This window comes from Molossus molossus, unplaced genomic scaffold (genome assembly GCF_014108415.1).
Source record: "Molossus molossus isolate mMolMol1 unplaced genomic scaffold, mMolMol1.p scaffold_m16_p_4, whole genome shotgun sequence".
NCBI classification, from domain to species: Eukaryota; Metazoa; Chordata; class Mammalia; order Chiroptera; family Molossidae; genus Molossus; species Molossus molossus.
In genome coordinates, this window is record NW_023425377.1 from 14,580,370 (window position 1) to 14,724,548 (window position 144,179).

The 144,179-nt window shown below is 46.9% G+C and overlaps 1 protein-coding gene, 1 long non-coding RNA gene and 1 other non-coding gene across 5 annotated transcripts; 1 reads left to right on the plus strand and 2 right to left on the minus strand.

The window, feature by feature from the left end:
• The first annotated feature begins 4,933 nt into the window (after positions 1-4,933).
• Positions 4,934-95,314, plus strand: ATP10B (ATPase phospholipid transporting 10B (putative)). The gene is made up of 22 exons (XM_036241096.1): positions 4,934-5,214; positions 6,205-6,399; positions 22,740-22,944; positions 36,185-36,270; positions 37,849-37,955; positions 41,551-41,682; positions 45,652-45,779; positions 47,776-48,028; positions 49,289-49,527; positions 59,592-59,783; positions 61,261-61,861; positions 64,195-64,304; positions 66,125-66,251; positions 68,896-69,080; positions 72,501-72,822; positions 75,332-75,408; positions 76,984-77,109; positions 80,835-81,035; positions 82,068-82,148; positions 83,180-83,284; positions 89,875-90,062; positions 94,873-95,314. Exons 1-22 carry the CDS (start codon positions 4,940-4,942, stop codon positions 95,312-95,314), a joined length of 4,377 nt encoding a protein of 1,458 aa, XP_036096989.1. The 5' UTR covers positions 4,934-4,939.
• Positions 75,767-117,334, minus strand: LOC118615848. 3 transcript variants are annotated; one of them, XR_004956495.1, is made up of 6 exons: positions 117,000-117,334; positions 109,262-109,378; positions 97,969-98,078; positions 80,726-81,055; positions 80,426-80,504; positions 79,569-79,655 (listed from the first exon to the last, which is right to left on the minus strand). It is a non-coding gene; the product is annotated as an uncharacterized LOC118615848 (long non-coding RNA). The 3 variants fall into 3 exon arrangements; XR_004956494.1 differs by lacking the exons at positions 79,569-79,655; positions 80,426-80,504 and adding an exon at positions 75,767-76,038 and having other exon boundaries at positions 117,000-117,331; XR_004956493.1 differs by lacking the exons at positions 79,569-79,655; positions 80,426-80,504; positions 80,726-81,055 and adding an exon at positions 75,767-76,038 and having other exon boundaries at positions 117,000-117,326.
• LOC118616704 lies at positions 94,351-94,479 on the minus strand. The gene has a single exon (XR_004956679.1). It is a non-coding gene; the product is annotated as a small nucleolar RNA SNORA11 (small nucleolar RNA).
• Positions 117,335-144,179: the final 26,845 nt, after the last annotated feature.

Consider the following 144,179-nt stretch of genomic DNA (forward strand, 5'->3'; position numbering starts at 1 on the left):
ACATATACACACAACACAGACAGACACACACACTTCAACACACACATATACACACAACACAGACAGACACACACATACACACACACTCGAACACACACATATACACACAACACAGACACACACACACTGTACTCCAATACACACATACACACACACACAATACTCCAACACACACATATACACACAACACAGACAGACACACACATACACACACACTCCAACACACACATATACACACAACACAGACATACACACACTCCAACACACACATATAAACACAACACAGACAGACACACACACTCTAACACACACGTACACACACACTGTACTCCAACACAACACAGACACACACAGTACTCCAGCACACACATATACACACAACACAGACACACATACTCCAACACACACATATACACACAACACAGACACACGCACACTCTCTACTCCAATACACACATATACATACAACACAGATAGACACACACACACACATACACACACTCTATTCCAACACACACATATACACACAATACAAACACACAAACTCTAACACACACATATACACACAACACACACACACACTCTACTCCAATGCACACATATACACACAATACAAACACACAAACTCTAACACACACATATACACACAACACACACACACATTCTACTCTAAGGCACACATATACACACAGCACAGCCAGATACATACATGCACACACACACACAGTAGTCCATCCAGTCACCTCCCACTCATCTCCTGATCTCAGCTCAGGCCCCACCTCTTCAGGGACAGGGTCACATCTCTGTAATGCAATCACACTGCACCCTCTTCTCCTTTGTGCCACTTATCTAGTTGGTAAATAGAAATTTATTTCTATGGGCGTGTGTTTAAAATCTCTCGGCCTCACTAGAGTGTGAGCTCCAGGAAGAGAGGGATGGATGTGTAGGTTTAACTCACCAGGTGTAAAACAAGAGTTCATTCAATAAGTCTTTGTTGGTTCAGTGAATGTCTGGTTGATTGACCCCCTAACAGTGAAAATGGAATTTGCAAAAGATGGGGTTTACTGAGATTCATTAAAATGAAAAAGAAGGAACTGGGGTTAATTGGGAAACAGGTTAGGGAAAGTTTGGGAATGAGAACAGGATTTCTCAACAAACTAAGGAACTGGGGTTAATTGGGAAACAGATTAGGGAAAGTTTGGGAATGAGAACAGGATTTCTCAACACACTATAAATAACCCAGAATGTTAGACTAACAATGATTCACCCTATAGGGATGTTCTGCACAGGAAAAATGATGTGGATGCTGGAGAAGATCACTCGTGCCAGAGTCGTCCGAGTGCGAGTTAACAACACTAGAGTTTATTGTTAGTCAAAAAATTAGCATGGGGAGAAAGACTTTACAAGTGGGAGGGCCTGAGAGGGTTGCTCCAGGTATGCCCCTCCCTTCCTGAAAGCAGCAATAAACCCCACCTCAAATAAAAGGATCGCACAATGCCCCTTTGTTCTCTGCTCCTGCTTTCGGAAAGAAGTAATTTCCATGGAGGAAAGTATGGAGGAAAGTAGGAGCCGGAACAAGACGCGGCCGCCCTGTCGCCAGCCTGGGCCCCTACGGCCCTTTCTCCTGAGCTTGGGCCCGAGCAGCCTGGTCACGTCCCCTCCCTGCATGAGGTCCTCAGGATTCCTCTTCCCCTCAGCTCAGGACACAGCCTTCCCAGGCCATCCGGCCCTGGCCTGTCTGCACAGCCTCAGCCTTTGCCACTCTGCTCCCCGCGTCCATGTACTGGATGGGACACTCCTGTGAGCTTTCTCCTCTTAGAAACAGTTCTTGCTACCAAAACCCCCCTCCCTGGCTAACTCGTATGTGTTTCTTTAGGAGACTATGTAAATAAATATTCCTTTTTCCAGGAAGTCTTCCTGACTGTGCCACCTTGTAGTGTGTATGTGTATGTGTGTGTATGTACACACACACACATATATATATACACATCTGTACACACATGCAAATACATACATTATTTTCTGAGCCATTGAGATGTCTTATTTCTTTACTACACCTTCTTTAGAATGGATTCCTTAGAAACAAACATTTTCTTATATAACCACCATGCAATTATTAAAATCAGGATATTTGATATTATTAAAATGCCCAGTTGGTGTGGCTCAATGGATTGAGCATTGCTCCATGGACTGAGAGGTCCCAGTTTGATTCCCAGTCAGGCCACATGCCCAGGTTACGGGTTTGATCCCTGGTGGGGGGCGTGCAGTAGGCAGCCAATCGATGTGTCTCTCTTACATTGATGTTTCTCTCTCTCCTTCCCTTCTTCTCCCTCTAAAAAATCAATTAAAATGTTTTTTTTAATTTTTTAAATAAATAAAATACTATTTCCTAATCTGCATTTATATTCAAATCTTGCCCATTGTCCAATAATGTCCTATACCTATTTTTATCTCCCCCAAGTTCAGTATCCAATCCAATGTTACACATTACATTTGTCATCTCTTTTTCGACTTTTTACATCAGACACAGTCCTCTGACCTTTAACATTTGAAAAACATAAGCTGGTTATTTTGTAGAATAGCCCCCAATGTGAGGTTTTTTGATGTTTTCTTGTGACTACCACAGAAGTGATAATATGTCCTTCTCAGTACATCGTATCAGGAGGCCGCAGATGTCAAGTTCTCCCAGTATTGGCGATGTTGCTTTGATCTTTTGGGTAAGGTGGTACCTGCCAGTTTCCTGCACTACAAAGTGATTCTTTTTTACAATTGTAGTTAATAATTTGAAGGGGACTATACTTTGAAACTATGGAAATGTCCAGTAACTCATCAAACTCTCATCCAGCATTTCATATCTGCTCTATTTTTTTTTTTTTTTTTATCCTCACCCGAGGATATTTTTCCATTTTTTGTACAGATAGAGTTGGAGGGAGAGAGAGAGAGAGAAACATCGACGTGAAGGGACACATCTAGTGGCTGCCACCCGCACGACCAACCAGGTCCGGGGACAAACTGCAACCGAGGTACGTGCCCTTAGCGGGAACCGAACCCGGGTCTCTCCGGACCGCAGGCCGATGCTCTAACCGCTGAGCCAAACTGGCCAGGGCCATATCTGCTCTATTTTTTTTTTAAATGTGGATGGTTTATTAGAAAGCAGTGTGGGTTTTTTGTTGTTGTTTTTGTTTTTTTTAGAGGTACGTACCCCTAGCGGGAACTGAACCCGGGACTCTCTGGTCCTCAGGCCGACTCTCAACCATTGAGCCAAACTGGCCAGGGCATATCTGCTCTATTTTTAAGAAAGTTTATTTTACATTGTTTTTATATTGTTAATAATGAAAAAGAGTATGATGATGATAAATAGGCACTTTGAGCCACCCCACCTAAAATACCTGCATCTCCCATATCAACCCTATCTCTTTATTTATGAAGGTCTTACCACCTAAAACTGTGAGACGTCTCATAGGCATGGCACTAGCCAAGGCAAGATTTCTCATCTGCATTTTCAACTCTATTCATGAATTATCTTTTCATTTCATTTTCTTTTACAATAAAAAAGAATCCATAAAAGAGACATATTTTTATAATGAGAAAGAAGATATACAATATTATTTCTGGCTTGTCAAATGTCATAGTACGGCTTCTGGTCACATTATGATGGGCATCAGTAATTGCATTCTTTTTCCATGCTTGCTGCAAGAACTCACTTAAGACTCTGAAGAGCTCCTTGAAGCCTTAGGGTCTGTGGATTGAAAATCGTTTGGATTGATTAAAGTCATGAGGAGAATTATGATAAGGGTCAGATCACATGGGTACCAGGAAAGGAAAATATTACCATTTAAACTAGAAATGGGATTTTTTTTCTCCTTAAGTGAATCATATTTACAATGACATGTGGGGTAGCTCCTTGTAAGATTAATAATGCCTGACATTCGCTCGTCCATTTATTCAAAAGAAAATCGTCCTGTGAGCCTACTAGGCGAGAGGCACCATTATATACAACTTCGAACTTGACTGAGGAAAGCTTTGAATAATATCCTTCTGGGTCTTTAAGCAAGATTTGGCCAGAAGGAACCTGGAGGACTCGCTTGTAGAATTCATTTAAAGAGCTCAGGAATGGAAATACCCTGGATCAAGCAGCAGTTGTCCGCCGTCTAGGGAGGTCGTCTGCTGGACAAGTGCTCCGTTTCCGAAAGCACCAAATGGAGTGGAGAGGAAGGAGGGGCCCCCAGCCCCAGCCAGCCAGATCGGAAAAGCCCGTTGGTGTTCCTGGAATGCCAGACAGCACATCCCTGTCACCTCAGACCCAAATGTCCAGGAAAGGAACCTCTCTCTTCTCTCCCACCTCCCACTGTCCTTTGAGATTCTGGCCACAAATGGGGTTCTCCAAAATATCGTTGGCATCCGAAAATTTTAGAGCAGGAGAAAACCTGAAGAATAGACAGGTTCCTTTCCCTTTAAGACACGTCTCAGCATACTGTCACATACTGTTCAATGTGTCCGTCACAAAAAGCTGGTGAGAAGAGTGAGGTTAGATCGTTTTCCTCATGTTACGTACAGTGTGGAAACCGAACACCAGCCAGGCGAGGGGACGGTTCAGTGTTAGCGATGAGCCAGAGCTAGAATTCGGACCTCTGGGGTCATAGCCCACCAGGCCAAACTTCTGCTAATAGCCCAGCTAGGTCATCAAAAGCCCTTCCCCCTTGTTTTCATGGTGCTTATCACAGCCTGGGTTGGGCATTATTTACATGAGCATTTGCTCCATGTCTCTCACCCTAGAACAAATATGGATGATGAGGACTGAACCTATTTTTCTCACGCTGTATCCCAGAACCTTCCTTGGACAGATGGGTGGACAGAGGGAGGAGCTGATATACGACACGTTTTTTCTGACCACAGCGACCTCATGTGTCTGTTTTCAGGCCGCACCTTGCTGCTGGAAATGGCCCTGTCGGTGGACTCCTCTTGGCACCGCTGGCAGTGGCGTGTCAGAGCTGGCCTTCCCCAGTCTCCGTCAGAAGCCACACCACTGCTGTCCCCAGAGAAGGAGAGGCGGGGCTACAACCTGACGCAGCAGCGGGTCGTGTTCCCCAACAACAACGTATTCCACCGAGACTGGGCCAAGGTCTCCAGGAGATACTCCGACAACAGGATCTGCACAACCAAGTACACCCTCCTGAGCTTCCTGCCCCGGAATCTCGCCGAGCAGTTCCACAGGTACACGGCCACGCGGCCACGCACTGCCCACTTGACCCAGATACCTGCCGCTCAGAGAACCTCAGAGATGTGCACGGTGGGCCACCTTTCCTTTAATACCCACGTGCGTGTACATGGGGAAGCCTCATCGTCATTCACCCATCCATTCAGTACAGATTTATACAGATTCTACTCAGATATTCCACAGATTCTACTCTGTGTTAGGCCGTGTGCTGAGTTCTAGAAATACACGAGGAACAAAAAGAGACTGTCCTGAGTATATTGTCCGGTAAAAGAGACATTAATTTTACAAAGTATATAAATAGATGTAAAATTATAACTCAGCTATTTCCAAGGAGAGCTATATGGTGGTGTTAGGGTAAGAGGGGACTCTGGCCTAGTTAAGAAATGCAGGGAAGACTTCCAGGAGGAACTGAGAATGGAAGTAGGACCTGAAAGAAGAGAATGCATTAACTGAGTGAAAAGGGGCAGACAGGAGTCAGCGAAGGGACCCAGGAGAATGTTCCTGCAGACAGATCTTCATGTGCAAAGGCACTGTGGCAAAGGGAAAACTTAAAAATGCAAGCCAGATAATATATGCAAAATCATCTTTTAATTATAAAGTAAAATATGCACTTTGATATCATCCTAAATTGTGTACATTATTATTATAAGCTACTATTTATTGAGCAACTACCATGCTCCAGAACCCTCTCTTGTATGTGTAAATGTTACACCCCCCTCCCCATGAGGTATCTATAAGAAGGCAGTACCAGCCCTGTTTTGCACAAGATGAAACAGGCTCAGGAAGGTTGCACAGCTCATAAACAATAGGAACCAAGTTTGAATCTACATAGATTTGGCTCCAAAGCCCTTACCATTATGTTCGAGGTGACACTGAAAAAAAATGTCATTTTAGTTGGTTAAGGGCCAACAGTAGGGAAGAGATAGTGTGCAGAGTGTAATTTTCTTCTCCGTGATACTCACTCACACCTTGCTTGCCCCTTGCAGGGGGGCTAACCTCTATTTCCTGTTCCTGGTGATTCTGAACTGGATGCCCGCCATCGAAGTTTTCCACAGGGAAATCACCATGTTCCCATTGGCCATTGTGCTGTTCATCATCATGGTCAAGGACGGCGTGGAGGACTTCAAGAGATACCGCTTTGATAGAGAGATAAACTGCTCTCACATCCAGATATATGAAAGGTAAGAGGAATCATTCTTCCATTGTCTCTCTTGCAAATAGGTGACACAAACTCATCAGCATTTTCAGAAGATTGGTCTCTCCTCTCATGTTGTGTTCTCCTAAGTTCACTTAATTCAGTGATTCTCAACCAGGGCAAGTTTGCCCTGCAGGGGACATTTAACATTGTCTGGAGACATTTTTTTGTGGTCATTTTTGGAAGGAGGGTGCTACTGGCATGAATCTAGTGGGTAAAGGCCAAGGATAATGCCAAACATCTTACAATATATGGGACAGCCCCCTACAATAAACAATTGTGATCCAACCCAAAATGTCAATAGTGCTGCGACTTAGAAACCTTAATTTAACTTGTGTAAATACTCATACAGTTAAACACAAGGATGTTATATTATTAAGAGTAGGACTAAGGGCTCAAGAATTAAGCTCTAGCATTGACTAGATCATCTCAGGAGACCAAGTTTAGGAGATCTTTGAAGGGTGACCAGCCATGTCTCCCAAACAAGAACCTGAATACTGTTTTTAAAGCATCTGAGCCTCTTGGTTAAAAATTCTTGCTTTTAGAACTTAACCAGGTAGGTTTTAGGACCCAGAGTTGGCACACCTGTTCTGGGCTGCCTAGGATGGAAAAGAAAGATACATGTGGGTGACGTCCACATTCCAACAGGTGGAGTCTCAACAAGTAGGAGGAAGTGTACACCTGTTCTTTGCAAGCTCCTTCCTTGTCCGATTTCTGAAGGGAGATAAAATATATCGGGGACATGACTTGCTTGACTTGCTTGTTGTGAGCAATGGAACTGATCAGGGGGAAACTTCTTTTACTTGGAACTCATGTGCCATGCTATGAGAATCAAAGAGACGGGATTGAGCAGAGATGAGGAAGGAAGGGAAGAGAAGGTGGAAAAGGAAAGAAGACAAGAAACGAGTGGTGGTCTCCAGCCTGCCCTTCGAAGGATGTTCCCACAAAGAGAACCCCAACAGACATTATTGTGGGAATCAAATTAAGACCAGCAAGTACACTGTGCTGTCCTTCGTACCCAAGAACATCTTTGAGCAGCTACACCGGTTCGCCAATATTTATTTTGTGGGCATTGCGGTTCTGAATTTTGTCCCCGTGGTCAATGCTTTCCAGCCTGAGGTGAACCTGATACCCATCTGTATCATCCTGGGGGTCACTGCCGTCAAGGATGCTTGGGAAGACTTCTGGAGGTACAAATCCGATAAAGTGATCAACAACAGAGAATGCCTCGTCTACAGCAGGTAAAGCCATACACTTCAGGGGCACCTGGTGGGCCCAGCTCGGTTCCGTCCGCAGCTGTTTAGAGAAGGGATGGAGCAGGGAGAGAACATTATTTTATCTCAGTGAAGCTGTTCAGTTCTTCACAGTGAAGACTGTGGTCTAAAACCAAAAACACAGAAAACAAAAAAATAATAATAGAGGCTTGGCTCGGTTGTTCAGTTGTTGATTAAAATTAGGAGGCGTTTATTATGGGGTGTTGTCTTTGCTGTTTCAAATGTGTTCGGTGTTTAAGAGGTTTAGATACATTCTCATTTACTCTTAGTCCTGTGTGGCCGCGAGCTCACTGGAGCGTGTTCGGAGCCCTCCGAGGAAGAGACACCGCTGTTCGCGGGGAGAGCAAAAGTGTTGTATTAAGAGAAGCAGCATCAAGACACATCGCCTGGGTTGAACACTGTCTCTAGTTACCTGACCTTAGGCAACTGACCTAACCTCTCTGAGCCTCATTTCTTCATTCATAAAATCAGAACACTTCCTGGGGTGGTCACGATGATTGCACAAGATTATCCTTGGACTGGGCTTAGCACTACACCCGACAAATAAGATACACATAAGCTGTGACTGCTTTGTTTTTGGAATATAGAACTTGTATTAGCTGCATCATCAACCTGTCCTTAAGCTTCCTCTCTGATGCCGTCCCAACCCAAGCAAGACCTGCACACCACCTGTCTTGCACACTTTCTGTTATTTGGTGCGGGTTGTTGTTTTACAAAGGTGCCGTTGAGAAATTGACCAGACTCGGTTGTTAGGAAAAGGACGTGATCGCAGTCAGTAAGGGAAGAAAACAGTTATCTTGTGTCTCAACTTTGTGACAACGGACGTAGCCTGGAAGAAGCAGGGCAGCCAAGCCTGGGCTTGCAGAGAGACTGCCTGACCGAGTGCATTCTGGGCCAGCAGGTAGACACCTCAGCTGATTGACTCACTGGCAGGTAAGGGCTCGACTTCTTGGCAAGTCAGGAAAATGTTTGTCTCGCTCAAGGAGCACTGTCCGTCTGACGTCATCCCTCTGACTTTATCGGCCTTAATTCCGCGGAAGTGCTGCCGTTGCCCTGGCCATTCTTGCTTCAAGGTGTGCACTGCAACCTACGTGTAGGGGCTGCTTCCTTCTCAGGAGGGGTCTCCTTCCATGGAGGGGCTCCTCTTCCTTGTGGGGTGGTCGGTGACCGACTTGGAGCTGGCAGACGAGAGGGCTTCTGATCCAAACTCCACTTGGAAAGTTGTCGCCAGGGAAACTTCTAAGGAGACATCGGGTGACTCACTGGTGCCCAGGGCACCCCCCGGAGATGCTCCGTGCTCTCCCTCAGCGTCAGATGAGCTCCCGGCCTCTGTACGTGCAGGACCACGGCGGCATCCAAACATTAATCTCTAGCTTTTGTTTGGGGGTTGTTGTTGTCTTCTCAGCGAGACCTAATTGTCTTGAGTGTTTTGGCACACCTAGACTTGAGATTCAGTCATCTCTCACCTGCGAATGAGGAATTGCAAAGAGAGGGAAAAGAAACTGTCGGGGTCGGGTGCCTTTCTCTGAGGAGACTGGTTTTGCAGGAAGCACAGCTTTTCTCCCGTCACCAATCCGCCCATCATGTTTCCGTTCCCCTGTGTTGTTTCTTCCGGAGCTGATAGCGAGCCAAGAAGCTGGTTCCCTGGGGAGGAGCGGGTGTGGACCTCAGTTAGCAGGGTCCTGTTCTCCCTGCTCTGCCAGAAATCCTCCGTCCTAAGCATCCCAGAATAATGGGCCTGTGCTTGGGGATCATGTCAGTACTGATCAGACCACAGACAGGCCTGGGGGAGGTCAGGCTGCTGTAGTTCTGTTCTCAGAGTAACTTCCGGGGAACAAAGAAAACCCAGGTGATAGTAACCCAGCCAAAAGATACGTTAGCCCACAGGCTCACTGGCAGGGAGGGGCTTTAGGGGGTTTTGTGACAGTACTTCCCAAAGTGTATTTAGTGGAATAACAGGGACAAAAACATGGTCTCTGAAAAAAAATCTATGGTCCCCCCAAAAAACTCTATGCTGGCCCTCCTAACCCATGGCCCATGAAGGGTTAAGGAAAGATGTACAGTAAAGAAACCTGTTCACTCAGTGTTGTTGCAAACTTACTGAACCTTGGAAATATTTTTTATTTTATTATTTTTTTAATAATAATTTATCTTTTTTTAATTGATTTATTAGAGAGAGGAAGGGAAAGAGAGATAGAAACATCAATGTGAGAGATACATGGATCGGCCGCCTCCTGCACGCCCCCTACTGGGGATCCAGCCCGCAACCCCAGCATGTGCCCTGACCAGGAATTAAACCAGGACCTCTCAGTCCCTGGGATGATGCTCAATCAACTGAGCCACACCAGCTGGGCTTGGAAATATTTTTTAATACTTATTCCTTTTTCCAGGATAACAAAACAATTGACTACAGGGCCAGGAAGGTGATTGAATAAAATAGACTAGATGCAAAGAGGAAAGCAATAATTTTTTGTGTACTTATAAATGACAACTGACACTTGGCATCAGTGCTAGGATGCAAGGGAGTGGGGGGGACTGGGCAAAGGGGTGAGGGAGATGCATGTATCTCAGGAGGCCGAGAAGGCCACTCAGCTCTAGCTGGTTACCATGTGAAAATACAGGGTGGGGCAAAAGGAGGTTTATAATTGTGAGTACATGGAACACAGTTTATTCTTTTCTCTTTTTTTCTTTATTGATTAGAGAGAGAGAAGAGGGGAGAGAGATAGAAACATCGATGAGAGAGAACATCGATTGGCTGCCTCCTGCATGCCCCCCACTGGCAATTGGGCCCACAACCTGGGCATGTGCCCTGACCAGGAACTGAACTGGCCACCTCTTGGTGCATGGGTCAACACTCAACCACTGAGCCACACCGGCCAGAGTTTATTCTCGTATTATTACTTATTAATCATTGTGTTATTTTTCCATACGAACAACTGTACGCCTACTTTTGCCCCACCTGTGTAGGCGTAATGTTGCTGGGTTGCCTGAGTTTTATTAGGGGAGCTAGAATTAATATTTTTATTGAAAATAACCTGATTTTTACATGGTAACTGATTGCTTTTTTTTTTTTTTTTCAAATACTTGAGACCTATTTTATTTGACATAAAGTTTTTATGTTACCTGTGAGCCCCCTAAGTTGTAACTTCTGCATTATAAGATCCTAGGAATCTGGTGTCTCTGTGAAAGAACAATTAGATGCTTTGGGCAGAGGCGGGTGTGACCTCGGAGCGAGCATGCCAGCCCAGGAGCCGGGCAGTCCGTGCTCCGGGATCAGGGGCTGACTCCTACTGCAGCCGACGCTTCAACAACACACCCGCGCAGTTCAAACCCATGTTTGTGAAGGGTCAGTGGTAATAGCTTAGAAAAGCAATTGAACTCTGGGTCTCAGTTTATACTTTTGTAATACTTAGGAAGCACACAAGACCTTGTGCTGTGAGATACACTATGAAAGAACAGTGTAAATAAACAAACAAGTCTGGGAGGTGGTACTACAGTGCTCGTTAACATCGTAAAGGTTCTGGTGGCCCCTGGTAAGTAACCTAACCAACTTTGTTTCACTTGGTCAGGTCAGTTGAAATGTTTTCTGCTGCAACTCATACAAGTTTAAATGGCAAAGAGACTTGTAGGTTTACGTCACTACAAAAGTCCTCAGTGGGCAAGGTGACCAGGCATAGTTCAACCTGCATTTAGATCCAGCACTTTGCTGTCCTTTTCACTGAGTCCCCCTCGGTGTTTTCCTTATCCTCAGGCAAACTTCCCTCATGGCCATAAGATGGCTGCAGCACCTCCAGCCTTCACATCTACATATGATAATTCACAAAGGGAGAAAGAAAGGCACTCTGGAAGCATTCTTGGAAGGTCCAATCCCTCCTCACACCTCAGTGTGAGGTCACATGCTCATCCCTGAACCAATCCCTGTGAGCAGGAGATGGGATCATGCTAATCAGGTTATATCTGATCCACAGGGTCCAGCATGCAGTCTGCTTCCCTGAAAGCATGAGTTACCCAAAGATGGAAAACCCAAGTGAAAACAAAAAACAAAGAAACGAGATGGTTTCTGAGAGAAGGGGGAACGGATATTAGAGAGGCCACCTCCATAGTCTCAACATTATCACCTTCAAATTATTTTGAGCCTAGGCTTTCCATATATTAACAGACAGGATCATATACACTTTGGGACATTGTGTACTGTATATCCCTAAAGTTCTTCCAACTCTGAAGTGGATCGATTCTATGAAACACCCCACAACAGGAAGCTAGGAAATGCCAGATAGTGTTAGTTACTTTGTTAACTGACGGATGCTTGGTGGCACCTCCTTTTGTCAAGTATCGATGATACATGGCAGAATGTCAGGCAAGGAATATAAAATCTGAGAGGATAAACTTTTTTTTCTGAGAAGCAATATAAAAACTTATGTCTCAAGCACTAGCTCTATCCATTTTGTCTCTGATTCACACATTTGCGAAGCTGATGTCCATTTTTTTTTTTTTTTTTTTTGGTTGTTTTCAATTTTGTGCAGTTGAACACTAGGGCCCTTCAAATTTTGCTCAACCTGATCTCATGCATCATCCAGCCTAGACGTGTTTCGACTGTGAGGGAATCTCTCTGCAAACACCAGAAGCTTTGTTAACAGACTTACAATCCTGTTAGAGCATTTTCTTTTCATATAGCAACTGTGCTTGTGGTCGAAAGGTGACCCATTAATCAGATTTATGGAGTGACTTCAAGGAGAGATTAGCTTCAGAATTGTATTTGTTTTTCCCAGAGTTCAGTGTAATGAGTCCAGAAACCATACCCAGCAAGAGATTTTTTCTATCCAGCTTAGTAAATGTGTGTTTGTATTCAGAAAACGTGCAGTAAGGAAGGAGGAGGGGGGAACTTAGAGAACCCGGCTGGTGTTTTGTATTGTGTATATTGTCACGGAGCGAACATGGTTAAGGTGCCAGGCACTCACTTATCCATTTGTTTAGCAAATATTAATCCAGGACCAAATGTGTATGCACCACCATGGACCCTGTGCAGCCATGGGGGGCTCTGAGTGATCCAGGGGTCAGGAGGGTTTTGTAAACAGCTACAGTGTCCTGTGTGCTTTGGTAGCCTACGTACAGAGGGCCACGGTCATGCAGGGGATACGGTGACTCATCTGCCTGTGAGAAGCATCAAGGCTGAAGGAAACCTTCCCTCAAGAGGTGACATTTCAGGGGGATTGAAGGACAGGCAGCACCTTTTGGCTCACAGCCTCTCCACGTGTCAACTAAAGTTGGTTTGTGCAGCTGATGCTGCTATCAAAAGGACCAGGATCAAGAAATGTCAGAAACCAAGGAGAAGAATGACTCAGATGAGAAATTCTGACTTTTTGCCAGGACTTGGAGACTGTCTCTTCTGTAAGTCAGGCAGCTGCTGGAACATGAAGAAATTGCAGGTGCTGCAGGAGAGTGGCCAGTCTCCTGGCCGCATGGCACTGAGGACAGACTTCCTGGTGGGGACAGGCACTGCTGGAGAAGAAGGATGCCCGGCCCGCCACCTGTTCTTATTTGTGTATCAGCTGCCTTTGTGCCGGTGCCCCCATCAGACAGCCTGAGAATGCGGAAGCCAGACGTCCTGATCCTGGGTCTGTCACTAATTAACCGCATGACCTGAATGAGGCGCGTAAGCAGTTGGGGCCCCATTTACCTCGTCTTTAAAAGGTGGTCATAATCTCTCTACAGTGTACGTGGGAAAACGTGTACGGATGACATGCAAGAGGCCTTGAAAGTCACGCCGCTCTAGAAACAAAGCATGCAATGCAATGCAAAGCAAGGCGGGCAAGGCAGACTCAACGGCGACATCTAATATGTCACATCTTCCTGGGTGCTCAGCATCAAGGACTTTGACATCAGACCTGGGATTGTCTCAGAACTACCACTTACTCAATGCCTGGGTATATGTAATTATTTGATCACTTGAGCCTCCACATCAACATCTGTAAAATGGGGACAATCCTAGCACCTATCTAGTGGATTGAAAGAGAGAATCCTCATAAACCGTTTAACTCAGCGCCTGCACCATAAGCTGTAGCGCTAAGTAAATGTTCAAAAAATAATTTCAGGCACTTCAACTCTAATTTTATCCATGGCAGTTCCAGCCTGAGCCTTTATCTTTCTTGCTACATCCCACCCCCACCCCCACCCACACACACACACACACACACATAAGGGAGGAATTGCTTATTTTATTAGTGAAAATCAAAGACATTCACGGAGCCACATTTACCAGTGGGCAGGGTTGCAATGTTTTCAGTGCAAAAACCTGTGCCCTGCTCTCTCATTTCTCATCCATTCTAGGGGCAGAATTTAAAATCTGGATTCAGCACCTCTCTCTGGAGCCTGAATCTCTTCTCCCCTCAGCCCCTGCCCTTTCCACACCACACCTGAGCACACTTCCCAAGATTTAGATCCCAGCAAGGGATGTAGGTGGCCTCATCTAGCCAGGAGCCTAAGCAGTTCGCCCAACCCGACTGTCACCGAGTATGCATTCAAAGGCCGTACTTGGGCAGCTACTCACAAAGCAGCTATTTGGACCCCATGCCACTATTATTTCTTCCAGATCCCAGCTGTCTGGGAAACCCAAAGGAGATGAGATGATGAACAGGGTCGAATTTAGGTTTTGCCAGGGCCATTCTAACATCTAAATACAATCATAAATCCAGTTTCACCCTAGAATTACATCCTGGGTTGCTGCAGGTATTAAATGATATAATGCATGTAAAATGCTTAGCACAGTGCCTGGCGTTCAGTAGCACTCAGAAAATGTTAGCTAACACATCGCTACGGAGAATTCGATCATCTTGATAGCCAGACGTCACCACGAGCTTGACCGAAGGGGCGTAAGAAAGACCGTTGGCTGGGGTTTGGAACCACAGGAGAGAAGACAAACTCTTTGCCCCAGAACTGGACTGCAAGCTTGAATAACAGAGCAAAATGGGCCTGGGGGAAGAATCTAAAAAATGCAGACAACAAAGAAACATCAGTGCCATTTGAAGCATGACTCTGAACAGCACCACTGGCTGGAGTTTGTGGACCAGCCGGCCATTGCCTCCAGCCCACAGGTCTTGACTGCATTCGGCACCAACAAAGTAGGCTCCTCTCCGAGGGAAGCGTTCATTTTGCAAGTGCCCACCCCCCTCCCACTGCCTCACCATGTGCTCATAGGAAGCCATAAACTATCTGGGCCAGTTCGAGTTGTCATTTCAGGATGGGATGCATTCGGTCTGCACTGAAACGCGATGGGTCAGAACACAGGGATTCTGGTGCCGCCGAAGCTCTGCACTGTATCAGCAGGCATGATCTGGTGGGTTTCGGCGGGTGAGGGTTTTCAGCCTCTGTTTCTCCATTCGGGAGCTCACAGCTTCCAAAGGCGAGGCCTCTGTCCTCAAGCCACCCTCCTTGATGTCTAGGACACCAGCTTCTGAGGCTTCCTCTGCTTCGTGCCTCCCTCCCAAACACAACCAAGCGACCTCAGCCAGCCACGGAGCTCCTACAGCTGTCCCTCGTGCGTCCCGGCAGACACGCCTGTGTGACCTTACACAAGCTGGATACCCTTTCTGGGCCTAAGTGGTTCATCTGTGAAACAGAGATAATGGTGATAACAAAAGTTGTTTCATCGTCAGATAGCTAAATGGTAATAAAGGTTACGTGCTGGGTTCATTACAGGCACTCGACATATATATATAAGCTTATTGTATTAGGTTAAATTGTATATTATATTTATATTATATATTTTATATAATATTTATGTTTTATCCTATTGCAATATATTATCATTATTGGAAGTGTCCATTAGTGAGCCCAGAACAAAAAGAGGCAGATTGGATGTCAAACAGCTAAAGGTTAGCAAAGCTTCCCTTCTGCAGCCTCATGTTCAAAACAAACCTATAAGAAATCAATACCTGTAAGTAGCAAACAGTCTCCCATGTGCCACACACCATTCCAGACCCGTAGGCACAGAGCTGTAAGGCCCAGGGTCATCTCGGCCCTCAGTAAGCATATTACATAGTTGAACATAGAAGACGCGTGAAGCAATTAGGAAACAGGACCATAATAAGTGAGAAGAGGGGCAACAAGAGGTGCACCAGGGCCCCGAGTGAGGGAAGGACTTAGATCTGCTGTGGCCAGAGGAAGGGCACTGGGGGGACCTCTCATGTCCTGAATGCCTCAGCTGCTGCTCTATTGTCTGTGGCCAAGTTGCATCTACGAATCCCCATCCCCTGAGCACAGTGTTCCTGTGGCCATCACTGCTTGGTGCGCCCCCTGCCCCCACACATGCACAGTCTCCCCCAACACCAACATCTCCCACCAGAATGGGACCTTTGTTACCATCGATGAGCCGACCTGGACACATCATAAGCACCAAAGCCCATAGTGTCCATTACAGCTCACTCTGGTGGTGTGCATTTTATGGGTTTGGACAAATGTTAATGGCATGGAACTACCTAGCAAGTTTCACTGCCCTGAATATCCTCTGTGTCCCTCTCTCTTTTTTTAAATCCCTCTCCCCAACCCTGGCAACTACTGATTTTTTAGCTGTATCCATGGTTTTGCCTTTGTCCTAGAGTTGAAATCATACAGGCATGTAGCCTTTGCAGACTGGTGTCTTTCACTTAGTAATATGTATTTAAGGTTCCTCCACGTGTTTTCATGGCTTCATACGATAGCTCATTTCCTTTTAGCACTGAAAACATTCTATCATCTGGATGTACTCAGTGTATATATCCATTCACCTACTCATGGACATCTTGGTTGCTCCCAAGTGTGGGCAATTAAGCATAAAGCTGCTATAAACATCCACGTATAAATTTTTGTGCAGACAGAAGTTTTCAGCTCCTTTGGGTAAATACAAGGGGTGTAATTGCTGCGTTGTGTGGTAAGAGTAGGTTTAGTTTTATAAGAAACTGTCCAACTGTTTCCAAAGTATTTGTACCATTTTGCATTCCCACCAACCATGAGTGAGAGTTCCTATTGCTTCACATCCTCGTCAGCATTTGGTGGTGTCGATGTTCTGGATTTGGGCCATTTTATTAAGTGTGTAGTGATATCTCATTGTTGTTTTAATTAACATTTCTCTGATGGCATATGATGTAGAACATCTTTTCATATGCTTATTTTCTAGCTGTATATCTTCATTGGTGCAGTGTCCAGATATTTTATCTATTTTTTATTGGTTGGTTGTTTTCTTATTGTTTTAACAGTTCTTTGTATATTTTGGATAACAGTTCTTTGTCAGCTGTGTCTTTTACAAGTCACATATTTTCTCCCAGTCTGTGGCTTACTTTCTCATTCTCTTGATATTATCTTTTGCAGAGTAGAAATTTTTAATTCTAATGAAGCTCGGCTTATCAATTATTTCTTTCGTGGATGGTGCTTTTGGTGTTGCATCTAAAAAGTCAGCACCATACCCAAGGTCACCTCGATTTTTTCCTTACGCTGTCATCTAGAAATCTTATGATTTACATTTTACATTTATATCTGTGATCCATTTTGAATTGATTTTTGAGAAGGGTATAAGGTCTATGTCTCAATTTATTTTTTGCATGTGGCTATGCAGTTGTTCCAACACCATTTGTTGAAAAGACCATCTTTCTCCACTGTATTTATTGCCTTGCTCCTCTGTCAAAGATCAGTTGACTATATTTTATGTGGGTGTGTGTCTTGCCTCTCTAATCTGTTCCATTGTTCTATTTATTTGTCTGTTCTTTTGCCAGGGCTACACTGTCTTGAGTCCTGTAGCTTCATAGTAAGTCTTAAAGTCGGGTAGCATCAGTCCTCCAACTTTGTTCTCCTCCTTCAGTATCGTGTTGACTATCCTGGGTCTTTTGTCTCTCCACACAAACTTTAGAATCAGTGTGTCAGTGTCCACAAAAGAACTTGCTGGGCAGACCTGATGTTAAGACACCCTTTTCTGGGAAGCCCTAAGTCTTTGATCTGCTGAGTTTGGGTCTCTCTTTTCTGGGCTTGGAGAAAAGGTTTGGATTTTCAGAGTTTCTTGTGTTTGCACATTGGGTGCCTGGGCCCGAGTCATGAAGTAGCTGTCCCAATAGCATGAAGAAGAAGATGCTGGGTCTGGCTTCTTGTGCCCAGCCTTCGCCAGAACACTAACAGTCAGTGTGCGCCTCCTCGTCATCATAAAAGAAGCTTGTGTTGATTGAGCACTAAGTGCAAAGCACTGAGCTCAGTACTTCACCTGTCTCGCATCGCCAGTCCTTCTGAGGCCAGCGCATATGTTACCTTCGATGGAAAATCAGAGGCACCAAGTGGGTGTCACTTGCCCAAGATCCCACACGGAGTCCTTGGTGAGACCGGGACTCAAGCCTACTCTGCATCCCTGCACCTCACGCATCCTCCCTGACAGTCCCCTTTCACCCTGGCCTAGCAGCGCTGACCATTCTAGGCTTGACATTCGAACTTCCTGGAGGACAGCCCAGGTCAGCACATCTTCCTATGCTGGATGAAAAGGCCCACGGACAACTCCTCCTCCTGATAAGTCCCCTTTATTCCTGTGCCTTGAAACGCTTTCTAATAAAACCCACGTACTTGAGAAACAAAACCTTAAGCATCCTCTTCTCCCCCATCCCTCCCCCTTTTACCTGCTTCCCCACGGCATCCAGTTGGTAACAAATCTCTCTTGCTGTTTATTTACCTCTTAATAAGCCCCAGCTCCTCTCGGAAAGCCATTTAACACGACGCCACTTAATTTCTCCTGGAGGCAGAATCTGCCAGATGGAGTCTTCGTCCCAAGCCACGCTGATTTGTCTTATTTTGAAACATCAGTGAACATTCCATGAAATTAAAATAGCAGTCAGTTCCCAGGTGTGGACTCACTGAGCAGGGAGCGATCAAGAGTGTATGGATGTGTCCACCTGGGTCAGCTGTTCCAAACGGGCTGGATTAACAAGGGAACGACGTCCTCAGGTGGCTGCCAGCCAGCAGCTGGCCGCGTCTGGCTGTCACTCAGTGCACAGCACGCAGCTTTTCCGCATCAGCTGGATCCAGCCACTCATCACCTCCGCTGGCTGGACCCCCTCGGGCTGTGCATCCTTGCCTTTTCCACGGTCATGCTCCTGACAGTCGAAGAGACAGAGTGCACCCAGAGGACCAGGAGACCAGCACAGAGTGGCCCAGTGCAAGAAGGCAATGTCCCCGATGTCTCCTTTTTCATCCCTAAAATTCCTCTGATTTCATAACATAACTATATTTGGGGTATAAATATAATTCTTTAAAGGATGTGCCAGCTAAATTCTAAACCATGTCCCCCACAGAAAAAAAAAAAAAGTCTCTTTAAAGAATTAACACCCCAAAATGATATCGATTTCATACCTTCATCACTCCCAGACACACACGACAGGAGGTAGTGCGTCTCTGCGGGAGAAGCACAGCCCAGGGACGGGCAGCCCTGGCTTGGGGAGGGAAGCTTGCAACGGGACCGAGAATGTTGCTTCACCACCATCTTCAGGAAGAGAGGATTGCATCGAAGACAGAGGCGATTGTTAGCAGCATCTCAGTGACCTCCCCGGGATCCAAGGAAGAAGAGACTGGTCTGAGTTACAGCTTCTTGGGTGGCTCCATTGACATGTGATACCTGTCATCATGGTGGCAATTGACAAGAAACACTCCACCCAGCTCACAGAAGTGACTATTCATAAAAATGTATACCTCAAGCTCATCTCCATAACCTTCCCTCACCTTAATCACCCACATCCCATAGTAAGCAGTGAAGTCCTCGACAAGGGGGAAGAATGAGGTCAGGAGGTGCGTTGGCCTTGCCTCTGATCAGCCTATGCACGCAGCTCTCCCAGCTAGTCTTTGCCAACCGCCCCGCGTGCTCTGAACCGCTGGCAATCCCGAGATGGCTCAGAGGCCGCGTGTTCTCGTTAAATCGATCTCTAATACCAGACCGAATGCTGAGCTATTAGCAATCAACTGCTACCCCAGCACCGCCAAAGGCACTATCCGACAGGACACAGATGTCAAGGCGGGAAAGTGGAGAAGGTGTACAAGCAGAATGAGAAGTCTTTGTTTCTTGGAGCAGTTTTGCTGTTAATATGAAGAATCCTTTTTTTAAAACAAAATTTTTTTAATCCTCACCCAAGGATATTTTTCCATTTTTATTCAGATAAAGTGGGAAGGAGAGAGAGAGAGAAACATTGATGTGAGAGTGTGAGAGGGACACATCGACTGGTTTCCTCCCACACGACCCCGACCAGAGCAGGGGGACGAACCGCAACCGAGGTCCGTGCCTTTGACCAGAATCCAACGCTGGACTCATTGGTCCGTGGGCTGAGCTCTAACCGCTGAGCCAAACCGGCCAGGGAAAGACTCCTTTTTTAAAGCACACTTTCAAAAAGGATGAGAGCCCTGGCCAGTTTGGCTCAGCGGTTAGAACATCGGTTTGCGGACCAGAGAGTCCCAGTTTGGTTCCCGCTAAGGGCATGTACCTCAGTTGCAGTTTGTTCACGGCCCTGGTTGGGGTTGTGTGGGTGGCAGCCAGTCGATGTGTCTCTCTCATGTCGATGACTCTCCTCTCTCTCTTCCCCCCTCTCTCCTTTCCACTCTATCTGAAGATAAATGCAAATATGTCCTCAGGTGAGGATAAAAAATAAAATAAATAAATAAAAACAAAAAGGGAAAGAAAAGCAATGGAGAAACCCATCCCTCCATTACCCTATGAACCCATTCCAATTCCTTTAAGCAGCCTTATATTCGGACCTGTAACAGGTGTCCCCAGGGCTGCTTTGCAGAAAGACAAATCTTCCCCTGAATCCTTCCCTAACTGCTTTGACAGCAACATGGACACTGCCGTCGCAGGAGTATCCACCCTAAACACATCAGTAAACCGATACACGTGTTTCTGAAATGACACTGAGCAACAACCCGGGACGACCTGATTCTTCACGTAGAAAAAAAAGTGATGTGGGGCAGAGAGAAAGTATAAAAGAAGCTGATGGACTGAAAGTGCTTGAAGCCTGTGACATGCTTTTCCACCAGGAGAAGAATCATCACTAAGAGCTGGGGTGCGGTGCCCCGCCTCCTCAGAGGTGGCTCAGTCGCCAGTGGATGCTGCTGCCGGGGAATGAGTTAGGCAGAGCGCGGAGCTCTGGGGAACACAGGCGCCTCCGCAGGACTCGGGGGTCTTGAAACGCTGCAAGGCTGCGCTCCAGTTCTGAGGGCCCTCGATGCTTTATAGACTTGATGAGAGCTCCCTCGGCCTCCGAAAGGGAAGCACATTCATTTCAGGGGACTGAGAGAGCCCTCTGGGAGGGTCTTTTATGAAGGAAAATGGGGTCCTAGGAAAGCTTGCTTGGGGTTCTCCAGAGGGCCCCAAAGAAGGGAGGTAGATATCAAACCCTATATCCTCCTCAGGGACATTTGTGAAGACAAAGGAGAAATGGGAAATTCCAGCCATGCCCTTTCTCTGGAAGAGTAGGCTTGTCATGCCCAGGGCAGTCCGATTCCAGCAGAAACAGAAGCTGTCACATGCCAGAGGGGCTCAGCATCAGGAGAGAAAAACAGCAAAGGAGAGCCTGCCTCTCCAGGCCTGGCAGCCCTTGGGGGCCTCCGGTTGTAAGCCAGCTGGGCTTAGTTAAAAAGACTCTATGTAGCCTGGCCGGTGTGGCTCAGTGGTTGAGCACTGACCCATGCACCAAGAGGTCGCCGGTTCGATTCCCGGTCAGGGCACATGCCCAGGTTGTGGGCCTGATCCCCAGTGCGGGGCATGCAGGAGGTGGCCAATCGATGTTCTCTCTCATCGATGCTTCTCTCTCTTCCTCTCCCTTCCTCTCTCTCTAAAATCAATAAAGAAAATATAGAGGTCTCCATGTAGAATATTGTTTTGTTTCCAACTCGCACATTTAAAGAAGGACCTTTCTAAATGCAGCCTGAGACATAAGAGCCCCCAGACCTTTTTGTTTTGTTTTTCATTTTTTTCTTTATTGTGGAATTTGGTGTCAACTTGGAACCGGGCTCAGCTTCCAGCTCTGTTTTTGTAAGACCTTGGGAGATTTTTCCTTGACTTTCCGTTTTTTAATCTGTGCAATGGATACAATAATATCTATTCCAGTGGGTTATTATGCAAGTAAATGAAGCATTAATTAACACCAGTGCTTGGCACAGTAGCAATGCTAACTTTGCCATTATTGCTGCCACTGTTATTATCTGAGGTTGAGAAATTGGATGGGAAGAGGAGTACATAATATCCTTAGATTTATTTTTATTTAAAAAATACATGTTTTTTTCTTTATTGATTTTAGGGAGAGGGAGACAGAAACATCGATGAGAGAGAACATCAACTGGCCGCCTCCTGCATGCCCCCACTGGGGATTTGGCCCACAACCTGGGCACGTGCCCTGAAAATCAGACTGGCGACCTCTTGGTGCCTGGGTCGATGCTCAACCACTGAGCCACACCGGCTGGGCTCCTTAGATTTCTTGAGTCCTCTGATTCTACAATCACTGGTTTCCATGCATTCAAAGTTCCTGGTACCATCTTCCTAATTCCCTAATGATCCAGCGTTTTCCATTTCAGAACCACTCAGATCTACCCAGACACGGGCCTTCATCTCCACCTTTCCGACAGCCACCCTCTTCCCGCAATCAGAAATAGTCTTCCTGTACCCCAGTTCCCTGCGACCCTGCTTTCTACAGTGGTAACTGGCTATTCTGGGCAAAGATGTACTATTCAGAGTACACACTAATATGACTGTATAGTCACCTTCTCCTTTCCATCTTTCCTCCCGGTAGGAAGCAAAAGTTGAGCACAGACCCTGGTCAACAGCCAGCTGTCAGTGCGAAGTGTAAATGATCGTAAGGATGGCTCTTGGACGGGTGGGATTCCACAGACGATGCTTAGCTTTTCTAGAGAGATTCTGGTGGTGGTCATTTGGAGCAAGGTTAAGTGCAGAGCAGTCTTGTGACGGGCTGATTGGGAGGTATTTCGGTGCAGGTAGGACCTTCCTCCGTTCACTCGTTGATTTCTGGAGAACCTCAGGACTCTGACCCCTGTCTTTCTCCCACCCAAGGAAGCAGCAGAGCTACGTGCAGAAGCGCTGGAAGGATGTGCGCGTGGGAGACTTCATCCAGGTGCAATGCAATGAGATCATCCCGGCCGACATACTCCTCCTCTTTTCCTCGGACCCCGGCGGGATCTGCCACCTGGAAACCGCCAACTTGGATGGAGAGACAAACCTCAAGCAAAGGCGTGTGGTGAAGGGCTTCTCTCAGCAGGTAGGGCTTTTTCCAACATCTCCAAGGGCAAGGTCACAGGGAAGAAACAAGCCAACTCCGGTGGAAAATTGAACTTAATGGGGTGGGTAGAGGGGAAAGTAGTGGCTGCCTCCTTTTCCCAGCCACTTGGCTACAATCTTCCCAGCAACCCTCTGAAATGCGTGTTGTCCCCTTACCACAGATGAGGAAACTGAGGCTTAGGAAAGTTAAATAAATTGCTAAAGGCTTCAGAGTTCCTAAATGCGCACCCACTCTGTTCATCTGATGAAACTACTCTCTGTTCTAAACCCCGGGGGTCCGATATCTGTTCAGTTATCCTGGGGCCGACCCACTTTGCTGTGTGTGTCTGCCTGCTCATCCTGCCCAGCTCAACTCCAGCTCTCTCCCTCCAGGGATCCTCCCTAATATCCCCTCGACCAGCATGAACTGCATTTAGGTGTTATTAACGGTTTCCATCTGCGTATACTTTACCTTCTCAACAGTCCTGAAACCTCTCTGAGGACAGAGACCAATCACTGACACTTTTGTTTGATCCCCACACTTGCATCTGTGGTACCTTGGGCATCACGGAGAAGTCATTATTGTTTGGTGGTTAATAGCCCAGAGCTAGACTCTAAGTCCAACCTCACCATTTATTGCTTGAATCACCTTAGGCAAGTAATTGCTCTCTCGCACCTTCGTTCCCTCCTCTGGAAAATGGGTACACAAGTAGTACCCTCTCCACAGGATAGTTCTAAAGATTAAATGATATATACACACTTACCATGAAAATACAGACACATAGTAAGAGACCAGTAGACAGTTGGCCGTAAATGTCAATGGTGTTCATAGGTTATAAGTGTTGATCAATTGAAACTGGATGTGATATCCTAATTCTTCATTAAAATTCTGCTTGAAAGAGTTGATTTCCAACCTGGTATTTTTCTCTGCCCATGCAAAAGAATAAAATTCCATCAGGTTTCCTCACTCTGCCGGTCTGTGGCTGGGGAGAAATGGGATGAGTCAGGAGATTTAGGAGAAAGAGGGCAAGTGATTCCCTCCTTAGGGATGCGCGTGCGTTCAGTTATCGCCCGTGAAACTTGTCGAGAGGGGACCATTCATCACACCGCACTCTGCCTCTCTCAAAGCGCCGTTCGAACAGTTCTCATAAAAGCCCTCTTCGTATGATTAATCCCGTCCTCAGAAGTCTGTTCTCTCATCCTGACTCTGGGAAGGATAGTAGCTGCCCCCTAGTTTTGCTGTGAGACTCCAGTGAGATAAGGAAAGGAAGGAAGAAAATACAGGGTTTGGTGCAAAGCAGACACACAGCAAAGGGTCTATCGCTGCTGCCTGGGCTGCAGCTACTACACTGGGAATGGAACCCGCCATGACCAGCACACGCACACACACGCGTGCACGTGTGACTATGTGTGTGAATATGTAAACTGCCGCCTCACTCAAACTACATGCAAAGCATTCTGAGCATTTTTTTATTAATTTATTTTTGATACAACTGTTTCTCCTTTTTGCCCCATTGACACCTTTCTTCCACCCCTCCCCCTCCCCCCAGCATTCTGGGAACTTCTACTCTATTTCTTTTTTGAAGTTCTGTGAGCAGTGAAAGTTGTACTTGCTTACACATCTCCCTGTCAGCCTCTTCACCTCAACACCCTCATCACAATCCGGAGTCCTTTCTACTCTCTCGGGTAGTTATTTCGGTGTTGTTGAGTTTCAGCAGCCAGGTTTTTTTCTGTCTTTGGCAGCAGCAGCTCCCAAGCTGTTTCTTGTATATTAATTAGTCAGATAGTTTGGGATTTGACTCGAGATAAGAGCCCGCCGAAAGGGTCATTCACACTCCAGTGCTATAGATCAGGCAATTTAATAACACTGCTCCGATTCTAACCCTGAACCCACACAGGAGACTTGGGGTAACGACTTACAAAAGAAGGTAAATTCATTGGTGAAGGGAGGAAGATTTATTTGAGCTTGAAGTGTTTTCAGAGTGCTCTATTCTGTTTCAATTCTTGATTCTCCTGCTTGACTTTCCTCAATTATATTTTTCTCCATTTCTGGATAATAATAATATGCTTTTATTAAGCCCTTACTAAGGGCTTTGCATGATTACCTCATTTATCCTCACTAAAGCCCAAAGAAATGGGTGCTATTATTTCCCCATCGTATACATAAGGAGACCGAGGCATAGAAGGTGAGGTAAGTTGCTCAAGGTCACTGATCTGGGAAGTGTTGGAACCAGAATTCAAAGCCAGGTTTGTCCAGAGTCTCGGCTCTTAAGGTTTTCAGTAGCTCATCTCCCTGGCCTTGGACTGTTACCTTGAGATTACCCAGAGAGGCTTATCTGAAAGTACGCCTTTATCATTTTCAATATTCCTTCCACATTTAAGCAGTAAGTGGCAGGAAGAAAAGTAGGCTTAGCTCCCTGGGGGAGGAACGTGTTTGCTCTTTTCTGCCTTGCTTCTCCCTTATGTCTTCAGTGCAAAGAGATTTCTGAATGCGAATAGGATTCTCTTCCAGCTAACCCTGTACTATAGCAATGTCTCAAATGTGTCGCACAAAGACGTGGATGGCAGTTGCAAGAAACGTGCACACTGCAAAGTCAGATAAGATCAGAAGGCAAAGTCTGCAAATACTGTGCATTGCAGGACTTCTCAGGTATTTCAGAAAGGCCCAGGGAAGTGAGGGCGCAGTTACTAGTGTGTAGCCTTTCTAAACATTTAACCACAGAAACCTTTCAGTCCAAGGAACACATTCTGAAACTACTGCAAAAGAGGTGAGATTACAGTTTAGGGATTTGCCCCCAATTACATTACAGGTTTGGTTTTGTTTTTTTTAATGCTCATGCCCCAGGTCTGGGCATGCATATTTTTAAAATGTTTCCCCAGACGCCCTGGCCAGTTTGGCTCAGTGGTTAGAGCATCGGCTCGTGGACCAGTGAGTCATGGGTTTGATTCTGGTCAAGGGCACACAACTCGGTGCGGTTCGTGTCCGGCCCTGGTCGGGTTGTACGGCAGGCAACCAGTCAATGTGGCTCTGGCACATCGATGTTTCTCTCTCCCTTCCCCTCCATCTGAGAAAAATATCCTCGGGTGAGGAATTTAAAAAAATGTACATAAAATGTTTCCCCAGATTGTCTTGCCGTGAGCCTACCACCACCACCTTGAAAAGCTGTACCACAAGGGAAGGCGGCACTTCCAAAACCCTTCACAACAATGAGGACAAAACCACCACCTTTGTGCTCCTCACCTGCGCTGGTCTCTTGCATTGTGTCGTTTAGTCCTTGCGACCGCCGTGTGAGGTGCGCATTGTATCCCCATTTTACAGAGGAAAACACTGAGGTGCAAAAAAGGCAAATTTCACCAATTGCCTCAGATTTTGAACACCTACAAATACAGTTTGTTTGGAAATTTAATATCGTAATAAGTATTGGTGGCTTTTGTTAGCTTGTTTTCCCTCTAAATTTGTATTGTCTATGAGACCTTCGCCTTGCCAAAAGGGTTTCTACTAACCACAGAGATTTCTGGAAGCCTCCCACCCCCCACATATACCCACACCCATTTTCACCAACTTTGGATGATGAGAGAAATTATTGTATTCTGTTCATTCCAAGTCAGTAAGACAAACTTTGTTTCAGCTTTCCTAGACCGTATTTCTCAAGGTGGGGTCTGCCAAACCCTTATCTCAAGAGAGAGTTCTTGAAAAACAAGGTCTGTCGTCAAATCGTACTGGGAGGCCTGTGTCCGTGGGCTCCTCTGGGACATTCCAATATGTTAACATGCTAAGGCCTCCAAGAAGACTTGAGGTCAAGAGGCTGGTTCAGCTCTCTACCTCTAAGCTTTCCTAACTTAACCTCAGAACAGTGAGTTTTTAGCATTCCTGTGTAAATTTGGGGAAAATGTGAAACTGGACTGTGGAACACCCATTATCACAACAGGTGAGGAGTAACCGAGAGGCTGACAATCCTCATGGCTTAGGCGGTTCATTCTTAACTTTCCTGTCTAGATTCCAATGAAATTATAAAACATGAAAGAGCTTCTCAAAATCGTCTTTCTTCCATGACACAGCAAATCATCCTCAAGGTTGCCAAAGAATTGATTTCAAAATCCTTTTCTCAGACTTCAACTTGGACCAAGTCATTTTTTTTTTCAATTGGAACTTTTATTGTGATGAACTATCTTTGAATTCACACAATTATTGACTTGTTCATGAAGTATCTATTCCCACACCATGCTGGGGAAAGGGCAGAAAGGAAAGGAATCCAAAATGTGGATTGTGCTAAGAGGACATCCTTAGAGAATTAAATTGTACAGTTTTCTCTTTGGTGGCATTCTGATACCTGAAACCTCTTTTTTACAAGGATTTCCGAGATGGGCGCTAGGCATTTAACATCTGGAAATGAGGGTGTGCCATTCATTTTGGGACATTGGGCAGTTACCAAACCAAAGAATCAGAAATGAATTTTTCCAATTAATATTTCACATCAAACACATTTCTGGTGTTAAAGAACAAAATTCAACTGAGTAAATTGAAGATGTAATTGACTTTATTAAGTGATTCATGAATCAGGCAGCATCCCATCTAGCAAAAGGAATGGCACTCTGGGGCGTTGTAAAATGTGGAAAGTTTTTATAGGTAGAAGGGTTGGCATGGGCGCTATTAACAAAAGCAAAGAAAGGATTACTTTTAGACTAGGACATCTTTTGGAGGAGAAGGAACGCTGAGGGTTTTTATCATGCCAATTGCCTCTTCTGGGGCTTGGGGTTGGAGAGAGCCCAACATGACAGATTACTTCATTGATGTTGACCAGAAAATGTTAGACTGGTTGGTTAAGGTTACATTAGTGGGAGAGGCTGAAATGGCAATTATGTCAGGTATTAAATCTAGGTTTGGTATCATGAGCTTTAACATGAGTGATGCCATTTTGGACCTGTGGTTTTTCTCTTTAACAATTGTTACCTGTTATTCAAATCACCGAAGCATGTGTCAGATTATTTCTCTATGCCAACCAAGAACTTGTGACGCCAAGTGAGTCATGGGCTAGCCTCTTCAACATCCCTTGAGAAGTTGTGGTAAAAGTGGGATCTCACGCCTGAGCCCAGGCAGAACCAGAATCTGCCGTTTAACCAGATCCCCGTGCGAGTTATGTGCACATTAAAGTTTGGAAGCACTGGCCCCGGGCATCATTGATTATTGTAATAACCGTGCTTACCTGTTGATTGCCCAGGTTAAAGATTCTTAATTGGCTCTCCCTTTTAACTAGCCTGCATCCCACTGATGGTCAGTGTTTTTAAGCCATGTGTTCAATTGTGAACAGTCACTGTAGCTTGGACCCTCTGCATGGTAGTGACTTTAACATACAGAGGTGGGCAAAAGTAGGTTTGCAGTTGTGAGTATGTGAAACACGGAGTTTATTCTTGTGTAGTTATTTATGAGTCTATTACTTTCCATACAAAGCACTGTAACCCTACTTTGCCCACCCTGGATTTAGGTGGAGCAGACAGATTTGAGGTGGGTAGGAAGTTACCACCACCCCAGTTCACAGATGATGTACCTCAAATGGAGCAAAACATAGCAACTTGTCACCTCAACCTTGCCTGCCCTGAGAACCAGAGAAAAATCTCTTTCCTGGTAGATTTTGTAATGGGATCTGGCCCTAGCAGGCTATTCCAAATTTTCATTAAGAATAATATTTAATCTTTCTACCCGTTGACCACTGCTTAAATGTTGAGCCAAAATCATGTTGTTTAGGGTTTTTTTAATATAGGATCTACATAATAATATATATAATAAGTAATATCCAATAGATGACTTGATTGAGCACATAAAATAGGCATAGCCAGTTCTTCTCAGAGTGGTCTTCTTTCTACTCCTCGTAGACAACCCCATGAGATAAGCACTTTGATAATCTCCCTTTCACAAAAGGAAAGAGCAGTCAAGCAACCTGTTAGAAATTGACGGAGCTCAGATTTATACTCAGAGTTCTTTTTTTATCTTTTTACTTCTTTTTTTCTTTTTTAATTCTTACCCAGGATATTTTTCCATTGATTTTCAGATCGAGTGGGGGGGAGGAGGGAGGGAGAGAGAGAGGAAGAGAAAGAGAGAAACATCAATGTGAGAGAGACACATTGACTGGTTGCCTCCCGCATGACCTCGATCAGGGCTGGAGACCAAACCACAACCGAGGTACAGGCCCTTGACCAGAATTGAACCCTCAACTCTTTGGTCCTCAGGCCGACGCGCCAACCACTGATCCAGACCGGCCAGGGCTACCTTTTTACTTTGTATTACAGAAATGTTCAAGTATATACAGAAGTAGAGAAAATAATATTATATATTTTGTATGTACCCACCACCTAATTTCAATAATCAACTCATGATCGATCCTGTTTTATCTATATCCCCACCCTCTTCTCTCTGAGAACTATTTTGAACCCTATCTTCCATATCCAGCATTTCATCCATAAATATTTCAATCTCTCTCACTTAAGGATAGGATTTTAAAAATATACCACCATATCCTTGTCATGCCTAAAATATTAACAATAATTTCTTGATAGCAACTTTCAAGTCAGTGTTTAAGATTTTCAATTTGTCTGAATCAAGATTCAAGTAAGGCCGAATATTGAGATTAGTTTGTTTTATCTCTTCTACTCTATAGGTTGCCTATTCTGCTCTTTTTTGTTGTTGTTGTTGTTGTTGTTGTTGTTGTTTTGTTTGTTTGTTTCTTGCATATTTAGTTTTTGTTGCTGAATAAACCAGGTTGTTTGTCCTGTAAAATCTCCTGTAGCCTTCGTTTTGCTGACCGTACCCTCTCTGCGGTGCCATATAACACCTTTTCCCGTGCACCGTTATTCCTAACATAGGTATTTGGACCGAGTGCCTAAATCAGATTCTGGTGAGATTTGTGTCGGTGCGTGTTTATGTCAGTGTTACGTGAGTTGGCTCCCTAGCATCCTGCAGAGGTGGCTGATGAGTTTTCCTTTTATATTATCCATGAACTTGTGGATTTGAACATATTTGGGGGATGTCAAATCAGTGCGGTTAATACCTTTAGCCAGTGGGAACTTCCAATTGACTCCTGACTTCTTTTATTCATGACCTCAGTAGTCTTATGTTGACACCTAAAACGAATATAATTTTACCTCCACTTAAAAAAAAATTGTGTTTCAAGATTAAAGGTAGTCACCATGTGTCCACTTGAAAAAACGGACCACAGACTAAGACAAGGCCTCCTCCCAAGCCCTCCAGACCAACCGTGCGCTTTTGTGGGAGTCACTCAGCGGGCAGAGACCCAGACCTTCTCCTCACCCAGGTCAGAGGGGACAGTACTGCCAGTCACCCTACTGCGGCTCACCTGGCAGAGAACTCCTACCCCGCCCGGAAGCAGGAGGGTTATCAAGTGCTGGGAACTGTCATTAGCTCTCAGATAGGGTTCTCAGAAGTCAGCAGGTTAATTTGTATGCCAGGAGAGAAACCTCTGTCACCTGGCTCAGCAGCTGGGGCATGAAGAACATTTGCTTCTACAATGTATCCAAGCTAGCATGCCTCAAACAAAAAGAAAAAAGAAAAGAAAAACTTTAAATAGTATTCTGGCAAGGTTGCAGTGTGCCTCCTGCATAGTTGCTAGGCTTGGGGGAGATTGGGTACCCCCCTGCAGAGACCACCTGGGCTCTACAAATGAGTTACCACTGCTGCTTTGTCGTCCCAGCCCCTGTGGGCTGGGGGTGGCGGGGGTGGTTCTTCTAGTCATCTAGCCTGGGGGTTGTGTGGGAAACAGACTCTCAGAGCCGCACAGAAGCTTGTGAGCCCTGGTTCTACAATTCTGTTTCACAGACACCCAGGCTCATAGTAAAAACTCAGTACAGAAATGCATTCTGTGTTTAAGGAAAGAGCTGGGCTGATTTCTCGTTTTTCAATTAACAACATCATTCCTGAATATTTCCTAATGGCCATGGAGGGCTTTCAAAGTGGCCTAAGATATACTTCCTGTCCTCTAAGACCTTAGGGCTATGACTTTTTTAAAAAAATATAAAAACCCGCCCTGGCCAGTTTGGCTCAGCGGTTAGAGCATCAGCCTGCGGTCCGGAGAGACCCGGGTTCGGTTCCCGCTAAGGGCACGTACCTCGGTTGCAGTTTGTCCCCGGCCCTGGTTGGTCGTGCGGGTGGCAGCCACTCAATGTGTCCCTTTCACATCGATGTTTCTCTCACTCTCTCTCTTCCTCTCTCTCCCTCCCACTCTATCTGTGCAAAAAATGGAAAAAAATGTCCTCGGGTGAGGATAAAAAAAAAAAAATTAAAAAAAAAAACCCTTGTGACTATCAAAACATTTTTGATAACCGTAACTCCCCCACTCCAAGCTCTCCTCCCTGAAAGTAGTTGTCCTTTCAGAGTCCATTATTTACGGAAATAATACACAAAGTTCCTATGAATTTGATGACTTTTAAAAATGGATTTGAATTTACTGATTTCAAGAATTCCTATAAAAAAAATTGGAAAACCACATATATGTGAAACTCATTTCTACTCTGCCTACAGCTGACATTTTGGTGCACATAGGAATTTGTGGACCAGATGCAATGCTTAACCACCAGTGGGCTTGTGAAACAGCTTGGTACTTGACACTGAAAAGTGTAAGACAAGTTCAAAGTGAGTGGTATAGCTATTTAAGAATTGTCTGCATTCATAGGAAGAAGATACTGCAATGGTCTCTGGTGGACCGATGGGCCCGTAAGAGATGGAACTCTTGAGCTCGGCTATGAGAGCTTAAGAGAATTGTCAATATGGGAAACTTGCAAAGAAATCATGAAAAGGGCCCAGAGGGTTTGCCCGGCGTTCAATAGTTACACCAAGCAAAGAAGAGTGCACATTTTAGAATCAGACAAACCTGCGTGTTCATGAGCCGTGTGACCTTGTTAATTACTTAGTGTCGTCAACGTTCCATTTTTCTCTCCAATAAAACGGGATAACCTGTCCTGAACATGTCGCAGGAGAGTTGGGAATATCAAATAAGAGCAAATAAATAAGAGACAGCATTTTCTGAACTGCAGTTTTACCAGATTAATGAACATCCTTGTTTTTAAAGGCCCAGATATGCCCATGCAACTGAGTAGGCCACTGTGTTGATTAGGATTCTCGATCTGCAAGCAACAGAAATGATCTAACTTCAGCAAAACAGAAGTATTGCAAACACGTGAGGGAGCTGGGGTAGAAAGGAAGCAGCACACAGTATAGCTCACAGAATCAAGAGAAATCTGAGCACCCAGGCTCAGAAACAAGAACCAGGAAACAATGCAGTGGGAGAGACTGGTTGCAGCAATTACTTAACGGTCTCATTTGTTTTTTCCTTCTTGAGTCATTCCACTCAAGTCAAAGTCCCACAGTGGGGTAATCTAGTGGGCAGGGCATCTTGATTTATATTCCCCTAAAGATTTAGAAACCAGGAAGGGGAGCTAGTTTCCCAAAAGTGTTTTACTGAAAGAAGAGTAGAATGAACTGTGAGCAAACAATGATCTACCACGAAGAATTTCAGAAGAGCATTCATACTTGATGCCCTTGTGTAACCGTATATACAGACCAACGCGAGACTCAGCTGTGAACAGTGGAAACCAAGCCTAGAACAGTGAAAGTTGAGCCTATCTGCTTCGGGCTGTTTGCTTCACCTTGGACTTCCCGGTGGGCCTGGGAGGGTGCAGCTGGCTGCATCTGGGCCGCAGGTCAGTGAGGAGTACCTTAACCTGGAGAGTCATTACTCACCAACCCTTGACCTTGGCTGATTTTCCTTGGCTTTCATAGATACTACTATTGATACGCCTGAGCTGAACTAGGAACTCTGAGTGGTGTTAGAGTTGCCATAATTGATTTGTGTGAATCACCTCTTCTAATTCTCCCTCACTCGGGTTCAGATAGTGTGGACATTCAGTAAATGCTTGAAGGCATGAACGAATGAGTGGGGGACTAGCCAGGCCCTTGTTGGAGAATTAAAGACAATAGCATGTATGAAATACTTAGTTGGTTCTTGGCACAAAATAAGCACTCAGTAAATGCTACAGCAATAATAATCACAATAGTGGTAATCATAATAACCAGAAGGAGGAGGAGGAGGAATAACACAATGATGAGACAGTGAGGATGATCATGACTGGCTTTGGGTTCCAGTCATATGAATTGAAGTCCTGGCTGTTACTTACCAACCGCAAAACAATGGCCTCGGTTCGGTCTCCGTTTGCACATCTGTCAGAACGTCTTAAAGTTATTGTGAGGACTTCTCGACAGGTGCCTGGCACATAGGAAGTGGTAAGAGCTCAGGTGGGCTTGGCCCGAAGAATGCAGGGTGTGCACTGTCCTTGCTGGAAAGGGGTTGTCTTTTCCTGGACCCTGACTGATGGCTCCCAGGCCACGTTCCTGTTAGGGACAGTGCCTCAGATAGAAGGCTGGGGAGAAAGAGAAGTTGCTTAGGTGGGCTTCATCCACAAGCTAAGAGAAGCAGAGAGGTCAGAACTCCTGATTAAACGAAGGACCTGGCAGATGGGGAAGGCATGTCAATGCCTTCCTGTCCTCGGTCTCTCCTCCCAGTTCCCAGGGGAGTGAGAGTCAGCCAAACCTTCAAAGCAAGAGCAGAGCCTGAGGAGTTGACTTTGGAGACAGCAGGGCCCACCGACCCCTCTCCATAGCCCATCTTGGGGAGGAAAGGAAGGTGCCTAGAAAGGGAAGGTAGCTAGAAAGGGCAAGTTCACTTCTCCATGAGGAGAGGGAGGCAGACAGAGGACCCACGGCCAATGCCCAGAAGCAGAGCAAAGCAAGGGGCACTGCAGGAGGAAGGTCACTGGGAAGCCCCTCAGAGGGACAAGAGAGGGGAACTTGGCCATTGCCGGGGATCTGCCTGGTCCCATTAGCAGACAACAGGGACTCCCTGCAGCAGGGTCATTAGCTCTCAGACCCTGCAGCCACTCGTCTCTGAAATGAGTGTGGATCTAGAACACCAGCATGAGCCGAGGGGCACGGGTCGGGGGTGGAGCACACGGCTTCATCAGGGCACGAACGCAGCAGAACACGGCCGACAGATTACAGCACGATCTGACATCACCTCAACTCGGAAAGTGTCTGTCCCTGAACGAATCGATACCCGGAGGGAAAAGGGCCTTATTTTTAGTAACTCCTGGATGGGTAATTTATTTCAACTGACTGAAGAGTTTATTTATGCCAGTGCCCCTGCAGACCCAACGGACAGTATATTTACACGAAGCCAGAAAATGCTGTCATTTCTTCTAATCAATGTGCCCCTTTGAACAGCTGTACCTTGGAGCCTTCCGTCGTAAATCCACTCCCCGGGCTAAGCGCTCTGCCGAGGAAAGAGTCTGCACCCGCCTCCTGCGCTCCTTCCTGCGTGCTGAGCGCTGACAGCTCCCCAGGGACCTGTCTCCTGGGGCCCGGACAGGTGCACATCGGAGGCGGCCCTGGTCCCATTCTGCACACGAGGAACCTGAGGCCCGGGAGCTGAACGCAGTAGTAGCCAGTGTGGTGTAGAATTAGAAAGCAAGCTTTCCCCACTCCTAGTTGTATCCCCACCCCACCCCCACCCCACGCGGCTATAAAAGATTATGCAACTGCAATACCTAACGTGGAGAAAGTCAAGGGAGTGTTTCAGGTGCTTGGCTCCGAGAGTGTCCACCAGGCCAGTCGCCATGTGAGCAGCACAGGGGTCTGCGGTCAGACCCGCACTCAGTCCCAGCTTGGCCTTGGGCAGCCACTGACCCCTTCTGAGCTACAGTGTCCAGCTCTCCAGAGGGGATCACTCCAATTCCCACTTCGCAGAGTAATTGTAAGTTTGGAAATAAACAACACTTGCAAAGTTTCATCACAGTATGTGGCAGAAAGGCTCTGTATTTTGTTTCATTAGCAACTATTTTCACAGAATTTTTACAATAGGAAAAGAAACTGAAACAGTGTAAACCTTGCCCTGGCTGGTGTGGTTCAGCGGTTAGAGCATAGGCCCTCTGACCGAAGGGTCACGGGTTTGATCCCCAGTCAAGGGCACGTACCTGGGTTGCAGGTTCAATCCCAGGCCCCCGTTAGGGGTCGTGTGGGAAGCAACCAATCGATGTGTCTCTTGCACATCAATATCCCTCTCTCTCTCCTTCCCTCCCTCCCTTTCACTCTCTCTAAAAATCAATGGGAAAATATCCTCAGATGAGAATTAACAAAAATAAAAGCAATGTAAATCTTCAGTAGTGAAATAATGAAGTATGGTGACATGTGGACAGTAGGTGTCTAAGCAGATATTAATAAAGATGTAGAAAATTTAATAAGGCATAAAAGCGTTCAAGCATGTGAACACTAAATCTCCATTTTGAAATGCACACTGTATATGTGTGTCCATACATAAATGTGTGTGTGTATATACCTGGGGATATTCTATACACAAGAACGTTAACTGTGGCTATCCCTAAATGGCATGACATATGATCTCTTTTTTTTAAAAAAAAAAACAAATTATTTTCTTTATTGATTTTAGGGATGAAGGGAGAAGGAGAGAGAGACAGAAACATGGATGAGAGAGAATATTGATTGGCTGCCTCCTGCACGCCCCCCACTGGGGATCTGGCCCACAACCCAGGCATGTGCCCTGGCCGGGAATCGAACCGGCGACCTCTTGGTGCATGGGTCCATGCTCAGTCACTTAGCCACACCAGCCAGGCTGATCTCTTCTTTTTGATTATCTATTTCTGTGCTGCCCAGTATGGTAGCCACTAGCCACATGTAGCTATTTAACTTTAAATAATTAAACTTAAATGAAATGTAAAAATCAGTCCCTTAGTCATCCTACCACATTCCAGGAGCCACCTGCGACACCTGGCCTCTGTACTGGACGCTACAGAACAGGACACCCCACCACTGCAGGAGGGTCTGCTGGACAGGGTTGGTCTCACCCCTGGCATTTCTCGTCGTCACAACCAGGGAGGGGGCTCAGGCATCTAGTGGGTTGAGGCCAAAGATGCTACTAAACAAGACACAGGACAGAGAAATGCAGTTGTCCAACTCGTTTCTGCTGCGTGTCCAAGTTTTATTTGCATCTGCTGTCTCTTCCTCCATGGGGACTTAACTTTTTCTTCCAGTACATAGCAACTATCACAGTGCGACAGAGCAGGGGTTACCTTACTCGCAGTGGTTCTAACAGTGACGAGCTCCCCAATGATCCTGTTAACACCAGATCCCTCTTAATAACTTTGTGACGTCTTCTCTCTCACAGGACGCACGATTCGAACCCGAACGCTTCCACAACACCATCGTGTGTGAGAAACCCAACAACCACCTCAGCAAATTTAAGGGTTACATGTAAGTATCTCATGCCCACGTGCTGCTAGGAAATATCTCCTTTGTGGCGAGAAAACAGTTTCCTTAAAACGGCCCAACAGATAAGCATTTGGGTCCTGAGGACATTTCTTTCTTTTTTATCACAAAGGAGAGCTCAAGAAACCTAAGTTGGGAAAGTTTTCCGATTCTGTTTGGTTTTGTTTTGTTTTGTTTTTTGGCTGGAGTGACGGTTAATGATGATCTCGCGGGGTTCGGGTCACTAATGTCGTTTCTTAGAACTCTGGCGAGCTAGCATCAGAATCCAGACCACGCTCTGATTCAGGAGAGGCAGGTTTGATTTCACTGAGATCGGTTTTCTGGAAGAGCCTGCATGGCATTGTGGGTAAGAACAAGGGCTTTGGGGTTTGACAGACCTACATCTGAAACCAGATTCTATCACGGACAAAGCTGTGTGACCTCGGGTAAATTAATGAACGTCTCTGGGCCTTAGTTTCCACATCTGTAAAATAAAGATTATAATATCTACATCATAGGATTTTTCTTTTCACAGAATAACGTTGCTTATCGAATGCACAGCCCTTAGCACAGCAACTGGCACAGAGTAAATATTCGGTTAATTCAGTTCATGAGAACTGTGCCGTAGCAATTATTGTTCTTCTTAATCCTCAGCTTTGTTCAGCCTGAGAATTTTACTGTAATTCTGCTCCCACATCAGACTTCTGGTCTTACTAAAAAAGGAGGGGGGGGGCAGATATGAATAAATGCCCTCGTATGGGGCTAACGGTCTTTAGAGTCATTTCACAGAACATCATCTTTCGATCTGCATAACAACCCAGAAGGTAAACAATTTCGTTTTCAGATAGAGAATCTGAAGATTTTCAAGACTTTTCAAGATTCACCCAAAGGTGCACAGCAGGTTTAGACAGAGCCGGGCCTTCAAGCCGGGTCTTTCCACCTCCGGTGTGTTCCCACGTCTGGCCACGCAGCCCAGGGCTCAGCCTTGTCGTGGCGACTTGTCTGCCAGTCCTGGAGCGAAGCTCAGCTCCCTGGAAGGCGGGTGCCCATGCTTTCCCTCTGTCCACATTCCCCAGGCTGGGTGGGACGTCCTAAGGAGCAATGTAAGGGGGGAAAGGCTCAGACAGTACAAGAGAAACACCAGCTTTGAAGCCCCAAGGACGTGATAAATGCAGAGAGCAGATGGAGGCAGAGAAGGGCATGAACTGGAGGAGGAGTCATTGCAGGTGTCTGGCAAAGCACAGCTTGCCACTTGGCCCCCAGCAAGGAGTCCACCCTTGTGCCTGAGGTTTGTGGATCTGGTCCATCCAGTCATCGTGGCTGGAGTCATTCTCCTTCCTCTCCTCGCTGGGTTTCTTTTCTGCCCAAACAGCGTGTGCTGGCAGCCAGCCTTCCTGAGCTTTCAACCTGGGCTCTGTCCCCCATCTCAGAACTTCCCCATCTTCACTGAACCCCAAGCACGGCCTCTTCTTGGCTGCTGCCCCTGGGGACATCTTTCCCTGCCTGCCCAGGCCTCCTAGGCGAGCCCGAGAGTCCAGCTGGCCAGCTGGCCACCAAACCACTGCCTGTCTTTCCTCGTCCCAGGGAGCATCCTGACCAGACCAGGACCGGCGTTGGCAGTGAGAGTCTCCTGCTTCGAGGCTGCACCATCAGAAACACCGAGGTGGCTGTTGGCATTGTCATCTACACAGGTCATTGTCCCTGGACAGGTTCCTTTGTCCCTTCCCTTTATCTTCCCTCCTCCGTCCCCTCCTGCAAATCCATCTCCAGTCAGGGGAAACTCACATCAGTTCTAAGGGGTCGAGTCCCGTAACTTCCCATTTCTCAGCCAAGCAAACTGAGGCTGGACTCACAGCTGCTCACTCGGTCCACAGGAGACATAATTAGATTCCAAGTTACTGTCCCTCAGCTGAACAAGACAGAGAGGGAGATTCCTGCTCGTTCCCCTCCAATGGTTTTGCGACCCTGACTATAGGCAGGACGAACTGTATCTTTTTTTTATTTTTTTTATCCCCACCTGAGGACATTTTTCCACTTTTTGTTCAGATAGAGTGGGAGGGAGAGAGAGAAACGTCGACATGAAAGGGACACATCGAGTGGTTGCCACCCGCATGACCAACCAGGGCTGGGGACAAACTGCAACCGAGGTACATGCCCTTAGCGGGAACCGAACCCGGGTCTCTCGGGACCACAGGCTGACGCTCTAACCGCTGAGCCAAACCGGCCAGGGCAAGACGGACTGTATCCTACTGAGCCTGAGGAATAACTTTGCCAAACTTAGTAACTTCACCTTCCGTGCCTCGGTTTTTTCATCTATACAATGGGGGAAATATTTATATCTGCCTCATAAGTACTCGTGAGGATCAAATGACCCATCACGTGAAAAGCACTGTATCTAGGATGCCAGGGCATGATGGGTTTTCATTGTGCTGTTTTTGTGGTTAAGTTTTTATTTTCTCTATTCATTTTATGGCTACAGTTATGGTGGTCTGTTTGTCCTTGCCACTGCAATTTCACTTTTCAATTAAAAAAAAAAAAATAGCAACACTTGTTACGATGAAATCTAATGTCTTAGAGGGCAGTCTTAAGACTACTCTACCCCTGCTCCCTACAACCTGGTGCTCCACAGGTTCTCAATAGACACCTGTTGTGTGGACAGTTGCACACTCTCCTCTGTGAGAGAGACAGAGAAACCTGAGATGTCTACTTTCATGGGAAGACTGCAGAATACATTCCTCTGGGTCTTCCATTCACTGGGACGCCTCCAGTATTTTGTTTGCTTGTTGTTTTGTTGGATTTGTTTTGGTCTGAGTAGAACCCCACTTTGGTGGACGTGGAAGACCATTTTAAACATCAATCGACCCTAGGATTCACCTGTCAAAGAAAAACAGGTGTTTAAACAAATCATGTCACAATCTAGCTAGCTTTCCCTAAATTGGGGGAGGGAGGGTTGCATTTGTCAGTTCAGGTGACTGCGTTTACGGGTGTTTGGTAATGGCGTTCAGGGCCACCTGGTACACCCACTAAATCTGAACTCGGCAGCAACCCCTGTCCCACCAAGAAAACCCACAAGGGCTGAGAGTTTGCTTAGCCGAGTGATCAGAAACTCTGTGTGGGTGCTGGGAGTGGAATATGAGGGGACAGTCTTGGAGAGACAGCTCATTGTGGCTTTGGGGGGATCAGGCTCCCTGGGGTGAAATCTACTCACGGTTGCATATTCCTGTGCTAGTTGGCTAAGCTTTCAACCCAGGGCACTAGGAGGTCCCACCTGGTAGGTTATAAGGTCCAAATGCAATGACCTGTGGAAGGGGTTAGCACAATGCCCGGCACCTCTTAGGCTCTCAAAAAGTGTGAGCAAAAGGGGTACTCTTTGTTTTCAGGGTTATTACCTAGAGGGAGTGCTCAACCTGGGCATGACTGGCATACGGGCCCAGGCTGTTCTTTGCGGTAGGGGCTGCCTTGTAGGGTGTTGAGCGGCATCCCTGGCCTCCACCGGCTGGATGCCATTAGCACCACCTTCTCAAGATGTGACAACCCCAATTTCTCAAGCCATCGCCAGGTGTTTTCTAGGGAATAAAATCCTTCTGGTTGAGAACGACTGGTGTTGGGTCTCTCCCTGGAAAATACGGGTAGACAGACTAGGGGCACCTCTATGTCGGAGGCCCAAAAAAGCCAAGCTGAGCTTCCCAGAGGCAGAGATCCAGGGTGGAGGCGTGTGCCCCTCCTGTGTACAAGGAATGCATTTAGGTACTTGGTGTATATCAATCCACTCCCCTGCCCCAAACACACATACGACCATTATCTCCCATATTGCAGACATGGAATTGAGGTACAAAGGGATTCATTCACTCAAGGTCACTTTGTCTCCTGGTATTAATTCCACGTAACCTAAGGTCAAGTATCTGCAGAGTCTAGCTCTGAATCTAGACCCATGTTCTGACTGCTACACCATCCTGCCTCCCCCTTGAGTCCAACTCCTGTCCAAAGAACAGAGGGATCTCAAAGGTGAGGCGCAGGTGGTTGAAGAGGGTGGTCGGGGACCCCTTGAATGGGGTGGCCCTGCAGCAGGCCAGAAGGCACCCCATGCTCACGGTGCTGTGCAAACCCCCTCACGACTGCAGTGACTGGAGTCTAATCTAATAAGCCGCGAGTTCGCTACTCCTACTGCTTTGTTGCCGCTTTAAATCCACAGGGTAACCAGCTAAACAGCACCGAACTCCTTCACTGCTGGAGCTGATAGATCAGTTTTCTTTAATTCTGCACAGAAAATATGTGGTTGGTGTTTTTCATTTGACTGCTAAGGAGGACAGACAGCATGGTAGTTAAGAGTCAGAGCCTCAAAGGGACAGGCTCGGTCTAAAGATAGAGTCTCAGTTTGACTCTGAGCCATTCGCTGTGCTGCTTGGTCCCTGGGGCTGCTGGAAGGAGAAACGGGCCAGAGATCAGAATCGGGGTTCTCGATGTGGCTCTGCCGTTAATTTAGGCTTTCTTCTCAGGCAGACCCTTCTACTTTTCTCCAACTAGAAAAAGGAGTGATTGGATGAGATTAGTAGTTTTCATATTTTGTTGTCCTTTCTGTGAACAAAACTGTCTTGCCCAAGCAACACCAACACCTTAGACAAAGAGACAAGTGTGAAAGTTACTGGCCCCATGCAGTGTCCTGCCCCAGGGCCTTGGCACCTACTGTTCCCCAGCCTAAAACCCTCTTCTCCCAACTCTTCTCTGTCCCTTCAAGTCTTCCTTAAGTGTCACCTCTTCTGGGAAGCCTTCCCTGATTATGCTTTCTCAAACCATCTCTTCCGTATTAGCCTATTGTTTATTGTTCCCTTCATGGGGCTCATTACTAGCCGCAGTTATTGTATTTATTTCCTTGTGTATCTTCCCCAGACGCTGAGTCGTGTGTCTTAGCAGGACGTACCACCCCTCGCCCATAACGGCGCCTTTGTGTGTATTAGAGAGAGATAGTCCCTCCTCAAGCAGCTTACTGCCATTTGCCAGAATGTGTCATAGTAACCTTACCATCTATGACAACTACAAACCGAGGGGTACCTCTAGATTTGTGCCAGTGCCCACCAGCGGCTGGCATGTCGGGATGCTCAGTAAATCCCTGCCGACCGGCTGTGTGGTACTCTCCACCTGCTCACAGCACCCTCCCTGAGGCAGGACAGAGCCCGGTGAGGGGAGGAAGCCTCTGTGACTGTGGGCGCCTGTGCGCAGAGCCGGGGCTGTGACCCAGGCCGGAGGCACACGGGGGTGAGGGACTGACAACCTCGTTTTCGCTCAAAGGCCACGAGACCAAAGCCTTGCTGAACAACAGCGGCCCGCGGTACAAACGCAGCAAGATCGAGCGCCGCATGAACACGGACATCTTCTTCTGCATCGGGCTCCTCTTCCTCATGTGCCTCATCGGAGCTGTAGGTATGGAATGTTCTGGAAAGGACAATACACCACGCCACAGTAATCTTTTTCTCTGGGCAAGCAGCTTCAACTCTCTGAGCCTCAGTTTTGTCATCTATCAAATAGTTCATAAAAAATAAAGCCTCCTGCCCTGGCCGGTTTGGCTCAGCGGTTAGAGCGTCCATCCGCGGACCAGAGAGTCCTGGGTTCAGTTCCCACTAACCTCAGTTGCAGTTTGTCCTCAGCCCTCGTTGGGGTCGTGTGGGTGGCAACCAGTCGATGTGTCTCTCTCACATTGATGTTTCTCTCTCTCTTTTCCCCCCTCTCTCCGTCCTGCTCTATCTGAAGATAAATGCAAAAATGTCCTCGGGTGAGGATGAAAAAATAAATGAATAAATAAATAAAGCCTCCCCTGTATTATCACAGGATGCCAATGAACTAAAAATGCATGGGGAAATCTGAAAGTATTAATTACTTGAAATATTAGGAATATCATCTATCGCTTATTTGTCCAAGAAATAATACTACAGACGCCAGGCAGTCTGAGCGTGAGCGGGGAACAAGAGGAGGGAGCCGAGGTCCCCGTCCCCCGGAAGGAGCCAGCACGTGGACCACGTCCGGAGCTCGTGAAATGTTAACACAAATGTGTTGGTTTAAAACACATTCTATTCTGTTCGCTTGAGGGTTCAGAAGTCCAAAGTCAGTATCACTGTAGTAAGATCAAGGTGTCAGCAGGGCTGGCCCCTTCTGGGGGCTCTGAGGTGACAATCTGTCCCTCGTCTTTTCAGCGCCCAGTGGCCACCTGTATTCCTGGGTTTATGGCTCCTCCCTCCGTTTCCAGTGTGCATTACTCCGATAATACACTCCCAACAGTCACATGCTACTCTCACGTTTTTTTCTCCCTCTGCCTCCCGTTTATAAGGACATCATTGGGTCTACCAGATGACCCAAGATTCTCTCCCCATCTCAAGGTCCTCAGTCAATCTCACTTGTGCAGGTCCTTTTGCCATTTAAGATGGCATATCCATAGGCCCCAGGAGTTAGGGTGTGGACATCTTAGGGGGCATTGTTCACCCTACTACAGGTCTCACGGGAGCATGGGGGAGCACTAGAGCTGATTCTCAAGTGCAGCGGGCATTCTCAAGTGCAGAAGGAAGGTAGGTGGCAGGGGCAGGATGGGGTGGGCAGATATGGAAAGAAAGAGAGGTCACTCTTAGCCCAGGGACAGCTGAAGCAAAGCACAGAGGGGAAAAGAGAGTCTGTTTTGGGCGGAGCATTTGGCTGTTTGGTGTGGGGGAGCCAGGCAGGAATGGAGGCCTGATTAGAACCTGCCCGTGGCCGAGTTCCGCAGCTGCCGAGTGTGGAGCGCTACGGAGCCACAGACACGAGTGATCGGAGCCACGGAAGTCGATCCTCAGGGTGCACAGAGGGACCCTCCTCCCCACTCTCCCCCTCCATGGCTTATCTCTAAAGGTGGTTCTCCAGACCCTAAAGGAAACCCCAAAAAGAGGCAGGAAGATCACGAGGAAGGGCAGAGGTGCTCAGTCCAGAGGCCCGCCAGCCCCCACACCAGGGAGCAACAGTGATGCTGGGTCTTTAGTTGCCTTCGTCAGAAATCGTACCCCTCACTGTCTTTCGGCCTTGTGAGGACACAGAAAACAGTCACCTGTTGTAAGAACGAGGCGGAACGAGGCGGTGCAGAGTCTCCAGAAGAGAGGTGTATTGGGAATCAGGCTGCCGGACTACCTCTAAGGAGAGAGTCGCAACCCGCTCGTACAGACTAGGGATTTTTAAATTTAGGGCTGGGGGGCGGTGGTATCTCAACCGAGGAGACGTGGTCGTCTTTGATTGGTCGGGCCTGAGTTCTTGATTGGTCAGGGGCTGGGGTCTCCTGAAACTTGTTTTTTTGTTGTTGTTGTTGAGCGACTGTTCGAAGTTTTGGGTGGGTTAGGTTCCGTCATTCCGTTCAGCCTGACTGGAGTGAGGGGTTTTGGTTTCCTGAAATGAGAGGCTCAGGGCAAGGTTAAAGGATCAGAGGCTGGGGGCATCAACATGAAAGTAAAAGACTGAAGAGGCTTGGGGCAGTCATATGGAAGTTAGAGCTAACACCTGGCACTGGGACCCAGCCATGCTGGCACCCTGGTCTCAGACGTCCAGCCTCCGAACTATGAGAAATAAATACCTGGTTTTATAAGCAAAAAAAAAGGAAAGAAAGAAATCGTACCCATCTGTCTTTAAAGGTGTCTAAAAGGCCAAGACCTTCCAAGGGCCCAGAGAGATTTTGTGTGCCGCCTTGGTGAAGATGGTGGGATTAAGTCTTCTGGGTGGCCTGGAGCCTTAATGAACACACTTCCCAGGTGTCTCTAGGGGCAGTCCCTGCGCGAGAGCCTGGGGCTGGAGCAGAGCCCTGGAGAGGAGGAACGCAGACAAGCGAACCGTCCAGGTGGCCACCGCCCTGCATTCGGAGCTGCAGGAACTGCTCACTGCCTCTGCTTCGGGACAGGTTTTTTAAGGGATGTCAAAACTGGAAAGGACATTGGAGATCATCCCACTGTCTTCAGAGAAAGGAAGTTAATGATTAAAAGGTCACACAGTGAGATAAGGTACAGGCAGCCAGAATCCGCTTGGCAGATTGCCCAGATGATAAATAAATTGGGAAAGTGATGGGAGGGGCAGAATTCTATTCTTTCTGAGAATAATGACTCATGTACAGCGATGCCCCCACCCCCCCACCCCCAGGAGACAAAAGCTCTTAGTGAACTCATTCAGGATTCTTTAGCTCATGTTTACTTTGATTGTGTGAAGGTGGTGTCTCCTGTTCCTTTGCCCAGAGTGCCCTCCCAGGCCTTTCTCATCATCCCCCACCCACCCCGGCTCCAGGACCCCCCAATGCCCCCTCCACTATGCAGCCTTCTCTGGCTTCTTCCAGAGTCTCTGGTTCCTCTAAAGGCCAGTGGCTCCTATTCTGACCATGTATTGACCTCTAACCTCATGCCTAGAAGTCTCCTTTCTCCTGCCATGGATAATGGCATTGGCCCAACCTCCTGGGCAAAGAAGCATCTTGGGGACAGGGCAACTCTCTCTATGTCTTTTAGTCCCTCCAGCTCCTACCCTAGAGCTGAGAGCATTACACACACAAGGTTATGCTGTTCTCACAATAACCCTGTGGAGAGGAACTATTGCTGACTGACAGGTGAGGATGCTGAGGCGCAGAGAGCTCAGAAGCAGATGCTGGGTGCACTTCATGTTATTAATCCTGGGGCGATGGGTGTTCTTGTCCCCCTGTGCAGAAGGAGGCAGAGGGTTCAGTCTGCCTCAGGGGCTGTCACTGTGGGCTCTCACAACATTTCAGGCTCTGCAAAGCACCTCTCACATGGTAGGGGTTTGTCTGTTTACATCTGGCTCCCTGACTCGGTAGGGAATTCCTCAAGGACAAGAACTAGGACCAATTTGTTCTTGAATTAATAAATGTCAGGCTGAGAGAGGGAGGAAAGGAGTCAGGGAAGAGCAGGTGAACAGAGCTACGGATGACGAGATGGATGGATGGATGGATGGATGGATGGATGGATGGAGAGAAGAATGAATGGATGGGTAGCTAGGTTGGTGAGTATGTGCATGGGGAAAAGACGGGCTGGCATAAAGGTTTGTCAAAACTCCTCAGCCATGCACTTTCCACCACACAACTGAGAAGAACTTGTGTACCATTCTCTCTTTCCAACCCCATTCAACAGAATTTCATCAATAAGTAAGTAATCCCCATAGGAGTCTCCTCTGTTAGAACAAACTTAATGCCTCTCGAGAGACTGACATGGAGGCTGTACGAAGGACCACTTTAGAGCTAAAGGAACACACACACGGCTTTATTTTCTAGAAGAAGGGTGGATTCCTCCACAGCACGCTCATTTCCAGGAACAGGTCAAGGGAAGATGTGACTGACCAACCTCAGGACTAAGTGGAGATTCTGTCTCATCCTGGCTTTGCCTCCCGCAGGTCACAGCCTCTGGAACGGGACCTTTAGAGAGCACCCTCCCTTCGATGTGCCAGACGCCAAGGGCAGCTTCCTCCCCCTGGCGCTCGGGGGCTTCTACATGTTCCTCACCATGATTATCCTGCTCCAGGTAGGACGTCCACTCTAACTGAGGGTCGAGAAAGCCTGTGGCAATACCTGTGCAGCTCTGTGAAATAAAAATCAGTGCGAGCCCCAAGAAAGAGCTGACTGGGCTGAGGTGGGGAAGTTTGCATTGCTTTCCTGTGGGTCTTTGAAAGTAGTCACATTGGGGGTCATGTCAAGACCAGCCCTGCTTTGTGAGGGGACCCTGCCCCAGAGGCTCGTGGAGAAAAAGATGCATTAGGCTTTTCTCTAGAAGAGTAAGAGGACAGCAGTGACCCATGTGTGCCTGGCCCTTTGCCAGAGATTGAGCAGGTGAAACCTAATGACCTGGGAAGGAAAAGATAAAGCAGCACAAAGAACCATCAAGCCCTAAGCGCTGAGAGTCAGAAACCACGGGTTAGCGTTTTAGCATTGGGTAGGTTGAGATTTTTTTTTTTTTTATCCTCACCCGAGGACATTTTTTCCATTTTTTGTTCAGGTAGAGTGGGAGGGAGAGAGAGGAGCAGAGAGAGAGAGAGAGAAACATCAATGTGAAAGGAACCCATCGAGTGGCTGCCACCCACACGACCAACCAGGGCCGGGGACAAACTGCAACTGAGGTACGTGCCCCTAGTGGGAACCGAACCCGGGTCTCTCTGGACCGCAGGCCGACGCTCTAACCACTGAGCCAAACCGGCCAGGGCGAGATTTTTTTTTAATAAAAAAAGAACTGAGTCTATAAGGAGGAAAAAAACCCAAAACCCAGAGCGTGCAAAAAGGAGAAACAAAAGCCACAGGCTCTATAAAAAAATTAAATGAAACCATGATGCAGCTTCATCTACCTTCAATTTCTGATACTGCTTGAGGGTGTTTCATTGTCCTCGTACTGGTGAGCTTTCTTGAATCATTAGTTCATTCATTCATTTAGGAGAGCAGCCCTTCTACAGTGTGAATCAGGACACACCCTGCTTGCACAGACCCTCCGATGGGTTCACCAAGTGGAATCCAAAGCCCTCACTGCATCAACGAGCCCTGAGTGACCTGGACCCGGACTCCCCCATTCCTGGTCACTCACAGACTTACTGTCCCCTCCAAACACGCGGCCACTCCCACTGCCCAGCGTTGACCGGAATGCTCCTCCTCCCCCAGAGAACCTCACCACACACCCTCATCTTCAGGTGTCTGCTCAAAGGTCATGGTTGAAAAAACAGTCACCTCCAGCCATTACCCTTTGCTCTCTTTACTCGTTCTTTTTTTTTTTTTAATCCTCACCTGAGGATATTGTTCCATTGATTTTTAGATAGAGTGGAAGGGAGGGAGGGAGAGAGAGAGGAACATCCGTGTGAGAGAGACATCGATTGGTTGCCTCCCACACAACCCGGACAGGGGCCGGAGATCGACCCTGCAACCCCGGTACATGCCCTTGACGGGGAATCAAATCGAGCCCAGAACTCTTCGATCCTCAGGCTGACGCTCTAACCACTGCTCAGGGCCTCTTTACTTTTTCCACATGAGACACACCGCCACCCAGTGCATATTTATTTGTCTGTTGGGATTTCAGGTCTTCACCGCCAGGGACTTTGTTCTGCTCACTGCCATGTCCAGGACCTAGAATAGTACATGACACACACAGAGCTGAGCAGATGTTGGGTATTGAATCAGTGGCCAGTAATCAATGAGGGGTCTGAATACCCGTAAAAGTGGGAGCCGCCCTCGGTGGCACCCAGATCCAAGGGCAGTCAGGGGACTTGGGGCAGAGCCAGGACAGCTCCTCACCCGCTTCCCGCTCGTTGAACAACGAGTGGCGGGTGCCTGCCTCATACCTCACCCCTGCTTAAAGAAGCTCTTCTTCCGGCTCCCCTGCAAATTTCAAGAGCGGCATGAACACACGGACCTTTCATTTCTCCCAGAAAGTCCGTCACATGAGCCGACCTCCGCTTTCCATGAAATGCCTTTGCACCCCCCAGGGAGGGTCCCGGGACAGGGGCCTGGTTTCTGACTCAGTGGGAACCGGTCTCTTGCAGGTGCTGATCCCGATCTCCCTGTACGTGTCCATTGAGCTGGTGAAGCTCGGGCAAGTCTTCCTCCTGCACAACGACCTCGACCTGTACGACGAAGAGACCGATCTGGCCATCCAGTGTCGAGCCCTGAACATCACGGAGGACCTGGGCCAGATCCAGTACATATTCTCTGACAAGACAGGGACCCTGACCGAGAACAAGATGGTGTTCCGGCGTTGCACCATCATGGGCAGCGAGTATTCTCACCAAGAAAACGGTACGAGGCCTCCCAGGAGCCCCTGTCCTTCTTCCTAAAAGAATCCCCCACCCAGCTAGTGGGGCTCACAGTTGCTTGAATGATTGAGCCTTGTCCCATGTACTGAGAGGTCGCCAATTTGATTCCCAGTCGGGGCACATGCCCAGGTTTCGGGTTCAATAGCCAGCAGGGGGCGTGCAGGGAGCATGCAGGAGGCAGCCGACAATGTTTCTCTCTCATCGATGTTTCTATTTCTCTCTCTCTCTTAAACAAATAAAAATAAAAACAAAGACTCACCCTGCTGTCCTAGAGGGTGGTGATAAAAGACGTCCTCCTGGCTCCCCACAGAGGCTGCGTGGCTTGTAGAAAGTAGCTTCCTGTGTTCTGTGGCTCCCTGGTCCCAGATCAGAGCTATTCTTGTCACCTGTAAACTCCTGTGTTCACCAAGGGTTTCAGTGGTCGCCTGTGTGCTCTCTCCAGTCCCTCTTTGTCCTGCACACAGTGTTTTTACCTGTCAGGAGCGGCCTGGGGACATGTCCCAACTATGTGCCAACGTTTAAGAATTTCTTGGGTCACCTTACCTGAGAGGACAGACCCAGGTCTAGGCGCATGATCAGTCGACACACCCGGGCAACGCCTTCCATGCTCACGATCTCAGGATGTTCAGAGGCAAAGCTTCCGCTTAGGACATATGGCTATAAGTACCCGACTGTCATCCTGCATGGACTGAAGGCGGGCTAGAAAGCTGACCTGGGTCCCTCCGCTCTGTCCCCTCCCCCCCCAACACACACACACACAGTTTAACTAAAGAAACTCTCAAGAGAGCAGCGTTCATGTCTTCGTGTGAGAGGGATGGAGAAAGAGAAAGGAGGTGATACTGTAGGGAACCCAATTCCCTTTGCCACGATGGTAGCCATCTACATGGGAACTTCGGGTCCTTTTTAATAACAAAAACAGCTACTATTATCAGTACATCAGGTATTCTAAGCCTCCAAAACAACCCTCAGAGTCTGGTACTTTAAAAAAGCCCTATCTGAAGAAACAGAGGCATGTTTAGCCAAAGCTCAAAGCCACATAGCTGGGAGATAGTCAAGTCCGGATTTGCACCCGTGTGACTTGGTGGCACCCCTTGCTCCGGTCAGAGTAGCCAGCGCCCTGTTTTCTAGAGCAGCAGCATGTTCTCCCTGTGTGTTCTTACCTCCCCTCCCAAAGTCGGGGATCTCCGCAGCCACGGCCCCGCCCAGGCACGAGGGCGGCAATAACAAGACTCCTTCCTTGCAGCCAAGCGACTGGAGGTCCCGAGGGAGCTGGACTCCGACAGTGAAGAGTGGACCCAGTACCAGTGCCTGTCCTTCCCGGCCAGATGGGTCCCAGGCTCAGCAGCAGTGAAAAGCCAAGGAGGGGCCCAGCCTCTGAGGAGATGCCAGAGTGCCCGGGTGCCCATCCAGGGCCACTCCCGACAAAGGTCCATGGGGCGCTGGGAAAACACACAGTCTCCTGTCGCCTTCAGCAGCTCCATCGTAAGTCCCTTCCTTTTCCTCTGCGGATTGCGAGCGGTCTCTGTTGGGGAAGATGGCACAGGGCTCTGGGCTGTGAAAGACAAGACTCTATAAGCCCCGAGGGTCTCCCCCAATGCCAGCCCTTGGTCTTGTCTGTGACCCTCACTCCTGTTTTGTTGGGCAGACACAATTCTTGTTCATTTCCAATATTCAGTATTGAGAAATCAGGAGGTTTCATATAAGTCTAGCTTTCTGGCTTCTCGTTTAGAAATGGAGTTGGGAAAATTCTCCGCACTAAGCCAACATGCCCCCCACGGAAACAACTGGTTTGAATGAAAGAGGCCATGCCATTGAGTGAGGACATGTAATCTTCATTCCATCCCAGCCCCGCCGCCCCTCCCTGCCTGTCCCCTCACTGCGTGAGCGCCAGCAGCATGCCCATTACGCGTGTTTTTTTAATTAACAGGAAAGAGACATAGTTGCCATGCCCGTTTCTATAAAGTGGAAAAACAAAAGATAAGTCCACAGGCTTATGCGTTTCGAGAAAAATGGGGGAATATCTTTTTTGCGATCATCAAAGAGAGTCTTAATTGTTATGAAGCAGAGAATCTATGTCAAAATTACCGTCACTCCCTTCGGTTAACTGCCTGGGCCCGGCGGTCCTCGGGCCCTTCAGCTTTCTGCACACGGTCCCTTCACCTCAGTCCTTGGGACTCCCATCACTAAATGTCCAGGTAGCAGGTGGAGAGACGGAGTTTGTTCTCCAAGGCTTCATAGCATTGCCCAGAAGTCAAGGCGAACCAGGGCCTGTGACGTGTCCCATTCCGGTCCCCTCTGCACCATGCGCTTTCCCTAGGGGACGCGTCCTCCAGAATCTTCTGCACTTACAGAAAGGCCACGGGGAACCCCCGCTACCTTGAACAAGTCACAAACTTAAAGAGGAACCGTTATTAGAAATTTCATCCTTTTGGCGAATTTCCTTCCATTCTTTTATTCCCCCCATGAGTACACGCTCATAACTCCATATATTTAACATTTTTGCAGTCATAGTACATATACACTATAGGTTCTGAGTTTTGTTTTGTTTTTAATTCTCACCCAAAGATATTTTTACACTGATTTTTAGATAGAGTGGAAAAGAGGTAGGGAGAGAGGGAGAGGAAGAGAAACATTGATGTCAGAGAGACACGTTAATTGGTTGCCTCTCACATGACACCAACCAGGACCTCGGGGATCAAACCTGCAATCCAGGTATGTGTCTTTGATTGAGAATCAAACCCAAGACCCTTCAGTCTGAAGGCCGATGCTCTAACCAGTGAGCCAAACCAGCCAGGGCAGGTTCTGAGTTTTTCTAATCTGACAAGATGTCAAAAGCATTGTCCATATTGCTGCCTCATAGTCATAACCCAGGACTGTGTTTTCTGACTGTTACAAGGAAGAAATGTTGTGAGTCTGTGTGTTCTGGGTTGTTACTTCTCTAACTCTGAGTGAGTACAGTTGGGTTAACTCTGCCCTGGCCAGGTAGCTCAGTTGGTTAGAGCATCGTCCCAATACGCCAAGGTTGTGGGTTTGATCTCCAGTCAGGGCACATAAAAGAAGCAGCCAATGAATGCATGAATAAGTGGAACAACAAATCGATATTTCTCTCTGTGTGTGTCTCTCTAAAATCAATAAACAACGTTGAGTTAACTCCTGTTATTATGCACAGAAATGCAACATTAGCAAGGATCAAACAATAGCAATTGTGTTAACATCTGATGCTCATAAACATACAAGACAAATGATCCGTTCATGCCTTTAGGAAGCTTTTTGGGTTTTGTTTTGTTTGTTTTCTTCTTTTCTCCAAATGAGATAATTACAGGACCTGCATATTGTCACGCCTTTCTCTTATTTAATTCTGTCCCCTCTAAATGGAATGCTCTTTCCCCAACTCTTTACCTAAATATCCGAACACTGATTTTAGTGAATTCTCATGAGGCACAGATTGTAGGTCTTGTGCTGTGTGTGTCTTTGGGCGTTTTCCAGTTCTAAACACCACGGGCATCCTGTGTCCCTGTGAATGTCTCCGCCAGGACTCAGGAGGAGAAAAGGGAGCCTTTCCTTCGTAGATCTCAGTTGGGGCTCACAGATTCACTGGCCTCTATGCAACCTGATAAATCTCAGCCACCCAGAAAAACCGCCACCTGGAGTCAACTCCGTCTAACTTGTATCGGGGCCCTTAGCTGCTGGTTCGTGAAGGGGACACATTAACCTCTGAGCTATCGCCAGGTCCTGATGTCACCTTCTGCCCTGGCTGGCACTTTCAAAGGCAGTTCTAAGTTCATTCAGGAACAATGAGGAAATTGACACGTAGATAAAGACCCAGTGTGTGTCGCCTGGGCAGGTGCGGAGGGTGACGCGTTCTGTTTACGAACTGCCATAGGTGTGTTTGCTTGAAAGTCAGCAAGGGGTTAGTGGGACAGTAGCATCCCCAGTAGAAAGGGCACTGGGCTAAGGGTCAAGGAACGAACGTAGGTTCTGGTTTCAGCTCTGCTACTGGCTTGCTGGGTAACCATAGCAACACAGTAAACCTCTTTGTATCCCTGTTTCATTACCTGAAAATACTTTACTTACAGCTCTCACCAGCTGTTCTAAAACTCAAATAACAAGTTTTATACTGCTCTACAAGGTCGCTTCCAGCTACGAGTCAGGGGTCATCTCAGCCGGGCCGTTATTAGCTTTGTGACTTCAGTGAACCTCCCGGCGGGAAGCTTCCATGCTCCCATCTTGAACAAGTATCGTTGTTCTGCCCCACGAGTTTCTCGTGAGGATTTCATTGTCCCAGTCATGTATTCTAGATGGACGCGTATCTTACGTTTTCAATGATCTTTCTGAAAGTAAGCGCTCTGCTTTGGACAAATGCTTACACATCAGGAGGTATGGAAGGGAAGTGGGAGTTTTGCAAATACCAGGTTGAGCCCTCTCCCCTGAGGTTCTGGTACAGTTGGTCTACAGTAGAGCCTGAGCATTCATATTTTTATTTCGGACGATCCTAGTGAGCAACCAAGACTGAGGACCTCTGCAGCCTACCACCCCCTCCCCGCGAGGAAATAGTCTACCTGTGCCTCAGGCCCCTTCTCCAGCTCCGCGGAGGGGGTGCTCTATGCCACCTCGAAGGGCTCTGGTGCTACCTGTGAAGTCCCTGTGGCTGGAGTGGCAGCTCCTGGAACGAGTCCGTGGACAATGTCCAGGGCAGCCTGAGGATCTCCTGGTCCCTGCCCCACCCGCTCTTGGCGGGCTCCGGAGCCTGCCATCTGGCAGTCTGGTCTGCCCACCTCCTGGCACCGCCAGGCTGCCCCTTCCCTTCGCAAACACAGGCAGAACTTGCCTCTGAACCTCCCGGGGTGCCCAGGCGCGACGGAGCACCGGACCACGTGCCGAAGGAGCCCGTTCCTGGTCTCCCTGGCTCTTTGCTCTAAGCCAACAATAAAAAGAATATCGATAGCAACAATAAAAGCTGGCTTTTTAATTTACTACGAAGAACAGGGAAGCATGAGTCATTTTACCTAACTGGCTGCTATAAAATCTGTGGCTTGAGGTGGGGTGATGCACTTAGGGAAGGGGGAGTGCAGAGCAATGGTTAGTATCCTGGGGATAGGAAATGAAGTGCCTTTCTCCTGGTCTGTGTGGTCACGTCGCATCCAAAAGAGTTTTCTGACCAGAGAGTTGCAGGTTCGATTCCAGTCGAGGGCATGTTCTTCGGTTGCAGTACCCCAGCCCTGGTTGGGGTCGTGCAGGAGGCAGCCAGTGAATGTGTCTCTCTCATATTGATGTTTCTCTCTCTCCCCCCTCCCACTCTATCTGAAGAGAAATGGAAAAATATCCTCAGGTGAAGGATTAAAAAAAAAAATTGGCCCTGGCCGGTTTGGCTCAGCGGTTAGAGCGTCGGCCTGCGGTCCGGAGAGACCCGGGTTCGGTTCCCGCTAAGGGCACGTACCTCGATTGCAGTTTGTCCCCGGCCCTGGTTGGGTGGTGCGGGTGGCAGCCACTCGATGTGTCCCTTTCACATCGATGTTTCTCTCTCTCTCTCTCTCTCCCTCCCACTCTATCTGTACAAAAAAAATGGAAAAATATCCTCGGGTGAGGATAAAAAAACAAAATTGCATTGGGGACCAGTGAGTCTCCAAATGTCATCACCACTCCCTCCTGTGGGGCACGGCCCCTCCTGCCCCTCCCCCCCCCCCCCCCCCCCCCCCCCCCCCCCCCCCCCCCCCCCGAGAGCATGCCCTGGCCTCTGCCTCCCTGTGTAAGCTTGGTCTTCCTTCCTTCCTTCGGAAGAGATTGGTGCAGCCCATCGGTCTGTTCCCAGTGGGTGGGACAGTCCACACACACGCTGCCACACACCCTCCAGACAATTCATTAAGAGTCTGATTTAATTAGCCAAGCACAGAAAATTCTTTTGGATGTGATGTGACCACACAGGTGGGAACAGATGACGACTGTCTCAGCTCTGCCTCCCTTCGCCCCAGGACCCAGTGACCCTGTTCACAAAAGGTGGAAAACTCCCTTCTCGCTAGTCTACTGAGTTGTTTCTCCCCCTTGGGGCTTACGTCCCATTTGGGAGAAGCTTACCATAACAATCCACGCGCTTCTATTTAGGAGAAAATTTACAACCATCGGCTCTCCCCGTTCTTGAACCCAACTTGATCTCATCAAGGCCGACATCTGCAGGGCAAACATCACTGCCCTGAACCATATTTCAGCCCCTAGCTCCTCAGCAACCGGACTTTGTTTCCACGGTAGTAACACCACCACACGGTTCCGCAGTCAGAGCAGCCAAGGGGAAAGTGGTAGGCAGGTCCCCTCTCTCCTCTGTCCCCCACCACCCGGAGACAAGCGGAGTCCACAGTCCCCTGTGGCCTTCCCACCGGTGGGTCACCTACATAAACACAAACAAGCATGGTAGGCATGTGAGTCCGTCTTTTACCCAAAGGGAAGTACACCATACACACGGTTTTGGACTTTGCTTTTTCCTTTTTACCTAATGAATCCTGGGGACGATTTCATCTACAGAGTGGGGCAAAAGTAGGTTTACAGTGGTGAGCACCCAAAACAGAGTTTATTCTTGTATTGTTACTTATTAACTGTGTTACTTTCCATACAAACAACTGTAAACCGTGTATGTAGACAGACCGACACACATTCAGTAGAGCCCTGCCTCATCCTTTTTTAATGGCTGTTAGTATTTGCTGGGTGGTTGAGTCATCGTCTGTTTATATATGTGTGTGAGTTTTTCTAGAGTATTTATTTATTTATTTAAATCCTCACCAGAGGGTATTTTTTTCCATTTATCTAGAGATAGAGCAGGAGGGAGGGAGAGAGAGTGAGAGAGAGAGAAAGAAATATCGATGTTAGAGAGACACATCAATTGGTTGCCTCCCATACAATCCCATCCAGGGACCAAACCCAACCAAGGTACATACCCTTGACCGGAATCGAACCCGAAACTCTTTGGTCCACGGGCCAACGCTGCAACTGCTGAGCCAAAGCAGCCAGGGCAGAGAGTACTTATTCTTAGAGCATTGCTACTAAATTGTGAGTGTGTGCACTTTTTTCTTTGATTGACACTTCCCTGTAGCAGTTTAGACACCAATAAAGAGAGCGTCTGCTTCCTCCCGCCTCTGCCGGTTCTATATAGCTCAGCATCTTTGCTCCCACAGTGGTCCTCAGGCCAGTGGTGTGAGCACCTCTTGGGAGCGGGTGGAAAGGCAGATGCTCGGGCCCCGCGCTAGACTTGCTGGGTCAGCGTCTGTTTCAACAACATGCCCGGTTGATGTGTGTGCACCTTCAGCTGGGGAAGCGCCGGCATCGGGTTCAAGGGTTTCAGTCTTGTGATGGCAGAACTGGACCTAAACCCCAGCTCTTGTGTTGATTTGGAACCTTGGACGAGCTGCTGAACTTCGGGGAGACTCGGTTACCTCTTAATTAAAATGGGAGACTGATAGTAACTGTTTCGGTGCTGTTCTGATGATTAAAGGGTGTGCACAAAAGTATTAAGCAAAGCACCCGACTTTGCTCTAAGTTGTCAATAAATGTATTTGATGATAATAATAGGATCCTTGTGGGTATCAGGTGAGATCTGAGAGCACCTTCCTTGGAGAGGGTTTGTAAGAGCCTCAGGTCTCCTGCAATAGAAAAAATCCCGCCCTGGCCGGTTTGGCTCAGCCATTAGAGCGTCGGCCTGCGGTCCGGAGAGACCCGGGTTCGGTTCCCGCTAAGGGCGCGTACCTCGGTTGCAGTTTGTCCCCGGCCTTGGTTGGTCGTGCGGGTGGCAGCCACTCGATGTGTCCCTTTCACGTCGATGTTTCTCTCACTCTCTCTCTCTTCCTCTCTCTCCCTCCCACTCTATCTGTACAAAAAATGGAAAAATATCCTCGGGTGAGGATAAAAAAAAAAAAGGAAAAAGTCCCACCAGCTGGGTGCCTGGCGGCCAGGAAGCACTGATGGGGACAACTGGTGACCCCTCGAGTTTCTGTTTCTTTTCCTTTAAAGAAATAAACTAACCGAAGGGCCCAAAGGTGGGTAGGGCTCTATTTTCTCTCTAACTGTCCCAAGTGCCAAGTCCCTAAATGTTGATGGACAGACAGGAAACCAGTGGGCTGTGGGCAAAGGGAACCGTGGAGAACCTTGCCCTGCGAAGACAAGTCTGGGGTGACTGGATGAAGCTTAGGGGACATCTGTGGCTGACCCTGTGGGCTGGGCCTGCCGCCAGCACCGGAGAGAAGCAGGACCTTTGCAGAGATCTTCTTCAATGCATCACTGTGATTGGGTGGAAATGAGCTAAAGAAGAGTTTTGACAAAGAGGCCCCCTGAGTTAACTCATGGTGAGGTAATGGGGTGTCCCAGATAGGAGCGAGTTGACAAAGGTTGGAGTGGCTGTCGTCTGGGGACATATCACAGGCTCTGCCCTCATGGCACTTAGACTGGAGGGTAAGCGGACATGAGTAAGTAACCATCACATCATTTTAACCGTGTCACCGTTTAGAAATACGTACTGCATCGCTCGGAGCCAAGCAGTGTGTTGTCGGAAGCTGGGAGTCAGGTGATGAGAAGCTGCCCTAGTTCTGACCCTAATTCAATGTGTAAATTTGAATAGTTCCCTTCCCTTCTCTCTGGCACTCTGTTACCATCAGGAAAGTAGGGGGTGTGGCTCTGAAGACCTCCAAGCTTCTCCCCAACTCTGGGTATCTGTGGTAAGAATTAAACGCATCCCATTCATATACCACCCCCCCACCCCCACCGGTGAAATCTGTCTCCTGCACAAGGAGGATTCACATAATCCCTCTCTCATCTCGTGGACTGTCTGCCGAGCCCTTAGGATTAGATATGCAAGCCCATCAGTTGAGTTTGGGATGCCAGATGCTAAAGACGCTGGCTGGCGGGCAGCAAGGATCCGAGCCCTTTCTTCTCATAGGGACCTTCCCTGCCATGGAGGTTGAGAGCATGAATTCTAGAGTCAGAGTCTCTCGAATCAACTGAAGGAATCTCTCCCATCTACTGTGTGACCTTGGGTGAAACACGTACTCTCCCTGGAGAGCAGTTTCCTCATCTGAAACACAGAGGTGCCTGGGAGGATCATAGCACCCAACAGACAATGTTGCCGGGGGTGCAATGAGGGGACAGATATACCCTACACCTGGAGGAACCCCCATTACTATTACAAGAAATGGCCTAGGGGAAAACTGATGGCAGGCACTGGATGGAGCCTAGAAGCTGGTTAGAGGAGTTTGCAGGGGAACTTGAATAAGGGAACATAGCTATTTTACCATGACCACAGAAAGGAAAAACCCTAGACTCGCCATCAAAGGGGCCTGACATCTGATTCTAGCTTTATCCCAACTCACTGGGCGACATCACTCAAGTCAGCCCATCTCTTTGAGTTTCAATTAAGTTGGGACTGCGTTCATCTCAACTTGGGACTGCGACAACCCAGTGAGGTCACACACATGGCATTGTCATCGACGTGAGCACTTGCTACAAAGACCGGACTCAGAGGCAGAGAGCTTGGATGGTGTGTGCTGTCTTCCCAACTTTCCGAAAACAGCGACACCGCGTGGAGTGGGTAGTTCACCAGTACTTACTGGGCAATGAAAGGAAACGCAGACGATGCAGTTCTACTAACAGCTAGCATCTTCTTTTTGATAAATAGACTTTTTTCTGCATGTTGTCTTCTTAAAACAGTATGAACAGGATGGAGTTTGAGTGCTGACGTTGGCAGAGCCCTCCAACGAGGGCTGAGTCTCTGAAGAGGGTGTTCTCCCCCATGTCTCCAGCCCATTTCCTTTCCTCGCCCTGCGCTATTGGGAAACCCAGCTCTCGCCCCTCCGCCTTGTGTCTGGTCTCCTGCCCTGTGGCTCTCGCTGTGCCAGCAGCCCAGGGAGGACAGAGCCTGACTTCCGGAGTTACTGCATGTGATAGTCAGAGGAGACCATCTGCAGACTCTTTCCCCACAGGATTTTTTAAAAATCTCACCTTGGGTTTTCGTGTGTAAAGCCTTCTAGCTCATTGGCTCTTGGTCTTCATCCTGTGTGAACCACTCAAGAGTCCTTCGGTCCCTCTTTTTCAGCCATTGACTCTCTTTCTTCTAAGCTTTGAACTCTGAACACTGATAGGAATGGTCTTATATGAAAAATTCTTTGCAGAGTGGCCTTTGTCATAGCTAACCATTGAGAGCTGAAGCCGGAGCTCTGGAAGGTACAGCTTTGTGGTAAATCTTGTTCTCTGAGGCTCTAGCCTCATCTGTAGAGAGGACATAAGAAATCTGAGTTAAAACACGTCAATATGTAGTGAATGCCAAAGGACTCACAAGGGGCAACTTCTACAAAGATGTCAAAAATTGGAAACCCATGAGTCAGATCGGCCCACAGATTTTAAATAATAATGACAATTCTCACATCAACTCTGCTTTATCTTAAAAAATCAAGAGATTTGGCCAAGTTGACCAGTACTGGAGCATTTCACCAGCAGAGCAGTTGCCATCTTTTGGATGAGCAGGGACTGGCCAGGTCTCAGAGTCCCCACCATCCCAGTGTCCTCATCTGTGCGTTGGCCCCCTTCCTTCCGTCCCCTTACCTGCCTGACTCCGGGCACGTTCTGAGTTCAGAGCCTGCTATTGGGGCTCAGCAGACAGAGAACTCTTTGTGGGCTGGATACGATCTCATGAACACATGGGACCTCTCATGGTTATTGAAATCAAGGCAGGACTTTGGTAGACAGGAAGGGACTTTTCAAACATGGTGGGATCAGAGGCTTAGAATGGGAGTATTCATCCAGGAGACAGCCAACAGACCACCGGGCGAAGCTGAGGGTCTGCATCAAGAAGTGGTGGGATCAGCCCTGGCCAGTTTGGCTCAGCGGTTAAAGCGTCGGCCTGTGGTCCGGAGAGACCCGGGTTCGGTTCCCGCTAAGGGCGCGTACTTCGGTTGCAGTTTGTCCCCGGCCCTGGTTGGTCGTGCAGGTGGCAGCCACTTGATGTGTCCCTTCACGTCGATGTTTCTCTCTCTCTCTCCCTTCCTCTCTCTCCCTCCCACTCTGTCTGTACAAAAAATGGAAAAATATCCTCAGGTGAGGATAAAAAAAAGAAGAAGAAGAAGTGGTGGGATCAGAGCGTTGGAATGCGAACTGCAGAGACATTAAGATGACAATAAATTGATAGTACTTATGATGAAGATCTCCTGAAGGTCTGTCGAGGGAAATGGTATTTTAGGAAGATGCACAGGTGATACGTGGGAAGGGCTAGAAGGAAAGGAGGTGAGAGCGGCAACATCAGTGTAGAGGTGATGCAGAAATCCAGGATTGAGGGACACACGGTGGGGAGACATTGTAAGGGAAGAATAGCCAGAGCCTATAACTGATGGACCCGTGGGGTGAGGGAAAGGGAGCAATCAAGTAAGAACCTGTAGTGACCGGTCTCGCGGAAGGGGGAGCCGTCAGGATTGTAGAGTTCGGTAAAGACTGTCATCCTTGCCCCAGGCATGCAAACACCTGCTGGAGGGGCCCTTCCTCCGCATCCCTTCAGGAAACTCACCCAAGCCTTTCTCTCTCAGGAAAAAGATGTGACTCCAGATAAAAGCCTACTGGCCAAGGTGAGAGATGCTGCCCTGTTGCTGGACACCTTGCCAGACTCTAGACCTGCCAAGCCTGCCCTCTCCACCGCCTCCTCCATCGCTGACTTCTTCCTTGCCCTCACCATCTGCAACTCCGTCATGGTCTCCACAACCACCGAGCCCAGGCAGAGGGTAAGGACTGTGACGGTGGGGTGTTGGGGGGTGGGAAGGAGTAAGGGCAAGGGGTGAAGCCCCGAACAGGAAGACAAGACACTTGGGCCCTAGCCACAGTGTCACCGCATCCTCGCTCTGAGACCTTGAACTCTTACCCTTTCTGGGCCTCAGTTTCCTCATTTGTAAGTGAAATAGAAAGGTTATATCTGAGCTCTCTGTAGAGCTCTCAAATTGTGTGCCTGTCTATCTGCAGGGTAGATGTTAAGAGTTGATATTTACTGAGCACTTGCTCCATACCAGGCTCCATGCCAAACACTTCTGCTGCGTTATCACTTAATCCTCACAACCCAACAACCCTAGGAGGTATGGCTTTGCATTGAACAAGTGAAGAAACGGGCTCAGAGAGCTTGAGTAACTCAACAAAAGACATATGGTTAACACACGACAGAAGCATCTGTGTGACTCCATAACATTGTATCATAGTGGTCTCTGCTTTCATGTGGGGGTTAAAAAAAATAACACCAGGTGTGATGTTCTGTCATTTGGGAGATAATGCAGCTAGCTGGCCATTTATAGCAGGTTAGACTTTGAATTATTTTTTAGTACTGGAGATATCTGTGTCTTTAATTATCTACTGACGCTCACCCAAGCTCCCCTGTGAGTCACTGATGAGAATAATTGTTTTTAAAAAAAAAGAAAGAATTATTGGGTGTTACAACTTGTGGCTGTGAAATTGAGAAAAAGGTTCACCCAGGCACCCACTGAGAGCCTCCCCTTCCCTTATGTCCGGATCCCAAGCCACCCTGAAAAGTCACTTCAGCCACTGAAAAGGTGCCATGTCATCAGAAGTCTTCAGGGAGCTTTGAGAGGAAGGTAGCATTACCTGGGAAATTAACTCTATTTTCAGGAGAGGAAAAGTACCATCTGGGGGAGGACGGCATCCACCTCTCGATGTTTAAGTTACTAGGGAGGCTTCAGCCGGCTGGTAGCTGAAGGTCCCAGCCCCTGGAGTCGGACAGAACCAGATCCGATTCCCAACTCTACCACCTATACCCTGAGTGCTGCTGGCCAATTTATTTACCCTCTTTGTGCCTCTGTTTCCTCATCCATACCCAGGGACAATGACAGACTCCCATAAAGTTGCTGGGAGGATGAAATGAGATGATTCAGGTGGAGATATGGTACCAGGGTGGGGAATGTGACTCTTACTACGGGTCTGGCTTTTATCTCCTTGTCTTTCCTTTGCCTCTGATTAGATTGGGGTGGTCATTCCCAACCCCACACATGTCAGGGCTGGGGGAAACATCCAACCTAATGCTCTTGTCTTACAGGTGGGTAAACTGAGGCTCACCTAGGGGAGAAGGCTTGCCCACAATCACGGAAGGCCCAGATAATCCATTTATTGCAAAATGACCTTCAGATTCTGGGATAAGACAGCTTGATATTTTTTTCCCACATTGAGACTAATGTTCTCCTTCCCTCCTTTGATCTCGAGGTCACCATGCCACCATCGACCAAGGCTCTGGGGACATCCCTGGAGAAGATCCAGCAGCTCTTCCAGAAGCTGAAGCTTTCGAGCCTCAGCCAATCATTCTCCTCCACTGCGCCCTCTGACACCGACCTGGGGGAGAGTTTGGGGACCAACATGCCCACCACAGACTCGGAAGAAAGAGACGATGCATCTGTGTGCAGCGGTGGCTACTCCACTGATGGCGGCTATAGGAGCAGCCCATGTGACCAAGCTGACACCCTGGCGTCCCGGTTGGGCACTTCCCTGGAGGAGGTGCTGGAGGACCCCGCCCTGGGCCTGGCCAGCCCCGATCTCTGCTACGAGGCCGAGAGCCCCGATGAGGCTGCCCTGGTGCACGCCGCCCGTGCCTACAGCTTCACACTGGTGTCCCGGACGCCCGAGCAGGTGACCGTGCGCTTGCCCCAGGGCACCTGCCTCACCTTCGATGTCCTCTGCACCCTGGGCTTCGACTCTGTCCGGAAGAGAATGTCCGTGGTTGTGAGGCACCCACTGACGGGTGAGATCACCGTCTACACCAAGGGCGCCGACTCGGTCATCATGGACCTGCTGGAAGACCCGGCCTGCGGTGAGTCCCCCTCACCAGGGTTCCAGAACGGAGGGCTCCGTGGTTTCAAAGGCAGCCTGGAACGGTAATGATGAGCTCGAGTCGTAGTGTCACAGCCTGGCGGGTCCCAAGGAACACGGGCTCACAGCAGCTGTCCTCAAAGCGGGTTTCTTAACACATGCTGCGTCCCCGTGTCCAACCTGGGGAGCAACAGCGCTCTGGGAGCCGGGCCGTCTCGTAAGAGAAAAGCCTCTTTAACTTTCATCCCCGTTCCTAGTTTTCCAAACTCACTTAAACATGGATTATCCATACACTTTGACAAGGTCATCCGTTAACACACCCTAGTCTGGGAGAGAGGCCAACTGAACCCAGAGAGGGAAGTGACCTCAGAGAGGTGGCATAGTGACCAGTGACAAATCCTCTGCCCAGGTGCCCCGAGGCCCGGCTCAGAGCTCCTTCCGCTCCCCAGACTTCCGCGCCAGGTTCAGCTCACCCTAGAAGACCCAGGTGGCCTCTTTATCATCCTTTTCCCCAGCCCCTCCCAAACGGATTTTCATAAACTCACTCCAAGCCAGAAACATGTTCCAAAGTCCCTGCCGATCAGTATCCAATTTTGCAGCGGCATGAGTTAGTGTGTAGCCGCTTGTTGATTACTAACAAGGAGAAGACAGTCATGGGGCTGTGATTCTCCCAGGATAGTAGATCCCGGCCAAGCCTCAGAATTGCCCAGGCAGCCCTGAGCCTCCTGCATTATCAGCTATGGATCAAAGCCAACAGGATTGATGAGTGTTTAGAACGGGAAGGGAGTTAATTAGGTCTCTTCCTCCCCAGACTCTGGCAGACGAGCGAAGTCAGTGTTTCCGAGTCCCGGGAGCCACGACATGCTGTCCCTGGGCAACAGCCATCAACGCTGCCCCGGAGATGCTCCTTTTATTTGTTCCTCGCCCAGCTGCAAAATGGATTAGAGATGCTTCCAATAAAAGACACACGAGCAATGTTACTATTAAGAACTGAAAACTAAAACCTTGAAAAGGAGCGGGGAAAATGACCCTGGGTTTAACATATTTATGGAGTTCAGACATTCATTCCGACCCTGAGGTTTCTGTCAGCCTGAGCAAGAAAAGGTCAATTCAGAAGGAGCCAGATAGAAGACAAAATTTAATCTCGGGAGCTGTTGTCTTTGAAAATAAAATATTGCAAACAGTGTGCAATGAGACAGTGCGGAAGGGCTGTGCTTAAGGCACAAGGAAAACAGTAACGCCTTCTGAAAAATGAGAAAATAATCTTTGGAAGAATGTTTGCACTGTATAAAAGCAGCCTTAGAATAGTATCATGGGGAAAAAAATCACAGCGCGCTGGGCCTTCTTATACTTACCTCACCGCTAAACGTTGTATTTTTAGTTTTATGTGGAGAATGGCTCAGATGCATGAAATCTGTTCACTACTTGGGGTCTCTGAAGATCTCAATCCAGCCCTGGTTATAAAAAAAAAAAAAAATGACTGAAGCTTTTTCCAAGCTCAGCTTTATAAAGTGCTGCAATTGATTAGAGATGTCTGGGACATCTCAGATAAAGTGGTGATAGTATCAATCCTGCCCCATACCCACAAACCCAGGATGAAAAATTATTTTTATCTGGTAGATAAAAGTACTGGAATTTCAAGAGAAAAACGATAAATTTTTTTCTAAAAGGCATGTATTATGTAGGACTTCATAAAGGGGACTTTGAGCAACACAATGAAGTGTTTTTCATTCTAGAGACTATATCGGTAGGAAATGCAAAAAAAAAAAATGTGTTTTCTAAGACCATTTCTTGTCTAGAAAGAAAGCCGAATTCAGCAAACTCAAGGTGCAAAGAACTTAGCAATGAAATTCAGGTACACAGCTGTCTTGGGACCTAACTTGCTGTAAGGACTGAAGTAGATGACAGAGAGGGTGGGGATAGAATGTCTAACACTGAGCAAACCACAGGTCACCCAGGGCTGAAGTGGCTGCAAGGAAAACACCTGCGGTCGTCATAAACATCGCTGGCCCCGTGATTCAACAGAGCTTCAACTCTGTTATTGACGCATCCAGACCATTCTGATGCAAGCGGGTGTTGGAAACAACACCTTGGACCACATACTCTCCTAAAGTACTTCTTTTCTCAGCCAGGCTTTCGATGACCAGCTAGAGAGCAGACAATTTAAGAACCCCCAGAGTCACCACCTTCCTGGGCACTCTCGTAGCCAGGACAGCCCCTCTGTGTCTGGAGAGGGCTGTAAGGGAATTTCTCCTTAAAGATACCAGAATGTTAGGAATGGGCATCCCTAAACATGTGTGCATGACCTCATGGGGAACAATGACTCCTTCACAGTGCCCGACACTGATGTGGAAAAGAAGGTGAGGAAAACCCGAGCCCGGACCCAGAAGCATCTAGACTTGTATGCAAGAGATGGTCTTCGGACCCTGTGCATCGCCAAGAAGGTGAGAACATGCTCCTCGTCCAGTAGCTGGAAGGCCTCAATCTTGCTTCTGTCTTTTCTATTCTTTTTAGAAGATCCTTAATGTTGACTGCTTTGATGTTTTCAAAATTAGCTATTTTGACTCATCGCAAAGACCCACAACTTTGGCAATTTTTCTGGGGCAGAAATCCAAATGGCAAGGTTCCACATCAGTGTGGCTATTTCTATATAGAATTGGCAACCCGTAATTCTTAAATGACTTTTAATGTTATAATTTTACCTTCGGCATATTCTTTTACATTGTGCTTTATTTGCATAGATTTGGAACTGGGGAGATTTTGTGTGATCACAAAAAAATCTAGATTTCTGATTTCTCTTGAAAATGTAGAGGCTCTGTCAAAGGACAGCAAATGTTTCAACTGATCCCTGATGAGGGATGAATTCTGCTGTGTTGTGGTTAGTCACACTCCCCACCATTCCCTATTGTTGCCCTTGGCCCAGCTATAGTCATGTAGACTACCCACCTCACCCCTGCAGGAGAGGCTGACAGAGAGAGCTATGAATCCCAGAGCAGCGAGGCACCTGAAATCAACTGCGGGAGCTATGACGGGCATGTATTTCTAGACGGTTGGATTCCTCCTCCATAAATCTCCAGAGCTCATGGTGTTTATGGTGCTTAGGCAAGCATCAAAATGTAAGCATTTATGAGCACCCACCTTAAAGCCAGACCTGCCTGGGTGCAAGTATCAATCTCACCACTTATCTGTTGGGTGATGTTGGGCAAGTTTCCTCACCTCTCAGAGTTTTGGATTTTCTTATCTGCAAAAGGGTGTCGGCACTCCTTAACCTCATACAGTTGTCATAGAGATGAACTAAGGTACCACATGTCCATGGGACAGCAAACACTCTAGAGATTGCTTACTACTCTAGAGATTGCAATTACACCCTTACCACCTTCTGTTTTCCATTGCAATTATTTGTGCCAATTTTGTCTCCTCTAATAAGACTGTGAATTTCACAAGAGCAAAAGGCCTACCCACATCCCCTTGGGCTCCCCTAGAGTGCCATGCACAGAGAGAAAACCAAGGGATATTCATTGCTCTGACAGACGGTATTCATGCAATGCCCACAGAGACATCTCAAGATACGAGGGGGCGCCAAAGGAAGAAGATATGTCCTTCACTTGTATTCTCCCAGCTTTTGGGTACCACCTCCAGTAGCAGGTGGAGCATTCTACCAGGCTACGCATCATCTGGTTGCTGCTTACCTTTCCAGCCTTGTTGCTGGCTCCTCTCTACCTGGCTCTCCATCCTTCAACCAACTGGTCTGTTCAAGGAGCAGACAAAACCAAGTTCATTGCTGTTTCACAGTCTTTGTACTTGCCCCTCCCCATGAGTGAACCCTTCTCATCACTGGATCTCAACTTGTATATCACCTTGTCTAAGAGACCTGAAGATTCCGATGAAATAGCCCCTCTTCCCACAGCTACCCTCCTACCCGGTCATAGCTCTTTAATTTCTGTATAGAACTCCTTGAAATGACCTACTCTTTTAAATTATTTACTTGGGTAATGTCTCTTGCCCTCCAGCAGCACATAAGCCCAGGCGTGCAGGGATCTTCTGCCCCATCACTGCTATATCATCAGTGCCCAGGGCAGGGCAGGAGCTCAATGGACGTTTTGTGATCATGGAACATAAGGATCAATCCCTCATTGATTCATGCCCTCAGGAAAACCATCATTGAGGAGAAAGCCCCATCTAATTGTGTAGAGAAGTTCCACAGGCATTGGGAAGGAAGAGGGATTTACTCAGAGTTGTGAATGAGCCTATTCCTATCCCGTAGGTCATAAGTGAAGAGGACTTCCGGCGATGGGCCAGTTTCCGGCACGAGGCCGAGGCGTCCCTGGACAACCGAGATGAGCTTCTGATGGAGACGGCACAGCATCTGGAGAAGCAACTCACCTTACTCGGTAGCTAAAAATAAGCCCTCATTAAGTGAAAAACAGGAATGCTGCAAGTTGGAAAGGGAGTTCTTGGCCCTGATTCTGACACCGCTACAAATGTGTCTCAATTAGGAGCCTTCCCTGGGGTGCCTTTCCCGATATTGGGACAAACAGGCTGCGCCAACAGGCAACCCAGGCTCCACAAGCAGCCTCCTGAGGTGTCCAGGAGCATTCCTGCACCCCCTCCTGGACGAAGCGAGGAGTTTGGTTGCTTTTCTTCTATTTGTTTAAATGTTTATTAAGCACCTACCATGCGCCAAATAGCAGACTAGGCATTGAGGCTACAACAGGGAACAAGAGCCACAGGCCCTGTCCGCCCAGAGTCCAGAGTCTAGCAGGAAACTGATTAAACAAGTAATGAAGCACGGTGCGGTGAGGGCTGGGCTGGAAGTGTACCAGGCAGGATGGAAACACAGGGCCAAGTGAAGGGGCCAACCCGGCCTGGGACCAAGGAGGGTGCGGAAAGCTGGACTGAGCTGAGAAGAGTTGGCCAGGCCGCGGGGGAGAGTGTTCCAGGCAGCGAGCAGGGGCCAAGCGGAGGCCTGGAGGTGAGAGACCCCGGGCCGGCAGGTCACGGGTGCACTATGGCTGGACCATGGAGCTTGGGGGAGAAAGGATGGGGGGGAGAGGCCATGTAAACACATGCCGAGTGTTCGGAGAGGGGACAACGGTGCAAGCAGGGACAGATTCGTGCTTCCGTGTAGACATGAGATCGATACGCAGGGGGAAGGCCAGCAGCAGAGACCACAGTTAAGGGACAGCGCGTATTTCTGTTGGATGAAAAGCACTGCTGAGAGACACGGGGCAGGCTTTACCTACCAGGACTAATGTCACAGCTCGGGAGTAAGAGCTAGGAAAGGCCACGCAGGCCCAGCACGCACACACTGGCCACACAGCAGCTTTCTTTCATCATGGAAGGTGACGCACGAGGGCCGGGTCTGGGCCCCGTCGAGACCTTGCCGTGTGCCCAGGGACACATCCCCGCACCCCTGAGCCTTCGCTTCTTCTCTGGATGCAGCACACTCCCCAAACTGCCCGGCCAGCCGGGGTCACGCTAAGAATACAGTGCCTGTCTATGTAAAAGTGGCAAGATTCGGAGAGAGGTAACCAGCCAGGGAGGGATTTGCTCCTCCTCCAGCCTTGTTTCTGTGTTGACTGCAGGCGTCTTGGTTTGCTGCCTCCCAGGGCCCCCTTGAAAGCTGGTCACGAGAACTCATGTCCACAGGAACTAGAGGGTAGCTAGGCCAGACAGCTCTATCCCCTGCACAAGGTCACGGGGTGTCAGCCGGGCAGGGCGCTGACCCCCTCCCCGCGCCCTGAGGCTCTGGTTTCGGAGCGTCCTGGTCTGGTCGGTGAGGAGTGCTCCCCGGCTGGTTCCACATGAAAACACTTGTCAGGACCTGTCGGCTCCCTGGGCTGGGAAAGGCTTTCCTGTTTCATTTTCTCTTTCACACAAATAAATGTGTTTTCCCTCCTCTCTCCTTCACTCTGCCTCCCCGGAATATCAATCAGCTCCAGTGCCCCCCCTTCCAAGCTCACCCTTGGAGCGAAAGATGCGGCCGAGCCATCCCCAGGTTGTTTACCTGGGTGTTTGGGCCTCGTACAAAGCAGGCACATTTCGTGACAGCGCAGCTGGGGGAGGGGGCTGGGCCCGGGCAGAGATCTCCTCTTGCCACCGAGAAACAGCCCTCCCTTGACAAAGCTGCCTCCCGTTCCTGCTCAGTCCCACAGTCAAGTGATCTTTTCACCAGGCAGCCAACGTAACTGGCTTGCCACCCTTTTGTCACCCGGAATGATTGAAAGACGTGAAACGCGCTGCTGCTGCCCAGAGTGAAATGCATCTGTGCTCTGAAATGAATCTCAATTTAAATGCTGATTTATTTTTGCTTAATCACTGTTATTCAGTGTTTGGGTTGGTGCAAAGCTGGAGATGGTTCAAAACATATGGAAGCTGCATGTGAGATTCTTTCCAAGAACATGAGCAAAAGCCCGGGTCTCTGTGAATTCTGCTGTGAGTGGCCGCAGCCAAGATTTCAGCCTCTTTGTTTCTCTCCTCTCCCATGGCCAATGGGCCGGCAGCTCTCTGCACTCCTGCTCGGCTTCGAACCCTCGGCACTGAATCCATCCATCCTGCTTGCTGCACTCTCCAGTCTGTTCTCTGGAATCATGTTCTTAACACTCAAAACTGATCCTGCCACTTTTCAGCTTAAGTCCCTTACTGACCCCTGGGCCTTGACACATGCTGAGCCCTCTGCCTGGAATTCTGCTCCTTCTCCACCTCTTGGCTTTATCTTCCAAGTCTGAGCTTAAGGACACTTTCTCAGCCAGGCCTTCTCTGACCTTGCAGATGAAGTGCGGGTCTCCTGGCACCTGTTTGCATGGCACCCTGGGCTCCTCAGAAAGCTCAGTTACAAACCCTCATTCAACAGGCCTAGGTGCTCCGAGGGGGTCGGGACCAGCTCTGTGTATTGCACTACTGTATCCCGGGCGCTCGGCGTAGCCTAGAACACGAAAGATATTTAATAATTATTGCCTTGCTTATAGGGCTTCGGGGAAATCAGGCAGCTACTTTCCCACCATAAATGTGACTCCTGGTGTCTGATCACTCCAGGAGCTACTGGGATTGAAGACCGGCTGCAGGAAGGCGTCCCAAACACAATCGCTGCTCTGAGGGAAGCTGGGATCCAGCTCTGGGTGTTGACCGGAGATAAGCAGGAGACAGCCGTCAACATCGCCTACTCCTGCAGGCTGTTGGATCAGACCGACACCGTGTACTCCATTAACACGGAGAGCCAGGTGAGGCCAGCGTAGGGCCCAGATGTCCACGTGCAGAGCAGCCCCCAGCCAGCGGGCGACAGGCTTGCGTGTGGCATCTGGGTACACGAGGAAGCCACCCTACCAAAACCATGGCGCTCAGAGGGCCCTGGAGGTCATCCAGCCCAGTATCCTCTCCCTCGACCCCACGTGGTGAACCAATGTATTTACATTTTGTCTAACAGCACGTTAGGAAGTTCTGCCTCTCCCGAATTCTGCCTTTGGCCCGGCCTCCTCATTCTACAGATGAGGAAACTGACGGCCACGGAGGCTGTCCCCCGCCAGGGTCACCTTGTCATTTCTGACAGACGAAGTCTAGAAGGCTGGTCCCCTGCAGGCCAGCGCCGCTGCGGTAGCCCACTGTCTGCTCTCAGAACCTCAGTGGTTAATACATGGGATTAATCCCCCATTGGGAAAAAAGCCTCAATTCAATTGAAATTCTTCTGAGTTTAAAATTTCAGCTCCGATTTGTAAGTCACATCGGTTTGCCACAGAAGACATCCTGAAGGTGAATGATACAGAGAGCAGCACATTTCGATGGGATAGGACAGAGAAGCAAAGCTCCAAAACTGTGATTTTGTTTTTTTTCAACCCAACTAGGTTGTGAGTGGCAGGGAGCAAAGTCTGGAGAGAGGGCTGTGTACAGTCTGAAGAAGTGTATTCCAAGTCGTAACACAATTTTATATTTAGGAGGAAACAGCTATTTTCACAGGGCAAACTGCAGAAAGTGAACGCCCACCGTCTTCTTGGCCAATGAATGTGGGAAGTGGGTGTTGACTTGTACGCGCCTATCAGAAGGAAGCGGGGATTGGACTGGATGTGGGGTAACAGGAAAGCACTGTGGCAGGGGTGGTGGGTGGAGGGACCTGGAGACCAGGAGACCTGGAGCAGGCCAAGGGGATGAGGCAGAGAGAGGAAGATGCCCAAGGGAGAGACCAGCACAGAAAATAATGGCAGGAGAGTGATGGACTCTCAGGCCTTCAGTTTTGCCTGAAGCTGATCAGAGTCCAGAAATGTGAGGGGTTTAAATTTGGTTTTTATTTCACGAAGAATCCACCTACACAAAATTTCTTAAAGGTAGTGAACACTCTGGAAAAGTGCCTGAGGCCCTTTAGATGAATTGGAAAGCTCATTTACTTTCTTCTCGGGTGCACAGAAGATGCGATGATTAGATTAAACCCCAAAGAATTTTCAAAATGAAAATAATCTCGGGGAAATCTCTGGCATTAATATGATGCTTAGGAGAGAAAGTAATTTGCAGCTTGCTTGATCCCTGTAATAGTGTCGATGTCTCCCTGCCCCGCTGACAATGGAAATTTTGTTTGCAAGGATCATTTTCATTCAAGGTGATTCCAAAAGGACATCGCCAACCTTGAGCTAGCCAGTGGGGCCGGACTTCTGCCCAACGCAATGCATTCCTGGAGGAAGCTGAAGGTGCTTGTTGATTCAGTAGCCAAAGTTCCTAAGGAACACGGGGCCACACTACTGTGTTGAGTTCAGTCACTGTCGGCTGTTTAAACGTTGTCTGGGGCCCTCCAGGAGGGTTCCTGAGTGCTGGGCCTACCCACACCCCTGGGCGCGCTATGCCGATGAGTCATCCTCTCGTCTGGGGAAAAGGAGCAGGTACCTAGACAAAGACAGACACTGGGGAAACCCATTCTATATCTCAGATTTATTTCAACCCCCGTTTAATGTAATTACATATTCAGTGGCTATTTCTCCAAGGGTTTTTATCTGCCTAATTCATTGTAAGTTGATGTAGGGCTACTGTTTCTGTTATACATCTTAAAGCTATAAGCGAGTTATGGGACTGCTCTACACCTCAGAGTTCTCATCTATCAGATGAGAGAATTAATAACCCATCACTGGAAGTGTTGCTCTGTTAAGGAATCTTAGAAGGGACTATAATATTAAGTAGGAACTAATAATAGCAACTATTATTAACAACATATTTGAAAGCTTAATAGTGTCCAGGTACCATAACTCTCTGACCTTCTTTCTCCCGATCTGTAGAAAAGATTTATTTCAGAGGCTATTTGGGAGGATCAATGACATCACAGAAAGAAAATATTAGCACAGCATTTGTATTAGTTAACAAATTATATCAAAACTGAGCCGCTAAAAACAGACATCTATTATCACACAGTTTCTGAGGGTTGGGAGTCCAGGAGTGGCTAGGCTGGGTACGTACCTCTGGCTCAAGGTCTCCCTGAAGGTTTCAGTTGAGCTGTAGGTCAGGGTGGGGGGCTCATCTAAATGTTTAACAGGGTGGGTCATTTGGGGATAGAAAGGAGTCCTGCCATGATTGGCAGACGGTTTTACCCCAGGACAAGCCATCCAAGGCAGAGTGAGAAAGAATGCCCTGTTGGGCAGCCAGTCTTTATAAGCAAACCTGGAGGTGACATCCATCACTTTTGCAGAATTCTCTTCCTTAAAAAGGAGTCCCTAGTCCTAGCCCACACTCAAGGGAAGGAGATCACACAAGGGCATGAATACCAGGGGGCGGAGTTCACTGAGAACCATCTAAAAGGCTGCCCACCACTGTATCTGACCTATACTGAGTGTTAAATAAATGGCAACTATTGTGATTATTACATAGAAAGTTCAAAATAAATGAATTCAGAGATTTTGTTTGGAAGCTTACCTTTCCAAAGACTTGGTCCTATGTTGGAGGAATTTTTATAATTTATGCCAGTCCCAACTGCCAAGGACTATCTCGATCTCTTTTCCAAGTATTTCGGGTATAACCAGTGGCTGCTGGAACTAGTTCGCGGCCCCTCGGGCCTGTGCACACTGACTGCTCGCGGACAGCACCGCGCTGAGAACCGACCATGCCGCCGACTGCCTCGGCCTACTCTAGCTTGCTTTAGAAGTGATGTTTGCAGAACGTAACGAGGATCATGAATATATTTAGAACCAAAATCTGACTTGATCTTTGATATAGCCAAAAGCAATGGAGAATTGGTAAGAGGAAATAACTTCTTCACTGTTTCAAGGTAAACACCAGAAAGAAAAAAAAGTTTCTTTAAACCAGTAAGACTTTCACATCCATGGGCAGTGACCAACACACTCAGACCAACAGAGAAACAGTTAACGTAGTTTCCCAGTGGAGAAGCCACAATGGGAGCAGGGCTACCATCTCTCTGTTAGGCCCCATCTTGCTGAGCTATTTCCGTTCCCGAGCAGTTCCTCCTATTTTGCTCATTGATTCCAAGTCGATACTGCCTTGACGCTGTTTGAACTATCACCGAGAAATGTAAACATCGGAGAATGCTTCCGAGCTAAGTGATTGAATGGTGGTCGAGTTTTATTAATATCTTACTGAAGGCTAAAGTGAGATTTCAGAACTACGTTTGCAGTGTGGCTTACGAATACCAAACGTATTATTCCGACTCTTCCCAGGAAACCTGTGAATCCATCCTCACCTGCGCACTGGAAGAGGTGAAGCAACTTCATGGACCATGGAAGGCGGACCGCAGGCTCTCCGGGTTCCACCTGCCTTCTGAGACACCTCCCCCCGCCTCCGGCGCCGCAGCCCCAGAAGTCGGATTGGTCATCGATGGGAAGACCCTGAACACCATCTTCCAGGGAAAGCTGGAGAAGAAATTTCTGGAGCTGACCCAGCACTGCCGGTCGGTCCTGTGCTGCCGCTCCACCCCGCTCCAGAAGAGCATGATCGTCAAGCTGGTGCGGGACAAGCTGAGCGTCATGACTCTTTCCATAGGTACCTGAGGTGCTGCAGTGTGGCTGGGAGTGTGCTGGGGCTGATCTGATGAGAGCCTGCACCAGGGCGGGGTGGGGGCAGGAATCAAAGTCAAGATGCTTAAGTGGAGGGTCCTTGTCTTAGAGGGAGAGACGTCAAAGTGACAAGATGTGGCAGCCAAGGGATGAAGCAGAGGCTAAGCAGAGATCAGCTAATGAAAAATCAGAATCTGGAAGGAGGGCAAAGCCAAGAGCAGCCTCAGACTTGGAACATCGAGGTAGCACAATAACATACACCCAGGCCAACTCAGTCCTGGGATGCAGACCACTTCCCCTTTGATACTTAACACATGGCACCGTACTATGGACCTCGGGTGTTTGTGGATTTGGTCTTCTGCTGAGTGTTGATGGCTGGTGGGGAGATTTAAAGGTTGAGCCTGTCCCATATTTAATTTTGTTCCTTCGTTCCTAAATACAAGGCCCAGCACAAAGCATATGCTCAATTACATGCTGGCTGTTGGTTGATGAAGAATTCCTCATAGGAGACTAAGCGCTAAACATGGTTGAGGCAGAAAAGGAAAACCTGTACTTTAAACTTTGCAGGAACAACCAAGCCTGGTTCACAAGAACCTTGCTGATTTGGCCTCCGTCAACCCTCCAGCCACAGCAGGAACCTCCTTCTCCCCAGCACTCCAGGTCCCAACCCAAGGAAACTGCTTCCCCTTCTCCGTGAGCCTTGGTCTCCCTCTCCCCGGCCTTTGCACAAGCCATATCCTCTGTAAATCCCTGCTTCTTCCATCCACCTAACCTCCCTTCTCTGGGAGCTTCCATGGCACACAGCCCCCTAGCTCCACAGTGCTGGTATGCTTTCTGGAGACCTGCTCAGGACACCATGAGTCCCTGGACAGAGGGACAATGTCAGTCCTACTCCCCATTTCATCCCATACCCAACACACACCACACAAATAGTACATGGTGCGTTTATTTAGGGGCATTCGTGAAAATGGTTCCAAGTTCTCTTCTTCCTACACAAACACGGGGAGAGATTTCCCTTCCCAGCATTCCAAATAGGAGGCCTTTTATACAGTTCTTTCTCCTGGTATTCAGGTAAAAGCAGTCATAAAAAAAGAAAAGAAAGAGGGAGTGGGCAGAAAGAATGCAGGGAGCAGAGCCGTGTCCACGGCATTCTTGTTTGGTTCCCTGAATTGTCCGCTTCAAAACTTCAGACACACACAAGGCAGCCGCCCAGGACTGACTCCCTGAAGCACGAGATGGGGTTCGCTGCCGTAGCAGCAAAGGGTGTGATTCCACACCCCTCCTCCCACTGGCTTCCTACCGGAAGAGGTTAAAGGGTGGATTTGTTCTGCCATGGGGTAGACTCAAATCATGTGCTTCTGCGCTAGGAAGAAAAGGAAGTATCACCATAAGAATAGTGGCTACTTATAATGACAAAATGTTTAAGAGCAATACATGTTGTTGCCAAATAATTAGAAGACAAGTCTTCCCCCCCCCCCATGCCATATTTTCTATGACGTCTGATATAGATTTAATTGCAGATTATGAGAACCCACTGGAAAAAGAGGTGGGGTCAGGAGGTGAAGGCAAGAGTCTACAAACTATGGCCCGCAGGCTGAATCCAGCCCACTGCGTACATTTATGTTTGTCTAAATGTAAGGACAGCTGTTCACATCTGCTTCTTGGCCGACAAAGCATTTACTACGTGGCCCTTTACAGAGAAAGTGTGCTGAGCTCTCATGGAAAGATAAAGTGTTAGGAAGAGGCTTGTGACTATACGGCTCACTGAGTAAGGCTGGGCTGCGGCTGCTTATGTTCAAAGTTAAATAGAATTTCATCAGCCACATTTTGATAGTCACATGTAGCTAGTGGTTGCCTTGTTGGACAGTAAAAGGTATAAGACAATTCCATCATTAAGGGCCCTATCCACCTCCAGTTTCCTGAATGAGTTCATTGAATGGGAACTCAATGCGACTAAATGCACCTCAACAACAACAAAATCAGTCTCACTTTTCTATATTCAGAAATAAAACTGAACACCGTCCCTGTTCTTGGACACCATTGACAATCTGATGGCTTAGCTGTCCAAACATCCTAGATGCCATGATATGGCCAGTATTTCATGTCGTACTGAGCTAGGGAAGGTATACCAGCCTTGGAATCGGAATGATCTGTCCCAACTCTCTGGGGTCTCTTCACCAGCTGGCTTACTCTTGCCAAATGCCTATGTTGTTCAAATCCTCCATTTGCTCCTCAGTCAAGTCCGCTATAACATTCATGAAGGCCTTTTGTGTAAACCATAAAGCACAGCTCAAGTCTCATTGTGAATGATAAAGAGTAGGGTTTCTTGGCCAAATACCAAAACAGTGGACTTTTCCTGCAGGACTAGGGCAATGTTAAAAGGGCTCAATTCAGTACAAATGAGATCCTTGAGTCAATGGTGTAAATAAAACCCTTCCCAGTGTCCCGCACCGTTGGACCAGAATAAAGATACCTCGGGATCTCTCTTCTTTCAGGCGACGGAGCCAATGATGTGAGCATGATTCAGGCTGCTGATGTTGGGATCGGAATATCCGGACAGGAAGGCATGCAGGTACTGTTCTCTTCAAGTGGTCTTGTTTCTTCCTCATCTACCGGATCCTCGTGGGAGAGTTAGGGCATTGTTCGCAGTGTTGGGTGAACTTCGCCGAGAGCTTTGCAGAACTATCATCTGAAAGTCAGGTTTCCGTGCCATAAGCCTCCATCACCAGCTCCCTACCGCCCAGTCCTTCAGAACAGAGAGATCCAAGGATGCTCGGCTTTTTACGGACAGCTGGCTGGTGAGACCTGTGTTCTAAAGCCAAATGGTACCCGACCATTCAGGGAAGTATAACCAGAACCCTAATATTTTTCTTAAGTCTGCCTGCCTGCATGTACTAACCCAAAGAGACGCACAAGCAGGAGTTTGCAGTATAGAAAGTTTAATATTGAATTGGCCAATCCGGAGACAGGGAGCTAATGTTAAAGGTGTGTAGGTTACAGATTATACAGGGCAAACTCACAAGACACCGGCGGTTTAGGGGCTGGGCTGGGCTGGGCTGGGCTGGGCGCTGACTGTCGAGGGGACATAAGGACGATGAGTCATTGCTTCAGGTCTTGAGGACAGCTCGGAGGCCTTTTCTGGTGTCCCTCTGTCCGCTCTCCTGGGAAGGAGTCGGGGTCGTTCCACCTCAGAACTCAGGAACTGAAACAAAGTGAGGTCGAGATGTTATCAGTAGCCTGCCATGTTACCCAGACCGTGTGACTATTAGTCATGTTCGGGCTACTGCATTCTGCTACCTTGGGGCTCGCTGGTTATCTGAGGGAAAGGCTAGGGAGAGGAAGAGAGATTTTTTTTTTTTATCCTCACCTGAGGACATTTTTCTATTTTTTGTTCAGGTAGAGTGGGAGGGGGAGAGAGGAAGAGAGAGAGAAACATCGATGTGAAAGGGACACATCGAGTGGCTGCCACCCGCACGACCAACCAGGGCCGGGGACAAACTGCAACCGAGGTACGTGCCCTTAGCGGGAACCGAACCCCGGTCTCTCGGGACCGCAGGCCGACGCTCTAACCACTGAGCAAAACAGGCCAGGGCAGGAAGAGAGATTTTTAGAGTTAGAATTTAAAGCTAAATGTAATCATAAGGACCCCCAGTTTCAGAAGACTGAGCCCTCCTCTGCCTCCACCCCTCCCCCTAGATTCATGCCAGGAGTTATAACCAGGCCTGTCCAAACCTCAGTTTTATGAGTGCTAGGAACTGTCTTGTTCTGAGCGATGCCAAGGGCAGGAGACACATGCCATCCGAGGGTGGCCCCGAAGTCCCTACTCCCCGGGGAACCAATGCGTCCTGGCATGGTGCCCGAAACAGGCTGGGCCACGGCAAATGCTTGTTGGATAAATGGAAGGAGACGAAAGGCCAAACTAGACCACTGGCCCCTTCTGAGCTGCCCGTACTGGATTCTAGTGAGGTCTGGATCTCCCGGAGGAGACAGCGGGGTGTCAGAGTCGAAAGAGCCACCCAAGGGCACCACATAATGGCAAAGGGTCTTTCAGACGCTACCAGCTGTGGACCTAGAGCAAAGCCCTACCCTCAGGAACCTCTCTGGTGCACTGGCACAGTGGACACACGTCTCTGTTCTGCCCCCGCAGGCCGTCATGTCCAGCGACTTCGCCATCTCCCGCTTCAGACACCTCAAGAAGCTGCTGCTGGTGCACGGCCACTGGTGCTACTCGCGGCTGGCCAGGATGGTGGTGTACTACTTCTACAAGAACGTGGTGAGCAGCCCACGGTGACGCCACCTGGGCCCTGGGAGTCCTTGCGGGGCCAGCTGTCCCCACAGCCATAGGCAGAGCATCTCAGCAGGAAGGAAGCAGTCAGCCTCACCTGGATTTTGAATCCTGACACTGTCCCTAACTAGCTCCGTGTGACCTTGGGCAACACCATGCACTGCTCTGGGCCTCAACTGCATCTTTGACAAAATGGGTCTAATACCAGCTACGCTGAAGTTATCGTGCCGTATGGACGGCACCTGGTGCCCAGGGGCAGCACGAGTAGTCACAGACATGGTCTTCAGACCTGGGCTCCTGTATCTGGTAACGGCCAGACACCTTAGTTTCGCTCTCTGTGAAATGGGGCTGATGAAAGTACCTTCCTCATATATTTGCTAAGACGACGAAAGGAGAGCTTGTATACAAAAATCAATGGCACGTAATGACTACCCCATAGTGAGCCATGGTTTTTATCATTGTTGCTGCTGCTGTTGCTCAGAGCTCCGTGAGGAGACTGATTTTCTGACGGCAAGGAAGAGGATTTAAAGAACTAGTGTGGCTTTTCTCTTAGGTCTTCTCCCCAGATAGCGCCTCCCTAATGCGAGGGCCACAGCCCACCCCGTGTCACTCCTCAGCAGGGAGTTCACAGTGGTCAGGACACTCAGTAAAATAGCTACTGGCCAAAACGTTCAGAGCAGGGAGGTCCTCTGGGTCTTAGTCTTGCCTGACTCCAGATGCTTTGTGAACGTGGAAGTCACCCAACCTCTCTGGGCCTTGGTGGGTTTCCTCTCAATAACATGGGGAGACTATGACCCTCTCCGACCCCAGAAGTATTAGCAAGAGGCTTCAGGAATTAGCCAGGGCTCTGGAATGCATGTGGCACTATACACATATAAACATTTGCTGCTCCTAAAAAAAAAAATACGTTCGTGTCTGTCTTGTCGATAAGGGGCCCAAGCAGGCACACGCCAGCTGAGGCAGTAAGATCGTCGGAGGCCCTTGTTTGAAAAGCCCTCGATGAGCAAGGGCAGAGTGGAGATCAGAACATCGCTGTACTGAGGGAAGGAACAAGGGCCTGAGTTTCTCATTATCTAGTTCAAGGACCTCTGAATAGTCCCCAAGAGTCTCCCAACAGAATCCATCACTGTTTGCATAAGGAAAGAGGGAGGACTGAGACCAGGGAGTTGGGAGAGAAAAACATTAGCCAAGTAGCAGCCTCAAAATTACATTTTCCCCTCGTCCTGCTTGCGGGTGCTGTCGCGGTCACCCTTGCTCGGGGTGAGCATTTTCGTTCCGAGTTCAACGTGCGTGTATAAATATGTATATATACACCGCTCTAAACAGCGTGGCAAAAAAGAATGCTAATTCGATAAGCTGGATGGCACGATTTCAGCAAGTCTGTGCAAAGTCACTCAATTTGACTTGAAGCTCACTCTGCGCACGAAGGACTGTTTGCTTAGAATTCAGAATGCCCGTTTAATTTTTTTCTCTTGGCCTCTAAGGGAATCGTTCTTTTGAATAAGCCCAACCTCTTCCCTGCATTAAACCTGTGGAATAGAAAAGGAAGCGCCAGCCAGCCGTGCTTTCAAAGCTTAGATGGTATTTATTTCCAGCCCGATGCCACGCACGCAGTTGCGATACCGATGCCGCATTATCTCCCCTTGGCAACTAGGGGCTGGAGAACTATGACTTCCACATCCAAACCCAGTTCCAGGAGGGGATTAGAACCCGGTCTGCTCTGAAGTGTGAACAGTGCGTGCATTACCGCACTGGGGCTTCTCGGGAGGAAAGGCAGGTGCCCGATCCGGGCGATGCCATCCCCGGGTTCAGTGCACTCGCTCCAAGGTGCCAAGACTCCCCACAGAGGACGTGAAGATACGCAAGGTCTCTCCCGGGCCTTAGAGGAAGAAAACACGCTTTAATGTTAAAACTCCAGCATGAGCGTTAGGCGAAAAGAACAAGTATGATAAACAAACGATTATTCAAACCATTATTGAACACCTAACTAGGATGGGAACATTATCAGGCACTGGGGATCCTGCAAAGGGCCACTTAACCAGGATTTTCAACCTGGCGGGCCGTCCAGCCTCTGTCGCAGCTACTCAGCTCCCCTGTGACCACATGAAAGCAGTTGTGGACACGGTGCCAATGAGTGGGTGTGGCTGGGTTGGTCTGTCCTCTCCTGGTCTCAACGAGTCTTGCTTCTCAAGACACAGTTTCTGGACAAGCAGCGTGCACATAGACGCTTAGGGAAAGGCAGATCCTCGCGGTCCACTCAGAATCTGCCCTTTTACTTCTACCCCAATAAGATTCCGATGCACCTTAAAGACTGACAAGCACTAGAAGTTAATTTTAGAAGTATGTCCCTAGAGGAAGGTCAGGGTGCGATGGACGTATCTCTAGGAGATGAGGGAACCAAGGCTCAGAGAGGTTGGCTGACCTTTCCACGTTCACAGATGCTGGAGTCAGGCAAGACTAAAACCCGGATCACTTCCTGCTTCAGCATCTTCGCCAATAGCTATTTCGCTGAGTGCCCGACCTCTGTGAAGTCCCTGTTGGGAAGTGACCTGTTGGGTCTCAGGTGGAAACCAGGAAGAATGTCCCAGGACTGAGAAGGCTTGGGGATAGTCCACAGAAAAGAGCTTTGAAAACTCGGGTGCTGGTGGTAGCACTTTCTAGCTCTGAACTTGGGCAAGAATAACTGATGGCCTCAGATTCCTCATCTGTAGAGTGGCGCTGGCTCTAGTCTCAGCCATAATATTAATCCTGCCAGGTTGTTGGGACAAATTACAATGTATGTCACATCTAGTAATGTCCAATATACTAATATCCTGTGTCACAGAAATAGAAGGTCAAATAATAGTTACTGGTGTTACGAACAGCAGTACTGACAGGTTCAGGTTATTATTACAAGAAGACACAGCTAGCCTCGTCAAAGTAACACTGGCCCAGCAGTAAGGGAACCAGAATTCTAGCTTGAACACAAACCTGCTGAATGACTTCTTGGAATACCCTTGACCCCTCTGTGCCTGAGCCCCACACAGTGGAGAAGGATTAGCCCTATTCTAACTCCACGACCAGCTGCTTACGTGACCCACCTCGGGTCACCAAACCACATCACAACCTGGAGTGCTATTACACAGACAGTGAGAGGCCCCACCCATGCCAGGTGGGAGGTCCTGCGTGGGAAAGAGCTGTAGAGAGCACCAGGCAGCAGTTAGGCAGAAGACGGTCTCGCAGCTCAGAGGGGTGAACGAGACAATAAGGACAGCGTTGAGAGAGAAACCTTCGCATGAAGCCTTCTTCCCGCCAGGCTTCTTACCCACAGTTCAGTCTGTCTGTCAGTCCTTCCTCTTTCCACACTTCTGCTAACTGCAGCCTCTAAGTACGACTACTCCCATCTGAAAGGTAGCAAGGTGGTGTTCCGAACGGTTGAGGGGTTTGCCCAAGGTCACAAGCTAGCAACAGAACTGGGGGTTCAGAACCAGTCCTCTTCACCACCAGTCTGGTTACCGTAACGAGGTCCCGGGTGACATCAGTAGTAGCTCACGGCGGCAGTCGTGAGCAGTGGTAAGTGTCAGGAGCTGCTGCTCTCGGGATCTGGGTTTCCTCCCATCCTTACCTGACTCTGCACGTCACGGACGAGGAGCCTGGCGCCCCCATCCGCGCGGTGACTTGCCAGGGGCCCCGCGCAGCATCCTCGCTCACGAGGCCGCGCTGTCTGCCTGCAGTGCTACGTGAACCTGCTCTTCTGGTACCAGTTCTTCTGCGGCTTCTCGGGCTCCACCATGATCGATTACTGGCAGATGATATTCTTCAACCTCTTCTTCACCTCGCTGCCTCCTCTCGTCTTCGGGGTCCTCGATAAGGACATCTCGGCAGAGACTCTCCTGGCGTTGCCCGAGCTGTACAAGAGCGGCCAGGACTCCGAGGTGAGGGGCTTGGCTTCTCCCTGGAGGTGTCAGAGCAAGAGAATTTGCTGGTCTCGAGTAGACTAAAGGCGGCCTGGGAAGCCTTCAGGATGATTTCTTAAAAGACACAGCGTCCGCAGGCACTCCAGGGGGCCGGGAGGTGGGAGCTCAGGGAAAGGGGACATCGAAGTGCCGGAGGGCGGGGGGCTGAAGAGGGGGAGGCACATTGCGGACAGCCAGCCAAGCCCAGTCCCAGCGCAAAGACAGAGCACAGCAACCCCACTCCAGGTGAGGGGCATGTGGTGCGTGGTCTTCCTAGGCCTTCTAACCCCTTCCCACAGGCACGCGGCGGGATCACGTATTCCTCGAGCAGGTAACATTAGAGGAGGTTAACAGAGGAAAAGCATAAACTGTGATGTTCCGCTTTTCCCAGGGAAGGGACCAAAACGGGAAAGCTCGTGTTTCACAAAACCATTGAGCTCCGTCTCCCGGCCACTGGGACCCTGGTCTGAGACAGATCGTCCTTTCAAATGCCATTTAGAAACATTAGAATCTCTAAACCTACCACGTTTGTTATTATTAAAGAGAGTTTGGGGGGTTTTTTGGATTCCACATATAAGTGAGATCATACGGTATTTGTCTTTCCCTGTCTGAATTATTTCACTTAGTTCGATGCCCCCTAAGTCCATCCATGCTGTTGCAAATGGCAAGATATTTTTTCTCTTTTTGCTGAATAATACTCCAATGTGTATGTATACAGATACATGTATGCACACACCCATCCCTATATATGTATATACAATGAACATAGGGGTCTCTTTACAAGTGTTTTTGTTTTCTTCAAGTGGAATTTCTAGGTCACATGGCAGCTCTATGTTTAATTTTTTGAGAAAACTCCATACTGTTGCCCACAGTGGCTGCCCCAGGCTGCAGTCACACCAACAGTGCACGAGGGCTCCCTCTGCCCCACGACCTCCAGCACGAGCTGTTCGTGGATTTACCGACGACAGCCATTCTGGTGGTGGTAACTGCTGCTGTGTCCTTTCCTGGCAGTGCTATAACCTGCTGACTTTCTGGGTGTCCATGCTGGATGCGTTCTACCAGAGCCTCGTCTGTTTCTTCATCCCTTACCTGGTAAGTCACGTAGCTCCATCCTAACCCTGCACATCACCAGGAGGCACGTCAGAAAGCGATCATCACATTGCATCGTTTCCCTCGGGGCACAAATCCAGAGCGCCTCACAGCCCTGCTTAGATGGGGCCCACAATCTCCAGCTCCCCACAGCCCCACCACGGCCTTTGTCTCCCACCGGCCTTCTTCACTTTACTGTTTCCTGCTTGAGCACCGAAGGTATTTGACTTGACAACCCTCAAGTTAGATTTGTGCTTCAAGCATTCAGGCAGCAAGTTCTAGAAGAATACTACGGTACCTGACATAAAAGTAAGACATGCAGCAAGGACATCAACCCATCTCATTCTGGTCCCCCGGTTCAGAGTGAGAGCCTAGATAGTGAGGGGTACCTGTGTTTCTCCTGCACAGGGAACCAGGATGTAGGGGACTGTCCACCTGGCCTCAGGTTCTTTTGCAATTAACAACACGGAGGTCGAGAAAGTGGGTATTTAATGCTTCGCTGGAATTTCCCGGCCAGACCTCTGCTTGTCGGCCCTGCTGATTCTTTTGCTCCCATTGTGAGCTCAACAGACCCTCCATCTAGGAAGTTCCACACCCACCCTCAAAACTAAACTTTGATGCGACTGCCTTCCCCCTTCCCCCGCCTCAGCTGATCTAGCCCCTCGTCTGTACTCGCCTCCACTGTAACAGTTACCCTGCCAAGGGGGCTGTCAACTCCTCGAGGGTGGACACAAAAGGATCTTCAACAACTGGCATCCTGCCTGGCGGGTGCTCAATAAATGATTCCGTTCATCTCGTGCCAAATGTTCTGGAATGCCCATCCTGGCTTCCTGTGAAAATGTGTTTTTAAATAATTTAGCCCTACCTACTCACTCCTCGTGTCGTCTGCTCTGTGGACCAGTCCCACACAGATGGCAGCTGGCTCTCTGCTCCCCCCGCCCCCGCCTGCACTGATGCTTCAGAACCACTGCGTCAACCCCAGGCCTTGAGTCCATGCGCACATCTAACAGCAGCTGTGTGTTCCTCCTCTGCAGACCTACAAGGACTCTGATATCGATGTCTTCACCTTCGGGACCCCCATCAACACCATTTCCCTCGCCACAATCCTCCTGCACCAGGCGATGGAGATGAAGACCTGGGTAAGTGCCTCTTTGGCTTAAAATCTGTGTTTCTGTTTACTGGCCACATCCAGATGTCTGAGGCGTTGCACTTTATCACTGATCTACTCGCCAAATACACAGAGCTTCACCTGCGTCTCTCCTATATAAGGATGAAAGAGATGGAGTTGAAAAATAGTCCTGGCCTCATGTTGCTTATCACCTACCCAGGATGACAAAACTAACATATATAAAACAATGAGATAACTGCAAAAATAGTTATTAATACAAAATTGAGGGGTGTTTTCAGAGACAAGGAGAACATTAGACTGACCATGCCGTGTTGAGGGGTATGGTCCCATTTCATTTCAGAATAAAAGATTAGAAAACTGCCTTTTATGTAACCACACCTCAAGCTGAAATACCGCATTTTAGTAGCTAAAAGGGCAACGCCAGCTTTTTCACTAAGGTCTTCTAATCAATAATTACAAAACCAAAGAGCTTATAATTACATGCCAGGTACCTAGCTATACGATTTTAATGTATCATCTCAGTGAACTTTCCCAGAGCCCTTTGTGTTCGGTAGGCTTTTTTTTTTTTTTTTTTTTTGAGATTTTAACTGACATACAAAGTTTAAGGTGTATGGCGTCAAGACCTGACATACATTGAACAGTGATGGATACATACAGGTATATGTTAAGTGTTTTTTATTCCCATTTTACAGATACAGAAATAAGTACAGTGAGGTTAAGAAATTTGCCCCAGGGAATTCAAGAGAGAAGCATGCTTGAACCCAGGCTTTGTCTGACTCTTGAATTTTCACCTGCTATGCTGATAGTGTGAGGATATAAGATTCCGTGGTGTGAGAGACCGCTACAGAAAGCTCTGTCCTTAGCCAAGCTGAAATGGCTCTCTCTCAACTGTCCCAAGTAGGCTCAATGTGGAACTTGCTCCCCACCACTGCCACAAGCTAGGCCAGGCCCAGTGGCTGCTCAGAGTCACCCACGGGGTCACACGGTTCCCATTTTGCAAACGCCCTCTGCTCCAATTCATGCCCACCACAAATAGAACAAAGTGATAAAACCAAAAAGGCAGAGCCGAGGTTAAGTACAGGATACATTTCTGCAAGAAACACTGGTACCAGGAGGGGCTGCGGGCTGGGCAGGCTCTCTGGGAACCAGGACAGGAAACAGACTACGGCAGTGGGGAGGCTGGCTGCTATGGGGGGAGCCCCAATTTTTGCTGGGTCTGAGGCCTGGGCTCAAGAAAACAAGCTTTTAAAAAAAACGACAAGCATCTGGAGTTACAGTTTTGTCAGAAGGTATGAGGAAAGGAGGCAAGAGCCAAAGGTATAACTTTATTTACTGATTTTAGAGAGAGAGATAGAAACATGGACGAGAGAGAACACTGACTGGCCGCCTCCTGCATGCCCTTCACTGGGGATCAGGACCACAACTTGGGCATGTGTCGACGCTCAACCACTGAGCCACACCGGCCGGGCCAAAGGTGTAACTTTAATACTAGGAACAGAGCCAGCCTAGCTAACCTTTTGCACTCCTGAAAATTCGCCAGTGACATTAGAAATGCAATTTGTGGGATCCACTCTAGACTGGATACCTGCGAAGAGTCAGCTGCCGAGCTGGAAGGTCGTGTTTGTCGAGGACGACACAAATCTGAAATAGTGACTCAGGAATGGCAGCTTGAATGAGTGGCTCCAGCAGCCACATCACAGGAGTCAGAAAAGAAAAATCGAAGTACGGTCGACAAGCAACAATTGAAGAGAAAATTATTAAGAATAAAAAGTAATCAAAATAAATCTGGATATATCATGATGTACCTTCAAAATGTAAGGTTAACCATAAAGGGATGGAAAAAAATAAAAGACATGTAGGAAACTATCAATTCTGTAGGATGGGGGTGGTGTGAAAAGGTAAAAACAAAGAAAATAATGGCAAAAAATACAAATACAAATAAGATGTTCAATATAAATCCAAATATATCAATACTCAATACATGTAAATGGAATTTACCTATTAAAAGCAAAATTTATCAGGTTGGATTTTTTTCATCCAGAAATTATAAGGAGAAATGGACAAGTTCACACAGTATGAGATTTTGATAAAATTCCATCAGAAAGAGACTAGATTAAACAGAAAAAAAAGATATAGAAGCTTTGAATTATCACACTTGATCCAATATATAAAATCCTGCTCCAAACAAATAAACATGCATCTGTTCAAACAGAGACCAAGGAATTTGAAAGAATCAGTATCATAAAGACAATGTACTCTGTTAACAAGCAATTAAAAAACAGCCATACAACCCAACATGCTTGAAAATGTCGAAATGCACTTCTAAATAACTGATGAGATCAAGAGTCGTATGATGGAAATTATAACATACTTGCACTGGAGAACTATAAAAATACATATGAAGGTTTGTGAAATGTAGCTACAGTTTTATCACTAAAAACAGAGATGAAAATCGACTCAAGGTACTTACAAACTTACCATGTAAACCTAAAGAAAACAGAAGATGATAATAAATAAAGGAAACAATAGAATCAGTAAGGCCAAACTTGAGCACCTCAAAACGTAATGAAAACTTATCTCTGCCAAAACTGATCCAGAGGAAAAAAGATGACCACAGAAATGATACTATGAATAAAGACTGTAATTGTAGATATGATCAATTTTTACAATATTTTTTAAATGTAAAAGTTACCAAAACACAGTCAAGATCATTCAGCAAACCTAAATAAGCCAATCACTATTTTAAAAATTGAATTCATAATCCTGTCCCCAAAGTCAGCAAGCCCAGAGGGTTATAAAGGTTTGGCCAGACTTGTAAGGGACGGATCATCTCAATCTCATACCAATTATTTCACAGATTAGAAGCTAGGCAGTTTTTTATGGCTAGAATAATCCTGATACCAAAATCAGCATGGACAGTTCAAGGAAAGAAAACTATACGCCAGTCTCACTAAATGAACATAGATATAAAAATTCTAAATAAATTACTGGCGAAGCAACTCCCAGCCAAGGGACTTTCATATCCTGTTAGTAGGCTATACACTGATACCAGCACTCTGGAGAGCAACTTGAAAATAGCCAGTTCAGTGTTCATACGCTATGACATGATTCCACTTCTAAGCACACACCCTGGAAATACTCTTGCACATGTGTGTGCAGAGAGATGTACAAGAATTACACCATTGCTCTGGCCGGTTTGGCTCAGTGGTAGAGCATCAGCCGACCAATGAGTCATGGGTTCAATTATGGCCAAGGGCACGTACCTCAGCTGTGGTTTATCCCCAGCCCTGGTCAGGGTCATGCAGGAGGCAACCAGTAGATGTGTCCCTCTCACATTGATGTTTCTCCCCCCGCCCCAACTCTATCTGAAGATAAATAGAAAAATATCCTCAGGTAAGGATTAAAAAAAAAAAAAGTTACACCATGTTCATAAGAGCAAACAAATAAAAAATTGGAAAGAGCCTAAATGCTCATCAACAGGAAAATAAAGAAATTCTGGCGTATTTATACAATAGAACAATTAAAATCAATAAACCAGAGCTGTATCTATCCACATAGATAAACCCCAAGCACAGTGTCTAGTTTATGGGCCAATGCTCAACCACTGAGCCACACTGGCTGGTCAGCATCTAGTTTAAAAAAGTACAGAAGGGTGTCCATACATGATCAAGTAATGAAGCATATGTAAGCATGGCTACATAGACATGTATGAATATATGAAATATGCATTGGAATGATGAGCACTGAATTTATGTTCAAGAGAAAGCATTTACAGGGGATACGTGGGTGTTTTCATTACATCTGGAAGACTTACGTTATTCATTGCCAAGTGCACCTCTAAGACCAGGTATCCCCAGAGTTACCGGTAATTTCTGGTGCTCTTGGGAAAGGAGTCAACCACCAGAACCGTTATGAAAAATGTATTTTTTGTAAGTTCTTGAAGCACAGGGAGATATGTCTACCCAGCATAGAAATATAACGGAAATTTTAATGACTGTTGGTTTCCCCAGTCCCCACCAAAGCAACGGAAAAAAATTCGCTAACTGCTTGCTTCTTCTGGAACAGGGGCTGGATTATTCAGGTCCCTTCTCCCACAGAAAAGAATTAAAAATAATGGATAACTTTTTTTCCAAGGAAAACCATCTTAAGAAAAACCATCTTAAAAGCATAAAAGAACTGACAGGATAGTAAAGACAAAACCCTTAGAAAAGGGGGGATCCTAGAGAACCAAGATAAGACAAAGCCTCTGTTTTCCTTGAGGGTGTTTGTAACTGTCCAAAGTCAACTTTGCTTTTGGCAGACTTGAATGAGCGAAAGGTTCAGAAATCAAAACCCAGGCACCTGAGGTGGGAGTCTAATCAGAGACCACATTAAATCAGTACCCCAAAGGCTAGAGCTTCAGGGTTAGGGTATATGCAAAAATGGACCTGCCCATACTCCCTCCCCTGCAGGGCTACAGATCGCTCTCCCTATGCTGAACAGAGCAGAGAGACTCGGTATACAGGACCTGTCCCGGGAAATGAACACGGACGGCCTCAGACAGATTTGGAGCCCAAGCTCATATCACCTGGGTGAGACATACTCTAGACAAAAGTAGGTCAAATTGTCCCTACTAACTTTCCAAGGGCAATAAGCACCACATATTCAAAAATAACCAAGCTCTCAAGGAAATAAGAACTCATTAGTGAGGATCAAACAAAAATAAACTTTAGAAACCAAGATTTCAGGAGTTGGTAGTATCAGGTATACATTATAGAAAACTATGTCTAAATAAATAAATAATAAGCCTTGAAATATCTGGAGATTGGTAAATATAATGCAACCCAGCAGACTGGAAAATAACACGTTTAGAAATAAAAAAATACAACAAATACTATTTATTTTCATGGCTGGCTTAACAGCAAATTAGAGACAGCTGAAGGAGAATTAGTGGAGTGGTCAAAAGAAATTATCCAGAATATAAAACAGAGGGAAGACAATGAAAATTATGGAAGAGGTATTAAATATATAGAAGATGGCGGTATCTTAAAAGGTCTAAAATACATTTGATCAAACTCTCAGAAGGAAATGAGAGGGAATATTTTATTTTATTTTTTTGTTTGTTTGTTTTTGGTACATGCCCCTAACGGGAACCAAAACCAGGAATCTCTGGTCCACAAGTAAACACTCCAACCCCTGAGCCAAAGTGGCCAGGGCAAGAGAGAATATTTTAAAAGATAGTGACGAATTTCACAGAAGTAATGAAATATATCAGTCCACCATTTCAAGGAAGTCAACAAAACCTAAACAAGATATAAAGAAATCCACGCGTATTGTATCATAAGGAAAACTTTAGAACACTAATGACAAAATAAAAATCAAAAAAGCAGGGCAGGTTTTAGGTGATAGATTTCCTTCTAAGGAACAACAGATGAATTGCTTACTTCTCCGTAGCAACAATGGAAGCCCAGAGATGGTGGAACGCTATCTTAAATATGCTGAACGAAAATAACTGCCAAACAAAAATGTTACGTCCATCAAAAGTGAGAATGAAATAAAGCATAAGAGAACAGATCACCAACAGACTCCTACTGAAGGCAATTCTAAAGGATGTACTTAAAGGAAAGAAATCTCTGATGGGAGGTCCAAGATGCAAGAAAGAATTAAGGCATCAAAAGTGGTAAACATAACTAAATCTTAATCAGTATTGACCACATTAAACTATAACAACAACACGTGTGCTTTAAGAAGACAAGAAAATTGCCCTGGCCGGTTTGGCTCAGCGGTTGGAGCGTCAGCCTGCGGTACAGAGAGACCCGGGTTCGGTTCCCGCTAAGGGCACATGCCTCGGTTTCGGTTTGTCCCCGGCCCTGGTTGGTCGTGCGGGTGGCAGCCACTCGATGTGTCCCTTCACGTCGATGTTTCTCTCTCTCTTCCTCTCTCTCTCCCTCCCCGCTCTATCTGAACAAAAAATGGAAAAATGTCCTTGGGTGAGGATAAAAAAAAGACAAGAAAATTAAAATATACAGCAGCAATAAGATATGCTGGGAGGGAGGTGAACAGGGTGCTCTAACACCCTTGTATAATTCAGGAAGAGAGAAAGTAGCCCTAAACTTGACACTGTGGTACGTTAAGACTGCTTATTGCCATTTATTGAGCAATCACTGAAGTAACAGACGTGGAGGTCATAACTTTCCAAGTAGTAAAGGAGGGGTAATAAAAGTATACCAAATAGTCACTGAGTTTACAAGAGGACCAGATCAGGGAAAGAAAGCAGCACAAACAGGCAGAACAAACTAAGATTAGACAATGTCACTGACCTTGGAGAACAAACTACAGCCACGTGTGCAAAACATGGATTCATCACACAAACGTAATATTGATGGGGGTGAGAAATTACACAAAATGTGATGCTATTTACTAACATTTAAAAAACAGTCTATGTAAAGAAACATAGAAAGGTGATAAAACATCAAAGGATTGAGATATGTGTGTTCAAACGTTGTGTGTAGAGCATTTCCCAAAAAAGCAGCTTGAAACAAAGTTAGCCAAGCAGCTTGACTGCACTGGCCCCTGATCTAAGATCTGCCTTCAACAGTGTTGACTTCTTCCCTTCCGCAGACCTTCATCCACGGGCTGGTTCTCCTAGGCAGCTTCCTGATGTACTTCGTGGTATCCCTAGTGTACAACGCCACCTGCGTCACCTGCAACAGTCCCACCAACCCATACGGGGTGATGGAAGTCCAGCTCTCAGACCCCACTTTCTACCTCGTCTGCTTCCTCACACCGGTTGCGGCTCTTCTCCCAAGGTTTGAGCACTGGGTGGGGCTGTTTTCCTCCTAGAACTACCAATCTCCCCTCAGTGAGCCACCTCCATAACCCAGGAGGCAGCAGTCTGACTCCTAGCTGAGATCCTGGAGGCTACTGTTCCAAAGATAGGGTCCTGAGACATAAAGAACAATGAAACCGGAGACAAATACCATGGACTCTAGTCCCAGGCCAGCCGCAGAGTCGCCAAGTCACCAAATCTGGCATGGTCTTAGTTGTGACATCTGTAAGAGAGTGACAATTCCTACCCTCCAGACTTACAGATTTTGTTGTATATAAGAGATCATTTTGAAAAGTTCTGTGGTTCTGTATTAGCCCAGCAGCCTTACACTCAACTGCCTACGGAGACAGGCAAGCAACTGCAGCAGAGCAGCTGAAGTACAGACCTGGGGAGAGTGATCTTCTCTTCCCCCTTCACTGTCATCAGGAATGATCACATTTAGCATTCCAGAGCTTCAGATTTTCCCTAGAAATTCAAATTTTGCATCAAATACCCAAATGTTAATACACACACATGTGATGTATTAACCAAATAAATCATTCATGCCCAGGGACTATTTCTATCATTTTCAGCCTCAATCCTCTGCATGTGCCTTTTCCAGGAAAACACACAAAAAATAGCAACAGTGCCTTGCATTTCCTGGGAGCTTGCTCTGGGCACACACGCTCCTATCTAGCCCCTCATTTTGTTTTCGGTATCGCCTAGAAGTCAGGAGGAGCTGTGGTTCCAATCCACCTGCTCACGAACAACTCGTGTCCCAAGAGGGACCAGAATGTGTCCACAAGCTCACCACAAATCCCAGTGGGGGCTGGATTCTCCCAAGTTCGTGGCCAATGTCCTGGTCTCCATCCACACTGTCTAGTCAGAGCAATCAGTGACCTTGACAATGATACACCCACAGACAAAACATAGTCCCTCCCCATCCTCGGGATCTCACCACTCTGAACATCGAAATTCAGCCCCTTCACAAGCTGTCGTAAAAAGCAGGCCACCCCAACACTGCACAGAATATTCTCTAATCCAAACTCGGTAGCTGGTGCTTCCTTTAATAAATGTGGCAGCTTGCTTACCCCAGGCGGGTCTCCATTTCCTCTTCCTAAGCCACCTCAGAACCTTGACCTCTGATGCAGGGTTGGAGGCTGAAGATACCAAGATGTCAAACACACGTGGGTTGAGTCTAAACATGCGCTGTGCCTGGCCTCCCGGCTTGACCCCTACTTCTTCCTAGAGCCTCATCTCCCCACTCCTTGTACTGCCCTCTCGCGTTCCTCCCCTACCTTATGCTGTTCCTCTCTATTCAAACACCCTTCCCATTACCAGAGCTCCTCGCCTTTTGACATTATTTCAGGCAGCACCAATTCCATCACCTGGTGTATCTCTGTCACTGCCCTTTACCCTGTTTGTTATAAACTGTCTGTCTCTGTCTGACCATTAACTCCCGGACAGATGGTATCCTCCTTATTCTATAACCAACTATATAATACCAGAGTCACAGAGACTAGTATTGATAGAGGGCCTTGAGAATGAAGAGTGGGAAACCATTAAGAAAAAGAATAAGCCTCAGAGGACATATTTCCCACCACCCTGCTTCTTCAGCCCAACCTCTCGGAGATGGAGCCTGGGAGAGACCATAAGGATTATGCCCTCATTGGAAAAGAACATCAGATATGTGGAATAAATACTTTTACGGTTAAACATGGTTGCGATCACTACTGACCAAGGATTGAGCTCCTCTGTTCTGTGTGTCTTTTGGGGGGGGTATAAAAATAGAAATTTATCAGCCCCATATTCTTTGCCTTACCCTTGGCCAGAAGATGCAGTTGGTGCCAAAAGCTACCAGCCTGATAAGAATCCTTGAAAATTATAGAGACTGTTGACACATGCTTTGCAAAGATAAGCATTGAACAGTACAGCTTGTTAAACAGATAGACAAGCCAGGGGAAAGCTAGCAAATATTTACTTGTTAGTTACCATAGCACATAAGTTAAATCTCCGCTTATTCTATATTATCTATATCATCATAAAGTTGAAAGTCTGTTTAATTCTGTTTACTAAGAAAAGCAAAGAGTGTTCTTCTGAGAAAGGATTATTTTAATAGTTCCAAGGATTATTGACTTGTAACCTTGAAAAAAATTAATGTTTGTTATAGAAATCTACATGATAGAAAGTTTGCTATAGAAAACTGTTCACTTAAGGTTATAAGCTGTATTTATCATAATGGGGGTAGACTTCCCTTGTGATAATTAGCCCACTAACCATGACCTCACTAATCTTAGTCTAATTAATTCAACCAACTGTACAGATTCTCTTAAACTAGAAATATGCAAATAGTTTTGCAGATGGAAACAAAAGAAGCTAACACAAATTTTAAACACATAATGAGCATCTTAATTAGCTACAGTAGAGGGCACCAATCCTTGGACACTCTGCCCAACACTCGGTTTTTCTCCTACTTCATGTCCTTGACATGGTGTAGGTCAAACCTTGGTCTCTCCACAGACATAGCAACCACTATTGTGAAGATAAATTTTTTTTTTTTTATCCTCACCCAAGGATATTTTTCATTTTTTGTACAGATAGAGGGGGAGGGAGAGAGAGGAAGGGAGAGAGAGAGAGAAACATCGATGTGAAGGGACACATCGAGTGGCTGCTACCCGCACGACCAACCAGGGCCGGGGACAAACTGCAACTGAAGTACGTGCCCTTAGCGGGAACCGAACCCGGGTCTCTCCGGACCGCAGGCCGACGCTCTAACCACTGAGAAAAACTGCCCAGGGCAAGATATTTTTAATAGATGAATCTCCAATAGTAATTCCCAACCCAGACCTCCCCTCTGAATTCCAGATACATCTTTCCAGCTACTTACTCACCGCCTCCACCAGGCATGCAAGTTCGAAGAAATTGGAAGACATCTATAATTTAAGTCATGATCCTCTCTTTATCACCATCCAAGAAAGCTGGGTCTCTTCCAGAGTTTCTTCAACTAAATGCTACCCCATTAGGACCAAGGCAGACCCCTGAAAGTAACCGTTGGGACCACCAACCTCTCAGGCTCACATCTTAGCCCATCACCAAGATCTGACAATTCTGCTACATGTTTCTCAAATCCATTTGCCATTTCCATTTCTACAACCAAGGATGAAAGGTTATCATCCTTTCATCGCAAATTACTTCAAAAAGTCTCTTATTGGGCTTCACTCTAATACATTCTCAGTGTGTCAAAGTGTGATCATGCCATAGGCTTGATCATTGCCCAGGGCTTCCCAGAGCCTTCACAATAAAGCACAAACACCAAAACATGACTCTCGGTCCTCGCCTGCTCTGACCCTGCCCTCCCTTCTGTCTCCATCCCCACTCTTGTCCTTGCTCCCCACGTTTCCGCCGTTTCCGCCTCGTGCATGGATGTGGTTCTTTGGCCACCTCCTCTGCATCCCTCAGTCCTCAGCCTAAATGTTTCTTCCCCAAGGAAGGTGTCAAACACCAGATCAGTGCCTGACGCTCATTGCTCCTTCTGCTTTTAACTCTGTTCAGGTGCCTCAGGAGAACAAGAACTCGTCTGTCCTGTTCTCCGCTTAATCGCTTGGTGTGTGGCCCATTGTAGGGACTTGATAAGTACTTGTTGAATATATGGAGGGAGAAAGAAAGTAGGGGCTTGGGGGAAAGGTTAAACTGAGAAAAGTCCAGTTTCCAGGCGGGAAGTTGAAATAAACATGCCCTGAAATAAACATGCCCACCTGTACTGCCTCTGGGTGAGATGAGAAACGATGGGGAAGTTTACCTGATGCCCTGGGGTCTTCAGAAACCCCTTGCCCGCTGTGAGGTCACTCAAAGCCTTCTGACATAGTGGACGAATGGCAGCCTGTCTGCTTAAAAGGCTTTAGAAATAAAAACTTTAAATAGGATTATTGGGGGGAAAGACTTTAGATGTCTACTTTTTAGATAAAGAAATTGATACCCAGAGAGGGAACATGGAATATGCTTTCTCCGTAGACCACACAATTTTATTCACCTTCTTCTTCCCCAAACCTGGAACAGGAAAAGACTCCCACCCCAGAGTCTGATAGGGGCTACACGCAGGTTGGCCAGGGATAGGAACCCTGGACTAACCACCAGGGAGATCTCGCAACTGCTCAGGAGACCTTGGGAAACCCATCTCATCTCCTGGAGCCTCAGTTTCTCCATCTGGAAAATGGCGAACAGACAGCAATGCTGTGACATCAGCATGGCCCACAGATTCAAGAAGAGAATATGTTTTGGGTCTTTTCCCCATGTATGGGGTATAATGTCACAGGAAGGTCATGGTATCCTGCCACCTGTGAGTGGTAAACCCAAGTTCCTGTTGGATGTGTTATACACAGAGGAGCCATTCTTCGGGCCCCCTGCTCTCTGCACACCCCTGACAATATGCACTTAGAAACCACTCATGTTCCACAAAGGGCGCCTGGTTCTGACCACAGTGTGGCTCACTGCCTCAGTTGCCTCTTGTGTAACAAGGGGGAAGCAGAAGAACCAGCCCGTGGGATTGCTGGGAAAGATGAGTTACTAATACTTGAAACATTTAGAACAGTTCTGGGACGTAAGAAATGTTAGCTATTACATACTGTTATTGAACTCCCAAATCTCAGAGGTGCCCTGGCTTAGATTTGATCATCATCAGTCAGGAGCGCAGCAAAAACAGTCTCTCCCTGGGTGGGGAGTTGGATTCTAAGGTCCCTTTTTAATGCTAAAATTCAAGAAGTCGACGAAAATTAGAAAACAGCTTTATTCTGTTGTTTCTCATTTCCCACCAGGTACTTTTTCTTAGCTCTACAAGGGACGTATGGGAAGTCTCTGATCTCAAAAGCTCAGAAAATCGACAAACTCCCCACAGACAAAAGAGAACTGAAAATCCAGAGTTGGAGAGGTAGACAGATGCCCGCCCCTGTCCCTGGAGAGGCTCAGCGCGCCCACCATCGAGTGCCACCTGTCTCTGAACAGGCCTTCAGAGCCAGCACCCCAAAGTCTAGCCCTCCCAGGAAGAAGTGCAAGGAGGACCGGGGAGTGCACGGAGACCACACGAGGGATGACCCATGCTCAGCAGACTCCTCAGCTATACTCTCATCCAGAGATCACCTTCTTCTGGGGCCCAGTAGCAGGATGGCGTCCGGGGCCTACCCAAGTGGACAGACTGATGAAGACCAACGCTCGAGCAGGGGCAACCATCGCCGATCCCAGAGTTCACTGACCATATGAGGGGCCTGCAGAAATCTGTGCAAACTCAGGGGAGGCCGCCCAGTCACGGGCCTAATGAACCCAAGGCTCTTCCTCTTCGTGGAGGAAAGAATGGGCCAGTCTCCCTCTTCTCCCACCAGGCTTGACTTCCTTAGAGGAAGTGCTGGCCCCAAGGGGTTTGACCAAAAAAGACTGGAAACCAGTCGCCTCTCGCTTTCTCCTGCTGCTGGGCAGCACAGCTGGCGAACAGGTTTTATGAAGAGGCTCTGTTTTTATGGCACTGAGTTCTCCCTATTTTTTTTAGCTCAGAGAGTTCTCTTTATCCTCTAGGTAAGTACAGCCTACAGCCCAATGCGTAAGTTTCCAAGATTCTGGGAAAGGTATCACCCCAGGCGATCTCAGGCTATGGAAGTTTCTGGGCTTGTCACACCTTACCTCACCCAGCAGGTGCCAAAGTTTAAGTTTCAGGAGAGCCCCATACACACAGGTGCGTTATTATCTTGACTGTATTGCAGAGATGGCCATGCCAAGGTTAACAGCCCTTCCATTCACAAAGAGTTGGGTCGCTTTTTGTCTCTAAGTCAAAGAAAACCACATCAAAAGATTAAAACTGCACTTGAACTCAGTGCCACAGACACTTCTGAGGGTGGTAGGGCCACACCTACTGTAAGAGAGGCAGAAAGAGCAGAAGCATACTAAAAGAAATGGGTATACCAGAAGCCCCATGCTTTAGCTGGCAGGTGACATGTCCCACAGCCTGGGGAATCTACCAAGATGGCAGCACTTTTATTATTTAAGCTATTTATTTTACTTGTTTTTATATTAAAGGACCCATCTTCATTCAGCTCTCAGAACAGGAAAACTCTAAGATCAGTAGATCTTAGCATAGCTGCTCCCAGAATAGTCAGATATGATACGTGCGATTCTGAGCCCAAACAATGACATCTTAAAGGGTAGGGCCAATGTTAAACACTGTTCTTTAGCCTATCCCAGAGGAGCGCCATCTGGAGGACACCAGTACATGCTTCCATAAAATTAGGGAGAGTCACGGGGAGACCAAGGATTACATAGGCTTCTTACCCCTAGAGGTAGTAAATACCAAATATGTCGGAACTCAAAACAGTGTTGAAATAAAAGAATGGATGATAGAATTCTAATGGGCTGGCAAGAGAAGCTAGGTCTGCTATGGGCAAGGAGAGCATGTCCCTAGTCTTTAAGATAAGTCAAGGAGGACCACTAAACCCTTTCTCCTTAAGGTGGTGCCTATATATTAGGCAAAAATCCCTGTAGGTTAGAAATGAATGCCTAAGAGTCATAGCCACCTCACTTGAGTAACTTCCAGGCAACGATGCCCAAAAAGATCTCAACAACCAAGATGGCAGACTGAGCTGGTCCTCTGACCATCCTGCTGCCAAACCTGGAGAATCCACTTGCAGCATCATACTGGTGGCAAAACACTTTCACTGACTCTGCCACATGACGACACCGGCACTGGCCAGCTGGCGGGATTCAGAGGAATCCTACATGAGGATTGCAAAAGGAGAAATACAGCAGGCAAAGCAGTAAGACATGAATTGTCCCAAAAGAGGGGGTTGAGCCAACATTGGGATCTCAAGGCCCCTTTCTCCATATGGTTCCTGCCCAGCCTGAAAGCCAGCTGAGACAGGATGCTTCAGAAAAGGACAAAGGAGTGGGAAGACCAAACACCTCAAGAGGTTGGGACATAGCTCTTTGCTCTCAAGATCCAGGAGCCTTGAAGCAGGATGCCACACCTACAAATTAGGGCAGAAGTGCCCTATCTCCCAGGCCTGGCATAGGATCAAGTCAAAATTACATTGCGGGGAGGAGGGGGGGGAGGGGCCTTCGAAAACTGTAACACCCTTGATAATAACACAGGGATATTTATTTCAGAGCTAAGAGGAAAAGAGGTGATGGAGAAGTTGAGAGAATGTCATCTAAATGACAAACCATGCCCATCATTGTGATGCTGCTCTTTCTTGCATGACCAACCATCCCAGTGAGCCTGGGATTTTCCCAGTTTTAACACTGAAAGGCCCATGTGCTGGGAAACTCCTCAGTCCTGGGCCAACTGGTCACCTACTCCTGCCCTTCTGTGTAAACCAAATCAACTGTGACCGTCCAACATGCCACCACAGGGGAAAAGGTTATAACAACTCTTTAATATAATGTTAGTGATTGTGCTTAATACATTTTTATACTTTCATGACCTTTTACTGATGGACTGGAAATGTGTCATCCTTTATCAAAAGAAAAAAATAAACAAACATGGTTTTCCAGAATCGCTTGCAGTTCTGAAGACCCTCTCTCTCTTGTCCATCCATCCTTCTCCGCACTCACTCATCTGTTCACTCCTTCATCCACTTATCCACCCAGCCATCCATTTATCTACCCAGTAAACTTCTGTTAAGTCCCTACTAGACGCCTGGTGATGTGGTAGGAACTGCGAGGAACTCATCTGTCCTAAAGAAGCTCACAGCCTTGTTGGACATAAAGTGTCAGGAACATGTTTGATCCAGTGTAAGAGTGTGGCACAAACCAAAATGGCTACAAGAATTAGAAGTAGCACACAGTCTCCTGTGTCTGAAACTCTGTCCTAGCTCCTCCTCTCTCCCTGGAAGCCTGCCCAGATGGATGAGGTGCCCCTTTTCACTCACCTGCTCAGCAGATCTCAAGCAGCGCCCGCTGTTCACAGCATGTGGTAGGCAGCAAGCAGAAAAGAAGGAACACCAACAGGCCCAGCTCCTGCCCCCAAGGGACTTACAGTCTAGGAGGGGAGACAAGAAGAGAGGGGGTGGTTCCAATCAGAGGCGGCCACGCCAAGAACGAGATGTTTCGGCTGACACCCTAACCGTGAGAGAATTAAGTATGAAGTCCCTGCAGAAGGAAGTAGTTTGGTAGATCAAAAAACTAAGAAAAAGGAGAAAAGAGGTCCATGTGACTGGAACCCAGTGAGTAGGAGGAAGTACCCACGACAGCGTTAGAAGTGACCACTGTGTTAGCTCCTGGGGGCAGGTGCTGGCCTCAGTGCATGGAAACCTCACTCACAGCAACCCTGCCAGGCAAGAACTAGTCTTCCTCCCTGTGTCATTTAGCAGTGGGGACATAAGGCACCATCCGCAGCATTTAGTAGATTAACACAATGACTCGTGTCCTCACAGTGCTGTGAGTAGGCAATTTGGGCGGGTGGCTGGGCGCTCCCCCTGCGTGGCCTCTCCTCACATCGGCCAGCCTTGTCACGTGGCAGCAATGTTCTGCAAGTAGGAACAGAAGCTGCAAAGTGTCTTGACACCTAGGCTCAGAACTCACACATCATCACTGCCACCATGTTCTATGGAAACAAGTCCCAAGGCCAGCCCAGTCAGAAGAGGGTGGGAAAAGATACTCCACCTTCAACAGGAGGTGTTACAAACAAATGCGACACCATTTGCAATCCACCACAGCCCATTTACAAAAGAGGAGACCGAGGCAGAGAGAGGTTACATGAATTTGGCACGGTCACACCATTAACAAGTGGGGAGGTGGCACTCTCGTTCCAGAAGTCTGAAACCAGAGCCTACCCTCTTAGCCAGAGCCACACAAATGGGAGACCGGGACCAGACAACAGGCGGTCTGGCCTTCTCAACATCCTCTTGACAGACAAGGTAGCACAGTGCTTAGCGAGCCTGAATTCCATCCCAACCCTGTCACAGACTGGCAAGGTGCTCTGGGGAAGGCCCACACCAGGTTCAGCTGGGTTGCTCACCCATGCAAAAGCTTCAGAAAGTCAAGAAGATAGTGCCTAAGGAGAACCAAAACTCAAATACCACTCCCGAGCTGTTCACCCAGCCAGAACTTGCCATTCTGCACACAGAGCCCCCAGGAGAAAGAAAGCCCACAGGAGGAAACTCGCCCAGGTAACCAGAGAACCAGGCAGGGTGGAACCCAGGCAGGAGAGACCCAGGCAGGCCTGCACTGATAAAGCAGGTGAGGACCACGAGCTGGGGCAATGCCCCAGGCAGGTAGGTCTTTCGAGGGCACAAGAGCCGCCCACTCAAACTTCAGGACTCCTGCGAGGCGGATTCTGGCATTTTGCAGACAGGAGCAGAGACTGCAGTCTTTGCGCTCAAAGGCGGTCTGGTGCCACCTAGCATCCACGGAGGAGCAGCTGCACCTGAGGGCCTCCTGCAGCCAGGGCAGGGAAACAGGCCAGGAGGCTGGCGGCCAGATGTCAAGTGCGCTCTGCCAGCGGTTTCTGCTGTGACTCTGGACAAATCCCTTCACTGGGCTTCAACTTCCAACTAAGGTTCGGTTAGTATCCCAAATGCTAAAGGTGGGGAATGGGCTGATCCTGATACCCTGTGGTTCTAAAGCCATTTGGGGGAGGATGATTACAGTCTAGGAATGACCCCTGGTAAATCGACTTACTACTGAATGCCCCACGTGCGACACAAACACGTACACACACATGCACACACGGTGCAAGATCCCAGGAGGGAGGGACCCTGCTATCCGTTCTCCGCTGTGTTCCCAGAGCTGGGCAACAAGGTGACTCCTGCTGTTAGAGAAAACCACAGATGGAGCTGGTCTCAGCAGGAGTGTAAGAAGGCAGGAGGGCAGCACCCGTACCTGGGAAGATAATGGACCCCCTGAGCCGTTGAGGCCCCAAGGTGCCTTATTCAGATCAGTAGATATTAAGGAGCTTCAATACCTTCAGAGGGGCAGGGCAGGGCGCCCCCATTCCAGCCGTCAGAATGGGGCTGATGCTAGGATGCCCCCTTCCCTGAGACAGGCTTGGACTCATTCCAGGTGCTAAACTGTTTAAGGGGGGGGGGGGGCTTCAATCTCCTATAATCTCCAGCAGTTATCTCCAGCGACCACCCAAAAAGGAAAAGCTGCTCACAACCTAAATAAGGCACCAGGACAAGTCTCCAGCTCGCCCTCCATGCACCGTCTTGCCTCAGAACCCTCTTCTGCCCACATTTAGATGCCACCATCTCTCCACCGACTCAGTCAGTCTACCCAAGGGGCCAGCCCCGCACAGGTCACCCGGGGACAGGTAAGCCCAGGCCCCTCAGGGACCACAACCACCGAGGCACAGCAGTATCCACACAGCCTCTCCTCGGACCCCAGCTCAGCAGAGCAAGGCTGGCTTGGCCAGTTTGGCTCAGCGGTTAGAGCATCGGCCTGCGGTCCAGAGAGACCCGGGTTCAATTACCGCTAAGGGCATGTAACTTGGTTGCAGTTTGTCCCCGGCCCTTGTTGGGTCGTGCGGGTGGCAGCCACTCGATGTGTCCTTTTCACATCGATGTTTCTCTCTCTCCCTGTCCCACTCTATCTGAACAAAACAAAACAAAACAAAAACAAAAAACAGGAAAAAAGTGATTGATTTTCAGCGTCATGAGCCCTTCCTACCCCAGCTAACCTATGTTCCCACAAGATGTGGTGAGAGATATTCCCAAAGATAACAAAACCCAGATAAGAGATAAGCAGATGCGAAAAGGATTACCCAGTAATTCATATTTAGAGCTAAGACTAGATGGGGTCTCCTGACACCCCTCAGCGAGGGCCATTCAACTACCTCATCAGCCAGAGATGAACTGGTAATCCTTTTCAGGGCTGCTGGGACATTAAAAATGAGAAGATTGCCGTGGCCATTTTGGCTCAGCGGTTAGAGCGTTGCCCTGTGAACCGAAGGGTCTCGGGTTCAGTTCCCAGCCGCGGTTGGGGGTCGTGCAGAAGGCGGTCAATCGATGTATCTCACATCAATGTTTCCCTCCCTCCCTTCCACTCTGTCTAAAACTCAATGGAGAAATATCCTCGGGTAAGGATTAAAAATAATAAATAAAAGAAGATTAACACGAAAGGGTAAAATTTCAAAATGGGCCGCAAGGCAAGTGAGTCAGAGATCTGCTTGACTGTGGAATCCTTCCAGAACTCCTCGGATCACCCTGTTTGCCAAGGGCAGCCTGCGGGTGAGGCTGAGGCTACACCAGTAAGAAGTCACCTCGCAGAGTCTTCCACCTGCAGAGGCGAAAATGAGTTCTGAAACCCCAACAACTGCTGCTTCTGAGCCTCCAATGCCGCCTTTAAAACCACCCACCTGTTTCACTCACACTCACACACCCACACACACACACACGTGGATGCAAAAGACAAAAGTGTGGAAAGAAGAACACATTTTCTTTCCCCATTTATAACAGACTGGCATGTTGGGCAGTGAGTTCTTTTCCAAGGAGAGAGCACAAGAATCCTGGGCAGCGGGCCACCTCCAGCAGTTTCTCCACACAAGTGGCCTGCATTGGCTCATGCTGAGGACTTTCCTAAAATTTCTCAATGGTCCACAAACCCCAACTTAGCAGTAGCTGGCCTCAGTATGGCCTGTCCCTCTTGCTAAGCAGCCCCAAGTCTGGCATAAGCAGAACCCAGTCCCAACTTGCATTATAACTCCCATCAGGGGGCACTAAGCCTGGCATAAGCTATAGCCAGTGCTGTCCTGGAACAAAGCTTCAACTAAGCAGCCACAAGTGGCAGTTGGCCTCAGCTCACCATCTGGTACCCACCAAGCAGTCCAATACCAGCACTAGTGGCAGCCGGACTTGCTTCTCAGCATAGCCTCCCCAAAGTGCCTCCAAGCCCCTCCCAAGAGACTCCAGAATAAACACACCCAGTGGCCAGCTTCAGACCACACCAGGCACCACTAATAAGCTCCACAAATGACAAACCAAAGTTCAGGCTCAGTTGACACCAGAGTCCTGCTAAAGCAACTCCTGCTCCATGGGGTTAGCCCCCAATTAATAGCTTGTCCAATGTAGCCACGACCAGCCTTCACAGCCAGCCAGCCTGACAGTCAATCTCAGCCATTGATATGCCAACAGCAATCAAGAATCAACTACAACAGTAGAGCCCACACAGCCCACACAAGGAATACACCTGGAGCATCTGGCTTAGATAAATAGGGAGACTGTGTCATCAGGCCTCACAGGACACCTACTATATAAGGTCACTCTGCCAAGACTGGGAGACAGCAGATCTACCTATACGTAGAAACAAACACAGGGAGACAACCAAAATGAGGAGACAAAGAAACATGTCTCAAATAAATGAACTCCAGAAAAAGAACTAAACGAAACGGAGGCAAGCAATCTACCGGATACAGCGTTCAATAACACTGGTTAAAAGAATGCTCAGTGAACATTGGGGAAGACTAGATGAACTCAGTGAGAACTTCAACAAAGAAATACAAAACCTAAAAAAATAACTAGTCAGAAATGAAGAATATATTAACTGAAACAAAGAATACATTACAGGGAATCAACAGCAGATCAGATGGAGCAGAGATTGAATCAGCAATCTGGGAAGACAAGGCAGCAGAAAACACCCAATTGGGACAGTAAAAAGAAAAAATAATTTTAAAAGATAAGAATAGATTAAGGGGCTTCTTCTGGGACAACATCAAGCATACCAACATTCATATCATAGGGGTACCCGAAGGAGGAGAGAGAGAGCAAGGAATTGAAAACCTATTTGAAGAATGACTGAAAACTTCCCTAACCTGACAAAGCTAATAGACATATAAATACAGCAAGCACAGAGTCCCAAACAAGATGAACCCAAAGAGCCCCAAACCAAGACACATTATAATTATAATGCCAAAGGTTTAAGACAAATACAGACTCTTTTTTTCTTTTTTAATCCTCACCTGAGGATATTTTTTTATTTATCTTCACATAGAGTGGTGGGGGGCGGGGGAGAGAGAGAAACATCACAGTGAGAAGAATGTGAGAGGGACACATCAACTGGCTGCCTCCCTCACAACCCCAACCAGGGCCAGGGACAAACCCCAACTGAGGTACCTGCCCTTGACCAGAATCAAACCTGCGACTCATTAGTCTGCGGGCTGACTCCCTAACTGCTGAGCCAAACCAGCAGAGCATAAATAAAGACTCTTAAAAGCAGCAAGAGAAAAGCAGTTAGTTACCTACAATGGTGCTCCCATAAGATTGTAAACTGATTTCTCAACAGAAACTTTGCAGGCCAGAAGGGATTAGCACAAAATATTCAGTGATGAAAAGCAAGAACCTAAAACCAAGATTACTCTACCCATCAAGATTATCATTTAGAAACAAAGGAGAGCCCTGGCTGGTTGGAGCGTCGGCCTGTGGTACAGAGAAACAAAGGAGAAAAAGAGTTTCCCAGACAATAAAAAAACTAAAGGAGTTAATCACCAATAAACCAGTTATAAGAAATCTTAAAAGGAACTTCTTTAAAGAGAAAAGATCAAAAACTATAGAAAAAAAGAATTCCTTACTGTTAAAGACAAACATGGTAAAAGCAGTGGATCAACCAACTACAAAGCTAGTACAAAGGTTAAATGGCAAAAGTAGGAAGATCATGTGTAATTCCGTTATAAATTAGGAATACACACACACACCAAAAAAAAGTAAAAAATAATGACAAAAACAAACTGGAAAGGGTAAAACGGTAGTTATTTTAGAATGTGTTTGAACTTAAGTGACAATCAACTTAAAATACACTGCTATAAACAGCTTAGTATATAGGAAGAACATAGTGACCACAAACCAAAGATCTACAAGAGCTACACAAAATATAAAGAGAAAGGAATCCAAACAACACTATAGAAAATCATCAACATGCAAGAAGAGAATAAGAAAGAACTGAGAACTAAGAGAATGAGAACTGAGAAATACAAAAACAATCCCAAAACAATTAATAAAATGGTGATAACTACACATCTATCAATAACTACTTTAAATGTAAATGGACTAAATGCTCTACTCAAAAGACAGGGTGGCTTAATGAATTAAAAAACAAACAAACAAACAAAAAAAAAACCAGTACATATGCTTCCTACAAGAAACCCACTTCAGATCAAAAGACACACACAGACTGAAAGTAAAGGGATGGAAAAAGTCATTCCGTGCCCATGGAAACAAACAACAACAAAAAGTTGGGGCAGCAATATTTATATCAGACAAAATAGACTTTAAAACAAGGGCTGTAACAGGAGACAAAAAAGGGCATGTCATAATGATAAACTGATCAATCCAATGAGACAACATAACTCTCATAAACATCTAGGCACCCAACATGAAGCACCTAAATATATAAAGCAAATCCCTATCAAAATACTAATGGCATTTTTTTCACAGAACTAGAACAGATAATTCTAAAATGTATGGCACCACAAATAGCAAAAGCAATCTTGAGAAACAACAAAGTTGGAGGTATCACACTGCTGATGTAAAACTATACTACAAGGGTATAGTAATCAAAACAGTGTGGTACTGGCATAAAAACAGACATATAGATAATAGAACAGCATAGAGAACCCCAAAATAAATCCATGCCTATATGGTCAATTAATCTATGACAACGGAGGCAAAAAAGATACAATGAGGTAAAGGACAGTTTCTTCAATAAATGGTGTTGGGAAAACTGGACAGATACATGCAAAAGAATGAAACTGGATCACCTTCTTACACCATATACAAGATTAAACTCAAAGTGGATTAAATACTTAAATGTAAGACTTGATACCATAAACCTCCTAGAAGAAAACATAGGCAGTAAACTCTTTGACATCAATCTTAGCAATATTTTTTTGGATATTCTCATCGAGCAAGGGAAACAGGAAAAAATAAAATAAACAAATGGAACTATATCAAACTAAAGAGCTTTTTGCACAATAAAGGAAACCATCAACAAAACTAAAAGACAACCTACTGAATGAGTGAAGGTATTCTCCAATGATACACCTGATAAAGGGATAATATCCAAAATATAAAGAATTCACACAACTTAACACCAATAAAGCCAAACAATCTGATTAAAACATGGGCAGAGGACCTAAATAGACACTTCTCCAAAGAGGACACACAGATGGCCAACAGACATGTGAAAAGATTCTCACCATCACTAATCATCAGGGAAATGCAAATCAAAACCACAGTGAGACACCACCTCACACCTGTAAGAATGGCCATCTTCAATAAATCAATGAACAAGTGTTGACGAGGATGTGGAGAAAAGGGAACCTTCATGCACTGTTGGTGGGATTGCAAAATTACGCAGCCACTATGGAAAACAGTATGGAAGCTCCTCAAAAAATTAAAAATAGAACTATTGTATGACCCAGCAATTACACGTCTGGATATTTATCCAAAAAAATCCAACACTAATTTGGAAAAATACATGCACCTCCTATGTTCATTACAGCATTATTTTCAATAGCCAAAATATGGAAGCAACCTAAGTGTCCACTGATAGACAAAATAGATAAAAGATGTGGTACATACATACAGTAGAATATTACTCAGCCATAAAATTAAACAAAATCTTGCCACTTGTGACAATATGAATGGACCTAGAGAGTATTATGATAAGTGAAATAAGTCAGACAGAGAAAGATAAAATACCATATGTTTTCACTTATGTGTAGAATCTAAGAAAGAAAATAAATGAACAAACAAAACAGAAACAAACTCATAGATACAGAGAATAAATTGATGGTTGCCAGATGGGGGAGGGGTATGGATGAAAAGGGGGAAGGGATTAAGTACAAACTGCCAGATATAAAAATAGTCATGGGGATGTAAAGTATGACATAGGGAATATAGTCACTAATATTGTAATAACTGTGAATGGTGCCAGATGGGTATTAGACTTAGCAGAATGATCACTTTGTAAGTTATATAAATGGCTAATCACTATGTTGTACAGCTGAAACTAATAAAATATTGTATGTCAACTGTAATCGAAAATATAAAATGAAAAGAAAACACCCTGGGCCGCTTAATGCGTGCTAGGCTTCAAGTCAAGCCACCTTCTTCTTGAGGAAAGGATGAAGCAGAGAAGGGATATAAGACCCAGAAAGGGGACATGAACTTGCAGGAGGCTGAGAGTCGCTTCTGCTGCTCTCAATTGTCCCATGAGCCTACTAGTTACTCATCTGTTTTTCTCTTTTTTTTTTTAATTGCTCCTAGCATCATGTTAGAGCCCAAAGTCACAGGTCATGAATGATTCCCCTCTAGGTCATCGTAGGGCTAGAACCAAACCTTGGCCAGTGGTAGTAGTGGACTGTCTCATAAGAATGTTCTCATCTAGTCCTGACCACAAACCCAGGAAACAGAACCAGGGACAATTCCTCTGCCTCTAGCATGCCAGGAAGTCTCTGTCTCAGTCACCCGTCTTCTCTTCCCCATAGGCAGAGACCAGATGCTGATCCAATGATCATATTCCAGGAAAATCATTAGTTCTTGATGACCTGTCTCAAAAGGGTTCCATATATCAGACTCCTGCCTGTATCTCAGATTTCCTCCTTCCATGGGTTCAGCCACCACAACTAGGTTGAGACCCGTCTCATGGGGAAGCTAACCTCTCTTCTGCTCACTTTTCTCTCTTCTACTTTGGGCCATTGGACTCAGTTATAAATACATGTTTTGTTCCCATTCTGCTAATGTTTCTTGTGGCACTAATCTGGACAGAGGGGAGCAGGGGAATGGGGAAGTGGGCGCCCAGAGAGGGTAGAAGTGACCACATCCACACCCAGATCAGCTTCTCAGCCCACTGTAATTAACAAGCAGGGCAGCCTGGTCTTTGGGGAGCAGCAAGACACATGCTTTTCCAGAACAGTCCTATCTCACCCCCCCCCTCAAGGTTTCTATCTGTGCCTCCAGCTACTTAAACTTTCCAACCTCCTTCCCTCCCCGCTTCTGCACAGGTACACCCTCCAAACACTGCCACAGAGCCTGGGAGAAAGAGTGGCACCCTGGAAGACACGTTGACATTGGCCCAGCTCCAATCACAGCTCCAACAGCCTGCGCTGTGCCTAGAAGACAAACCATATAGCAGAGGCACAGTCATTTCTGCCCCAGCGGGCTCCCACCATGGGCATGCGCACATGGGCATGCTCAAAGGGGCCCTGCCTGAACCCCTGACGTGAGAAGAATGCCCCCAGCCCTGCCTCTCTTCTTATTTTTAATTAGAAGTTCCATGAAAACCACTACAGCAATGAGCACACACCAGGCAGCATACTTCAGGACAATTAGCAGACTCCTCAGGTTGCTAAAATGGCCTGGGCCCCAATCGGAGCCGACATAATTACACCAAAACATACAGTCTACCAGGAGGCGCCCATTGTAAGGGGAAAAAAACAATTAGTCACACAATCTAGCGTGCAGTCAGATCTACAGGCAATTATTCTGTACACATGAGAGTTCGCCAGGGGTTGGGACACACAGAGATGATCTCTTGCCTAGAGCTCAGTACCACCGTAAGCAAACCTCTACGGCTGCCCGCCCCAACCCATGCTGAGTGCTGGGTTCGTGTGGACGCCCCCCGTGTGCAGACTGGCTGTAATTATCCAATGTCTAGATCACTGGAGAATGAGCATTCCATTCCTGTACTGTGGGAAATAATCAGTGGGGCAAAGAGACTCAGGACCACCCCCCCCGCCACTTTCTGAACCCCCAAGCCACTCATTAAAACCTGCCCCTAAGACAGCTCCTGGCCAGTCATTCCGGTGATGCTGGGAGTAAATAAAAAGAGCAAATTAGAAGACCAGGAAGAGCTCTGAGCAGAAGGGAGCTGCTGCGGAAAACCGCCCGAGGCTACTGGGCTCCGCTGGAAGCCACCCACCTGGATTCCACAGGCAGGAGTCCCCTCTGCCTGCCTTCCACCGTGGCTTTCTGGCTCTCCGTCCGCAGGCCAGCAGGGCCACCACGATTAATATTCAGCTGACATTTCCACTGCGCACTCCAGGCCCGTTCTTTGGGCCTTTCACATCCTATTCAGACCCAGGTAATCTTTGCCCTTGCATCTGGCCCGAGCGGCAGCAATAATTAAGACTGCAGACTATGGTTTATTAGCGTTTATTGAACAGCGAAGGAGCCCTGCACAATAGCGGCTGTCACCAGGTCTCCGACTCCCAAACCGGATTAACGAGGCAGCGGGTCACAGATGCAAACAACAGAAAGGAGGCCGTCTCCGGAAGAAGGGTTATTTACCGGAGTGGAGGGCTCTGAGGCTTTGTGGTCAGGCTAACAGGAGGCGGTCCCGGTTTGGTCCCTCACTTTAGAGTCTCCACAGTCACCCTTCACGTGTCATTATTTGTGGGTCTAGAGAAAGCGGTCAAGTGTAAGGGGGCCGGGATTCAAATCCTGGACTAATCCACTGAATGACCTTGTGCAAAGTACCTTCCCACTCAGGGACTCAGTCCCTCATGTTCAAAATGAGAGTTCAAGACATCAGTGGTATTTAAACCATCCTCCCAGGGGACATGTAAGCAGGGTGAGGTGGTCAGATTCCCTTCCCTACGTACGGGGAGCAGCTCTCATCCCACCTGCTTCACATACCAGGCTTTCCCGAGAGTTCAAGAAAGTTCTTTTCAATCTGTAAAATGCAAGTTTGAAGCTGGGAGATCTCTAAATTCTTCACAGCCCTAGATGGTCTATGAAGAACTGAAATGGTACAAGGAACCCACCAGGCGTCGGGTGAGTGTATGTTGAGTGGCCAGAGAAAGGCGAGAGGGAAACAGAAGCAGCAGGTGGACATGGAATCCCAGCAGAGCAGACACCCAGAGGCAAGACCAGTAACCGTAGATATTTAAACACAGTACCTGGGGGCCTGAAAACCATGACTTTGGGGAAGTGTAGGCTTTAACAGCGGACATGACTCAGTACTATCCTACGGCAGATTTCCTAGGCGGATGCAAGGCCCCCTGGTCCAGGCTGATGGGTCTACATTCGTAAAACTTTCTGCCCCTTCTCTTGTTTTGGTTTTGGGGGGTTCTTTTTGAAATGTTATTTGATTTTGAAAAAGAGGAGAGATTGGTTGATTTGTTGTTCTACTCATTTATGCATTCACTGGTTGATTTTTGTATGTGCCCTGACCAGGGATCAAACCCACAACCTTGGTGTATGGGGACAATGCTCCAGCCCACTGACTCACCCGGCCAGGGCCTGCCCCTTCCGTCTTCAACAATGCATCCCTCACCCAGGCAAGCTTTGACGATAAGGAAGGTTTCAGCTCCTTGGATGAAAATCTTCTGAAGACAAGTTCCAAAACCTTAAAAAAACAAAACAAAAAAATCCCCGTGTGTTTCAAGATGAAATCCGACGACTGGGTAATGAAAGCTTGGCCAACCCAAAGAACCACCAACAGCAGATGAAGTTAACAAATGAAACATAAGAGATCAGATCACCTTCCGGTTACAGCGGGATCGACAAACACACTTTTTCCACCGTCTCCTAGAAATCCCACTAGAATAAGAGTTAAGGGATTGGAAAGGTACAAATCCTCCAGCACAAAGAGAAAATGGAAGAAACAGAAGCAAAAGAGGATGTCGACAAAATTTAGGAAAAAAGGAAAAGCCGGAGGAGTGCTTCCTGGGTGTGACCACGGCTTTCTTCTCCCCCGCAAAGGGCGTGCAGGGAGAGGCCATCGTGAACGCGGGCAGTGGCTGCCGAGGGACTTCACAAAGGCTCCGGAATCAGACACACCAGGTCACTCGGAGCAGGGGAGCCAGGGAGTCGGGCTGAAAACCAGTGCAGGCAGGAGGCTGCGGCCCCCTACGCCAGGGGGTGCTTTCCTCTCTGCAGAGGTAGAAACAAAGGCTCTGGAGGAGGAGCAGGGACCAGGCTGAGGCCTTCGCGAACAAAAGGTGAGGCCCTCGGCTTCTAGAACGCTGGCACGCCCGAGACCGCCTGGTCCCTCCCAGCAGGAGACTGGAGATTTCTCTTCTGGTTCTCAAACCCAGCGTTTGTGTCACCCACGGTCAATGACTCGCTGTTGCCCTGAATGTCACACGCACTGCCCACTGTGCTTTCATGCACACCGCTCCCCTGGCTCGGAAGGCCGTCTGCTGTTCAGGTGCATCCCCCCATCCTTCGGACACCAGCCTGGGTCACACCTCCTCCGAAGACTTCTGTGCGCACTCCAGGCCCTAAAAGCTTCTGTAGAGATTTTCTGTTCTCAGGGCTCCCGAAATCCTTACTGAGTATCGTTCACCTGTCTTTGGAATAGGACACCTTACAAGTTACCGGTGGGGTTTTAGGTGTTGTATCGAAGGAGCACATTTAAATTACAATAATTTGAGCCATGTTTAGTGCAGAGTATTCACAAAGGTGCAGGAAGGCTGTGGTGCAGGGAAATGACAGCAGCTGGCGTGGACCCCAAGTCGGGCAACAGGCTCCTACACCACTCCCAGCCCGGGAAGGCACAGCTGTGCCCGCTGGAGCCCAGCAGAGGCTGCGGGGAGAGGGCAGGCTCACTTACAGGAGCCAAGACCGGTGAGGGATTCCATAATCCCATCAGGTGGGAGCCAGTGAATAAACACCTCACCTTGCCCTCAGTCCTCCCTCCCATCTCTGCCCTCATTCCACTCTGGCAGAAACCGACCAGAAACTGAAGGACAAGGGACCTCACTGCCATAGGCCAGTGGTTCTCCGACTTGAACAGACATCAGGATCACCTGATGTTAAAGCAAAAATTCCTCTCATCCCAAGGGCTGAGAGGTCCCGGTTCTATTCCCAGTCAGGGCACACATCCAGGTCAGGGGCTCGATCCCCAGTGGGGGACATGCAGAAAGCAGCCGATTGATGTTTTTCTCTTAAATCAATGTTTCTTTTTTTTTTCCTTTATTGATTTTAGAGAGAGAAAGGGAGAGGGAGAGAGAGAGAGAAACATCGATGAGAGAGAACATCGATTGGCCGCCTCCTGCATGCCCCCCACTGGGAATCGGGCCCACAACCTGGGCATGTGCTCCTGGACCCAGAGCAAAGTTTCTGATCCCTCTGGTCTGGGGTGTGAGGCTCCGGAATTTTCCACCAGATCACCGGTGATGCTGACCCCAGGACTACACATCGCGATCAGCTGCCAGTGACCCGGGGTACCGGCCAGCCCCTGGGGCACAGAGCAATGGACGGGTGGAAACTGACCGGGAGGAGCAGAGGGAAGACATCAGCACACGTGCACGTGTTAGATCTATTCCGTTAGACCCACTCGACCGGGCCAGCAAACGCTTTCTGTAAAGAGCCAGGTAGCAAATGTTCGGGCCTCTTCAGGCCGAATCATCTCTGTTGCTACTACTTAACTCTGCCATCACAGCACAGAAGCTGTCACAGAGACCACGTGAATGAATGAGGGTGGCTGTGTCCCAATAAGAATTTACTTTCATTTTGTTATTTCTAACAATTCATCTACCGTGAACTCATCTACGTCTTCCGTACCTTGTCTCTCCAGTGTTCAAATCAGCCACCACAACCGTTCCCTGAGGGTCCACCTAGAAATGCTGGCCACTTTTTTTTTTTTTTATCCTCAACCGAGGACATTTTCCTATTTTTTTGTTGTTGTTGTTGTTCAGATAGAGTGGGAGGGAGGGAGAGAGAGAGAAACATCGATGTGAAAGGGACACATCAAGTGGTTGCCACCCACATGACCCCAACCAGGGCCGGGGACAAACTGCAACCGAGGTACATGCCCTTAGCAGGAAGCAAACCCGGGTCTCTCTGGACCATAGGCCAATGCTCTAACCGCTGAGCCAAACTGGCCAGGGCAAAATGCTGGCCACTTTTAAATGCATTATCTCTTTGCTTCCAGGAGACCTAGATTCCATCTGTCCTGGTCAGGATCGGCACTTGGATGGCTCTCAATTTGTTTGTCAAGCCAACAGTTAATCTACAGTGTGTGTCAGAAACTGCACATGCCAGTCACTCAGGATCTAATCAAGACAGCCACAGTCCCTAGCTATGGAGGGCAACCAGCCAATTCGAGATGTCAGTTAAGGTTTTCGGGTGGCAAGCAACACATGTGAGCCTGGGTCACTTCAATAAAAGAAAATGTGTTGGGAGAATACTGGGAGGTCCATAGGCTTGAGAGACAAACAGATCGGCCATTCATCAGGAAGACTAGAAACCAGAACAGCTCCAACAAGAGCCAGCAGGGCCCACGCCCACTCCCTGGACTCGATCACGCTCCCTCTCGGATGGGGCGCTGGCTTACACACAGGCGTACCTCAGATATCGACAGTTCAGTTCCAGACCACCGCAATGAAGCGGTATCACAATAAAGGGAGTCATCATTCGTGCCTGCCGTTTGTAAAACACACAACATCTGTGAAACGCAATCTAGCAAAGCACAATAAAATGAGGTATGCCTGCAGTTTTAAATTGTCCCCAGACGATCCTAATTTGTACCCATGGTGGATAAGTACTTGTCTGGTCCCTTCGGCAGAGTAGTTCTTGTTCTATCTCACTCTGGTTTGTAGCAGATGGTTGACTCCTGATAAAGTTAGAATCAACTTACGAAAACCCACCAATTCCCTAACTCCCCACCAGGTTCACCAGGCAGACAACAGTATACTCCGTGTTTATAGCACATTTCTTTTCATGGCTTTTGTTTCTGATTTATTTTTTTAATCCTCACCTGAGGATATTTTTCTGTTTATCTTCAGACAGAGTGGAATGAAGAGCGAGAGAAACATCGACATGAGAGGGACCCATCGATTGGCTGCCTCCCACACGACCCCAACCAGGACCAGGGATGAACTGCAACCGAGGTACGTGCCCTTGGCCAGAATCAAACCTGCGACTCACTGGTCCGCGGACGGACACTCTACCCCTGAGGCAAACCGGCCAGGGCATAGCACATGCCTTTGCAAGGCATCCTCAGGTGTCTTTTATCTCCAACAAGCCCCACGGCTGCTCTGAGGTAGCCGGCACAGATGTAACTGGCCAGAGTCGAGGGAGGGCTGTGCCCACGTGCACACAGCAAGCGAATGGCACAGCTGGGATGAAAACTCAGGTCCCCACAGGGCCATGGTTCTCCAGCTAGAGTGACTAAGACACACTGGGCTCCTCGTCCCAATGCCGTGTCCCTGGCTTCACACCCAGGTCTGGTCCAGTAAGTTTTCAGGGAGGCACGAGCACCCGCATTATCACCGAGGTGATTCTGATGCACCTGGCCCCCAAATCTCAGCTGGTGAAACACTACCATCGAGGAAATCACCTCCAGCCAATGGCTCAGAGATACTTCCCCGCCCAGAAGAAAGCAGACCAGCTAACTACCTCCAGATGTTTTCCAAACCTATGGAGTTTCATTTGCTTTCCCTTCATTCCTCTCATTACCTGCTAGTATGAGCCTTGCAGAGAAATAATAGTCAAAGACAATCCCTGGATCGGTGACGGTCAGTGAGCCTCCGCGTGACAGATCTGCGGTCAACAAGCAGTGGCTTGTTGGAGCCCTGGACTGAGAAGCAACGAGACTGTAACAGGCACAGCAGGAAAATACAATGTCGTTAAATTGGTGACGTCTGTCATGGACACAGTGAGGTTTCTCGTGGCCAACCTAACACTGCTCAGGACAGTTCTCTATCCTTAGTCTTCTCTTATTTTCTAAAGAATATTTCCACAAAGAGACCTAGTTTCTGACTACAGATCATGAGAAATTATTTTTTTTTAATCTTGATTGTTGAAAGCATTACAAATGTCCCTCCTTTCCTCCCCCACTGGCCCTGCCCCCACTCCCCTCCTGCCTTCCGAGGAAGGATTTTTTTTAATTGCCTCCATGCTGCCCGAGACTCTGGGTTCTGCTTGAGTCATTCTGGATGCCAGGATTCAGATGTAAATACCCCCTGAAATCCATCAATGTCCGGGTAGCTGATTAAGCACCATGGACTAGAACAGCGTTCCCTCTTCTGATCTTCAGGCGCTTTTCTTTGTGTGCGCTGATGTATCACCACAGTGAGGGGCCGTTCTCACACGTTCTGCTCGTGCTAACAGATGAGGTGTGAAATTGATTCTGAGCACCTAGGAGGGTTATGATTTATCGTCGAACATTAGGCCCTGTGGAGCTTTGCTAGATGAATCCCAACTGCACTCGGCTCCAACCACACTTCTGGACAGAGGACACTTCGTGACCCAGGAGACGTCAAGTACCGCTGTCTCAGGCTGGCACCCAGTAGAAGCTCCCTTGCACTCAGTCAGTCAACAAATAGTGACTGAGCATCTACCATGCCCTAGGTACTACTTTAGGAGTGGCAGATACCACACAGGGCAAGAGAGACTCACTCACCCCTAGATCTGCCTCCTCTTCCCAATTATGACTTACACTCGCCATTGGGTAAGCATGCCCATAGCCTGGTGCCTGGGGTCAATACCTGACATGGCCTGAACAAGACGTCATCCTACAGTTTTTTAGACTATAGATACTGGCACTAATGGCTAATGCTGCACCTTCATCACTGTTACTCTCAGAACGACGAATGGGCCCATGGAAATTTCTAACGAGGGTGTACACACATGAACCCCACAGGAAGTCGCCCAGTCAAGGGGCTTCAGACAAAAGCCGTCTCTAACCGGAATTGTATGAATACCTAGAAACAATTCTCTTCTGCTAGCCAACACCTAAAACTGTGTTCTTACACCGGGTTGGACAGGGGAAAAGGGGGCAGGACATCAGAAATGCACTAGTCAGTTATCTGAAAACACACACTCCTGAGGTTTGTTCTGACACCCCAGAATTCTGCCTCTGAAGTTCTGGACTGGGTATCAGGCAGGTCTACGTTGAAAAAGTATCCATGTGTGATTCTGATGAATCTAGAAAACACTGTTTCATTCAGATACAGGCCTAGCCCCTGTCAAAATACAAGGCACATTTTATAGTAAAAGACATCGAAACCTTCGTGACTGAAAACCACGCCACTAGAGTTCTAGTCCTCATTTTGTCCTTAATCCACTGTGTGACCTCAGGCCAGGCACTCAGGCTCTCTGAGCCCCAGAGGGGAGAGAGAGTAGATGACTTCTAGTCTTAAAGAGCTGAGGTTACGTACGCAGTTATGTTTTTTTCACATTTACAGGCCAATTTCAAACACTAATTGATTAAGCTCAGTATAAATAATCACTGTTAAATAGTTCTTACAGAAAAGTAATGCATATTTAAAACACATTTTGCCAGATCGGTCCATTGCACATTTAAATGTCGTCATGATCCATAATTAAGCTTCTGAGGTGTTCAGTGTGGAATGTTTATAAACCTCCCAGCAGCAGTCACCCTTGGACTCTGTCACCCTGCCTCCTGCTTCCTCCCCACTCTGCCCCATCTTTTAGATGTCCCCATAGCCATGGTACTTATTGTCTGACTCCTAAGTAGAAGCGTCTAGATTTCTCAAAGAATATTTTCTTCCAATTCCACCTTCTCATTAAAGAATCCACAGTTGTTGGGAGACCATAATTGCCAATGATATATCAGATAAGGGGTTAATTTCCAATACATATAGAGTGCTCATACAACTCCACAAAAGACAAAGAACCCAATTAAAAAATGGGCAGAGGAACTAAATAGACACCTCTCCAAACAGGACATACAAATGGCTAAGAAACATATGAAGAAATGCTCATCATCACTAATCATCAGAGAGATGCAAATTAAAACAACAATGAGGTATCACCTCACACCTGTCAGAATGGCTGCCATCAACAAATCAAACAAGTGTTGGGGAGGGTGTGGAGAAAAGGGGACTCTAGTACACTGCTGGTGGGAATGCAGACTGGTGCAGCCACTATGGAAAACAATATGGTGTCACCTCAAAAACTTAAAAATTGAACTTCCATTTGACCCAGTGATCCTACTTCTAGGAATATACCCTAAGAAGCCTGAAACGCCAATCAGAAAGAATATATGTACCCCCATGTTTGTAGCAGCACTATTTACAATAGCAAAGATCTGGAAACAGCTGAAATGTCCATCAGTAGACAAATGGATAAAAAAGCTGTGGTACGTATACACAATGGAGTACTACACAGCTGTAAGAAAGATAGATCTCTTGTCCTTTGAGACTACATGGAGGGACCTGGAGAGTATCTTCCTGAGTGAGGCAAGCCAAACAGAGAAGGAGAAGTATCATATGATCTCACTTATTTGTGGACTATAATGAACATAACAGTCTGAGGAATGAGGTAGTCCCAGAAACATGGACGTGGGGTACAGACTGACAATCCCCAGAAGAGGGGATGGTGGGGGAGAGATCAACCACAGAACTTATATGCATGTATGCATGAACAGTGGACATTGACAACAAACTGGGGACAGGGCGGGGAGGGAGGAGGAGGGGGGAATCAGTGGGGGAAAAAGGAGAAATATCTGTAACAAAAGTTAATTAATAAAAAATAAAATAAAATAAATAAAAATTAAAAAAAAGAATCCACAGTTGTGTCTTCTTACACACCTCTAACAGACGTTTTTGCCTGATCATCTCCACTTGATTAATATTCTTGCACTTTTTTGTTCGGATCGCCTGCCTCTGTGTCTCTCACGAACACCCAGCGTGCAAATACTCCGTGCTGATGGCTAAGCAACAAATCAGGCAGCAAGCAGCGGGATTTTTATACCTATTGCTCCTCCAGACAGATCATTTCCTTTGATGAACGGGACTGAAATCTGACTTTCTTGCCCATGCAAGCTAATGATCTTGTCCACACCCCTATCTCCAGCCATGTTACAGCTCACAGCCAGCAAGAGTAATTCCCTGGGAATTCTCCACCAGTTCCCACCCCAGTGTTTATGATAGGGGCTTACTTTCCACTACTGCCCTAGGATCAAAGGTGTGGCGGCCCCACGCTCTCCCTTCTATTCCCTCCTCCGTGCTGCCAGGCCTAGAAGCCGGCCCGCTGGATTTCCCAGATTCTCTCACCGGGGACTTTGGCTTAGGTTCCGCCAGTATGAGTCCCTGGCCGGCAGAAGGAGGAAGTCGTCCTGGCTCCCGGGAGCAGAGGTGGGTCCCGGTTAGCTTTGCGGCAGTGGAGCAGCCTGACAAACCTCCCGCAGAGGTCCCAGCACTGCTGGGCTCCCACCAGCAGCTTCCTCAAGTGAGCTCCCCAATCTTGTTTAGTGCTCAGCACACCCCTTCTTCCTTTTACTCCTCCGGCCCTCCGAACACCATTATCATTATTGCTATGAGCGAGGGTCGGCGAAATGGTCCCAGTTAACCTCTCACTATCTGTACCCCTTTGCAATGTCACTATAAAGCTCCTCCCACCAAAGGGTGGACTCTTCCCATCTCTTGAGTCTGGGCTGGCCTGATAACTTGCTTTGGCCAATTAAAGGCAAGCAAAGCAATGTTATATCAGTTCTGATTCTAGACCTTTTGGAATCCTGCTGAGCTTCTGTGCAAAGGAACCCAGACCAGCCCCCTGGAACGTCAGCCCTCATGGGGGAAAAGCCAAGTGCATCAGCCAATCATGAGCCCTCATGGGGGAAAAGCCAAGTGCATCAGCCAATCATGAGGCCTCATCGGGGAAAAGCCAAGTGCACCAGCCAATCGTCAGCCAGACCCCAGAATCAGAGCCACTCAGCTGACCCAACACCCAGCACAGTCACATAAGGAAGTCCAGTCAAGGCCAGAAGAACAATCCAGTTGACCAGTAGAGTGGTGAGCAATAATAAACGTTGGTTCTTTTAAGCTATTAGTTTTAGGGGACTTTGTTAACTCACAGTAGATAACCAATACAATAACGAATTCCTTTCCTTGAGTCTCTTCTATTGCTCTTTCTCTGGACCATGACTGATAAAGGAAACTTCTTAAAAATGCCAATCCCGCCCTGACTGGTTTGACTCAGCCGTTAAGAGTGTCGGCCTGTGGTCCAGAGAGACCCGGGTTCGGTTACCCTTAAGGGCACATACCTCAGTTGCAGTTTGTCCCCGGCCCTGGTTGGGTCCTGCGGGAGGCAGCCACTCGATGTGTCCCTTTCACATGGATGTTTCTCTCCCCCTCCCCCTCCTTCTCTCTCCTTCTCTCTCTCTCTCTCTCTCTCTCTCTCTCTCTCTCTCTCTCTCTCTCTCTTCCTCTCTCTCCTTCCCACTCTATCTAAACAAAAAATGAAAGAATGTCCTCAGGTGAGGATAAAAAAAAAAAAAAAAAAAAAATGCCAATCCCAATTGAACACCCCAGGAAATTTTGATATATGTGGCTTCAGAATATTCTTTGCCAAACACAGCTTTCAAGAGCTGAGAAGATCATTTTGTCTATACTCTAACCTCTCAGGCAGTTTACAGATAAGATCACGCTAGGGCAAAAGCTCAGTCTGATTAAATAAATACTTAGTAACCAATTCCAGTGTCCAAGGAATGTCATATCCCTGTCAAGGATTCTTTTCTCCATAGTAATTGTTAGCCTAGTTCCCTCAAGCTGCAGTTTTTGTCTCTTTCCTCTTATTTCCTGCTCAGAATGAGAAAAAAAAATAGCAGTTGGTAGGGCCAGACTGTTCTCTGGCCCCTTGGAATTAAACAGAAGCAAAAAAAAAAACTTTAGTATCAGATTGATTTTATTTCATTTTTCATTTTTTTAAATGTTTGTATTGATTTTAGAGAGGAAGGGAGACGGAGACAGAAACATCAATGAGAAACATCGGTTGGCTGCCTCCTGCACGCCCTCTACTGGGGATTAGGGATCAAGCCCACAACCCGGGCAAGTGCCCTGACTGGGCATGAAACCAGCAACCTCTTGGTGCATGGGACCATGCTCAATCCACTGGGCCACACCATCTGGGCCAGATTGATTTTAGAAAACTGAAATCTACTGTGTGACTTTCTGCAAGTCATTAACCTCTCTGAACCTCAATTTTCTCAACTATTAAAGTAAGATCTGTTATGAGAAATAAATGAAACAGTTTGTAAAAACTTAATGTGTTAGGTCTTGGCTTTCACCTCTCTAAAGTAGAATTGCAGAATAAAAAATGAAAAACTAAGACTCTTGACATGGATCCAAATCCCTAAACTCCAGACTTATCAGAGAATCATGAACAGACTTTCCCATAATGACGTGTGAAAGGAACCCATACCTATAGCAAATGATGGGGGACTAGGTGGTAAGTCAACCAACCACCCCTGCCCTATGGGGAGGGAATGTCCTATGGACACCCTGTCTCAAGGGTTCCATATTTTATTTAAACAACAAAGAAACAAAAGAAGTCAGATTCCTATTGCTTAAAGCAATCAGTCAATACTTTAAGCATATTCTTCCCCACTGTGTAACCTGTTCCCTCAATTTCCACTTCGAGCTCTCCCAAAAGAGGCCCCAGGCACCAAACACGCAAACAACAGTGTAGATGAGACCATGGAGCTCAGAGGGAAGGAGCTCACATCACACTCTTCACAGACAGCATTTCACTTCCCTTCATCAGATCTGTTCCCTCTATGTCCCTCCTAGGCTGACTGGGGAAGGGGAGGGGGGGAAGTCAGGGAGGAGGAGGGTGGCAGGGAGGCCAAGGAAGAAGAGAGTTTCTCTTCCCTTCCCATACATAATATCTAGCCCTATTGGAAACTGCCTCCCTCTAAAACACTCCTTTACTATCAAGGGCAAGTTAGCAGCCGTTGGAGTCACTTAGGATTTTTTATTATTCAGGATTCACACCCCATTCATAACCAATGTTATTCTCTTAAAGACATAAAGTGTGCTCCCCAAAAGAGAGCCTAATGAATGGTGTTGCCTACAACGATGTGTGTGTATGTGCACAAGCGCATTCAGTATTTTGTAATCAAAATCCCATAAACACACAATGAAGATTGGACCTGTATTCACATTTAAATATATGGTCTGTAATCTCATTTACATTATAAAAACATCTTTACTTGTCAACAGATATTCTTTTACAATATCATTTTCAAGGCTGTATAGTATCTCATTGATTGTATGTATTGATTTATTTAAGTAATTCTCTATTGTTAGACAGCCAGGCTATCCAATATTCTCTATTTTGGATATCTAGCTTTTCAAAATTATAAAATAAGAAAAAATAAAGACATTCTTGTATTATCTTTCTCACCTGCTCAATTATTTTGTTAGGATACATTCTTAAAGAGGAGTGACTGAGTCAAAGAAAAATAATGGGCACCTTGAAATGATTGGATATGTTTTCCCAAATTTTTCTCCAGGTCTGGACCAGTGGACATCCCATCAGTGATCTGAGATAGTGTTTACAAGGAAGGGGTTGCAAGCCCCAGTTATAAAGAAAGAAGAAAGTACATGTCAAAAAGCCTGGAGGTGCCCTGGCCAGTTTGGCTCAGCAGTTAGAGCGTCAGCCCACAAACCCAAGAGTACAGGTTCAATTTCCAGTCTAGGGCACATACCTCGATTGCATGTTCGATCCTTGGCCCTGGTTGGGGTGCAAGACAACCAATAGATATGTCACATTGATATTTCTCTCTGTATCTCTCTCCCCGATTCCCTCCAATTCTATCTGGAAGAGAAAAAAAAATGAATGGAAAAATATCCTCGGGTGAGGGGGGAAAACAGCCTGGAGGCCTGGATCCTCGTGCCTTCTTTCTTTCTCCAAGCATGCTGGTCTCCATCCTTGTCCCTTTGTTGCCTTTGAACATCTCTGCCCCTGAATCTTTGCTCTTGCCCGTTCAGTCCCCACTTTCTCAGGCAGTCACAATAACAACGGTAACAACAAGAAATATTTAATTATCTATCCTCAGTGCTTACTTATACCAGTATGCACCAAACTGGCCCTGTGTATCAGACAGCTATTAGTGCAATACTGCTGCATAACAGAACATTCCAAAACTCAGCTTGTAATAGCAAGCATTTATTTTCTTGCTCACAGACTGTACTGTCTCAGATGTTAGGGCAGCAACATTTGGTTCCAGCCTCAGGTCAGTTTCCATCTAATCCATCTGTCTCACTCCAGGCTCAGGCTGATGGGGAAACAACAACCTGGTTCGTGTACTTCTCAGAAAGACCAGGAAAACTCTTCACTATGCCCACATTCCATTAGCCAAAACAGGTCACATGGCCAAGCCCAACATCAGCGGGGTGGGGAAATCAACTCCTCCTCCCTCTCTGGTGCCCTGCAGGGTCACATGGCAGAGAGCCAGCGTGAAGATCTGAGAACAATAATTCAACCTATGACAGTTAAAATACTGAAAACACTTCCGGAGTGGCTGGTAAAGAGGAATTCACTACTTATTGAGACTACAAGTCACCTGATCACCTTGCTCAGCTGTAGCCACAGAGGCAAGTAATGGGGCCTGAGAGCAGTGCTGTTGGATGTGGGCAGCCTCTTGCAGCTGTGATGAACGATGGTGGTGGGAGCAAGATTGGGCCGCCCCCGCCTACTACCCTGGAGGGGCCCAGCATTGGAGAGGGCATCAAGGTAAGTAGCATTGTCAGCCTGTGCCTTTGTCTCTGCCTTTAGGATCAAGACCATATGGGAACTACTGGCATCTAGCTATTCACCAATCCCAATCATGGGCAGCGCTCCTGACGGCCTTCCTGCTATAACAAAATGCAGGGCTCTGGGGCTCTGGTTACTGCCCATTTGTTGGGGAAGTCACTGAAAAGGCTGATGCAGTGCCTCATGTCAAATCGTGGTCCAGACAGGCGTCGCTCAGCCAATGGCGGCTGCACTGAAAGAGCACATCAACAAAATCTAACACGCAGAAGAGGACAGAACACTTCCAACCTCACTTCACAACCTCATTGCCCTGATACCAAACCCAGACAGAAACGTGGCAAGAAAAGACAATTACAGGCTCAGATCCCTGAGGAGCATAAATGTAAGAATCTTCAACAAAATGAGCAAACTAAATTCAATAATACATTAAAAGGGTCTTACACCCTAATCGAGGGGGATTTATTCCAGAGATGCAAGGATAGTTTAACATATGCAAAAATCGATGATCCACCACATTAACAAAATTAAGGATAAAGATCACATGATCCTTCTCAATAGATGCAGAAAAAGCATTTGACAAAATTCAACATCGGTTCATGATAAAAACTGTCAACAGACTGGGTATGGATGGAATGTGCCTCAACATAACAAAGGCCATGTATGACAAACAAGCCCACAGCTAACATCATCCTCAATGGTAAAAGCTGAAAACTTTTCCTCTAACAAGAGCAAGACAAGGATTCCCCACTTTCAGCACTCCTCTTTTTAGTACAAGAAGTCCTAGGTGGAGCAATTATACAAGCAATAGAAATAAAAGGCATCCAAATCAGAAATGTAGAAGTAAAAGTATCTATTTGCAGAGGACATATTATAGAAAAAATGTTCAAGATTCTGCAAAAAAATAAAAAACTGTTAGAATAAACAAATTCATCAAAATTGTAATATACAAAATTAATATGTAAAATTTGGGTACATTTCTATGCATGAATAAATTATCAGAAAGAAATTAAAACAATTTCACTTATAATATCATCAAAAAACAAATACTTCGGAATAAATTCAAGCAAGGAGAAGAGAGAACTGCACACTGGATATGATATCGATGAAAGAAAAGTAAAAGCATAAAATAGAAAAATATCCCATGTTCATGGATAGAAAAACTTAATATTCAAATGTCCACACGACCCAAAGCAATCTACAGTTCAATGCAATCCCTATCAAAATTCCAATGGCATTTTTCACAGAAATAGGAAAAACAATCATAAAATCTGTATGAACACGTAAGACCCAAGAGTACTGTGGGAGACTTTTTGCATGGCATCCATTTTGTTAAAATCTGCTCTGCCATCTCCTGCCCCAAGGCAGGATACCTCTGCATTTTGCATTTCTTTAAGTAACCATTTACTCAATGAGCCAGTCTTTGCTGACCTTTTGTTCCTTTTGTGGTATTTCCTGGAATTGCTTCGGGCAAGCGTGGTGCTTGACCAAAGGTGCTCCCTGTTTTTCCTGCCCTATATAGTGTGTGAATTTCCCCTGAATAAACGAGACTTGATCAGAACCCTGTCTTATCTCCACTTCTCCTGTCTCTTGTCCCTCCTCATCCTCACTCCCCCTCTAGAGTCCTTGTTGCTCAACCTGCGGGAGGGGTCAAGTACAAACTTTCAATTACGAGATGAGTAAGTTCTAGGGATCTGAGGTACAGCATAGTGATGACAGCAAATAATACTTGTTTTATACACTTGAAAGTTGCTAAGAGTAAATCTTAAGTATTCTCACCATACACACACACAAAAAATGGTAGCTATGTGACATGATGGAAGTGTTGGGTAACTTGATGGTGGCAATCATTTCACAATATAGAAGCAAAGCAAGTCAACACCTCATATATCTTAAACTTATACAATGTTGTATGTCAATTATAGCTCAATAAAACTGAAAAAAAAAATCTACAACTCAACAAAGACTTGGACATTAGAATAATTTGACTCATGATATGGACTACAACTTATATCCTCTGCCAAAGAGTTTTTTAAAAAATATATAATGTATAGACTAAAAGGAGTTGCATATTTTTTAATATTTTGGTTTATATTACCAAACAAGTTATTAAGTATTTTGAGCATCACCTGTTACACACCAAGTACATTATCTTCTTGACTCCTGACCTTCTGTTAGAGTCTGACCCATTCCATTGCCCACCAGAAGGCAGGGATGCCTTCCCTCCTATCATAAGATCAGCATTACTCACACACAGGAAGTGTCTACAAATACCTGAATCACAGACTCATGCAGCTGGAATGGACTTTAGAGATCAGTTCCACGTTTCACTTTACACATGAAAAAACTAAGATCTGGGCAGGGGAACTGACGTGTACAAGAGCAACCGGCTTGGATTAGTACCCAGAACCTCCTGACTGTCATTTAGGAGGGACGTGTAGCACAGTGGTTAAGAATTTATGCCGAGAGATGTGGGCCCAAATTTCAGATTTGCCTTACTAGCTATGTGACCTTAATGGTTTCATTTCTTTCAGCCTCTGCAAAATATAGGCACTCCTATGTCCTGAGAATATACTTAGTGCCATTATCATCATCACGGCTTTGACTACCACTCTAGGGAAGGCCCCTATTTTTTCATCCTAACCCAAATACTCCTCTACTCAGATGCCCTCTCCCACAGCCACAAAAAGAACATGAAAGGGTGTCAAGTGGGAAATGATCAAGATGACAATGGACTCTCAATGGGACTAACAAAACTTGTCTAGATACACCAAGCAATACAAATGGCCATGACTTTAATGCTTGCTGGCTCCAATGTCAGGGTGGCTCTGGGGCACCATCATGGTTTCTACATTACTTGCAAAACTGGGCCAGGGAAAGCAGGCAGCAGGCACGCGCCCAGCTCCAAGCGGCCCAGGCTGGGACCGGAAAAAGCCTGCTCTTGGGTCAGCGATATCTTAACGTCTCACTGCTGGCCCAGGGAACGCTTCTCAGCAAGCGCCTTGCAGATTCACCACTAGCAAAACGCCCTAACAACAAATCAACTTACTTAGGAAATAAAGTTAAAATCTGGAGGACTGGTAAAACCCTCACCCACTGAAAAAAGATTCATGGTTGGAAAGGTCAAAATCTCCTGGAAAGGTTAAGACTAGGAGAAAGATAGCATAACCCAAATAAAACTATGTCTTCAGTTGCTGCTTTGTGGCTGTTTTCTGAAGTAAGGTCACAGTCACAAGAACGCAAATCCTGCTCCAAAAGCCTCAGAGAGTAAGTAACAACGTCTTTAGAAAAGGTGTCTTGACGAGGCACAGAAGGGGAGTTAATCACATCACAACTAGAGAACAATACTGAACTCCTCAAAAATCCTCCCTGGCCATCCACACCTCCTTCTCCCCAGAGGTCCCCCATGCACTGAAGTCTCTGAGCTGTGTCCCATCCCTGAGCCCTCTCTCCTCCACGGCCCAGTCCCTCCCCCCACCCCCGGAGACCACCCACCTCTTTGCACTTTCTACAGGTCTGCAGCCCTGCCCACTGCCCATGTCAGCACCGCAGAAGTGATTCCCCTCCTCCTTAGCAGGCAAGACTGGGAGACAGAACACTGGCTTTTTACTACTTTCTCCCCAAGAAACCATTTTTAGTGCCAATGAGTACATTTTCAGGCCGCTGTCATGTCCTAAAGGTCCCCATCACAAGCACTGAAAATCAGCAACTGGTTTTCTGAATCACTTTCTTCTCCAGTTGCCCAGAAAAGATCATTACAGCTTGGGAAGCTATTCGGGTATATTCTCCTACATGGTTTATATTCAAAGGACTGTTCTGGACTTTCTACGGTTTTAAAGAGGCCCCGGTTGACTTGAAATTTAATCTTTTTTTTTTTTTTTTTGCTTTCAGTCTTTCTTGTTTCATCTTCTCAAGCCTCAGCCAAATGCTTGGGAACCACATGACTGTTACTGAAACCAGACCTTTCTGTACAGGGCTTATTTCCCTAGGCCTGGATTTCTGTGAACAGTTGAGAAGATGAAATCTAAATTAAGCCACACATGGCACAGTGATTCTTCTGGAAGGGAAAACCAATGTCAGGTTCTCATTTTAAAGCGTCTACCCTACAAAAAAAATAAGAATATTTTTGTATGTAAAGAACTATGCTATATACATACCAGTGTCTCGGGATTATGAAATGTCATACAAAGCAACTGATGTACCAGCTGCCCAACGTCCCACGATGTCAAAGGGCAGAAAAACCTTTGCCACATTTTGAACTCAGTACCTTTGCAGCGGAATTTGGTCTTGCCATAGAAGGTCACAATCCTGTCACAGGACCCAAGTTCAAGTCATGGCCCTGATTCCTATGGGCTCTGGGCCCTTGGTCAAGTGCTAATAAAAGACTATATTTGCTGATCTTCTAGTAAATTAATGTAGCTATAAATTCTTCATGGATTCTGTCATCAAAAGCGGAAGCTCCTCCAACCTTGGACTCTTAGCGGGTCCTGTGACCTGCTTTGACTAATAGAATGTAGTGGCCGCAACCCCGTGTAACTCCCCAAAGCCTTGCAGCTTCTGTCTCCAGCTTCTTGGCATGCTTCCCTGAGACCCCCATGTGAGGAGGTTAACCTAGCCTGCTGGAGAAGCCATGTGGGGGAAAAGCAAGGCGTAGACCACACCCAGCATCAACTGCCAAGTAAACAAGTGAGGCTTTCTCGTACCTTCCAATCCAACGACCCGCCAGCATCCAGCATTCCGAGGCCAGGTGAACCAGCAGAGGCACCTGCCAACCTAGAAAAGCACGAAGAATGAGTCGTGTTGCCTTAGGCTGTGGGATGCTCTGCTGCATAGCAAGGGCTGAGTCCCCGGTGCCTCATTCAAGTGACATGGAAATGCCTGCCCAGCTATGTGTTTATCCAGCAGAACTACTGATGGCCTGCTACATAGTATCCACAGAATATATACTCACGGATAATACTGAGACTCAAATGAGATCATGGATGTTAATATACTTGGTAATACCAGTTTTTATTATTGTTACTAGCACCTCCCTTTCCCTGAGCTCCCACATTTTTTTAAGCGCTTAAATTCACTTTGTATTGGATCCTCGCAATAGCTCAGACAGTTTCGTCTCCAGCCCTCTCTGATAGAAATTGATCCTTTGACACCTGCCCTTCTACTCATTAGAAAACAGGTCTGCCCTTAAATAAGGGAGCTCTGGGGCTTTCTTTTTGCAGAGCCAGAAACTCACTCGTTATGGGGAGCGCACACGGCGCCTCGATGGAGGGCTTTCCCAACACCAGCCCAGCCAGAGCCTTTCAAACATTTTTCAGCAACAGTAATAACAGGTAAAACTTATTGAGCACTTACTATGTGCCAGGTGCAGAGTTCTGCTTGAGTGAACTGTTGTCTGCCTCAACAGCACACTGAGGCAGCCCTAGTTTGGGGTAAGAAAACTGAAGCCCAGCAATGTTAAGTAACTTGTCCAGGGCCAGATGGCGTGAGGTGGACTGAGATTCAGTTCCTGGTAGTGCAGGCCCAGAGCGCCACCCTTAACCACTGCCCTGACCAACTCACTTAAGTGTCCCATGCCACATTTCCCTGTGGCTCCCAACACTTGTCTAGGATTAAGAACATTTTCTTTTTAAGCTGAAGCCATTGGAAGTCAAGTTCTGTGACCTTGGCCAAGCCACCCCCTACTCTAAACCTCTGCCCCCCACCAGGTAAATTATGCAAGTTAAACCAGGTAATGACAAAAGTCCCTTCCAGCCCTGAAAATTAAGATGGTAAATTCTTCCGCAACATCTCGTTATAGTCTGAGTTTTATTCTCTTTCCTACTAAGCCAACTAAAGAGCACTCAGGGAGGAAAAGAAAAAGCAGATGCGGTAAGTGTGTTTATTAACTAATGTAAGAGAAGAAAGGAGAGCAGAGGGGATGCTATTTATATCTCCCTCGAGGATTAAGCCATAATCTTATACGATTTGATTTATTTTAGCACATTCAGTAAGAGCTGAGAGCCTACAGGGTGCTCTCTCAGCCTGACACTGAATGAAATAATTCAATTAAAACAGGCTGAGGCTTTTGCAAGGTATTAAACTTCCTGAAGAGAAGATTTAGGAAGTTGCCAAGGCAGTGTTGGTGAGACCATGGGCGAGAGCTTTGGGGTGTTTCTGGAGGAGCCGAGTTCCAGGCCGGCGGCTTGAAAGGAAGGGCACTGTCTGCGTGGGAGCTGTACCTCGGGGGAAACAGGCTCCCCAACAGCTCCCGGGATAAAACCTCTCCTTCCACAGCATGAAACGAGGTGTATTAACAATTGTTAAAAAGAACCATTCGGACACGGTGCTGACCTAGCCCTTTTCGCGCGTTGTCTTATATAATCTTCGCAACTGTATGCGGTTAAAATTCAAGCCCGGCGCTCCCTTCGGCAGCACAGACCCTGAAACGTGAACACCACCCAGGAGTCCAGCACGGCCCCTGCGCGAGGATGGCGCACATTCGTGAAGCGCCCGTGTTTTCCTGTAAGATGTGTGCTTTCTCTTTTTGTTTTTTTCCTTGTGTAAAAAAAAAAAGTATTATGGTAAACAATCTTAAATTTTAAAAAATCAGTAAGCCCATTTTATAGATGAGAAAACGGAGGTGCCAAGAAATCGGTGCTTCTCAGCACTATGCCGCTTAGAAACACAAGTGGCGTGTTAGTCACTGCAGGGATCTGAACGCAGATACAAAGAAAGAGACACACGGTCCCTTTCCTCGGGTGCATTCAGTCGGGTCAGCAAATATGACTTATACTCAGGCTAAATGACAATCGGCTGAGGCCAGATCCAAACCTGAGACCAGGTTTCCATGTGAGCAGAGCAGAGCAAACAAGATTATAGGAAGCGGAGGAGGTGAAATGGGCAAAATGAGGGCCAAAAAAAAACAAAAAATCACCCTTCACAAGTCTACCCAAGACTGGCCCAGTTAGCCACTTTTTTTTTTCTTTTTTAAACACTGATAAACTTCTTGACTCCAATTCCAATATTGGGGGCAGGGGGATTCTTTCCCACACTAGCTGGTTGTTCTACGGTTCAACTCAATTTGTCACTCTTTTCCCAGAGGTAGCATCCGATTTCGCAAGTTAAGGGCTCAGTCCCACAACCCGGCCCACGGGGTCACCACCTGCGGTCGCAAGCCCAGGTTTTCTGATTGTCCAGCTACAAATCAGAGGTTCCAATTACCTCCTCCTTAAGATCAATGAATTTGCTAGAGCAGCTCACAAAACTCAAAGAAACATTTTCCTTACCAGGTCACGGTTCCTGATGAGAGGATATAACTCAGGAGCAGCAGGTGGAAGGGGTGCACTTTGCTTTCAGGCTCTCGGGGCACAGAACTCTCCCCGAGCCTCCACGTGTTCAATGACCCGGAAGCTCTCTGAAGCCCGTCCTTTGGGGGGGGGTTACGAAGGCTTCCTTACAGGCAAGATTGATGAGATCATTGGCCACTGGGACTGACTAGACGCCTCTCCAGCCCCTCTCCCCGCCCTGGAGGTCAGGGGGTGGGACTGAGAGTTCCAGCCTCTAATCCTGGTGTTTCTCCTCAAATCAGCCCACCCTTAAGTGCTTTTCAAAAGTACCTCATTAACATGACAAAAGACACCTTGGTCGCTCCCATCACAGGAAACAAGGGTTTTAAGAGCTCCGTGCCAGAAACAGGGCCGAGGACCAAATATATATTCATTCTAATCACAGTATCACCCTGGGCATCCCATGTGATGAGAGGCTGTGCCTTCCTTATTCAGCTCCATGGAACCAGTTGTTGGGGAAATGGAAGAGTACCTTAAAAAAAGAAAGAGAACACATGCAAAATTATTTAATCCAAAGAACAAGAAATCTCAGCCCTAAATCTAACCACTGTCCCCCAGAAGGGTAAAAACAAGAGAAAGAGAGCGAGCGCCGCGGGCACGCGGGCTGGGGCACGTGGAGGAGGTGGGTGGGGCGTATCGGGGAAAGCTATTGGCTCAAATGCAAGACTGACAGCTGGAATGACCGCCCTGAATTGCTAGCCCTAGATCAGTACTTAAGAAGGCTTGAGTATTCACTAGAGTCACCAGGGGAACTTGTTAAACCACAGACTTACTGATTGATTGACCTTGAGTTTCTGATTCAGGCAAATGTTGCAGTTTCAACTAATTCTCAGGTGATCCTAATATTCCTGGTTCGGGGTCTAGCACTTGGAGAACCGATAACACTCAACCTTCAATGCACATAAGAATCACCTCGGGATTTATAAAAACGCCCAGGCCGTACCCCCTGACCAAATCCATCAGAATCCCTGGGGGCGGGCCCAAAGCATGAGTGTTATTAAAAACTGAGGCCAGAAATAGACCCAGAGACATAGAAAGGAGTACGGTTCAGACTGACAAACCTCAGAGGAGGGGGTTGGGGGGTGGGGAGAGGGAAGAGATAAACCAAAGAACTTGTGCATATAAGCATAACCAATGGACATAGACAACAATGCTTGGGGGGTGGGATAGGGAGGAGGGTGTCGGGGAGGAAAAGGAGAAACATCTGTAACAAAAAGTAATTAATTAATTAAAAAATAAAAACCGAGACCAGATGATTCCATTGTGCAGCCAAACCAGAGAAGAACTAAGTACGTGGGCTTAAAGTTCATACACCATAAAAATAACATCTAATAGCCCTGGCCGGTTTGGCTCAGCGGTTAGAGCGTCAGCCTGTGGTCCAGAGAGACCTGGGTTCGGTTCTCGCTAAGGGCACGTACCTCGGTTGCAGTTTGTCCGTTTGTCCCTGGCCCTGATCCCTGGGTCGTGCAGGTGGTAACCACTCAATGTGTTCCTTTCACATCGATATTTCTCTCTCTCTCTCTCTCTCTCTCTCTCCCTCCCTCCCTCCCACTCTATCTGAACAAAAAATGGAAAAAATGTCCTCGCGTGAGGATAAAAAATAATAATAATAATAACAGCTAATATGTATAGAGCACTTACCACGCGGCACTCTACTGAGTACGCTACTACATAATCTAATTTACTTCACACAGGAGCACTTCTAGTAAAGACTTTTATTCCCATTTTACTGATAAGGAGAGCCAGAGAAATGAAGTAGTTTGTCCTAGGCCATGCACTGCTGACAACCTGGGGATCCAGTGCAGCTCTCCCTCTGTGTGAAGACTCCTAGCCACTAGGGGACTACAGCCTCTCAGTGCTCTGTCTCTGCCTTAAACCTTATTTGGTTGAGTCCAGATACCAACGATCTGAGCTGGAACAACTGGAATCAGCTTCATATTTTGGCATTAGACAGATAGATAGATATCTGCATTCATAGACACATACATGAATGAACAAATATGCAAATCACAGAATGGTTGTTTTAGTGAATTCAATACTTTTCTTAAAATCCAGCCCCTGTCCTGCTTATACTCCTTTGATGGCTCTTAATCACTTCACTTCCCAGAAAAGTTCAAACTGCAATTGTGGCATCCAAGATCCTTGATGAAGGGGCCCCTGCCTTGGACTCTCCACCCCCTCATCCCTCCTCCTCTGTTCTCACCCATCTATTTTCAGTTCCCCAAATCCAACCACGCGCCATGCCTTTGTCCACGTTCTTCTTTCTCCTTTCTCCTTCCTGGTCTGCCTGGAGAACTTCTACCTCCCTTTAGACTCAAGTTGACTATCATAATCCTATTGATAGTCATATTGCTATCCATAATCCTTCCTCTGAGCAGTCACAGCTCTAGCAAATTCATTGATCTTAAGGAGGAGGTGGTTGGGACCTCTGATCTATAGCTGGACAGTCAGAAAACCTGGGCTTGCAACTGCAGGTGGGGACCCCGTGGGCCTGGTTGTGGGACTGAGCCTTAACTTGTGAAATCGGATGCTACCTCTGGGTAAGTTGTGACAAACTGAATTGAACCGTAGAACACCCAGCTAGTGGGGGAGAAGGGCTTGGTGTGGGAAAGAATCCCCCCGCCCCCAATATTGGAATTGCAAACTTCTAATCCCTTTTCCATTTGCAGCCCTTGGCTTTGCCGCTCCAAATCCTTAAGAAAATAAAGGCAATCAGGTAGAAACTTCCACAAGCTCCCGCCCTTCACTTTCCTCTCCTGCGTCTGCACCCAGGGTCTTACCAACTCCCCCGGGGCTGTGCAGGACCCCAGACCTTCCCCTCTGGCTGCCCAGGGACCCCAGACCCGGTGGCACCACTAAACAAACATTCTGCTCTCTGTGCAGAACTCTAGCTCTGCCAGATTGAAGGACACCACGGAGACAGGAAATAAACTGTGGTAGGGTGTAGATCTCTTTTCTTTTGTCCAATTGGAAATTTAAATTATTCTTTTGTGCTTTGTACCCAAGTAAAGGATAAAGCCCTTGATATGCTATTATTTCAACAAACAAAGGCGAGGCATCTCTATTGTTCTTCCGGTGGATGGCTGTTTATCCGGCTCCCACTTATTTCAAGTGCAGTGACCCAGGGAAGACAAATAAAATAGGATCTGAAATCCTTAATATGTCGTGTGTTTATTGGGATTTACAAAGACCAGTTGTTCAATTCCATTAGTAAAAATAAAATCGTGTTCAGTCTTTTTCTCTTATAATCTTTGGAGGATCTCAGAAGTGAATCGTGTGTGGGGTGGGAAGTACGCGTGGTGGTGGAGGGCTTAGGGAGAAATGCCATTTTTTGTCAGCTTATTTTTTTTAAGTCTTCACATTTCCCAGACAATTTTTTTTTTAACGTATTGATTTTTAGAGAGAGAGAGAGAAGCATCGATTTGTTGTTCTACTTGTTTATGCATTCACTGGATGATTCTTTTTTTTATTTTTATTTTTTTATTTATTTTTTATTATTATTTTTTTATCCTCATCTGAGGATATTTTTCCATTTTTTGTACAGATAGAGTGGGAGGGAGAGAGAAGAAGGGGGAGAGAGAGAGAAACATCGATGTGAAGGGACACATCGAGTGGCTGCCACCCGCAGGACCAACCAGGGCCGGGGACAAACTGCAACCGAAGTACGTGCCCTTAGCGGGGAACGGAACCCCGGTCTCTCCAGACCGCAGGCCGACGCTCTAACCGCTGAGCCAAACTGGCCAGGGCTGGATGATTCTTGTATATGCCCTGACCGGAAATCAAACCCAAAACCTTGGTGTGTCGGGACAATGCTCTAACCAACTGAGCTACCGTACGATTTTTTTTTTCCTCCCCTTCCTTTCTAACCTAAACTGTCCACAATTCAAATTCCTCCCTTTTTTTTTTTTTTTTTTTGTGGTACGTGCCCCTAGTAGGAACTGAACCCGGGACTCTCTGGTCCACAGGCTGATGCTCAACCGCTGAGCCAAACTGGCCAGGGCCAAATTCCCATTTTCAACCTTAGGTTAGTTAGGCCATTGGAAAGCGTTTTTTCTAAGGGCATTTGCATTTTAATTTGCATTGAGCCCTTGCCATCTGCCTGGCATTATGCAAGTGCTTTATACCTGTTATTTCAATCTTTATGTTTATCCTCATAAGGTAGGCAGTGTCTTATCGTTATCCCCATTTATTGATGTGGACACTGAGACTTGGATAAATTCAGAGATCAGCCCGTATTCTCTAGCTACTAAGTGGGGGAGCTGAGAATTAAGCCTAGGAGTGTGCATACAAGGACCATCGAAACACCTTCCACCCCCCTCTCAGAGATGTATCCTTTGCATCCTACAGTCCATCGGATATTCAAAAGGGAAATGGGATGGATGGGGTCAAGTTTTACTGGGCAGATCAAAGTTAAGTTAGGTCACACAGAATGGATCTACTTCCTCAGGAAGAGAATCCACAGAGGTAAAATTCTCATTGGCTTATAGGGAGGTCACATTTTAAATTCTTATCTGCTAACACATTGGCAAGTACAAGGTGACTCCAGTCTCTAAGTGGCTGAGGGAGATAGTCTAAGAAAACTGCCAAGGTTAAAAGCCAGGCTCTTTTTACTAACTGTGTGATCTTGGGCAAGTTACTTAACCTCTCTGACCCACAGGTTCTTCCTAGGTCAATGGAGATGAGGATAACAGTTGCTCCTTCACAGTCAACTTGGTACCATTCAACTTGGAATGCAGCATGAAAGACTGAATACACAATGGCCAGACCACACGGAAAAACAGAACTCTAACCCACTGTCTGCAGCCAGCCCAGGAAACCAACCCATTATCTATAGGAACCAGCCCAGGAAGCCAGCCAGTTCCTATTTATAAGTCAGACTTGTAAAAAGTCAGACTACTGTCTGGCTGGTGTGGCTCAGTGGTTAAGCATCCACCCATGCACTCAGAGGTCACCAGTTCGATTCCCAGTCAGGACACATGCCCAGGTTGTGGGCCCAATCCCCAGTGCGGGGCACGCAGGAGGCAGCTAATCGATGTTCCCTCTCATCGATGTTTCTATCTCTCCCTCTCACTTCCTCTCTCTCTAAAATCAATAAAGGAAAAAAAAAATGTTTAAAAAAAAAGTCAGACTACTATCTCTGAAAACATCCATGAAGCCAAACAATAACTCCTGTAACAATCAGCCCCAGACAAGCCATGCTTGGTCAATAACTGGCAACTTCATCACGTGTCCAACTTAGAACCAACCAGAGAAAGTCAAATATGCTCCCTTACCCAATCACATAAGACGTCCTGCTCACAGTTAGCCCGCCTACAACCTCCCCATGCTAACAGCCTCACATCGGGCACACGTAAAGTCTTCCCTTTTCTCCACTATAAAACTTTCCACTCCTCTGCCAGCCTCTGAATCTCAGCTAAAACACAGTGGTGGTGGCTGGTTCCCTGGCTATAGCCAGCTCTGAATAAATGGCCTTTGCCTGTTCTCATTGGCTTGGTCTTTGTTTCTTTCTATAAGCATTCTCTGAACTCATTCAGGTGAGAAATGATGGAAACTTAGATCAAGGTGGTAACAGTGAAGGGAACGAGAAGGGGTCAGATTTAGGATATATTTTAAAGGTGGAATCTCCAAAGTGTAAGAGGTGAGGGAAAGTGAACATCAGGTTCTAGCTTGGGCAACGAGGTGGGCAAGGGGGCCATGTACAAAAATGGGGAGGGCTGGAGTACATACATTCTCACACTGGAGAGACAATGCGCACGGCTATGTGAATAGCTCCAAAAATCTTCTGTAGACAACCCATCTCCACGAGCTCAACATGTGGCCAGAGGATTGTTTCTGTGGAGGAGGTACCTTTAGGGTGTTAGCGCGTGGGTATCCACTGCCCACTCCTACTCCCATTTACTTCCTCTTCCCATCAAAAAAAAAACAAAAACCTTGCAATCCCTTGGCTGATATGTAAAATTCCTGCCTTGAAACTGGCTTCAACCACAATTAAAGGTGACTAAAATAGTATAATCTCAATTTTTTTTAAGTATGTGCATATCTGGAAGCAACTACAGCAAAATGTTAATCACATTTGTTATTTCTGGCAAGTGCTGTTCTAGGTCATTTAAATTTTCTTCTTAATACAGTTCTGTAGTTCCTAAACTTTTATAATGAGGAAGAATTTTTCATATTTAAAAAAAAATGCATTCCTTAAAAATGAGCTCTCTGGGGCAGTGAACAAATTAAAGGCTGTCAGTCATTTATTCCTTGACATGAATGAATGGAGTGTACATCTACCGCCCATGTTCAAGTTCTGATGGGGTGTGCAGAAGATACGAGGACTGGAGTAAGGCTGTCTCACAGGGTCAGAAACAAGGAGGACATGTCCCCAAACATGTCACAACGTGGCCAAAGACAGCCCCTGCCTCTGCAGGGGAGACAGAGTTCAGTGCAGAGACATGAGCTATGAGGAACACGAATATTTGCGGTATTTCCACACACTATTTCAGTAGGGTCACTGCCAGCCAGCCGAAGACCAAGAAATGGCTGATTTTGAAGCTAAATTATTACAGTGTTTGAATGCCAAGGCAAACTGAGAACTAGGCCAGTCCTGACTGTGCACAGTCACCCCTGAGCAGACCTCACGGCCATGGTGAGGACTTGCAGAATCAACAAGGTGTGTGGCCCTACCTAGTCACTGAGGTGAGAAAAGGAGGTGAAATGATTTCAGGCACAGCTCCCCTCCCTCAAAATAGCACCTCCTATTCCTAACCCCCACCTCCAATTCCACAGGCCTTCTGCTCCCAAAACGTTAACTCCTTGACTTATTTGCGCTTGTGCTTGGCTACCCTGACAACTGTATCTGTTTACTTTGGCTTCAAGCAAAGACTTGGCCCCTTTGGGTCCGGGACACTCGGCAGTTGGGCTGACTGATGCTGGGAGGTTTTCTTCCCCGGGATAACTTCCTGCTGCAGTATGTACATCGGAGACAGGTGAATGGATGGATGGACTCACCATCCTAAGTCAAGGGCCCAGAGAATTTAGAAGCACCTTTTCCTGTTAAATAGTAATGTTTATGGAATACTTCAGACAGATTTTTTCATCACATCCTCATACTAACCCAAAATTATCCAAAACTTAGAAATAAGGTGATAACCAACCACCACGCTCTGTACACCCATCCGTTCACTCAAGCAGACTTTCCACTTGATCCATCGCAGGATGCTAAGAGACCACTTTGCTACTAGCAGAACCAAAAGTAGCTTTGGCGGCTTTCAAGATCCTTTCTCTCTGCGTATAAATATTATGAATGGTGGGGGCAGGCGAGTTCAATGCACTTGCAATGTCTTTATTTCCTTCACCATGATCAAAACACTTAATCTTGGCCAGTTTTACACTAAGCATAACCCCACTGAACCACTAAGCTCTCTTAGGCTTTTCTGATACCTTAGGACGCTTCTTGCTAATGGATGCACTCAAGAAATCGAGGTGAAACACAGATGCTCACAGGCACAGGTCAAAGCTCTGGAGGCTTGATGCTGAGTCTAGTTCCCGGGGAAGGAGCTTGGCGGGACCACTAGCGTCTCAGGGTGCACTCTATCTCTATATCTATCCCTCTCACTGCAAAACAAACGCTAGACGCTAGTTCTGCTTTTCACCTTTTTCCATAGAAGTGAAAGTCCTCGCTCGGCTGGTGTGGCTCAGTGGCTGAGCATCGACCCATGCACCAAGAGGCCCCAGTTCGATTCCCGGCCAGGACATATGCCTAGGTTGTGGGTCCAGTCCCCAGTGGGGGGTATGCAGAAGGCGGCCAATCGATGTTCTCTCTCATCTATGTTTCTATCTCTCTCTTCCTCACCCTTCCTCTCTCTCTAAAATCAATAAAATATATATATATATAATTTTTTTTTTAAGTTAAAGTCCTCTTCAAATTTAGTTTGGATAGCTGAAACAGTACTAATTAATGTAGGTCTTCCATAAAGCCAAATGATGTCATGTGAACTTTAGGAAAAGAGAGGGATACCTACATTTAATTAGGACTTTGTTTGATTTTGTCATTCACAGCTTGTTTAAAGAACAGACACTGTGGCCCTGGCCGGTTTGCTCAGCGGTTAGAGCGTCAGCTGGTGGACCAAAGAGTCGCATGTTGGTTTCCGGTCAAGGGCAGGTGCCTCAGTTATGGTCCATGCCCGAGCAAGAGGCAACCAGTCGATGTGACTCCATCCTATCAATGTTTCTCTCTGTCGCTCTCTCTCCCTCCCTCCCACTCTATCTAATGATAAATGGAAAAATATCCTTGGGTGAGGAATTAAAAAATGAACAGACATTGTAAAAATAATGTTAACATAGATTTCTGTCCCTAAGATTACAATATCATTGCCCTGTTGAACATGAACCAATTTTGCATCTTTTAGCAAATTCATTTCCACATTGACTTACCATATTAATGTCTATTTCTCAAATTTTCTTTTTGAATCAGCTCTATCTTCTTAAAAAATCATTCATTAAGGAGTTGAATAAAATAGTTGCACATGTTTATTGTCTTTGATATGAGTCATACATCAGGGAGGTAAACTTTGCAGCTATCTTCTTGGTTCTGTACTTGGGGCCCGCAAATTAAACTCGAACAGACAGATTAGCAAGAGAAAAAATAGATTTTAGTCATGTATGGATGGGAGTTCACAAAGAAGATGTGACTCAAAGGGGCTTATATACTATCTTAATGGGGGAGGGGGAGAAGGGCACCTGTGGGAAACATCTGCCTTCTCAGACGGAGAGGGGAGAGTGGGCACTTAGAACAGAGGGGGGATGCAATTGATTTTTGACCATGTCTGTTTCAGTGTGGTGCTGACTTCCAATCTCCAAGGAGATTAGAGTTGCTCCCAAGGAGGGGATTTATGACAACTGAGTTCTTTTTTGTTTTTGTTTTTCCAATTATAAGAGAACGTTTATTTAGAAAGTCACAGAGGTAGTAGAAGTGAGCCAGCTGGGCTGTGTAGGCTCAGGAGACAAGTTACAGAAGCAGAAGAAGGGCCCTTGCCGCTGAGGAGAAGGAAAGGCAATGGTAATGCCCTGGGGGGGGGGGGACAGGGAATTGGGGGGTGAGTTGGGGGGCTGAATACTTTGAAAGACTCTGATTTTAGGCAGATAAGGGATTCAGGATCTCAAATGCCTTTGGCTCAAATTAATTTTTAGGCAATAGTGGCATATTCTGGACCCCTCAGCCCTTAATATGTTTTAACTTTTTTGCAACTTATTCCCCATTTTGCAGGTGTGGAAATCTAAGGCTCAAGGATAGCAGAAGCGCCACACCTCATCGGAATCAGAGTCAGACCTTAAAACCAGTACTGACACGGAAGCTCCCGTTCCATACCCATGCCTAATAATGTCACCTCCTGAGCGAGCCCTTTGCTCTCCAGGCAGAAGCCCATAGTCCTCAATCTTCTCTCCCCTCATCAACACTGACCTCTCCTATGTCCATCCATCAGGGAACATTTCCAAACGGGCATCTGCTCTTGGTATAAACTATAAAGTAATCAATACTGAGGGTAAATGCTATTAAGAGATTAAGGTCTCAAAAAACAAACAAAACAAAAAAAGGGATTAAGGTCTCATGCACATACACACTCTCCTTAAAAAGGTCTGTATTTACCTTCCAAAATCTCTGCCTCTCTTGCCATTCACCTTTTCCAACCCAAAATGTAACATTTGCACCTGAACACTGCTGCTGATTAAGAAGATTAAACTTGACTCTCATTATTCTTCATTAAATAGAAATCAGACGCTTCTACATTTTTCTTTTCACTTACTAATCTGTCCTGATGTTTCTACACTGGATATTTCTTCAATGCAAGAACTTAAATAATGAAAACAACGAATGCAGAAACTCTATTAAGGATAAAGAATGAGCTACGGTCCTGATCCCCTTAATGATGCTTGTCTTTTTAATGCTCTTTTTCCCTCCTTCCTGGCAATTAAAAGACAAGCATCTGTGCTGTGGACGGGCATGCGGTTTCAGAGCAGAGGTGAACAGTAGGACAGTTTGGCCCCCGCCAATGCTGTAACAACGTGACAAGTCTTGACTTGTGGGAGAATCATTTCAACATCAGTTTTTACAAAGACAATGATGAGTCTTCTCATGGATTAGCATCAGATCTCAAAGGAATGTCTTGTCCAGACATGACACAGCACAAGTAGCCAAAGGTACATGTGGAACCATGGTCCCCCACCCTGGCTGCACATTAGAATCACCTGAGGACCTTTAAAAGTATCATGCTGCCCTGGCCAGTTTGGCCCAGTCGTTAGAGCATCAGCCTGCGAACCAGAGAGTCCCAGGTTCGGTTCCTGCTAAGGTACCTCCATTGCAGTTTGTCCCCGGCCCCGATTGGGGTTGTGTGGATGGCAACCAGTAGATGTGTCTCTCTCATGTCGATGTTTCTCTTTCTCTCTTCCTCCCTCTCTATCTGAAGATAAATGCAAAAATGTCCTCAGGTAAGGATAAAAAAAATAGATATAGATATAGATGAGATAGAGATAGAGATAGAGACAGAGATAGAGATAGAGAGATAGAGATAGAGATAGAGAGATTGAGATAGAGAGATAGAGATAGAGATAGATAGAGATAGAGATACATAGATAGAGATAGAGATAGACATAGACATAGACATAGAGATAGACATAGAGATAGAGATAGAGATAGAGATAGAGATATAATATATATTATGTCTGGGCAGCACTCTAACCAATCAAATCAGAACCTGTAGTAGTGAGGTCCAAGCCTAGGACAGCAAAGCTCTACAAGTGATTCCCGGGTGTAGCAGACGTGGGAAGCCCTGTGTATGAAGCTTTGCATTTGGCAGGAAAACAATGCAGACAATGTATAGTTTATTCATTGTGTGTAATTAATTAAGGTGTAATGCATTCCCACAACAGGCTACCTACCAGTCCTTTTTTTTTTTTAAATAATACCCATTTCATTTATTTATTTATTTATTTTTATTATTTTTTTTTTTTTTTGGTACGTGCCCCTAGCAGGAACCGAACCCCAGACTCTCTGGTCCACAGGTGAACGCTCCAACCAGTAAACCAAACTGGCCAGGGCTTTTCTTTTCTTTCTTTTTTTTTTTAATAAGGCAAATCTATAGGTGTTGGGCAAAGCCATTCTCTCCAGCAATGCTTTGGGCACAATAACTGAGACCTATAAGTTTCGGGGAGGCCTATAACAATGTTAGAGACCTGAAAAAAAACTGTGCATTACAAAATATAAAAATAAAACACGCATGGACAAACGAGAGGAAATCCGAGTTTATTGCATGGAAGCTGGTTGAGTCATCAGCTGACCACTCCTCTTTGAGTCCTTGAGGTTCACCAGTTCTCTGATTTTGCAAATACAGTGTGATATGGCATCTTGTCAGGTTGTCTGCTGCTCACTTGTATTCGATCTGTTTTAAATAATTGCCAACGGCTGCCTGTGGGGAACCTAGTCCACCCATCCTGTCCCCATCTCTACTGCTCTTGTTTTAAGCACTTTGGGGTCATGTGTCCCATACATATGCTAATGAAAAAAGTACAGACCCTTTCTCCAGAAAACCCATGTATGCACAAAATTTTGCACACAGACCCACAGGATACTAGACCACCTTAACACTTACGTGACAATCATTTGTTATCCACTCATTTATTCACTTACATTTCCATTCACTTATTCACTCATTGATTATTCATTCGTTTCCTATTAACTGCTGCGATCCATATTAGTTATAGGAGATTCATGAACAATGGTTCCTTCCCTCAGAGAGTTTCTAGTTCTAGCTTAGAGAGGGTAAACACACCATCTGTGATAGTAAATTTTATGTGTCCACTTGACTGGCCCCAGGGAGGTTCAGATAGCTGGTAAAACATTACTTCTGTGGATATAAGGCTGTTCCCTGAAGAGATTAGCATCTGAATTGGGACTGAATAGTATCATCCAATCCAATGCTGGGCTGAATAGTACAAAAGGGGGAAGAGCCCTGGCCAGTTTGGCTCAGCGGTTAGAGCGTCGGCCTGCGGTCCGGAGAGACCCGGGTTCGGTTCCCGCTAAGGGCACATACCTCGGTTGCAGTTTGTCCCTGGCCCTGGTTGGTCGTGCGGGTGGCAGCCACTCGATGTGTTCCTTTCACGTCGATGTTTCTCTCTCTCTCTCTGTTCCTCTCTCTCCCTCCCATTCTACCTGAACAAAAAATGGAAAAAATGTCCTCGGGTGAGGATAAAAAAAAAAAAAAAAAGGGTGGGGGAGAAAGGGTGACATGATCCTCTCGCTTGAGCCGGGACAGCCATCCCCTCCTACCCTCAGAGAGCGGCATTTCTGGTTGTTGAGCCTTCAGACTCGGAACTGACACCGTTGGTTCCCCTGGTTCTCAGGCCTTTGGACTTGGACTGAATTTATACCACTGGCTTTGGCTTTTTTTTTTTTTTAATGGTAGTAAAATATACATACGAAAAGAATTCATCATTTTTAAGTGCACAAATCAGTGACATTAAGCACATTCACAATGTTGTATAAATCATGTCACTATCCATTTCCAAAACGTTTTCATCATCCCTGGCAGAAACTCTGTACTTGTAAAATAGTAACTCTCTATTCCTTCCCTCCTTCCTCCCCCCACGAGGCCCTGGTAACCTAGCTTCTGTTTTCTGCCTCTACAAATTACCCCATGGCCACTGGGGAGCTCATGGCTGCATGGAGGAGAAAGACTGTCCTCTGCTCTGCTCCCCTGACAATCAGAGACATGCAAAGCTAAACGACAGTGAGAAAGCCCTTTAGACTCATCAGATGTTTTGGTGAGGATATGGGAGAAGGGGATCTTCATGGCAGTGAAAGCCGAAGGTCATTCTGGAGAGCCCCGCTCACCAGGCAGCTCCTCTGCCCGCCCACCCCAGAATCGCGTAGCTTACCCCTCACTCAGCAATCCTACTCCTAGATATGCACCCCCATGCCATTTTCATACTGATTCCTAAGAGGACTTATGCAAAGTTATTTTCCCAAACTCCTAGAAATGCTCTCCTTTAGCTTCCTCCCATTTACAGGAAACCGTTGGAAACACTGGTTAAATAATGCTCTATCCCAGGAGGAAGAATTCAGATGGAGTGCCCCTGACCTAGCCTCACCACCCAGCTCCATAATCCCTGTCTCCAACCAGGGAGTATAACTTATCTCTGTTTCCAGGAGTGGGAAAGGTTATGAGAGGGCAAATAGTTCCCAGATGGGAAGACAGAAATCAATTCAGAAACATGGCCTTAGATTCTATAGCCATCTTAGCGATCACTGCATAAGAAACTTGAGAATTAACTTCACGAGGTCATTTCATCCAGTCCTCTGCCTCTCATGGGTGAAATACTTAAGGCAACCTCAAGAGCACAGACCTAGGGAAATAATTTTCTACTTTTTCACCTGAGACTATTTAAAACTTTGGTTCAGGAGAGCTATAAACTCTTGGAAGCAGGGGACTAGAGATATAAAGGGGAAACTGCAATTGAACACAAAGGTTTTGAAAGTAGAACCTGAGCATGACTACTTTGTAAACCATTTTTTCTCACTTTTTGTTTTTTCTTTATTGATTTTAGAAAGAGCGGAAGGGAGAGGAAGAGAGAGAAAGAAACATCGATGAGAGAGAACATTGATTGGTCGCCTCCTGCATGCCCCCACTGGGGATCAGGCCCACAACCTGGGCATGTGCCCTGGCTGGGAATCAAACTGGTGACCTCTTGGTGCATGGATTGATGCTCAACCACTGAGCCACACCGGCAGGGCTTTTTAAACCATTTTAAAACATCATGGTTCTACTTAGTAGTAATGTGTCCAGTCCAAGTTGCTTAAAAACCTCAGTTTCGCCCCGGCCGGTTTTGCTTAGTGGTTAGAGTGTCAGCCTGTGGTCCAGAGAGACCCGGGTTCGGTTCCCGCTAAGGGCACGTACCTCGGTTGCAGTTTGTCCCCGGCCCTGGTTGGGTCATGCAGGAGGCAACCACTCGATATGTCCCTTTCATGTCAATGTTTCTCTCTCTCTCTCTCCCTCCCACTCTATCTGAACAAAAAATGGAAAAATGTCCTCGGGTGAGGATAAAACAAAACTAAACTCCTCAGTTTCTCTGTGAGGCTTACAGAAGAGCCTACCTTAAAGGGCTATTGTGAGGAATCAATGAAATAATAATTACGAAGTATTTAGCACATAAAAGGTAGCCCATAAATGGTAGCCATTATTTACAAAAACCTTCCTTTTATTTTCTTAGTCAATAAAACTGATTAAGCCTTTTTGTGTTCATTGAACTAGCCCTTGGGTATAAAAAGTTGGACCTAGAATTAGAATGTTTTAAAGCTGAACAATAGCTTAGATATCATCCAGTCCATCAAATCTTAATTGTAACACCAAAAAAAGGTCATTAAAAACAGAGCTGCTCTTGTGGGGTGGGAGAGGTGGGTAGACAGAGACCTGTCCTGGCGTGCCCAGGGAGCCCTAGGGCACCTCGGAGCACAGTTTGAAACCACAGCTCATTCAACCTCTTCATCTTACAAATAAGGACTGTGGGGCTTCTTGGTGCAATTGCTTATCCAAGGTCACACAGCGAATCAGAGCCAGGCTGCCTGGGCTAGAAGCTGAATCTCTGATGTCAAGGAATTTACCAGCTAGCTATGGAGACAGGATACGTGCATGCTGGGTTGTGGAAGAAAATGTGTGTTCAATTTTTCAAGTTGTATTAACAAAGCGTAGGCCTTGGCCCAGTCCCTCGCCCTTTGGGTCTGTTTCTCTATAGAACTTCCTGTTCTCAGTAAGTTATGCCTAAGTATCCATCACCATGAAAAGAATGATCACTTACATGCCCAGTGACTCCCACCAACTTTTCCTTGGATATTTTTATGAATTTATGGATTTGTTACGAATTTATTCCCTAAGTAAAATACAAATACAAATATGTTGACATTGTAATTAAGAAAGGAAGAGTTCAGCCCTGGCCAGTCTGGCTCAGTGGTTAAAGCATCCGCCCGCAGACCAAAGAGTTGCGGGTTCGATTCCGGTCAAGGGCATGTACCTCGGTTGCAGTTCAGTCCCAGTCCCTGGTCATGGTCGTGCGAGAGGCAACCAATCGATGTGCCTCTCTCACATCAATGCTTCTCTCTCTCTCTCTTCCTCTCATTCTATCTGAAGATAAATGGAAAAATATCCTCAGGTGAGGATTAAAAAAAAAAAAAAGATAGGAAAGAGTTTTAAATAAAACATTCTGGAATTTGGAAATACACAGAAAAAGCTCTGAGAGCAAGTATTAACTCTGATTTCTGTTATTTATCTTCCCTGTGCTTCAAACAATGAGTTTTTAAATTTATTGTTATTGAATTTATTGGGGTGATATTGGTTAATA

Coding starts and splice junctions, on each gene's coding strand:
- ATP10B (XM_036241096.1), top strand. CDS start 4,940: ATGGCCCTGTCGGTGGACTCCTCTTGGCACCGCTGGCAGTGGCGTGTC. Junction 64,305..66,124: donor CCCTGTGCATCGCCAAGAAG/GTGAGAACATGC, acceptor CCTATCCCGTAG/GTCATAAGTGAAGAGGACTT. Junction 69,081..72,500: donor CCATTAACACGGAGAGCCAG/GTGAGGCCAGCG, acceptor GACTCTTCCCAG/GAAACCTGTGAATCCATCCT.